General features: G+C 47.6%; 8 protein-coding genes and 1 pseudogene across 16 annotated transcripts in view; 6 read left to right on the forward strand and 3 right to left on the reverse strand.

The window, feature by feature from the left end:
- Positions 1-3,288: 3,288 nt before the first annotated feature.
- Positions 3,289-22,205, forward strand: FBXW9 (F-box and WD repeat domain containing 9). Of its 3 annotated transcripts, none has more exons than XM_069977990.1 (11): positions 3,289-3,377; positions 14,431-14,882; positions 16,334-16,470; positions 16,671-16,799; positions 16,974-17,086; positions 17,485-17,576; positions 18,584-18,732; positions 19,062-19,175; positions 20,862-20,951; positions 21,287-21,352; positions 22,024-22,205. In XM_069977990.1, the coding sequence occupies exons 2-11, from the start codon at positions 14,477-14,479 to the stop codon at positions 22,096-22,098; spliced, it is 1,371 nt and encodes a 456-aa protein (XP_069834091.1). In that variant the 5' UTR covers positions 3,289-3,377; positions 14,431-14,476; the 3' UTR covers positions 22,099-22,205. The 3 variants fall into 3 exon arrangements, 2 of the variants coding, with proteins under 2 accessions (XP_069834091.1, XP_069834007.1); XM_069977906.1 differs by having other exon boundaries at positions 3,290-3,397; XR_011363968.1 differs by lacking the exon at positions 22,024-22,205 and having other exon boundaries at positions 3,290-3,397; positions 19,062-19,201.
- Positions 22,206-30,341: 8,136 nt separating this feature from the next.
- DHPS (deoxyhypusine synthase) lies at positions 30,342-46,394 on the forward strand. Of its 4 annotated transcripts, none has more exons than XM_069947736.1 (10): positions 30,342-30,479; positions 35,598-35,807; positions 36,168-36,281; positions 37,022-37,143; positions 37,223-37,319; positions 37,406-37,492; positions 37,878-37,983; positions 38,129-38,232; positions 38,371-38,496; positions 45,554-46,394. In XM_069947736.1, exons 2-10 carry the CDS (start codon positions 35,613-35,615, stop codon positions 45,650-45,652), a joined length of 1,050 nt encoding a protein of 349 aa, XP_069803837.1. In that variant the 5' UTR covers positions 30,342-30,479; positions 35,598-35,612; the 3' UTR covers positions 45,653-46,394. The 4 variants fall into 4 exon arrangements, with proteins under 4 accessions (XP_069803837.1, XP_069803830.1, XP_069803824.1 ...); XM_069947729.1 differs by lacking the exon at positions 30,342-30,479 and adding an exon at positions 35,211-35,272; XM_069947723.1 differs by lacking the exon at positions 30,342-30,479 and adding an exon at positions 35,298-35,371.
- Positions 33,486-33,650, forward strand: LOC138781878 (U2 spliceosomal RNA; annotated as a pseudogene).
- WDR83 (WD repeat domain 83) lies at positions 46,367-51,384 on the reverse strand. The gene is made up of 10 exons (XM_069947759.1): positions 51,257-51,384; positions 50,963-51,083; positions 50,469-50,589; positions 49,723-49,828; positions 49,580-49,628; positions 49,269-49,395; positions 48,614-48,681; positions 48,266-48,374; positions 47,707-47,821; positions 46,367-46,574 (listed from the first exon to the last, which is right to left on the reverse strand). Exons 2-10 carry the CDS (start codon positions 51,063-51,065, stop codon positions 46,419-46,421), a joined length of 954 nt encoding a protein of 317 aa, XP_069803860.1. The 5' UTR covers positions 51,066-51,083; positions 51,257-51,384; the 3' UTR covers positions 46,367-46,418.
- Positions 51,383-56,941, forward strand: WDR83OS (WD repeat domain 83 opposite strand). Its single transcript, XM_069947770.1, has 4 exons — positions 51,383-51,512; positions 52,733-52,838; positions 56,412-56,509; positions 56,787-56,941. The coding sequence occupies exons 1-4, from the start codon at positions 51,463-51,465 to the stop codon at positions 56,851-56,853; spliced, it is 321 nt and encodes a 106-aa protein (XP_069803871.1). The 5' UTR covers positions 51,383-51,462; the 3' UTR covers positions 56,854-56,941.
- Positions 56,942-62,189: 5,248 nt separating this feature from the next.
- Positions 62,190-97,316, forward strand: MAN2B1 (mannosidase alpha class 2B member 1). Its single transcript, XM_069947782.1, has 24 exons — positions 62,190-62,348; positions 68,097-68,199; positions 75,565-75,738; positions 75,816-76,009; positions 82,688-82,820; positions 82,948-83,093; positions 84,720-84,836; positions 84,922-85,004; positions 85,182-85,302; positions 85,403-85,481; positions 87,696-87,805; positions 88,012-88,119; positions 88,894-89,010; positions 89,246-89,434; positions 89,521-89,618; positions 89,732-89,849; positions 89,935-90,053; positions 90,131-90,232; positions 90,780-90,867; positions 92,108-92,188; positions 92,588-92,824; positions 93,541-93,690; positions 94,031-94,133; positions 97,068-97,316. Exons 1-24 carry the CDS (start codon positions 62,262-62,264, stop codon positions 97,187-97,189), a joined length of 2,979 nt encoding a protein of 992 aa, XP_069803883.1. The 5' UTR covers positions 62,190-62,261; the 3' UTR covers positions 97,190-97,316.
- On the reverse strand, positions 96,593-110,899 carry TRMT1 (tRNA methyltransferase 1). 2 transcript variants are annotated; one of them, XM_069947800.1, is made up of 17 exons: positions 110,827-110,899; positions 108,066-108,223; positions 107,903-107,958; positions 106,264-106,403; positions 105,346-105,533; positions 103,316-103,431; positions 103,122-103,234; positions 102,697-102,845; positions 102,527-102,610; positions 101,967-102,036; positions 101,756-101,890; positions 101,579-101,661; positions 101,054-101,162; positions 99,798-99,874; positions 99,604-99,723; positions 98,454-98,565; positions 96,593-97,538 (listed from the first exon to the last, which is right to left on the reverse strand). In XM_069947800.1, the coding sequence occupies exons 2-17, from the start codon at positions 108,185-108,187 to the stop codon at positions 97,431-97,433; spliced, it is 1,782 nt and encodes a 593-aa protein (XP_069803901.1). In that variant the 5' UTR covers positions 108,188-108,223; positions 110,827-110,899; the 3' UTR covers positions 96,593-97,430. The 2 variants fall into 2 exon arrangements, with proteins under 2 accessions (XP_069803901.1, XP_069803893.1); XM_069947792.1 differs by having other exon boundaries at positions 108,066-108,283; positions 110,827-110,885.
- A 12,268-nt stretch (positions 110,900-123,167) lies between these two features.
- On the forward strand, positions 123,168-132,525 carry NACC1 (nucleus accumbens associated 1). 3 transcript variants are annotated; one of them, XM_069947828.1, is made up of 7 exons: positions 123,168-123,301; positions 123,638-123,823; positions 127,993-128,896; positions 129,686-129,859; positions 130,324-130,429; positions 130,769-130,866; positions 131,886-132,525. In XM_069947828.1, exons 3-7 carry the CDS (start codon positions 128,038-128,040, stop codon positions 132,137-132,139), a joined length of 1,491 nt encoding a protein of 496 aa, XP_069803929.1. In that variant the 5' UTR covers positions 123,168-123,301; positions 123,638-123,823; positions 127,993-128,037; the 3' UTR covers positions 132,140-132,525. The 3 variants fall into 3 exon arrangements, with proteins under 3 accessions (XP_069803929.1, XP_069803924.1, XP_069803913.1); XM_069947823.1 differs by having other exon boundaries at positions 123,169-123,301; positions 123,638-123,845; positions 129,665-129,859; XM_069947812.1 differs by having other exon boundaries at positions 123,170-123,301; positions 129,665-129,859.
- A 6,035-nt stretch (positions 132,526-138,560) lies between these two features.
- Positions 138,561-141,874, reverse strand: part of STX10 (syntaxin 10) — an 8,985-nt gene continuing 5,671 nt past the window's right edge. Inside the window, exons 4-8 of the mRNA XM_069947869.1 lie at positions 141,213-141,275; positions 141,033-141,140; positions 140,500-140,606; positions 140,310-140,404; positions 138,561-138,837 (exon numbers count right to left, since the gene is read on the reverse strand). Coding sequence (XP_069803970.1) covers positions 138,758-138,837; positions 140,310-140,404; positions 140,500-140,606; positions 141,033-141,140; positions 141,213-141,275 — 453 coding nt within the window. The 3' untranslated portion in view covers positions 138,561-138,757. The remainder of the gene's footprint in view (positions 138,838-140,309; positions 140,405-140,499; positions 140,607-141,032; positions 141,141-141,212; positions 141,276-141,874) is intronic.

The raw sequence follows: 141,874 nt of genomic DNA on the forward strand, positions 1-141,874 counted from the left end.
CCGGGAGACCTCCACACACGGACCGGGGACGTAGGCCGCAGCCCCCGTGCTGCGGACGTTCTCCTTGTGAGGTATGGGGTAAGGGAGCCCACACGCTGGCCCGACTTGCCACCGGGACCGGAGGTTCTGGGGTTCCTCCTGGACCTCCCCCCCATAGGCTGAGGGGATTTTTGCGGGGTAGAGCGGGTGTTAGGCCGGCTAATACAGCTGCGTGGTCGGGAGCTCCTGGTTTATGCGGCCGCTTCCATCGGCAGTTCGCCACGCCCCCCTACCACTTAATTTCTAATCAGCCAATCACATGGCGGCATTTAGGCATGTAAACATGGTCAAGACAATCTCCTGCAGTTCAAACCGAGCATCAGTATGGGGAAGAAAGGTGATTTGAGTGCCTTTGAACGTGGCATGGTTGTTGGTGCCAGAAGGGCTGGTCTGAGTATTTCAGAAACTGCTGATCTACTGGGATTTTCACGCACAACCATCTCTAGGGTTTACAGAGAATGGTCCTAAAAAGAAAAAACATCCAGTGAGCGGCAGTTCTGTGGGCGGAAATGCCTTGTTGATGCCAGAGGTCAGAGGAGAATGGGCAGACTGGTTCGAGCTGATAGAAAGGCAACAGAGACTCAAATAGCCAACCGTTACAACCAAGGTAGGCAGAAGAGCGTCTCTGAACGCACAGTACCTCCAACTTTGAGGCAGATGGGCTACAGCAGCAGAAGACCACACCGGGTGCCACTCCGCTCAGCTAAGAACAGGAAACTGAGGCTACAATTTGCACAAGCTCATCGAAATTGGAAAGTAGAAGATTGGAAAAACGTTGCCTGGTCTGATGAGTCTCGATTTCTGCTGCGACATTCGGATGGTAGGGTCAGAATTTGGTGTCAACAACATGAAAGCATGGATCCATCCTGCCTTGTATCAACGGTTCAGGCTGGTGGTGGTGGTGTCATGGTGTGGGGAATATTTTCTAGGCACTCTTTGGGCCCCTTGGTACCAATTGAGCATCGCTGCAACGCCACAGCCTGCCTGAGTATTGTTGCTGACCATGTCCATCCCTTTATGACCACAATGTACCCAACATCTGATGGCTACGTTCAGCAGGATAATGCGCCATGTCATAAAGCTAGAATCATCTCAGACTGGTTTCTTGAACATGACAATGAGTTCACTGTACTCAATTTGCCTCCACAGTCACCAGATCTCAATCCAATAGAGCATCTTTGGGATGTGGTGGAACGGGAGATTCGCATCATGGATGTGCAGCCGACAAATCTGCGGCAACTGTGTGATGCTATCATGTCAATATGGACCAAAATCTCTGAGGAATGCTTCCAGCACCTTGTTGTATCTATGCCACCAAGAATTGGGGCAGTTCTGAAGGCAAAAGGGGGTCCAACCTGTTACTAGCATGGTGTACCTAATAAAGTGGCCGGGGAGTGTATGTTAAGTTGTTATTTGGTCTAAATAGGATTTATACATGTTACCATTAGACATTACACTGAGGGAGCTGTCTGTGTCACTAGTGCTGCAGCCTCCCCTGATGTCTATATATTATGTTACTATTAGAATATACATTACACTGGGGGGAGCTGTATGTGTCACTAGTGCTGCAGCCTTCCCTGATGTCTATATAATACATGTTACCATTAGAATAGGCATTACACAGGGGGAGCTGTCTGTGTCACTAGTGCTGCAGCCTTCCCTGATGTCTATATATTATGTTACCATTAGAATAGACATTACACTGGGGGAGCTGTATGTGTCATTAGTGTTGCAGCCTCCCCTGATGTCTATATATTATGTTACTATTAGAATAGACATTATACTGGGGGAGCTGTCCGTGTCACTAGTGCTGCAGCCGCCCCTGATGTCTAAATATAATACATGTTACCATTAGAATAGACATTACTCTCCGCTGATGTCTATAATCTATGAAACTACAACCTCTGTTCATAGCAATACATTGGATTGTATGTAGAGATGGTGTAGAGAATTGTGTTAGCTCAGCAATCTGCTTTTGTTGTCATCACAGCTTCATCCTGGGTGGCTGGAAACTTCTCCCAGGATTGGGGTGGAGCGGCACTCTATTAAAGGTTGCCGGCTGATGGCCACATATCTCGCTTATCTCTAGTTGTATACATCATTGTAGTCTTATTTTTCCTTTTTGAGGCAATCATTGCTTTGTCATGTAAAATAAATATTGTTTCTGTCATTTGACTGATGACAATAAGGGGCAACATGGGTCCCTCTGCTGCCACCAACAGGTTATGTCAGGAGCTGCAGGGATCTAAGCTCTTCAGCTCTGATCAGGTACTGCAGCATAGATAGATAGATAAACACACACACACACATATATACATAGCAGGGTCCTTTCCCCTCTGTGGCCTGTAATCTTATATACAGTACCTGGGGGGCAGACTGTACATTGCTATAGCCCGGCAGCCTCTGGACAGGGAGTAGTAATTCTCCTCACCGCTCTGTGCTAGAACCACTAATCGAGCGAGTGCAGCACGGTGCGGTTATTGTATGATATGATATATGATATATCTGCATGCGGTGAGTGTGATATGGTACCCATCCTATCTTGGATGAGGGATGGGTGGATGGCAGAGGCGGAGTGCTGGGGAACAGAAGTGAGACCTTCTCTCCACCTTGGACGACTCCTTTAGGTTCCACAGAGCGAAATTGGTTCTAAGTGGAGGCAGACTACAAGGCGGTAATATTGGCCAAAAATATATATAACAGAAGGGGAAAACAACCCCATAGATGTGACCAGAGCCCTAGAAACATAGTTACAGTGTTTGGCCCAATGTGCACCTGGAGTGGTCATCTTCAGGGCATGCTGGGAGTTGTAGTTGTGCAACAGTTGGAAACCACAGGGTGTGAATCACTGGTGATTTGGAGACTGTAAGTCAGGGATGGGGAAGCTTCGGCCCTCCAGCTGTTGCTAAACTACATTTTCCATCATGCCTGGACAGCCAAAGCTTTACCTTTAGCTGTCCAGGCATAATGGGAATTGTAGTTTAGCAACAGCTGGAGGGCCGAAGCTTCCCCATCCCTGCTGTAGACAGTAGAGATACATTAAATAGGTTCTGTTCATGTCTCAGTATACAGGCGCATCCCAGACAAAGGGAAATGATATTATTCCAATAAATTCCAATAAAGCGCTGTTCACAACTTTCACCAGCAGGGTGCGCTCTCTCCTAACCGCAGTCACTAATGGTCAACTTCTCAGGCCACGCCCTTCGCTCACTTATTGGTTCCCTGACTGTTTCCATGGTTACGGCTAGTCGCTTCCGTATCATTGTCCCGGCTTTTACCTGTGTCGCTGTGACGTCATCGATAGGCGCCGGAAGCATGGGCGGTGTCCAAGGAGACAGGTGTGTAGCATTACTAGATGGTGAGTAATATCAGGAACTGTATAAATGACGACCGTTACCCGGCACTGTACCCGCTCCGTGCTGTGTAGGCGGGTCGCGGGCTGTAGTTGCTGGGCATAGCTGTCTTCACGTTACTGTCTGCGAGCCTGTCATGTGATGATACAGCATGCAGTTCTTATTGTCTATAAGTCTCATATAATAATAGTAATAGATAGGGGGCGCTAAATACAAGGGAAAAAAGCGTTGCCTATAGCAACCAATCACAGAACAGCTTTGAATGAAACCTGCACTGTGATTGGCTGCTGCAAGCAACAGGTTTTACTTCTGACCAATCACAGCGCAGGTTTCGTTTTTCAAAAGCAGATTATGACATTAAAGCTGCGCTGTGATTGGTCGCTATTGGCAACCCAGATTTTTTTTAAATTTAAGTGATTTCTTTACTATATTTGTGCCAAGGTTTATGTATGGTAACAACTGTATAGCTGTCACAACCTGTAGGGGTTATTTTAGGTTTTTGCTTTTTTAACTCAGCAACCGAAGCACGGTGTAGCAGAGTCAGCTGGGTAACTAGTGACAAAGGCCGCTACCCCAAGTGTAATGTCTATTCTATTGTAAACATGCATCATATATACTTCAAGGGGAGGCTCTGTATCCATAATGCTTAATGCAGCAGTCCTAGCCACATGTAACTGCTGGAATCGGGGCTTGAGTATCCCTGCAGTTCCTGACTTAGCCATTGGTGACAGCAGAGGGGCCATTATCCATAAGGGGAGGCTCCGTATCCATAATGCTTAATGCAGCAGTCCTAGCCACATGTAACTGCTGGAATCGGGGCTTGAGTATCCCTGCAGTTCCTGACTTAGTCATTGGTGACAGCAGAGGGGCCATTATCCATAAGGGGAGGCTCTGTATCCATAATGCTTAATGCAGCAGTCCTAGCCACATGTAACTGCTGGAATCGGGGCTTGAGTATCCCTGGAGTTCCTGACTTAGCCATTGGTGACAGCAGAGGGGCCATTATCCATAAGGGGAGGCTCTGTATCCATAATGCTTAATGCAGCAGTCCTAGCCACATGTAACTGCTGGAATCGGGGCTTGAGTATCCCTGCAGTTCCTGACTTAGCCATTGGTGGCAGCACAGGGGCCATTTCGCTGTTACTCAGTTGTTAAAAAAAAATAAACAAAAAAAGATTTAAAGTGTCACTGTCGTTCAATTTTAGTTTTTTGAAGAAATCAATAGTACAGGTGATTTTAAGAAATTTTGTATTTGGGTTTATTAGCCGAAAAATGCGTTTTTATCATGAAAAAGCAGTTTGAAGCTCTCCCCCCTGTCTTCATTGTTCTCTATGGAGAGGGGAGGGGTGGAGGGAGATGAGGCACCAAAACAGGACAACAAATAGTTAATTTACAGCTACATCACCGGGCTATCTCCTCTAAGGTCAGCACTGACCTCTGAATACCGGCTTTCACTCAGGTCCCGCTGTGTAATCCTTGGTTCTCTGCTGGCGACTAATCTCCCTCCTCTCCCCTCTTCATAGAACAGACAGGGCCCGACTAATGTAAAAGAGTTGAAATTTCCTGATAATGAGCAGTGAATGAGAGAGGGGAGGGACCTAGGGGAAATGCTTTTTGAATGAAGATAATGGCACCTGGACTATTGATTTCTGCAAAAAAACAAAAAAATGAAACAACAGTGACACTTTAAGCATAACTAACAGCAGTGAATTTCACTTTTTGTCTGGAAGTTCGGCTATCCATGGCTATGAGCCACTGCGTGACGGAAATGCGCACAAACTCCGGTCTCCAGTGTAGGTTGTGTGCGGTTCGGTCATGGCGTGGTTCATGGACATGGATACCCGAGTTTCAAGACAAAGAGAAGAATTCCCTGCCGATCCGGCAGCGGCCACACTGAGAGGTAAACCTTAAAGGAGTATTCCACTCAGAGTGAACTTTTAATATGTTGCAGCCTTCTCAGCCAGTCACTGATTGGCTGAGCGGGCCCTCGCTGCCAGATGAGTCGGTCTCAGAAGTGGAGGTGGGATCATTCAGCCTGGGACCGAAGATGATGTATGTCGACAGAGGAAGCTTGAAAAGGTCATGTTCTATTTTCTAAGTATAAAGTAAATGGGGTTGCATAGTGAGTATGGCCGCCTGATATTGGTCACGCCCACATGTGAAGGCTCATCATGACTTTGGCAGACTTTGGTCCTGTCTCCTGTGTCACTGCCACAATCCTCTGTGCTTGCACATGCAGCCAGTGTTTCCAAGACATTGCAGTTGAACTGAGCATGTGTGACCGCCATGGTGGATGTCCTTAGGCTGCTCTATTGCGTAGCCCACCAGTCCTGCTCTCTATTCACATTAGGGTACTATTACACGGAACGATAATCGGCCGAATTGGCCCGATTCGGCCGATTATCGCTCCATGTAATAAATACAACATGTAATAAATACAACAATCAGCCGATGACAATGATCATCGGCTGATCGTTGATATAGGTTTGGACCTATTTTCATCGGGCGCCGACCGCGCACCGTAACGTGTAATAGCGGTGCGCGGCCGGCGACTGACAATATACATTACCTATCCACGTTCCAGGGCTGCTGCGGTCTTCTTCTCCCCGGGTCCTGCGCACTGTAGCTTCAGAGTGGCCTGTCAGTTGACAGGCCGCCCGGCCAATCACAGGCCGCGGCGGTCCCGGCCTGTGATTTCAGAGTGGTCAGGATTGGTTGATAAATAAAGTAAGAGATCAACAAATAAAAAAGAAAGAAATATCAACAGTCTATAAATATCTTGGACTGGAGAAAAAGATAGAGTTTAGCTCCCAAAAGAAATGGGAAGAAGAGTTAGGAGGAAATCAAAAACTAGATTGGTTAGTGATATATAAAAATATAAGGAGAGTGTCAAAAGCAGGGAATCATAGGTTAATTCAATACAACATTGTGCATCGTCTGTACTACACCCCGTTGTTTCTTTGTAAAATTGGGAAATATACTCATGATAAATGTCCTAGATGTGGGGAGGAAAGAACGGATTTCATTCACTTACTATGGTCCTGCAATGAGCTTTTTTTTTTTTTTTAATTGTATTTTTATTAAAGTTTTGTTTTTCGTTTTTTTTTTCTTTTCTAGCATAAAAGCAGATAGAGAAAGATAAGAAACAGGAACATAATACCAAAAGTTAAGGCAGTCCAACGGAGAGCACGGATCGCAGCCGCGACTACTGACATATCACCACATAAAGCTTAATACAAGTAGATATAGGGAACTTCACTCATCCTAGCAGCAGTAATCATAGGCAACATCCCATGTTGCTGTATAAACAACAAAAAAAATGGGGTAGGGGGGGACAAACAAAGACTAGACAAGACAAACACGAGGAGGGGGGGGAGTACGACAGAGGGGAATCAGGAACGGAGGGGGGATAGTCTTCTGATTGTTAAGGCTGATGTCTCCGGGGCGGTGGTGGATGGGTAATATTTCTCTCTTCCCAGTATACCTCCCATAGGCGCCAGACCTTTTTAAAGTGGTCCATTTTGTTATCAAGCATAGCCGTCAGCTGTTCCATGTTTCTCACATCTAGAATGCGTGCGCAAAGGTCCTCCCTAGTCGGAGGGGCAGTGCGTTTCCAATATTTTGCAATTAAACATCTGGCAGCTGTGAGGACATGGAGCAGGAGTTTTAAGGTAGTACGACCAACTTTAAGCGTGGTTACATTAAACAGGTAAAAGACTGGATCTAACGGGATATCCAGTCCCGAGATCTCACTAAGTAATCCCTTGACCATCGTCCAGTAGGGGGTAATAGACGGACAGGCCCAGTAAATGTGTGGAAGAGAGCCCGGAGATCGTTGGCACCTCCAACATATGTTGGGAATTGTTGGGTTCATGGCATGCAAAATTTCTGGAGTATAATACCAGAAGTACATTATTTTATATTGGTTCTCTTTATATGTGACACATATAGACGTTTTAGCCGCCCTGTCCCAGATTATCCCCCACACATTCGAGGGTAGCTGTCGTCCAAAAAGATTTTCCCATTTATCCATATAGGGATACCTCACTTCGGTATCCGGTAAGGGTTGTTTAAGAATTCTATATATGTCAGAGATAAGGCCCTTGGTAGACACACCTGCCCTACAAAGTCTCTCAAAATCTGTTGGGAGTGATACCGTAGCAGAAGAGAATAATGACAACATGTAATGTTTTATCTGAAGGTATTGGTACTGGGCTGCAAGAGGGAGGTTAAAATCAGACGAAAGACTCACAAAGGATCGCAAGGTGCGGTCTGCCGGATTCACAATGTCTGCAAATCGGAATAGCTCGTTAGCGTACCAATGCTTTGTCAGTCCACTGGTGAGGCTGTCCGGGAATTTCGGATGGAATAGGAATGAGGTCATTGGGGAGTGTTGGGAGGTTAGGGGAAACTTGCGCATGCAGGTATTCCAGATCCGTTTAGTGTGGGCGATCGGGCCCAAGACAGGGCCTGAAAGGGTGGTGTCTGAGGTAGCCCACAGAAAGGAGTTGGGATGAGTGGGAGCTAGCCAAAGTTTCTCAATGATCATCCACTTTGAGTAAGCTCGCAGTGCGGACCAGGCTGGAATATGGCGCAAGTGTGCTGCCCAGTAATAGCAGAGTATATCCGGAAGGGCTAACCCCCCGAAAGATTTGGGCGCCAACAGTATAGTTTTGGCCACTCTGTGCCGTCTACGAGCCCAAACAAAGCGGAGTATGGCTGCTTGCAATGATTTAAGCGCAGTAAGAGGGACCTGGATTGGCAAAGTCTCAAAGTAGTAATTGAGTTTGGGTAGCAGTGTCATCTTAACTGCTGCTATTCTTCCTAGTAGCGAGAGAGGTAGCGTGTGCCATCTATCCAACAAGGTTCGTATGTCAGAGAAGAGTTTGGGAAAGTTGTGCGTGTATAGCGAGGAGTAGGAATTGGAGATCTGTATTCCTAGATATTTGAGGGAGTGTTCCTTCCAATTATATTTGTAATTGGATTTCAGGTTGGTCAACAAGGGTTCCGGCAAGTTAATGGGCAGGGCTTCTGTTTTAAGGGTGTTGACTTTGTACCCTGAGAGATGGCCAAAGCGGGTCAAAAGAGTATGTAGATTGGGCAGAGAGATGTGCGGTTGAGTGATCGACAGTAGGACATCATCCGCAAACAAGGAGAGCTTAAAGTCAACTCCCCTGATTTGAATACCATGGATATCCGGGTGGTGACGTATCGCTGCCGCCAGGGGTTCAATACATAGGACAAATATCAGGGGTGAGAGTGGGCAACCTTGTCTTGTGCCATTATGTATCGGGAAGGAGGCGGATAGTGCATGGGGGAGCTTAATTGCTGCAGATGGAGAAGTATACAGGCCCCTGATCGCTGTGAGGAAGGCCCCCCCTATACCAAACGTTTCCAACACTCTAAGCATGAAGGACCACCCCAGGCGATCAAAGGCCTTTTCTGCGTCAAGGCTCAATAACAGGGCCGATCCCTTCTCCTGGTTCACTGCATCTACTAGGTTGATCACCCGTCTAGTGTTGTCTCCCCCCTGCCGGCAGGTCACGAAGCCCACTTGATCCTTGTCAATGAGTTGGGGAAGCCACAGAGATAATCGCGTGGCAAGGATCTTAGTGTACAATTTCAAATCAGCGTTAAGGAGCGCAATAGGGCGGTAGCTACCGCAGCTTAGAGGGTCTTTCCCTGGCTTGGGGATCAGTGTGATAAAAGCATGGGACATAGATGTGGGGATAGGTTCTCCCTGGAGGAACTTATTAAACACTGTTAGGAGGTGGGGGATGAGGATGGGGGCAAAAGATTTGTAATAAAGGTAGGTCAGCCCGTCAGGTCCCGGGGATTTACCGTTGGGCAGGTTTTTCAAAATTTCTCCTAATTCCTCGGCTGTAATTTCTGAGTTTAATGTCTCATGGGCTTCTGTAGGCAGGGTGGGGAGCTTACAGTCTGATAGAAAAGCGTCAATTAGCTGTGTACGATCAGTCGGGGACTGCGGTAAGGCGTCCGGGAGAGTGTAGAGATGGGCAAAGTATTCCCTGAAGGCTTCTGTTATAGCAGAGGGGTCATGGAGAAGAGAACCATTTTGCCCTCTAATGATATGTGGCGTTCGCTGCTCAGCATCGTCCCTTAATTGTTTAGCTAAGAGAGTGTGGGCTTTATTGCCTCTTTCATAGTACCTCTGCTTCGTATACATGAGAAGTTTTTCAACTTTATGCAGGGCTAGGTTTTTTATCTTGGCTCTAACACTCATCACCTTCCGCAGCAGTGCCACCGAAGGGGAGGCAACCAATCTAGCTTCTAGAGATCGCAGCTGAGCAGTAAACTTATCCATCATATGGTTCCTATCTTTTTTTAATTTAGTACTCAGGGAAATACAGTGGCCTCTCATCACCGCCTTGTGGGCTTCCCAAAGCGTTACCGGGGACCCCACCGAGCCTGTATTAATGGTGAAATATTCCGTCAAGGAAGTAGTTAGGCTATCCTTCAGATGAGGAGTTTTTAGGAGTGTTTCATTAAGACGCCAATGACACGTCTTAGTGAACATGGCAGAGTCTTTGAGATCTAAAATCACCGGCGCGTGATCCGACCATGTGATGAGACCCATGTGGGCATCTTTCATAATCCGCACCGCTGGGACATTTCCAAAGAAATAATCTATGCGTGTGAATGTCCCATGTGGCGAGGAGTAGAAAGAATAAGACTTGTCCGAGGGATGGTTAATCCTCCACAAGTCGTATAGGGAGAATTTGCGAATCACCTTGCGAAACTCTCTGGCCAAGGTAATTACCGCGGGCGGGGTTTGCGTATTAGTCGGAGAGAAACGGTCAGTGCGTTCAGAGAAAATGGCATTAAAGTCGCCTCCAAGAACAAGGGTGGAGGGGGGTAGCCGGGAGAGTTTGAGTAGTAGTCTATTTAGGAATCGTATCTGGTGGGAGTTGGGGACATACATGTTACAGAGAGTTATAGGCAGGCCTCTATAGGTACCTTGAAGAATAATATATCTACCTCCAGCATCTAATGTCGAGGACTGAACCTGAATGGGGCATGTACGAGAGATGAGGATGGCCACTCCCGCTCGCTTGCGATCACAGGGGGCCGAATATGAGGTCGGATATCGGTGCTTAGCAAAATTAAAATTCCCGGAAGTATCAAAGTGGGTTTCTTGGAGAAACACTATCTCCGCCCCAGTTTTAGTGAATTCCGTCAGAGCGAGTTTGCGTTTGGCATTAGAATGGAGGCCATGGACATTTAAAGACATTAATCTCACCATCATTAAGTATCCCAATAGGTTAAGCACTAAAGAGGTAATGTGTAGATCTACTCACCAGCTCCACGGAATATGAACAGTCTAGTAGGTGAGATGGGTCACACAAGGGGAGAAGAAGCACAGAAGACAACACAGATAGACAAGACAACGAAAGAGGGAGGATAGGATAAAAACAATGTGATAAAACAATCCAAACAAGATATAAATAGTCAATACCAAGTGACACCCGGAATGTCGTACAAGACACCCCAGGAAACCTTGGGTTGGGGTAGTCGTGCAATAGTAGACAATTAGGTCCTCCTTTAAGGGGGGCCCTGTGTCTCCGTCCACCCAGCAGGCTGGGAGGGAGGAGAGTAGGGGAGCCCGATATCAACCCCAACTGGTGTGGAGGCGTACCAGCCCAATGGGGGTCAGGGTAATCAGTTACAACAGAAAACAATTATTAGAACAGTCAGAGAGCTCTGTATGCTCAACCGCCCTTAGGCTTATAACCTAGATCATGGCACAGAGAAGCTGCGCCAGGTACCAAACTTAAACCAGTCCCGCTTAAGTCCACGTAGCACGTTATGTGCGCCGCATTGTTAGAGGACCCCTCTTCTAATTATTCTTTAGCGGTGCGATCATCCGGTGAGGGGACAAGAGGGAGAATTAGTTAAAAGGGCAAAGGTGAAAGGGGGGTAGTAAGGAAGGAGGGAAAGAGGGGGGGGGGGGGGGGGGGGGGAGGGGGGGGGGGGGGGGGGGGGGGGGGAGAAAGGGGACCATAGGGAAGTGCTGTTCAACTCAGGGATTCCTAGCTCGTCCCATGGAGGGGGAGCGAAAGTTCCATCAAGGCCCATGCGTAATGGGTTGGGAGGTATTCAAGTCAGGTTGGGGAGGATCCAGCTGAACCTCTAGGAGGGGGATGTTTCCTCTTCTGGGAGTCCCCATGAAGCCGTTCTGTTGGGAGAATCCGCGGGGGTAGGGGGAGTTCCCAATCGGTGATATCTGGGTGTGGGATATCCAGGATAGCACAGAAATCATCCATATCAGCGTGTGTGGATAGCGTAGCTACTTGGCCGTTCTTTCGGGCGATCAGAGCAAAAGGAAATCCCCACCTGTAAGGGATGTTGTGATCTTTTAGTGTACTCAGCAGCGGTTTCAGGTGGCGTCTTTTTTGTAAGGTCAGCCAGGAGAGGTCCGCAAAGAGTTGAACTGGGGTGCCATTGTAGGCCACATTATCAGCTCGTCTGGCTGCAGACATAACGAGCTCTTTGGTAGTGAAGTCAGTCACGCAGCAAATGACATCTCGGGGTTGTGTACCAGGACCCCTTGGCCGCAAGGCGCGATGTGCTCTGTCCAATTGTAGTGGAGTGTCGGCTGGGCGCTCAAGTATAGAATTAAACAGTGACTGGAGGACCGCTTTAAGATCCTCTGAGGGGTCTTCTGGGAGACCCCGCACTCGAATGTTATGTCTCCGGCCCCTATTATCCAGGTCTTCCAGGTGCCTGGTAGTCTCTTGAAGGTGTTTGGTAGTCAAAACGGTATGTTTTTGGGAGACAGAGAAATGCTTTCTGAGATCAATATGGTCTTGTTCCAATGAGTCCACCCTATCAGTCACTTGTTTAAGGTCTTTACGGAGGTGAGCGATTTCCGCTCGGCATGTTTCTTTTACCTCTGATACTAGTGTCTGAAAGTCTGCTTTAGTAGGGAGGGCTTGAAGTAGTGTATGCCATTCTGGTGGGTTTTGGAGCGCAGCGGTTTGGTCAGCCGTGTCCTCCACTATTGATTCTGTAGAAGAGCGCCAGTTTTTCCGTTGGGCTAATAAAGTTGGGGTGGCCTCATAGTCCTCGTCCCGGGAAGAATGCCACTCCGCCAATCCCTGTGATGGTCTTACGGGGCCCTTTTTTGCGGAAGAAGTGGAACGAGTACTTTTAAAAGGCATAGTGGTTTCCTGAGTATTCAAGTCTGCTAAATGGGAAGCGCCTGCTGTAGTGTAAAGTAATGGGGTGGGATGGTTCCCTTGGCAGAGGGGGGGTGGGGTAGCAATCAGTCTCTGCGGGGATTGGGGTGTCTGTATAATAGGGAAAAATTGGCGCAGAGTCCTCTGTATGAGTTGAGGAGGAGTAATGCCAGTTACCTTGGTTCCAGCAGAGTCCTTGTCCCTAAGAGAGGGTTCAGAGTGGGGATCTGATGGCTCCAGCCCTCTGTATATTTTCCCTCTGGTGGATTGGGGCTGTGGCAGCACTCTTCAGTGCTATAGCGTTGTAGTCTCTGCAGTAGCTTATAGAGGCCCAGAGATAGTAGGAGCCGGGGCCCGTTGTTAGGTCCCAGGCGCCGGTCTTTATATGCTGCGTCTCCGCCGGGGACCGCAAGATGGCGGCGGTCACGTGGGACGGAGTGGGGGGGATCGTTGCTTTAGGCCCGCGTGGAGCGCCCGGAGTCTGCCAGGGAGAAGAACCCGCTCGGGTAGGAGCTGTAGGTACCGGAGGGGTCTCCCCACCACGTGGAGCTCGGGTAAGTGCGCTCCGAGGCGGCTTCTCAATGCCGTATACAGCACCTCACAGGCTCCCGCGCGGCTAAGATGGCGGGGGTCACGTGGAGTCCGCGGAGCGGGGACTCAGCCGCGTCCGGGTGGCAGGAGCCGCAATAGGTGGGTGCAAAGGTAGCACTGTACCCTCCGGTCTGTCGCTGGGGGTTGTGAGCGCAGCGGTGCTCAGATCTGGGAAAGTGCTCACCCGGTCTTCTCGCCCAAGATGGCGCTGAGGGCTCTGTGCGCGCGGGGCTGCCGGTCAGTGTCCTCTCCTCCGCTTCGTCCCGGGGTTCGGAAGCCTCAATACCGCTGCCCGGCGATCTCTGAGGCCTTGGGAAGAGGTCAGCAAGCAGGGGGACGGCTATAAGTGGGTTTTTGCTAATGTAGCAGGCGGCTAGTGAGCGGAGCTCCTTGTTCAAGCGGCCATCTTCCCCAGCGGCTAGCCACGCCTCGCAATGAGCTTTTTAATTTCTGGTCTCAAGTTTATGGTAAAATAGAGGAGAGGATTGGATTTTGTATCCCTAGAGTGAGTTATCTGGCAGTACTGGGTGATACATCAGCGATTAAAACTTCTAAAGAAAATATCAATATTATAATAAGATGGTTGTTCTATGCCAAGTTGGTGATGGTCCGAAGATGGATCTCTAGGGAGACCCCTAGTGTGATGGATTGGGAGAGATCTGTATTAATATATGAACGGTTTTGGCAGTAAATTTGAGTAAAGAGTGTTGACTGGAGGATGGTTAAGTTTTTTTTTTGTTTTTTTTTTAGTTTGTTTGAAGACCAGTGGATGGGGAGGACGGGGGGGGGGGGGGGGATAAAGGAGGTTGTAACTTTGTCTCATTTATTTTCTTTTCCTTTCGCTGCCTTCCCTTCTTTATAAAACAAATCTTCAAAGAAAAATGATAAAGCACTGAAGCTACAGTGCGCAGGACCCGGGGAGAAGAAGACCGCAGCAGCAGCAGCAGCAGCCCTGGAACGTGGATAGGTAATGTATGTAGTTAAGCAAGGGCTGCAAGGACATCGGTAATGATGTCCCTGCAGCCCTTGTTTAACGATTATCGGGCCGTGTAATAGGTCCAGTAAACGAGCGACGATCTAGCAGATCGCTGCTCGTTTACAGGTATTATCAGGCCCCCATCAGCCCGTGTAATACCAACCTTAGAATCTGGCATTAGGGTTGTTACAGATACTTCCTCTTCTTTTGCACCTTATGGGTGAATGGTGCCCTGACATCTTCCCCGTTTTTACCTTTTTTTTTGGTGTAGATGCAGAGATAGTCGCTGAAGGTTCTCGCCTTCTCTCATAGTCAACATGGCAAGTGCCCAGGAGGCGGAGTCTGAAAATGACTCTGATGGTGGAAACGCTGACGCCTTAGAAAGAGAAGCAGAGGATTATGTGTCAAGGGTCCTTAGCACTGTGTCCCTACAAGCCAGCCGACCACCGCACTCGCTGCCTATGGAGGCTCAGGGTGGGATCCAATATGGCGGCTTGGATTTGAAGAAATCTCCAGTATCCGGGGAGGATGGAGAAGTGTCTTCGCCGCTGTTACTTCTTCCTCTTGAGCTTATCTTGCACATACTGACATATCTGGATGCACGTTTCATCCTCACTGTGCTGCCATTGGTGTGCCGCACCTTCAGGGATATTGTGTCAGAGAAAGTGACCTGGAGGGTGAGGGTCCAGAAGAAGGTCAGGAACAACTTCCCAGTGGTGGAACGTGAGTTATACTAAAAACCCTGCTATACATTCACCTCTTCCCCTAATACACAGATATTAGGGCACGCAGACCCCTCCTCATCCTTATACACAGACATCAGGACACACAGACCTCTCCTCATCCTAATACACGGACCCCTCCTCATCCTAATACACGGACCCCTCCTCATCCTAATACACAGACCCCTCCTCATCCTAATACACAGACCCCTCCTCATCCTGATACACAGACCCCTCCTCATCCTAATACATGGACCCCTCCTCATCCTAATACACGGACCCCTCCTCATCCTAATACACGGACCCCTCCTCATCCTAATACACAGACCTCTTCTCATCCTAATACACATACCCCTCCTCATCCTAATACACAGACCTCTTCTCATCCTAATACACAGACCTCTCCTCATCCTAATACACGGACCCCTCCTCATCCTAATACACAGACCCCTCCTCATCCTAATACACGGACCCCTCCTCATCCTAATACACATACCCCTCCTCATCCTAATACACGGACCCCTCCTCATCCTAATACACGGACCCCTCCTCATCCTAATACACGGACCCCTCCTCATCCTAATACACAGACCTCTTCTCATCCTAATACACATACCCCTCCTCATCCTAATACACAGACCTCTTCTCATCCTAATACACAGACCTCTCCTCATCCTAATACACGGACCCCTCCTCATCCTAATACACAGACCCCTCCTCATCCTAATACACGGACCTCTCCTCATCCTAATACACGGACCCCTCCTCATCCTAATACACGGACCTCTCCTCATCCTAATACACGGACCCCTCCTCATCCTAATACACAGACCTCTCCTCATCCTAATACACAGACCCCTCCTCATCCTAATACACAGACCTCTCCTCATCCTAATACACAGACCCCTCCTCATCCTAATACACAGACCTCTCCTCATCCTAATACACAGACCTCTCCTCATCCTAATACACAGACCCCTCCTCATCCTAATTCACAGACCTCTTCTCATCCTAATACACAGACCTCTCCTCATCCTAATACACAGACCCCTCCTCATCCTAATACACAGACCCCTCCTCATCCTAATACACGGACCCCTCCTCATCCTAATACACGGACCCCTCCTCATCCTAATACACAGACCTCTTCTCATCCTAATACACATACCCCTCCTCATCCTAATTCACAGACCTCTTCTCATCCTAATACACAGACCTCTCCTCATCCTAATACACGGACCCCTCCTCATCCTAATACACGGACCCCTCCTCATCCTAATACACGGACCCCTCCTCATCCTAATACACAGACCTCTCCTCATCCTAATACACAGACCCCTCCTCATCCTAATACACAGACCTCTCCTCATCCTAATACACAGACCCCTCCTCATCCTAATTCACAGACCTCTCCCCAGGTTTGGTCTCACCCTCCTCGCCTTCTTTTCACAGAGCAGAACTTTGATTGGCCGTCTGCCTGTATAGAGTTGGAGGAGCAGCTCTCTCATTGGTCAGATAATGGGAGGACAGAACATTTCTCGCTGGCTGATGGTCATTACGCCTCCGTAGATGCGGTTCTCCTGTTACAGGTGTGTTATTTATACGTATATCTATATACAGTATGTGTTATATACGACTGTGTTCACATTTATCTGTAGCTGCTTTCTACTCCACAATTATTTTTATAAGCAAAAGGATGTACTATTAATCCAGTGCTGTACATGGACTCTTATCGATACCTACCCTTCCTATAAGTAACAATGACCAGATGTTGCATCTCTATACCCAGGGAGGATCTTTATGCGTGTCTGGGTCACGGGATAGGAACGTCTGCCTGTGGAATCTAAGAAATCTGGGAAAAGACAAAGAGAAAGTCTTAGTGAAGCCCTTGGGGACAGACAAGACTGGTACCCATAAGGTAAGGGTGCTACAGTACCCTCCTCTTACACCAGGGGGCACACCAGGATCATATACTATAGATGTTAGCTCATTCATTCTGGCATAGTAGATGGTGTGGGGCCGTCACTACTAATAGGTGAGTTAGTTATACATAGTTGTTATGCCACTATAATGTATATGATATTGCTCACAGGGCTGGGCCTGGTCATTGGCGTCCTGTGAGGATCGCGTGTGCTCCGGGTCCTGGGACAGCACTATGAAGATCTGGGATATTGGAGCTGAAGGTCAGCTGGTTCAGGATATCAGGTAAGATACATATTAGGCAGCCGTCTCTCCTGACCCCTCCATACACATGCATACTCACCTCAGCCACATGTGCATAAGGTCTACGATAAGGGAAAGGAAAGAAAGACTCTGTCAGACTCCACTCTGGTATGGTGAAGTCTAACTGCAGAGTTCCTCTTTCCCCAGACATCTGCCATGCGCTTTCCATGGTCAGCTGACCATATATATGGACGTAGATCTCTGGAGAGAGCAGAGTCATCATGGGGGCAGGGAAGTTATGGACCTCCCGTCCATTGTTCTCAGGAATAATACTCCAGTCAGAATCTCCCCAGCCTGACACTGCTGATAACAGGGAACAATATGCTGCATACACAGTAATATGTCAGAACCAGAGTGATTTCATCTTAATCTCCATGCAGGGGGAGAGCCGCTATCCTTTGCCTGGCCTATCTGCCTGACATCTTAGTAGCGGGATCCTACGACAAGCGAGTGAGTGTGTATGACCCAAGAGGTGAGACTGTGCCTGCGGGAAAGCTACAGTATTGGTTCAGGAATCGACCGTTGCTGTATTGCCTGTTGATGGGGCAGTATGTAATGTAATAAATGTGATATATCTGATAGAAGACATGCTGTTATCTGGTAGATGCTCCTTTCATATCTTGCTACAGTCTACAGTACACCAGCTTGTAGTCTGTTACTTGCAGTACCACATCTAGGAGAAAAGATTTTTTTTTTATTCCGGCTCGCGCTGCAGGGGGAGAGATGGGAACTAGTAATCTGGATGGTGTCAGGGCCATAACTAGTCATGGCTCTCTGCCTGTTAGTGTGCTCTGCGGGGATGACTGGCTCTCTGCCTGGAAAACTGGGATACAGCCATAGCCATAGGCTGTATCCCAGTTTTACAGGTTGTCCTCTGGCTGTATCCACCCTCTCCACGGAGGTGGAAGACAGCGGGAATCATTGCCGAGAGTTCAGGTTCGTACCATCCCTACTCCAGAGCAGGAGAGGTTTTCTATGGGGATTTGCTGCTGCTCTGGACAGTTCCTGACATGGACAGAGGTGGTAGTAGAGAGCACTGTGTCAGACTGGAGAGAATACACCAAATACAACCAAAACCAGGAGTGGATTGGAAACATAGAAGGCTAACAGAGGTACCCCAGCGAAAATCGTTTTCTTTCTAATCAACTGGTGTCAGAGGTTTTCTATGTGCATTTGCTGCTGCTCTGGACATTTCCTGACATGGACAGAGGTGGCAGCAGAGAGCACTGTGTCAGACTGGGAAGAATACACCACTTCCTGCAGGGCATACAGCAGCTGATAGAAGTAAAGTACAAATCTATATAGCTCCCACACCAGTTGATTTGAATTTTTTTTGCCAGAGTTTCCCTTCAAGTAGTAATACAGCAGAGCCCCCCCTTTTTAAGAGCATCTTATTGGAAGTACTAACACCATATAGTCGTTGCAAGTTTGTAGTACTATATACAGGTACAGTAACTATTTTACCAATTCCATTTTCAGCTTCGTCACCTTTGATTAAGTCTCGCAAGATACATTCCAGTCCAGTGTTGTCTCTTGTCGCCGATGACCGTCACATTGTATCTGGTAGCGAGGACAGAACCTTGGTTGTGTTTGATCGCAGGGTTAATGCAGTCTCACAGAGAATACAGGTAGGCTTACCATTCTATAAAGTACATGGTCTTTAGAACTCCCCTCCCCACAGGATAGAAGTGGCTGTTAGATGTGGGGTCCATCTCTGGGGCCTGTACCTATCTTCTGTGGAGGAAAGACAGTACTCCATTCATTCCTCCAGCACCAGATCTGTTAATGGTGCCAGATGATTATTTACTCCTATGATGATTGTCCTATCTAGGGACATGTGAAAGGTTTTTATCGGTCGGGGGACAAGTGTTCAGTAGAACAAACTGGGAGAGCAGCAACCAGGACCAGTGATGTACAGATGCTGGAAAGCTTTATTATATGTCTTTTCTCCCCCCAGCTGGATAACTACCTCTTCTGCATGTCCTATGAAGCTCCTCAGCTGTGGGCTGGAGACAACCAAGGCCTTATCCACGTGTACGGGAGCCACGAAGGAACATTCCAGCACCTGCGGGTACTGGAAATTACAGTGTGCTATCGGTACATTTTGGATGCAAATCATAGTGCCATCCGTGTACAGTGTGGTAGATGTGTCCCCTGTCAGGATATTACCAGGATTAGTAACATGCCAATAACACCTAAATATTACTGTCACCTGTGCCTGTACTGAGGGAGATCTGTTAACTGGGTCTGGGATTTGAGCAGTAATGGAAGTGAGTGATGTATCTATCATATTCCTGCATCATGGCCCATTCTGCATCTTACTGTTTATATATATATATATATATATATAATATATATATAAAATTATTATTATTATTTTTTTTCAGAAATCAATAGTACAGGCAACTTTAAGAAACTTTTTGTAATTAGGTTTATTAGCCGAAAAATGCATTTTTATTATGAAGCTTTCCCCCGTCTTCATAGTTGTCTATGGAGAGGGGAGGGGTGAAGGGAGATGAGACACAAAAACAGGACAACAAAGAGTTCATTTACAGCTACATCACCTGGCTATCTCCTCTGAAGTCAGCACTGACCTCTCTGACCTTTGAATACCGGGTTTCATACAGCTCCCACTGTGTAATCCTTTGTTCTCTGCTCTCTGCTGGTGACTAATCTCCCCTCTCTCCATAGATTACACAGGGCTCGACTTATGTAAAAGAGTCGAGATTTCCTGATAATGAGCAGTGAATGAGAGAGCGGAGGGGGGGGGGGGGGGGGCTGGGGAAAGTCTTTTTGAATGCAAATAATGGTATATTTGCCTAATAAACCCAATTACAAAGTTAAAATTGCCTGGACTATTGACAGTGACACTTTAAGGGTTTGTACAGGATTAGATAAAACATGGTTGTCGATTGTTCCAGAAACTGCATCACAGCTATTCACATGTTTGGTATGAATGCAGCCATGGTTTTCTCACCCTGAATGACCCCTTTTTTTTAGCATGTACAAGAATCCTAAATCTAACCAAAGGAAGAAAACATTGCACAACACCCGTAGGTGGGTGTATGTCATAATCCGATTAGACTAATATCTGTATACTAGAGTTGGGGTGTTATGTAGTGTAGCATTGATTTGTTGTATGTGTAGTAGGGTCATCCATAGCAGTGTTCAGTGGTCATGTTGGGAGGATTTCCTTGGTATAACTATATCCAGTCCATCAGGTATCGCCATGTGTGTCCTGTACGGGATATCCCCACGTCATCACCTGTTGGGGGGGGACTGGAGGGCCAGAGTTAGGTAAAAAACAATCTCTAGGGTTATATATTATATCCGGTGGACAGCATGCTCTGACGCTGTCTTCTTTGTCCTCACACCTTGTTCCCTATGTTATGTCCTCCTGTCCCCATGGGTATGCTCTTCACCTGACCATGTCCATGCATCCTCTCTATGTCATCTATTTCTTTCTTCTATGATCCTTTCCCTTATTTTTCTTCCCTTTCTTATTCATTTCCTTCCTGTTTACATATATCTCCTCATACCCTTCCTTTTACTTGATGACCCTCCTCCTCCTCTTCTTCATTACACTTCTCTCTCTTCTCATCCTACCCCTATCTTCTCTCCCATTGTCTTCCCCTCTTTCTCTTCTCCCTTCTCTTAACATCCACTTCATTCTTCATTTCTTCATTGTATCATTTTCTGTCCTTCATTGTGTTCCCCTGCATCCTCTTTGACCCCCCCCCCCCCCCCCTCCGTTCAGTGTTTCGATGTAGGACATGCATCCCAGGTCACTGGTATCTGGCATTCAGCTGGTGCGCTCTACACAACATCCACAGATAAAACTATGAAGGTAAGCATATACGTGTTTGGTGTGTTCTGTATCAGGTTGTGTTCACATCACATTTTGAGCCTTCGTTTGGTATATAGACCGGAGATATATGGCAATCCTATCCATTGGGCCGTTGTATGTCATTATACCATATTTTTGTAGATTCATCTAGTGTAATAGTCTTTGCTATTCCGTACAGTAAAACAGTTTATAGCACAAGGTTAATGTGGAGGCCTATAGGTGACGCCATTAGAGTCAGATAAGTCTTTTATCCTGCTTACATGTATATCTCTGACGTTGGTTCTGTATATAGAGTAGATCACAGATGATATCCTGACGCTGTTTTCTGTTTCCAGGTTCACATTCCTACTGATCCGCCCAGGACGCTCCGCACACACACACACAGCAGCGTAGTCAATGGGGTAAGGCCGTCACGTTGGAAGGATAAGGCTACGGTTCTATGTCAACATTTGGCAAATCACAGTAATATTCCAGCGTAACCATAACTGACACATGAGGGGGAAGCTACAAGACTTCTGGTATTTTTAATTATGTTCACCAGTGACTTTTTCCTTTGTAGAGAATCATTAAGGTCGTGTTTATGCTGCCATTTTACCTTAGGAAAGAGAGCTAAATGAGCCATAGTTGTTAAGGCATTACTAATATTGAAAACACTTTAGCATGTCATAGAGACACGTCAAACGGAGTCTGGGTGTTCAGACCAATCGCTAGAACAGCAGGGAGAAGCTCATGGCTAAGTTCTTCTCTCTTCTGTCTCTCTCCTCGGCGCAGAAAACTGACTTCATAGACTTTCTGTAAACTCCTGTCCTGCAGCAAGGAGAGCAACAGCGAGAGAAGAACTTAGCTGAGTGATTCTCTCTGCTCGTTGGTTCTGAACACCCAGATCACGACCAACATAAACTTTGGACATGTTATATAACATGTTTAATAACATTTTGTTTCATAAATTTTATTCTGTTGCTGATTTTTTTGGGGTTTCTTGGTTAGCCTGTGTGTATACACCTCCCTGTAATTGAGACGTCTCTGGCTGCTCTATGGGTCTCCCTTATATCCATCTTTCTGCTTCCCTCAGGTCAGCGTGGCTGGACGTACAGTGGCTGCAGCCTCTGGTGGACAGATGGTGGAGATATGGAGGTTTCCTGAGTAACACTTATCACCATCAGTCACTACTTGGCCTTGCAAGAAGAAGAAATATTGAATAATATGAGGTGACCAACGTCAAAACTATTAAACATATCCATGGTGCAAGGCTGACATCTCTGGTGCTCCTCCTTCCAGAGTCTTTTCTTATTTGAGTTTCCAAGATGTGATGGGGTGTCTGAGATGTCCACAAACAGCAACGTACATAGAGGAGAGGGGAAACCATGGTAGAAATGAAAATGGGGTCAGCTTGTGGTGCATGGTCACCCAAGAGGTCTGCTGCTTTCCTCTACACCCTATACTGACCCTAGCACTACTTCCCTACATCAGTGTTTGTGAACAGCATGGTGACACGGAGTAGAGAGTGCTGTTCTCACCACCCAAAAGAAGAGAGGATGGGAACAACAAGCAGGGCTGTGGAGTCGCACCGACTCCCAACTCCAATGGCCATTTAGACACTAGGAGAGTTATTTATCACACTGGTGTAAAGTAGAACTGGCTCCCCAGTCCCGGCATGATATTAATACATCATACCGTGTGGCGAAACAAGGATGGACCTTCCGTGCTAACAGTGCAAGATATTGTTATATAGAGGGGTCAGCCGTAGTGCTATAGAGGGGTCACACATAGTGATATAGAGGGGTCAGCCGTAGTGCTATAGAGGGGTCAGCCGTAGTGCTATAGAGGGGTCACACATAGTGATATAGAGGGGTCACACATAGTGATATAGAGGGGTCACACATAGTGATATAGAGGGGTCAGCCGTAGTGCTATAGAGTGGTCACACATAGTGATATAGGGGGATCACACATAGTGATATAGAGGGGTCACATATAGTGATATAGAGGGGTCACACATAGTGATATAGAGGGGTCACCCGTAGTGCTATAGAGGGGTCACACATGGTGATCTAGAGAGGGGTCACACAGTGATATAGAGGTCAGCCATAGTGATATAGGGGGGTCACACATAGTGATATAGAGGTCAGCCACAGTGATATAGGGGGTCAGCTTTCTGTCAGCGTCCGCGCTCCTGAATTATTGCAGCCCCACAGTAACTTCCCGCTCAGCCAGTCAGTGGCTGCAGCTTTGTCCCACATCACTCACTGATTGGCTGAGTGGGCATTTCTGAGTGGGGCCGTGACATCACAGGATTGGTAGCACGGTGGGGGACCATGAGCTGTGATGATGCACTGCGGGACACAGGAACAGGTAAGTAGGAGTTCTTTATTATGATCCCACTACCTGTTCCCCCTGGATTTTTTACTGTTGCCCAGAATACCCCTTTTCTGTCTGTCGCTAGCTCTCTCTCTCTGTCCCATGGAATCTTTTGAGGGCATTCCCAATTTTGGACAGCTCCAGATGCATATCTGCCCATAATTCTGGATGCATGGTATGGCAGCCTGAGCCTGTACTAGCATCCGGACAAGTGCTACTGGAGGCTGATGCTGCCCTGTAACAGTATGTGCTCCTAATCAAGAGCGCATAAAGTAAAATGCGGCACTGTGATTGACATGGCAAGGAGCCATTGGCTTTCGACCCTGTCAATCACTTCTGGTTGAAGGCAGCATTAGACCTCCGGCCACAAGAGGTCGCTACCTCCCACCAGTGATGTCACTCGAGCGCAAGCAGCAACAGAGGGAGAAGCTATAGAAGGAGGGCACAGATGTGGCCTGCATCAGGAAAAGCTTTCTAATCAGTGTTTCCTGACCATAAAAATGGCCGCCAACTTGCGAAGGGGCCTTAGACCGTGGAATGTTAAAACTGGCGGCCAATCTGAATAAGCAGAGCTTGATTGTATAGTGTGGGAGAGGCAGAGAACTACAACCTAAAACACACTGCCCCCGGCCTTCTGGGAGATCACGTAATTCAGGTTATGTAGGCATTTCACAAGAATAGAGCCTGTAATTGTACAACCCTGGGGTATAGCTGTAGGGGTAGTGAGGCACCTGCAGAAAAGGGTTAGAATACTAGTAATTGTGACCCAGACTCTGCGCCCCAGAGGGTAGTAGAATATCCAGTCTTTCCAGCCAGTCTATGTGACGCCAGGCTAGTATTCCGTACTGCGGGTGCCGCCTATGAAGGACTAAGCAGCGCTCAGTAATTCTTTTAGTTGTCGTACTAGAAGACTGTGATCGCTCTCCCTCCTCTGTACAGTCACCAGCAATATGTACCGTACATCTTTATTAATGTCAGATGATGCGTAGAGCGTACGGCCAATATCACACTATAGTACAAATGTGGCCGCCTGCAAAGCCTGCTGGGAATGTGTGGCTTGGGCAGACGCCAGGCCGCACTGGGTTTGGACGTTCATGGAAACCTAAATAAACATGTTTAGTGGTGGACGTCATGTATGCTGCCTCCCAGCCTGTGAGTGTGAGCGTAAGGGGTTCATCTGTTTCCACTCATTCAGTCATTTAATGATTCACACCCCAACAGAGTCCACCATTACTGAGTCCGAGAGGGACCCAACACTCACAGACAATGCTCTCCAGGGTAACAAACCCCAAGCTGTGCGCTCCTAGCACGTACAAGGACTCTCATTACTAAACCTAAAATAAGCGCCCTATTAGACTAAGCGATTTTTCGTTTCCACCAAAAAACAATGAACGATTACAGACAAACAACTGAAATCAGTCACCATAATACACGGAACAATAGTCATTAGTTAATTAAGAACACATGATGTGTACATAAACCGAAAGATTAGCAAACAATTAAAATGGTATTCCACAAACATAACTTTTGATATGTTGCTGCGCCTGGTGAGACTAACAATTCCTTCAATACTTGTTATTATTTATTCAGTCTCTTTTTCCCAGTTCTGAGCTGCTTCTTTCTGCTGAAGACACAAAAATCTGTGTGTGAGCCTTTCTCTCCCTCCACCCCCACCCCTTCTAGAACAGATGATGTAAACAAGTCCCTGGCAGCCTTTATCTGCAACATTATAGATTATTTGTAATGTTGGGAGGGTTTCTCAACGGAAAGCAGCAGATGAGAACTGGGGAAAGGAGACTGAATAGATAATAACAGTATGGAGTATGGAAGGAATTGTTAGTCTCACCATGAGCAGGTCACGACTCCAAGATATTTAAATGTGGACACCACTTGTAGCTGGGTACAGTCCTGCACGACTGGCTCCATAGTCCTTAAAAAAAACATTGTATAGGGTTCAGTGGATTGCACACCTATATACACTTATATCCTACTCTATATACCTATATACAGTAGGATGTCATCAGCATGTCATTTTTTTTTAAGAGTTCTCCTAGAAGGCCATGACCCTCCTGAAGCCTTCTCATTGGTAAAGGACTATATGGCTCCTCCACAGTTAGGGGCCTATCTAACTCATCAGGAAAGGGGGGGGGGGGGGAAATAGTACTTAAAAAGGTATCCGCATCCTCCATAGTAGCCGTGGATCTGAATTTGTTCTGGATTTTGTGAAGTTTATAGAATATGGCCGGCAGGGGATGGCTGCTCCGCTATGTGTGTAGGACCTTCTATTTGGTGGCCAAGAAACGTCCTGCCCTCTCCCCCTCTTGGAAGAACGTTTCGGCAGTTTGTAGCAGATGTTCCTAATATGGGGTCTGGGCATCTCTCCATCGCCTCTCAGTAGAATGTTGTATGTAGTGTAACATAATAGGTTCTCTGCATTCTTACTGTAAGACTTGATGTTGTATTTACCTTTTAATATGTCGCGTATATGGACAGATTTTTGAAGCCAAAGCCAGGAACAGACAATAAACAGAGAACAGATCATAAAGGAAAGACTTGGAGAGCTCTCCTCTTTTCAAATCAATTCCTGGCTTTGGCTTAAAAAATCTGTCAGATAAATCTCTCTGTGTAACCACACCATAAGGCTACATTTACATCTAAATTGTTGATGCACAATTACAGACAAATTTAGAACCCATTGATTTCAGTTGGGCTGTTCAAACTGTCGATATATTTACAGATCCGTAATCCGCTAAAATTACTTAGGCTAGGTTCACACTGCGTTTTCAGCATCCGTTTAACGCATCCGTTTTTTGCAAAAAACGCATGAAAAACGGATTGCAAAAAACGGATTCATTTGTGTGCATCCGTTTTTCCATTGAATTCCATAATAAAAAAAAACGGATCCGTTTTTTTTGGCGGACCAAAAAACGTTGCTGACCCTATTTTTCTGGACGTTAAAAAAACGGATCCGTTAAACGGATGCTGAAAACGCAGTGTGAACCTAGCCTTACAAGTTCAAGTGCTTTCCATTTTTACGGACCCGCAAAAAATATGGGCGATATGGATAATACTGTAGATCAGGGGTCCTCAACTGGCGGACCGCGGTCCGAACCCGGACCGCGGAGGCCAGCTGTCCGGACCCCTGGTCAGACCTCCTAACCGCCCCGGATCCGGTCCGTCCCGCTCCCCACCGCACTGCCTCCCGCCCCATAGGCGTACTGTCCTTAGATGTCAGTACGCTTGTGGGGCTGGGGGCAGTGTCGGTCCGGCCCCCGGCTAATGCGCGCTCTGTAGGGATGTCCCGGGGATTCCCCAGCAGAGCGCGCACCACAGACCTCAGTGTACGCTGCCGGCCTGTCCTTCCCGGAAGTGCAGGCCGGCGGCGTACGCTGACGTCACTGATGCGCGCTCTGCTGGGGAATCCCCGGGACATCCCTACAGAGCGCGTATCAGCCGGGGGCCGGACCGACGGGAAGAGAAGAAGACAGCCGCAGCGGGGAACGAGGTGCTAGGTGAGTTGTTTTTGTTATTTTTTTTTTCTGTCTGGGGGGCATCTACAAGGGGAGAGCGCACAGGTGGACTATATACTACAGGGGGGACCTCACAGGGGGCTATATACTACAGAGGGGGCTATATACTACTGGGGGGAGCGCACAGGGGGCTATATACTACAGGGGGGACCTCACAGGGGGTTATATACTACAGGGGGGACCTCACAGGGGGCTATATACTACTGAGGGGGCTATATACTACTGGGGGAGTGCACGGGGGGCTATATACTACAGAGGGGGCTATATACTACTGGGGGGAGCGCACAGGGGGCTATATACTACAGGGGGGACCTCACAGGGGGCTATATACTACTGAGGGGGCTATATACTACTGGGGGGAGCGCACAGGGGGCTATATACTACAGGGGGGACCTCACAGGGGGCTATATACTACTGAGGGGGCTATATACTACTGGGGGGAGCGCACAGGGGGTTATATACTACAGGGGGGACCTCACAGGGGCTATATACTACAGGGGGAAAGCACAAGGGGGGCTATATACTACTGGGGGGGACCTCACAGGGGGCTATATACTACTGGGGGGAGAGCACAGGGGCGCTATATACTACTGGGGGAGCTCACAGGGGGCTATATACTACAGGGGGACAGCGCACGGGGGGGCTATATACTACAGGGGGAGCTCACAGGGGGCTATATACTACAGGGGGGAGCTCACAGGGGGGCTATATACTACCTGGAGGGAGCTCACGGGGGCTATATACTACAGGGGGAGAGCACAGGGGGCTATATGCTACTGGGGGGAGCTCACAGGGGGCTATATACTACTGGGGGGAGCTCACAGGGGGCTATATTCTACAGGGGGAGAGCGCACGGGGAGGCTATATACTACTGGGGGGAGCTCACAGGGGGCTATATACTACAGGGGGAGAGCGCACAGGGGGGCTATATACTACTGGGGGAGCAACAGGGGGCTATATACTACTGAGGGAGAGCGCACAGGGGGGGCTATACACTACTAGGGGAGCAACAGGGGGGCTATATACTACCAGGGCAGTCACCCCCTTTGTACCTAATATCAAAGGCCTGGTGAGAGAGAAAAAAATGCCAGTTTTCCCGCTAATAAGCAGCAATTCTGTATATAAATAGTTGAATGTTTGTGACAAAGTAACGAAACACGTTTCCTACTGATGTTCAGCTCGGACCTTCACCTGACAATAGACCCCGGTAAGTGGACCTTCACTAAAAGTTGTTGAGTACCCCTGCTGTAGATGCACTATGGATGAATTTTTGCAGATTGCAGACAGAAAATTGTGGCCTAAGACTATGTTCACACACACTATTATTCCTCAGTATTTTTCAACCAAAACCAGTAGAGGATTAAAAAGACAGAAAGGCTCTGTTCACACACTGTTGAAATTGAGTGGATGTCCGTCATTTAATGGCAAATAACAGCCACCGTTTTAAAATCCACTCCTGGTTTTGGTTGTCTCCAGTGTTCCTGTACTTATCAGCTGCTGTTGTCACCCCATCAATGTAACAAAGAGTCTACCAATTGGTGAAACTAAATGAGCAAGAAGAGTATATTGAGAACTGAAGGATTGTGGGAAAAAAAACAATGGTGGTTACTTACCTTATATTATATCAGGACCCTATGCTAGTAGAAAGCAAGAAGGTGGTGTGAAAGGGGATAGTGAGGGGGGGGGGGAGGTTAGGAGAAGAAGACGGGAGGAGGATTATTGGATGAGGTGAAGGGTCATGGAGCAGAGAGCAGATCACTAGGTAAATGTCATGTCAGGTGATAGGACATTGTGGAGGAGAATGGCAGGTGCTACGGTGCTGGGTTTGGTTGCACATACTTGGATTCTTAGGGGCCTATTCCACGGAGCGATAATCGCTCGGAATAGAGAAAACGATCAGCCGATGATCGTGTCATCGGCTGATCGTTTATTTAGGCCCAAACCTAAAATCATCGGTCCCCCACCGCGCATCGCTTTGTGGAATAGCGGTGCGCGGCAGGCGACCCACGATTTGAGAAGCAGCATACATTACCTAGCAAGGCTTCTCCTCCGCTCCGTTTTCCTCCCCGGTGCCCGCGGCGCAGCATCAGCTTCGGTGCGGCCTGACTGAGCTGTTAGACTGCTTAGCCAATCACAGGCCGGGACCGCCGCGGCCAGTGATTGGCTGAGTGGTCTGACAGCTCAGTCAGGCCGCTCTGGAGTTGATGCTGCGCTGCGGGACCCGGGGAGGAAGATGGAGTGGAGAAGAAGCCCTGCTAGGTAATGTATAGTGCAAGGGCTGCAAGGTAACGATGTCCCTGCAGCCCTCGCTAACCACTGTCGGGCCTTGGAATAGGCCCAGTAAACGAGCGCCGATCTGGCCCTTCTCGGCCCGTGGAATAGGACCCTTAGGGTCCATTTACACAGGAAGATTATCTGACAGATTATCTGCCAAATATTTGAAGCCAAAGCCAGGAATGAATTTGAAAAGAGGAGAAATCTCAGTCTTTCCTTTATGAACTAATCTCTGTTTAGTCTGTTTCTGGCTTTGGCTTCAAATATTTGGCAGATAATCTTTCTGTGTAAATGGACCCTTAGTTGAGACCAATAGGGAGAGTGGCTGGAAAAGAAAGTTGGGAAGAAAAGTCCAATGGTGGCCATAAACCTTCAATAACTGATGGCCGAATATATTCTTTCCCGCCTACTATCAATCCTCCCCACACACAGGAACGTTCAGCACAGCCGTGAATTACTGTGTTCTCTAAGGAGTAAGCTGCAGCCACAGTGCTTAGGCTACGGCTTATCTCTGCCAGAACAAAGGGGTTGGGTGGTGATATATCACTCCTAACCACCGGAGATTTTTTCACGGATCACGGCGGTACATGGCGGACTTCATCCACACACCTTAAAAGTCACTGAATGTGTGAATGAGCCCTAAGCCCTAAGGGTTCACACACACAGTAAAATATTTTGGAAGCTTCCTTTAACCTGGCTCTGAATACAGGATGAGTGAACAACGTCTGGTGTAGTGATACCAATGACCTCAGTGGATAGCAGGTACACAGCTTAAAGGGGTTATCCAGGATTAGCAAAACTTTGCTTCTTTCTTCCAAAAAGAGCGCCACCCCTGTCTTCAGCTTGTGTATGGTATTACAACTTTCTCAATGGAACTGAGCTGCAATAATCCCGGAGAAGCCCTTTAAGACTATCATACACATGAGAGAGCAGAGATAGTGACAGAAGCATTGATGCGTATATGTATCATGTTTATGGCTGTGTGTCGCCTGGAGGAGGACTTGGTGGCTTAATTGAAGTGGGTGGAATTTGGCTTGGAGCTCCATGGGGCGAGGTTCCTGGGGACAATGTGGCTTCTTTCATATGTTCTATATGTGGTTATTATGTGAGGGGGCTGGTTACAGCATTTGGGAGGGGACATTGCATGTGCGCTCCCTATATTAAGGCAGTTTGTATTGAGGAGATCATTACTCTGTGGCTCTACTGGCAGCCTCAGGGGGAGCCGGGGAATCTAGGACAAGTCTCGAGGACGGACAGATCACAAGTGGGAGGAGGATCATTACAGAGCTCACTGACCCACTTCACTTGCCACACATCCAAACTTCCAGCTGGGAGAGGGACATTGGTCGGCTTCTACACTGGTGAAGGTCTGTACCTACATGTATGTAACATTAGATACACCGCAGATTGTATCACACAGAGTAAGCTTAGATACAGAGGCCTAGCATACAATATCTCAAGTGATAAGCTTGGATACAGCAACCCAACAGATAGTATAGTCAGACTGTATCACACTGGATAGGATTAGATACACTAGTGTCAGCCTTTAGGGCCCGTCTCCAGATAGTATTTGTAGTCTGTGAGTTGGGGGGCATCTTACCATGTTAGTCGGTGTAGATTGCCGCTAAGAAGTAGTTTGTAGCCTCCATCAATGAGGCCTTAAAGGGGTTATCCAGCGCTACAAAAACATGGCCACTTTTCCCCCTCTCTTGTCTCCAGTTCAGGTGTGGTTTGCAATTAAAGGGGTTATCCAGCGCTACAAAAACATGGCCACTTTCTTCCAGAGACAGCACTGCTCTTGTCTCCAGCTTGGGCTGGGTTTCGCTGCTCAGTTCCATTGAAGTGAATAAAGCTTAATTGCAAACTGCACCTGAACTGGAGACGAGAGTCGTGTTGTCTCTGAAAGAAAGTGGTAATGTTTTTGTAGCACTGGATAACCCCTTTAAGCTCCATTTACTTCAATGGAACTGAGTTCCAAACCCCACCCAATCTGGAGACAAGAGAGGGGGAAAAGTGGCCATGTTTTTGTAGCGCTGGATAACCCATTTAACCTCTATTATTCCCAGAGACCTGAGCAGAGATTATTGGGTACCATTTCGCTCAGAGAGTGAGGATAGTACTTGGTGATGCACTTGTATGCCAGTCTATGGCGGGATGGGGAACCTTGGCTCTCCAGCTGTTGCAAAACTACAGTTGCCATCATGCCTGGACAGCCAAAGCGAAGCTTTGGCTGTCCAGGCATGATGGGAATTGTTGTTTTACGACAGCTGGAGGCCCGAAGGTTCCCAGTGTCGGACTGGCCCACCAGAGGATCCTCTGGAAGGCCCCCAGCTTTACAACATGCACAAACACTGATTCACATGTATTTGTTCACTGTTTCTTCATTGGTGAGCCCCTAGGATCATTTCCTCTGGTAGGCCCCAGATACCCCAGTCCAACACTGACGATTCCCCATCCCTGGTCTATGGGAACTGAGCAGCAAGACCCCGCCCAAGCTGGAGACAAGAGTGGGGCTGTCTCTGGAGGAAAGTGGTCATGTTTTTGAAGCGCTGGATAACCCCTTTAACCCTTAGACGACCCAGGGCGTATAGTTACGCCATGGAAGTCTGTCCCCAGACGACCTAGGGCGTAACTGTACGCCCTGGGTGTTTCTCCCGCTATGAAGCGCGCTCCGGAGCGGAGCGCGCTTCATAGCAGGTGGGGGCCGGCTGCAATCAGCAGCCGGGACCTCACCGGTAATGACACGCTGCAGCGATCGCGCTGCCGCGTGTCATTAACTCCTTAAACGCCGCGATCGCGGCGCGACCGCGGCGTTTAAGTGTAAGTGACAGGGGGAGTCCCCTGTCACCTACCGATCGGGACCCCCGCAGTGTGACTGCGGGGGTCCCGATCGGTAAAACGGGCCGCCGGAGCTCTCTCACCTGCCTCCGTGCGGTCCGATCGGCGCTCTGGTCACTGAGCCTGCACAGGCAGGCTCAATGAGCAGAGCGCCGATAACACTGATCAATGCTATGCCTATGGCATAGCATTCATCAGTGTAAAAATCCAAGTAGTGAATGTAAAAGTCCCCCAAAGGGACTTCAAATGTGTAAAAAAAAAAAAGTTAAAAACACTAACACACTACCCCAAAACCCCTCCCCCAATAAAAGTTGAAATCACCCCCCTTTCCCATTATATAAATAAAACATATAAAAATAAATAAATAGATAAACATATAATATACCGTAGCGTGCGTAATTGTCTGATCTATTAAAATATAACAAGCGTCATTGCGAACGGTAAACGGCGTACACGAAAAGAGGGAAAAAAGTGCGCGGATTACCGATTTTATGTTACATTATATATATAAAAAAATTAATAAAAAGTGATCAATACGTCCGATCTTCACAAATATGGTATTAATAAAAACTAGAGATCATGGCGGAAAAAATGACACCCCATACAGCCCCGTAGGTGAAAAAATAAAACCGTTATAAGCGTCACAATAGTCCCATTTTATTTATAATTAATTGCCAAAAAAAAGGATTTCATTTAAAAAAAATATATAACATTAGAGAATCTGCGTAAACCTGCATATGGTTGTGTTCGTACTGACCTATAGAGTAATGGTATCATGTCGCTTTTACCATATAGTGCATTACGTAGACACAGGAACCCCCCAAACGTTACCATATTGCATTCTTTTTTGCGATTTCACCAATTTATATCTTCATAAATAATATATTTGGAATTCCATCATACATGTGATGGTAAAATGAATGACGCCATTACAAAGTACAACTGTTCCTGTAAAAAACAAGCACTTACATGGCTTGTAGATAGAAAACTGAGAGTGCTAGAGCTCTTAGAAGGGGAGGAGGGAAAAACGGAAACACTAAGATCAAAATTTGCGCGGTCCACTGGGTCATTTTGGGCCTGGTCCTCAAAGGGTTAAAGAGGTTGTTCACCAAAATAATTTTTATTTCAAGTCAACTGGGGTCAGTTAGTTATACAGATTTGTAATTTACTTCCAATACTTACCAGCTGCTGCATGTCATGCAGGAAGTGTTCTCTGCTGCCACCTCTGTCCATTTCAGGAACTGTCCAGAGCAGGAGAGGTTATCTATGGGGATTTGCTACTGCTCTGTACAGTTCCTGACATGCACAGAGGTGGGAGCAGAGAGCACGGTGTCCGACTGGAGACAATACACCAACACATGCATGACATACAGCAGCTGATAAGTACTGGAAGACTGGAGATTTTTTAATAAAAGTAAATTACAAATCTGGCGACGATAAAGAATTCCGGTGAACAACTCCTTTAAGGCTATTTTTACAGGTCTATTAATAGCAATGAGCATTGATGGAAACATCAAGTAAAAGTGTCAGCGATCATCGCTTTTCGGCCTTTTGGTTGAGATCAAGTGTAGTATCTGTTCTTATCAGTTTAATATCGGATACGTCCTCTATCTAGGGCCCATATATTAAATGGATTTTTAGAACAGGGAGATGAAAAAACAGCTTGCTCTGTCCTCTCCAGTAGAGATGAGCAAACCTCGAGCATGCTTGAGTCCATCCGAACCCGAACTATCGGTATTTGATTAGCGGGGGCTGCTGAACTTGGATAAAGCTGTAAGGTTGTCTGGAAAACATGGATACAGCCAATGACTATATCCATGATTTCCACATAGCCTTAGGGCTTTATCCAACTTCAGCAGCCACCGCTAATCAAAAGCCGAACCTTCGGGTTCGGATGGACTCGAGCATGCTCCAGGTTCGCTCATCTCTACTCTCCAGGCATTGACCTGGTGCAGTACACAAAAAAAAAAAAGTACACACATATAAGGCGGGCACCACATGCAATAGTACCGGAGTGCTAGTCCTATCCAGACCCAAAGACTACCATAGTATGCCAAAAAAAAGAATAGATCTGGAAAAACAAGGTCTGCACCTCCACAATATAGCAAATATTCTTTATTTAAATCCAATCCAAAAAAGACACAAGATTAAAAACCTTTAAAAACACACACAAAAAAAAAGTGTCAGCGATCAGCAGAGGAGCAGGAAAACACCAGCTCATTGGCTGTCATGAAAACCGTAAAATGTATTGCTATCAGCGGCACAGGTATCTGTATGTCCCAGTCCGGCCTATGGCTGTATCCATGTTTTTCAGGATCTCTAGGACTGTATCCATCTTCTTCAGCCACTGGTAATCAAATGCCGAACGCTGGGATCCGAGTATGCTCCAGTTGCGCTCATCTCTAGTCCTTTTGCATGTAGCAATCTTCGGCCATCTGAGGGCACAAACAAACACCGATCAATAGGATCAGCGCTCGCTTGCAGGGCCTTTACCTGACACCAATAATCGAGGGTCTGGGGGGCACAGGCCATTCAAATACATCGCTGTCGGCTGCACGTCCCGTTTACACAACCAGTGAGCAATGATTTATGGGCCCGCTGAAAAGACGGGATCAGCCAAGAAATCGTGAGTTTTCCCAGTAGCTGATGCATTTACACATAGCGTTTCTAGCAACACTTGTGGCCAATACTCGGGCTGAGTCCTGGGGGCTTTAGAGTAAATGCAGACATGATGGAATCGGACAGTAGTCATAGGCTGTATCCATGTACCCGCAGTCCACGGGGGCATCCGACTTCATTAGTCACCGGTAATCGAAGGCAGATGCTTGACCTCTAGTGATATCTATTGGAACCTCCCCATGTCTCTGCCCAGTAGTGGACAGGCACTGGTGGAGCAATAAGGGTCAGGGGGCAGGAAGTGACTACCAGCTGTGGTTGTGGCCACTTACTAACCCAAGGTGTGAGGCAGCATGTGACCCCTGCCCTGCTATTAATATATGGTAGTGTTGCCCCTAGAAACCACATGGGTACAGCATACAATGCCTGTGCTGTGGTATGTGCAGGCGCTATGCTAAACACCAACAAACTTCCCAGCGCGCCCGTAGCTGCCGCATCCCCATCTATAGCGGATACTGCAGGATGTTATGGCTCAGAGCAGCAGCCGTAAAGCGGACACAGTCAGCGGAACATTATGCTGTTACCAAGCAACAAGATGACGCTGGAGAGAAACAAGTCCAAGCCACGCCCACCGCATTACCCGGCTGGTAATGGGCGTGGTCAGGTGATTTCCTCAATGCGCGCCGCGAGAACTGCACTGCGATAGGTTTGTCCTAAGCGGCTTCCGTAGAGATCAGTGTGTGCGACATGTGAGCCGGCTGTGAGCGCTGTGTGTACGTGTGTACACTGTATAGCGGGGTGTAGTGTACGTATATAGCTGTATACTGCTCATGTGTTAGGTGTAGCTATGAATAGTGTATATGACATGTATGGTATTAGTCTGTCTGTGCCTTATATCTGTGTCTGATTGGAGTTGTAGTTCTGCAGCCTCACTCACACCTTGGGGGACACTGATCTGGGGGTCTCCAGGGGTCTTATCCACCATTGTATCATCAGATATAGTGTGTTCCTTTCCTCCCCCCATATTTCAGGGTTATAGCAGCACTATGGCAGGAGAGGTGCCCACTGATGCCAAGGGGGCGGTGTTAATGCCCAGCGACTCTCTCCCAGAGGGAACGCCCCAGATCCGCGGATACGACTTCAATCGCGGGGTGAACTATGAGGCTTTGCTGCAGAGCTACCTCACCACCGGCTTCCAGGCCACACACTATGGACAGGCCGTGCGGGAGGTCAATAACATGGTGAGTGACGGTCACTTATGATCAGTCCATTGTCCGTATATATCAATATCCACAGGCCCCATCTACTTCAATGGCCTGAATGTGAAGTCATCTGGTGATATTGAGAGATGTCCATATTGTGGTGGGAACCTAGACTTACCTTTATGGGCCTGGGACTCCTATGATGTCACATATGTGACATCATATCTATTATATTGTGCTCATTAATGTACATACTCATGGACTGGATGCAATGGTAGCAGATCTTCAGCTGTGAGTAGTATTGATACAGATTAGACAGTTGCAAAACTAACATAACAGCTTGGCTTGGAGTTCTAGAAGCGGACGCTGGAGGATTTACTTTACTTTATTTTCCCGCAGATTGACGCCAAGCTGTCATCCCCTGGTGGATGTCTCCTCTTACTGGGATATACGTCTAACTTGATCAGCTCTGGAGTGCGGGAGATGATCCGATACCTGGCACAGCACAAGATGGTGAGTGGGGGAGGAGAAGGTAATGGAGGATCTGCTACATCGGCGCCTGTTTACTGGACCTATTAGATGGCCCGATAATCGGGCAGCATGGACATTGTTAGCGATGTCCATGCAGCCCTTGCCCAAACACCTGATGCCTTACCTCTCCCTGCTCCCGGTCTTTTCTCCAGTGCTCCGCAGCTTCCCGGTCCTGGTGGCAGCGTCATCCGAGCGGGCACCGGGCCAATCACAGACCGGGACCACTGCAGCCTGTCAGCCGGGATCGGGAAGCTGCAGAGCACAGGAATGAAGACCGGGGAGAGGTAAGGTGTCAGGTGTTTGGGCCAGCCGTGCATCGCTTTTACACGTAGTTATGTGCCGTCGGCGCCCAACGATTAGGTCCAAACCTAAATCAATGTTTAGCAGATGATCATTGCCTCTATTACACGGAGTGATAATCGACCTGATTTGGCCAATTATTGCTCTATGTAATAGGGCCCTTAGACTTGTAGTCCTACAACTTGTAGGAGGATCAAGAATGAAAACCTTCTTTTCTATATGGCAGGACACCCACCCACTACGCTGTCATACGTAAGGTCGATGCTGGGCCGTGTTGGTTGTATTCTAAAGAGGAATATATATATCTTAGTGGGGGAGAGAAGAATAATTGGAGGAAATTCGGGGTTATGCAGAGAACAGAGGGAACAATGGACATTTCCAGAATCAATGTGATTTTATCTATGAATGTCTTATATGTCCAGGTGGATATTATTGTTACCACAGCTGGAGGTATAGAGGAGGACCTGATCAAGTGCCTTGCTCCTACTTACCTAGGAGACTTCAGCCTGAAGGGGTCGGAACTGAGGCCTAAAGGCATTAATAGGTGAGCAGACATTGGTGGGTTAGAGCCTAGAGATCCTCCTGTCACTGATCGTATGACTGACGCTTCACCTCTTGTACAGGATTGGGAATCTCCTGGTTCCCAATAACAACTACTGTATGTTTGAGGACTGGATAACGCCGATCCTGGATCAGATGGTGCTAGAACAAGATACTGAGGTGAGTGCATGATGGATAACGGTGAGGTGTATGATAATGGATTGTGAGCAATTTCAGTTAAACATAGTTCTTCTTGTTCTTTCCAGGGAACTAAATGGACACCATCTAAGATGATCGCCCGCCTAGGCAAAGAGATAAATCACCCTGATTCTGTGTATTATTGGGCACAGAAGGTAACAGCATGGAAGCACAGGGTGACACAGACAGGAGGGAGGAGCTATGTGACATGGAGTCTGCTCCTCCCACCACAGGGTGACACAGACAAGGAGGGAGGAGCTATGTGACATGGAGTCTGCTCCTCCCACCACAGGGTGACACAGACAGGGGGGAGGAGCTATGTGACATGGAGTTTGCCCCTCCCAACACAGGGGGACACAGACAGGAGGGAGGAGCTATGTGACATGGAGTCTGCTCCTCCCACCACAGGGTGACACAGACAGGAGGGAGGAGCTATGTGACATGGAGTCTGCAATCACCCCCACCACAGGGTGTTAGTCAGGAGGGAGAAGCTAGAGCTTTGTTCTCTTTATAATGCTGATTTTCTCTTCTCTCTGACAGAACAATATTCCTGTATACAGCCCGGCACTCACAGATGGATCACTGGGGGATATGCTGTATTTTCATTCCTACAAGAACCCTGGGTTGAAGCTGGACATTGTGGAAGGTAAAAGTCCTGATATTCTTTTTAGTAAACTCATTTATATGCCATGTGCCTATTGTACATTTTTTCACTAGTTCAGATCTGAAAGGGGGTGGAAGCATGACACATAGCCCCCCATAAATCATTGTTCCTATCATTTTTCCATTAGACATTCGGCGATTGAATTCTTCTGTAGTGTTTGCCAAGAAGACGGGAATGATTATCCTGGGAGGAGGACTGGTGAAGCATCACATCTGCAATGCCAACCTCATGGTGAGTGGAGACTGCCCACAGCATGTATACAGTAATGTCCCCATATACCAACAGCAAGCAGGGATCTTATATAGTAAGAATATCAGACTAAAATCTAGAGGACACTCCACATCCCTAATAAGTTTTCTCCTTCTTCAGAGGAACGGCGCAGATTATGCTGTGTATGTAAACACGGCTCAGGAATTTGATGGGTCGGACGCTGGAGCCAGACCAGATGAGGCCGTGTCCTGGGGAAAGATCCGCATGGAGGCCAATCCGGTTAAGGTACAGGCCTTTTTATTGTTTTATCACAGCTTTTAGCTTTGGCTGTCCAGGCATGATAGGAATTGTAGTTGCAACAGCTGGAGGGCTGAAGGTTCCCAAACCATTGTACGTCAGCCAAACACCTTCCTATGTTATAGCGAAAGCAAAAGGATGAAGGAATCATCCCTGCAGAATGGCTAAGGGCCCTATTACACAGGACTATTATCGCTCGTTTAATCGTTTGGAAAGAAGCGATAATTGTTCGGTTGAATAGCAGCTAACAATAAAACGACGAACAAGAAATCGCTTATCGCTTAATGAGACCTGGACCTATTTTTGTCGTTGCTCGTTCGCAAATCGTTCACATGGAATAAGACATCGCTCGGTTTGCAGTAGCAACGAACGCAAGAGCGATCATAAAACGACCGCAAGAACAATCATCATTCCGTGTAATTGAGTGAACGATTCCAGGTCGTTCGCAATAGCAATCGTTTGAGATCATTTATCGTTAACCATTATCCAGACGATAATCGTCCCGTGGAATTGGGCCCTAAGCCTAACAATAACCTCTTCGTACAAAAATGTGCAAAATGAATGTCTGTTCAAAGCAAGAACTGGGCCACGTGATAGGGTCTTTATCGTGAGTAGTGTGTCTGGTACCAGTGCATTTATGTGTATATACAGATGAGATCAGGCCATACGCTTCCTGTTGTATTTGCATCTATTTCAAAGATAGAAGGGTCTGAGAACTGCGATCTAAGGGAGTGTGGTGGCCTATAGATACCTATATAGGGCAGTTCTAGGTAGTTAAATCCTACACAAAGTCCTCAAAGCTTCTATCAGTATGGACCGAGTATACCTGACCATTGCATCGTGCCCTGGGGGGTTCCGGCAATCATGTCTTTAATTATGTACCTTTTATAGCTATGTGCCAAACCTGTTTAGCTAGTGTGTGTGTGTATATGGAAAAAATGTTATGAATGACTTGAGGGCCGCCCAGTGCACACCATAAATGTAGACAATGAGAAGTAAAATAGACGGTATTCAGAACTAGGAAAAGTAGATCCTGCTCCAGTGATGTTATATGATGGGGTAAGTAGAAGCAGCAATGGTGATTTCCTCATCTCAAACTATTGGACCAACAAGTCCAACATATACCTCAACATGTCATATAACCTGCTGCTTGCAAGTCGCCTCATTGTCTGCTGAGGCATGGCATCCCACTCTTCTTGAAGGGCAGTCCTCAGGTCATTGAGGTTCTAGGGTTCTACGAGCCTCTACATGGCTAATCAAATAGGTTTTTTATAATATTCAGGTGTGGAAAAAAAGTGCAGGCTTCTCAGTGTGAGGTCCTCCAGTCACCAGCAGCCATTTCCTAATGATGCGACCTCGATGAGCTGGAGCATTGTCCTCCATAAGGATGATGTTAGGCCTGTGTTGTTCATGCAGAGGCACAATGTCTGGATTAATGTTTTTTAAGTGGTATAGGCTTGTCACTGTACAATTAATGCTGAGAAGAAATGATGGACGCCATCAATGCTGGAAACATCAAGGAAAACGCTGTGCTAATACTGCTCCTATATACAAGAATATAACTACTATAATCAGCACAAGCCATTGGGAAAGTAAAAACCAGCGGCACTCACCGGGTTAATGCAGTGATGGTGATTTATTGATAAGATGTCATCATGCAGGCAACTTCAGGGCAGGGGGAGACAGGTCCAAAGGTGCTGTGCACCGTGGCAACAGCCGTTTCGCGGGCTAACTTTCCTGCTTCATCTAGCGGCTAGATGAAGCGGGAAAGTTAGCCCGCGAAACGGCTGTTGCCACGGTGCACAGCACCTTTGGACCTGTCTCCCCCTGCCCTGAAGTTTCCTGCATAATGACATCTTATCAATAAATCACCATCACTGCATTAACCCGGTGAGTGCCGCTGGTTTTTACTTTCTCAATGGCTTGTGCTGATTAAATGAACTGCTTTCTCATTTACGCTGAGCACCACTGTGATGCAGAAATGTCACTGAGATTACTCAGTTAACAAGGACTACAACGCTCCTTATCACGCAAGGTCACTCAACCTGAAAACATAAATAGCTCCATACAAACCACGGGTTATTGATAGTGCCAACACATCTACTTGCTTGTGCATATAACTACTATAATACTGCTCTTATACACAAGAATATAACTACTATAATACTGCCCCCTATATACAAGAATATAACTACTATAATGCGGTTCAGGGAAGAAAAAGCGCTGCACCTCACACCTATGGCTGATACTAGTGCCCCTAGGCTAAATAAAAAACACATCAGAATTTTGTGTATGAATTGATCAAGCCACACTGCCCCATGTACCTCGTGCCGGTATCTGATACACATGGGTCCCTACACTAAGTCCACACCGTGCCAGTCAGTGGCCACCAACCCCGCAGGCGCGCACAGTCAGGGAACGGGGGCCATGGGACGGCCCTGCGACCCCCATGCCACAGGACCAGACCCAAAAACACCACACCAGAACCCGGCCAGCACCGCCGGCGGAGAAGGTCACCATAGCTGCTGCAGACAGAATGGGAAAAGACAGGAGGGATAAAACCATGAGCACTCAGGTGTCTCCTGCTAATTGCAGTCATGTGGGTCTCACCAGGAGGAGTGCAAAACACGGAGAAAAGAGAGAAACAAAATGCGGTTCAGGGAAGAAAAAGAGTGCTGCACCTCACACCTATCGCTGATACTAGTGCCCCTAGGCTAAATAAAAAACACATCAGAATTTTGTGTATGAATTGATCAAGCCACACTGCCCCGTGTACCATCTTGCAGGTATCTGATACACATGGGTCCCTACACTAAGTCCACACCGTGCCAGTCAGTGGCCACCAACCCCGCAGGCGTGCCACAGGACCAGACCCAAAAACACCACACCAGAACCTGGCCAGCACCACAGGGGGAGAAGGTCGCCCCCAAACAGCACAAGTCTGCCTGTGTACATAAGGGGAGGATCTCCTAGTATTCTCCCATTCTACCTACAGAGGAATGGAGAGAGGTAAGAGCTTGTTCACACTTGTAATGCTTGGCGTCCCACTTTTTCCGCCGGTGGCGTCTGGGGGGGCCCTTTAGGGTCTGGTCCTGTGACAATGGGGTTGCAGGGCCATTCTGTGGCCCCCCTTCTCTGCTTGCGCACGCTTTGCGGGGATTGGGGTCGCTGACTGTCACAGTGATGTTTTTTGGTTTGGGACTCGTGTATCAGAAGACCTGCACGTGGTACATGAGGCAATATGGTTTGGCCAAATTATATACTAACTTCTGATGTTGGTTTTAAATGTAGCTGAATAAGCTTTCGTGTCAGCCATGGGTGCGATGTGCAGCCATTTCTGTCTTTTTGGCTTGTGCATAACTACTATAATACTGCTCCCTATCTACAAGAATATAACTACTATAATATAGGGATGCATGATGCACCGAAATATCGATACTACTATCGATATTTTGGGCAAAAAAAACGGTTCGATACCAGGATTTCCTGGTATCGAAACTTTAAGTTAAGCTGAGAACACGGTGGGCGGCTAGCTGAGCGCCGGCCGTGTTCTCTATGTGCCTCCCCCTGCCCCCTGCAGTCTCCTCTCCTCTCCTCTGCTCTCCCTCCCTCCGCTCCCATTGGCGCCAATTTCAAATAGCCGGCACTTAGCTATTGCTAGTGCCGGCTATTTAAGTATATAGATGCCGCTGTCACACTGACAGCGGCATCTGACCCCTCCTGAGCCCGCTCCATATACAGCGGGGGTCGGCTACTGTGTGTAACAGACCCCCGCTGCTGGTGTCTCTCTGATAACAGAGTCCGGCTCCGCCAGACTGTTATCAGAGAGATGATTTATGCAGAGGAGCCGGATCTGCACGGAGGAGAGCGGCTGGAGAGGGAGAGCGGTAGAGGAGGACGGAGGAGAAGGCTGGAGGGAGAGCGGGAGGTCCGGGAGAGGGAGAGCGGGATGTCTGGGAGAGGAGCCGGAGCTGCACAGAGGAGAGCGGCTGGAGAGGGAGAGCGGGAGGTCACGGAGAGAGGAGGACGGAGGTGGGGAGGATGAAGAGGGAGAGCGGGGGTCTGTGAGATCCGGGAGAGGAGGCCGGGGGAAGTGCAGCACATGTGAGGATCCAGCCGGCTGGCAGGTGGGGGAGGTGGCCGGGGCTGAGAGGAGCAGATAAGATCGGCTGTAGTGTGTGGGATCCTGTGTAACCTCCTCTTCTCTTCCTCCGCAATCTTGGTAACTGGTGCAGCAGAGCTATCTTAGTGATGGGTGGTGCAGCAGAGCTGTCTTAGTGATGGGTGGTGCAGCAGAGCTGTCTTGGTGATGGGTGGTGCAGCAGAGCTGTCTTAGTGATGGGTGGTGCAGCAGAGCTGTCTTAGTGATGGGTGGTGCAGCAGAGCTGTCTTAGTGATGGGTGGTGCAGCAGAGCTGTCTTAGTGATGGGTGGTGCAGCAGAGCTGTCTTAGTGATGGGTGGTGCAGCAGAGCTGTCTTAGTGATGGGTGGTGCAGCAGAGCTGTCTTAGTGATGGGTGGTGCAGCAGAGCTGTCTTAGTGATGGGTGGTGCAGCAGAGCTGTCTTAGTGATGGGTGGTGCAGCAGAGCTGTCTTAGTGATGGGTGGTGCAGCAGAGCTGTCTTAGTGATGGGTGGTGCAGCAGAGCTGTCTTAGTGATGGGTGGTGCAGCAGAGCTGTCTTAGTGATGGGTGGTGCAGCAGAGCTGTCTTAGTGATGGGTGGTGCAGCAGAGCTGTCTTAGTGATGGGTGGTGCAGCAGAGCTGTCTCAGTGATGGGTGGTGCAGCAGAGCTGTCTCAGTGATGGGTGGTGCAGCAGAGCTGTCTTATCGCTTGGTATAGCAGAGCTGTCTTAGTGATGGGTGGTGCAGCAGAGCTGTCTTATTGCTTGGTATAGCAGAGCTGTCTCAGTGATGGGTGGTGCAGCAGAGCTGTCTTATCGCTTGGTATAGCAGAGCTGTTTTAGTGATGGGTGGTGCAGCAGAGCTGTCTTATCGCTTGGTATAGCAGAGCTGTTTTAGTGATCAGGCTATTTGGAAGAGCAGAATTGTATTAATGATAATGACTAGTGACTATATTTCTACCCCTGTTTTTTTTTTGTTTTTTTTTATACTTTACTAAGTATCGAACCGGTATTGAGTATCGAAATAAAAAAGTTAGTATCGGTATCGAACTCAAAATTTTGGTATCGTGACATTACTACTATAATCCAGTCCAAAAAAGAAGAAAGAGCTAGCACTCACCGTTTGCTGAAGCACATTATCCAGTTTATTCGGGGTTCAATACAGCATGGATCACGGGGAGGGAGGTGGAAGCAGGTGCGTCAAGGCGACAGACTGTTTCACTTGCAAGTTTGCAAGTTTCGTCAGGCCCACGGACACTACTATACGGATTACTACTATAATACTGCCACCTATATACAGGATATAACTACTATAATTACTGAAAGGTGGCAAAGGAATAGCACCACTAAATATTCAGCAATCAGGTACCCATTGCTGAGTAGGATAATGGAGATACCACAATGCAGCTAGGTGGTGCTCAAGTGCAGTCCAGAAACAATGTTGCCATAATGAAGATAGAAACAAACGAGCACTCACCTGTGAAGATGCTGTGTCAGTTTGGCTTGTTTATTGCTTCAAGGCTTCATAGGTGCGTCCTACCTGACAGATGACTAGTTTCACGCTATGAGTGTTTGTTCCAGACCGGAAGAAACGCTTATGGCGTAAACTAGTCATCTGTCAGGTAGGACACGACCGCTCTGAATTGCCCCTCCCTGCACCTATGAAGCCTTGAAGCAATAAACAAGCCAAACTGACACAGCATCTTCCCAGGTGAGTGGTTATTGGTTTTTAACTTCATTATAACTACTATAATACTGCCTCCAATATAGTAGAATATAACTACTATAATACTGCTCCTATATACAAGAATATAACTACTATAATACTGCTCCTATATACAAGAATATAACTACTATAATACTGCTCCTATATACAAGAATATAACTACTATAATACTGCTCCCTACATACAAGAATATAACTACTATAATACTGCCCCCTACATACAAGAATATAACTACTATAATACTGCCCCCTACATACAAGAATATAACTACTATAATACTGCTCCTATATACAGGAATATAACTACTATAATACTGCTCCTATATACAAGAATATAACTACTATAATGCAACAAAAGAAAAATAGGGTCGGCACCAGGTTGCGCCAGTCAGTGGAGTACACCAGCAGGTGAGCAGTACGGGTGGGACCAAGTCAGCTATATGGATCCGACTGAAGCCACGGGGTGCATCTCAGAAAACAGGCAATGTTACAAAATACAACGGTAGAAAAAGTGAAATGCACTCACTGTCTTGGCTAAAAAAAACTTGATCCTTTATTTCATAAAAACATGGTGCTCATGGGGGAGGGAGGTGCAGATCGGCGTCCTTGCAGCGAATGTTTTCGCGTTACATGACGCTTCTTCTGGCTGTGGACGTCATAGTGGGGGAGGGAATGGCTTAAATAGCCTATTTAAGCCATTCCCTCCCCCACTATGACGTCCACAGCCGGAAGAAGCGTCATGTGATGCGGAAACGTTCGCTGCCAGGACACCGATCTGCACCTCCCTCCCCCATGAGCACCATGTTTTTCATGAAATAAAGGATCAAGTTTTTTTTAGCCGAGACGGTGAGTGCATTTCACTTTTTCTACCATTGCATAACTACTATAATACTGCCCCCTATATACAGGAATATACTACTATAATACTGCCTCCTATATACAAGAATATAACTACTATAATACTGTCCCCTGTATACAGGAATATAACTACTATAATACTGCTTCTATATACAAGAATATAACTACTATAATACTGCTCCTATATACAAGAATATAACTACTATAATACTGCTCCCTATATACAGGAATATAACTACTACAATCCTGTATATGATTTTGGGTATACAATAAAAGGATTTTCTGTATGAAGGATATTGCTCTTGATGTGTATATAACATGACTTGCTTTTCGCTCACAGGTATACGCAGACGCTAGCCTGATTTTCCCGTTGCTGGTTGCTCAGACCTTTGCCCAGAGACATGCAGATTTCACCAGTGAAGAGAAGGAGCAGGACTGATGACGGGAGGAGGACGTGTTTCCTTATGGTTTGCACTCTGCATGCGGCGCCCCTGGCTGTCATTCAGTTATATTGAGCTTCCATCCTTTGCTCCTCTACTGCCGCAGTGTAATAGAGATGACCCAGGCGGATGGCTAGAGCATGTTACTATGTGCAGATAGACAGCATTGTATTTATGTAACATAACGTGTATAGGAAGGTGTGTAGCAACCTGCGACTTCCCTCCGAGGGCGAGTGCCTGGAGTAGCCCTACATATACTACTGTTAGATGAACGGGTCTCCTCCATCATGCAGGTAGGTGGCCATACACATTAGACGCCTGTTGGATGACCACACTCTCCCTGACAGCAGATGTCAATGGACAGAGAATTCTGGTATGTTGGATTTCACCATACCCGATCTCACAGGAGACGTTACTTGGCCTGGCGTGCAAGTATTATTAGGTTTTTTTTTTTAATGGGTAAAGAAACTTATTCTGCTCTTCATATTAAAATCATGTGCACAATTAGCCAAGTAAGCCGGTATACGCATCAGGAGGAAGAGCTGTACACAGAAGTAGCGACAGCCATCTAAGTGTATGGCCACCCACCTCTCATTTCTAGCAGAACCTGTAAGTAATATAATATTTATTTAAGTTGTAATTCTCCGGGTGTAAATGGCGGGAGTGGAAGAAGGATGGGGGACAGGGCCGGACATAAGTGATTGTATACAACATGTAGCTAACTGTTTTAATAAATGAAGAACAATAATAGAAATATATACAGTGTCACTGTGATCCGCTGCCACCACCTTCCTCTGGAGCCTCTCCCCTCCAAAGCTGGACTTCTCCCTCACTGGCGGTCAGTAGGCACGGTTCAGTGGGATGATATGAGAGTGACTGTATGACTCCTTTACTGACCGGGAGCCTGAGAGTGAGGGAGCCCTGCGGGATGTCAGAAGAGGAGGAAGAAGGGTTAAGTGTAGGAGTAAGGGCAAATTCAGTATATGCTGAACTAGAATCTAACTACTATAATACTGCTCCTATAAACAAGAATGTAACTACTATAATACTGCTCCTATATACAGGGATATAACTACTATAATACTGCTCCTATATACAAGAATATAACTACTATAATACTGCTCCTATAAACAAGAATGTAACTACTATAATACTGCTCCTATATACAAGACTATAACTACTATAATACTGCTCCTATATACAAGAATATAACTACTATAATACTGCTCCTATATACAGGGATATAACTACTATAATACTGCTCCTATATACAAGACTATAACTACTATAATACTGCTCCTATATACAAGAATATAACTACTATAATACTGCTCCTATATACAGGAATATAACTACTATAATCCCACAATGTAATAAACAGATACAAGTACTCGCTGATCTTGCAGTTTGCTTTATTTCAGGCATGAGGGAGGGAGGACAGGTGGAGTTGCAGGTACGTACTCCCCCAGCTGGGATAGAATGCGCCAGCAACTTCAGCTCCACCTGTCCTCTATCCCAGTGCTTCTCACTTCCAGTCCTCAGGCCTCACCAACAGGTCATGTTTTGAGGATATCCCATACAGAGAACACCTGTGATAACACCTCATGCATGGAGTATAATTATGTCACCTGTGAAATATTAATCCTCAAAACACGACTTGTTGGTGAGGCCTGAGGACTGGAAGTGAGAAGCACTGGGATAGAAGACAGGTGGAGCTGAAGTTGGTGGCGCATTCTATCCCAGCTGGGGGAGTACGTACCTGCAACTCCACCTGTCCTCCCTCCCATGTATCGTGCCTGAAATAAAGCAAACTGCAAGATCTGTGAGTGTCCGTATCTATTCCTTACATTGTGGGATAGTCACACTGCTTTTCAGTTGCAGCACCTCCGTTTCGGCTTACCTGTCAGTTTCACTTCTATCAGTGACTGATCTACCATGCAGTGTTGCCGACCTGCATCTCTCTCTCTCTCTCTAATAGGTACTATAATGCTTTGGTGTAACATTCTCAAGGCATCATCGCTAGTCCAGCAGGTTGTGCTATGTGAGTCCTCACCTCCACCAGGTCCCAGAAGCAGACTGTGCCGTCCTCGGAGCAGCTCACCACATGTGTGTCCTTTTCGCTGAGGCAGCTGTCCAGCTTGTAGCTTGTATTCTGGTGCCCGGAGTACCTGGTAGAGAACAAAGGATGGCTGATTAACAGTTGTGTGGACAAACTGTAAAGTCTTGTGGTCCCTGCTCCAGACCACCAGGGGTCACATGCACAGGTTACAGCTCCAGACCACCAGGGGTCACACGCACAGGTTACAGCTCCAGACCACCAGGGGTCACACGCACAGGTTACAGCTCCAGACCACCAGGGGTCACACGCACAGGTTACAGCTCCAGACCACCAGGGGGTCACACGCACAGGTTACAGCTCCAGACCACCAGGGGTCACATGCACAGGTTACAGCTCCAGAAAACAGTGATGGTTCTGTAGATTTTTGGGTTGTTGATTCCACATCTAGTCAGCCAGGCTAAACTCAAGAGCTATGGTGAATCTACAGGGACAGGTATAGGTCCAGCCACCACAGCTGCTCTAATATGTGATGATCTAGATGCATTTTACTCACTCTCCGAGCAGTTCTCCTGTGTCCTTATCCAGGAGGCGAAGACAGGAATCCAGAGATGATGCCAGGAGACACTGGGAGTCTTGACTAAAACTGACACATGTAATGGGACCTATGGGAAGGTGAGAACATAGATTGGTCAGGTCACTATAGGTAAATGCATCACTAGCCCCCCCCCCCCCAAGTGCCCGCTGTAGGGAATGACCCTATCCCTGCCACGCTGTTCTGTCAGACATTACTGGGCTCAGTACAAGGACGGATTGTACATGGCTGCACAAACACACTGGTGCTGATGTAACCCCCTGTGACTGGTGCTGCATCACTGACGCTGGATAATGAAGGATGACTCACTGCCAACATAATCCGCACACAGCACTCCTGCTCGGAGGTCATAGCGACGCAGGTTCCCATCCACAGACCTGGAGCGGGCAAAGAGAAATCAGTATGAGCGATATGTGTGCCAACTAGTGACATAACCAAGACTGAGGACTGGAGGACACATCCACCACAGGGTGACACAGACAGGAGGGAGGAGCTATGTGACATGGAGTCTGCTCCTCCCACCACAGACAGGAGGGAGAAGCTATGTGACATGGGGTCTGCTCCTCCCACCACAGACAGGAGGGAGGAGCTATGTGACATGGAGTCTGCTCCTCCCACCACAGACAGGAGGGAGGAGCTATGTGACATGGAGTCTGCTCCTCCCACCACAGACAGGAGGGAGAAGCTATGTGACATGGAGTCTGCTCCTCCCACCACAGGGTGACCGACAAGGAGGAGGAGCCATGTGGGAAGATCAGACTCCATGTCACATAGTTCCTCATTCCTTTCGATCACCCTGTGGTGGGAGGGGCAGACCCCCAGGTCACATAGCTCCTGTCTGTGTCACCCTGTGGTGGGAGGAGCAATGTGACAGTCTGCTCCTCCCACCACAGGGTAACACATACAGGAAGGAGGAGCTATGTGACATGATAAATGATAAGATATAATGTATTAGTAAACAGACCCGGCCAGGATCTCGTGGTCAGACACTTTGATGCTGGATATTCCATCTTTGGCTTCGTCTAGTATCTGTATGGCCTCTGGTCTCCGGGAGCGACAATCCCAGCACCTGATGGAGGAATCTATAGAACCTGATAGAACAGACAATGGTGACAGTCCGTGCTTAGATACAGGTAAGGCTGCAGTATGTTCATTAGAGAAGCCATAGCATGTCCATCATAGTGACCCTCACTGTGTTATTCTGATGGAATCTGCCGCAAGGGGCTCTCACTGAAAGTGAAGAATAGAAAGGGATGTGACAGAGGTGTAAGCTACCTGATATAATGACTGTGGCCTCCTCATTGAACTGCACACAATTCACTTTCTGCAGGAGAGAGGATACAGGTCAGATGGTGAGAACATTATTACCGAGGAAGCAGTTTGCAGCAGTGCAGGAGATTTTCTCTACTACACCTCACCCCGGCATGTCCTCGAAACTTGCGGACCACCAGCCCCTGCGCCACGTCCCACAAGATGACCGTTTTGTCCGAGCTGCAGGAACACAGCTGACTGTTGTCAAAGGACCTGATAGACACAAAGTGAGGAGCCTTAGTTTTACATCAGGGGGCAGGGGCCCCACCGAGAGTCTTGGACACATTTCTGTGCGCTCTCCCATACCTGATAGCAGGGATGGGGAGCCTTCGGCCCCCCAGCTGTTGCAAAACTACAACTCCCATCATACCTGGACAGCCAAAGCTTTAGCTTTGGCTGTCCAGGTATGATGGGAGTTGTAGTTTTGCAACAGCTGGAGGGCCGAAGGTTCCCCATCCTTGCTCTAAAGAGAACCCTGAGCAGCCATTGAGTTCTAAGGACAGTGCGTTGATGTAGATGTGACATTGTCTCCCTCTAGTGGTAGCTAGGTGAATCTGCATCCCCTGTGCTCAGCTAAACATCAGGAGATCAAGAAAACAGGACGATACTAGATAATCAAGAGTGTTCCTCCTATTACCTGAAAGTAAGAAGAGATCCTGAGAACGGGGAGGAATGGCTACAAACACTATGTTATCTGTAGCTCACTAATGGGAAATCTCATTACAGTGATTACTATATGGAAGAGCGCCCCCTGGTGACAAGCTGCTGAACCAGGCAGTGTGATGGTAATGTGGGAGATCTCATAAAGCATATAATAAAGCTATCAGTGTATAAGGCCTGGGAGGATAGTTACCCTGCTGCATCCAGCACCTCGTATCCATGGCCGCTATACGTCTTCAGCATTGTGCCCTTGTGGGGATTCCAGAGCTTCAGAGACTTGTCACTGCCGCATGTTATACAGTAGTGGCCGTCCACTGACAGGGAAGAGAGGGAGAAAGATCAGATGGAGTCTGCCCCTCCCACCACAGGGTGATAGACAGGAGGGAGGAGCTATGTGACATGGAGTCTGCCCCTCCCACCACAGGGTGATAGACAGGAGGGAGGAGCTATGTGACATGGAGTCTGCCCCTCCCACCACAGGGTGATAGACAGGAGGGAGGAGCTATGTGACATGTAGTCTGCCCCTCCCACCACAGGGTGATAGACAGGAGGGAGGAGCTATTGACATGTAGTGGCCCCTCCCACCACAGGGTGATAGACAGGAGGGAGGAGCTATGTGACATGTACTCTGCCCCTCCTACCACAGTTGAGAGGGAGGGGCTAAGTGGGGGTATTGGTTGCACTCACCGTTGAAGCGGACAGCACGGACGGCCCCCTGGTTACACGGTAATTTGCGGTGCAGGTACCGAGGCAGCTCCGGGGGTTTGGGTTTCGGTGCTGGGAAGGACATGGTGCCGGTAGCTCAGCTCTGTAAGGACAGGATTACATAGAGACATCAGCCAGCTCCGCCCCCCTGCGGGCCACATTGCAGGGACTAGAAGTCACGTGACTGTTATAGATACCACAATCAGCCAATCATGTGGGTGAGCAGCTCCGCCCTCATCCTGGGATTTGTAGTCCTACTAAATACCTATAAGTTACCTCCATAAAGAGTCCCCGGGAGCCGCCGAGGATTATGGGTCATATAACCGGCACAGCATTACACGGATCTGCACACACCGGTGTAAACAATACCACGTGGTACACAACTACTTCCGCCTCACGTGGTCTCTCTACATCCGGTCCGACGCCGGAAGTTCCACGATCAGCCGGAGATTTGGCTTAGTACACGGAGAGCAGGAGGAGACATGACGGGGAACAGCGGGAGCGACCCCAGGAGGCCGGGCAAGGTGCAGAGGTGAGCGGAGGGGGCAGTGCTGGGGCAGCAGGAGGGCACAGGGTATCAGTGTGCTGATCCAGCAGGAGGCGCTGTGCTGGAATATAACACTGTGCCTGTAATCCTCCCATACTCCAGCAGGAGGCGCTGTGTACAGGGTGCAGGAGCCTCTGTGCTGGAATATAACACACTGCCTGTAATCCTCCCATACTCCAGCAGGAGGTGCTGTGTACAGGGTGCAGCCTCAGGTCAGAAGCCTTTATGCTGGGATATAACACCACGCCTGTAATCCTCCCATACTCCAGCAGGAGGCGCTGTGTACAGGGTGCAGGAGCCTCTGTGCTGGAATATAACACTGTGCCTGTAATCTTCCCATACTCCAGCAGGAGGTGCTGTGTACAGGGTGCAGCCTCAGGTCAGAAGCCTTTATGCTGGGATATAACACCACTCCTGTAATCCTTCCATAATCCAGCAGGAGGCGCTGTGTACAGTGTGCAGGAGGCGCTGTGCTGGAAGATTACACTGCCTGTAATCCTCCCATACTCCAGCAGGAGGCGCTGTGCTGGAATATAACACTGCCTGTAATCTTCCCATAATCCAGCAGGAGGCGCTGTGTACAGGGTGCAGGAGCCTCTGTGCTGGAATATTACACTGCCTGTAATCTTCCCATAATCCAGCAGGAGGCGCTGTGCTGGAATATAACACTGCCTGTAATCTTCCCATAATCCAGCAGTGAGGGGTGACCCGGCTGTTCCAGGAATAGTGCAGAACTCTATAGAGGGCCCAAGGCCGTCCTCCCACCTGCAGGCGTCATGTCTCCTGTGAGTCAGCCATCAGCCGGACCATCTGTTCTCCCATCTTCCTCTTTGCAGCAAGGATGTGTCCTTCCAAATGCTGTAATCTAGTATCCACCATCTCAGGTGGCCGGGCTCATCCAGTCCCCGGGATCCCTATTATATCACATATAATATGTGAGTGATATCATCCGCTCCTCATACATCACACACAATGCCCTGCATCGTTCTCCATACCATAACCTATAGATCTGATACTCTGTTCCCATGTAGAGTGCAGTGATTGCTGGTAATCTCATGGTTCTTGTAGTTCCTTCCTTTCTAAGTAGGGGGCAGTGTTGCTGAGGTCACATATGGGATGGCCCCAGTCTTACCATTGCCCGGCATTGTCTTATAACCTGAGTAAGAACATGGCCAGTAACCTCCATGTTTGTCTCCTTTATCCAGGTATAAACCTCCCACCTCAGAGAACTCGCCCACCCTGGATGACCCCACCCCAGATTACATGAACCTCCTGGGGATGATCTTCAGTATGTGCGGTCTGATGCTAAAGGTGAGTCTGGGGGTTTACAGAGAATGTCAGTGGTGAAACTCTCAACAAATCCTGACAGAAGGGCATGCTGGGAGTGTTTCACATCAGGTTAGGGAACCTTCACCTCACCAGCTGTTGCAGAACTACAACTCCCATCCAGTGGCGGTCTTTGGCACCAAGCAACCCAAGCGATCGCTTGGGGCCCGCAACATCCAGGGGGGCCCCCACGCCCCGCTCTTATGCTCAAGACCGCTGGACCCCCGCTCGCTGCTGCCATCTGAACTGTAACTATGAGCACTTGTAATGAGCGCTCATAGTTACATGCAGCAGCACTGACAGGGCGGGAGACATTGGCCCCTTCCTGTCAGTCACTCTTGTGGCCGCAGGAAGGGTTTTCCCTTCGGTCACAAGTGGCAGCTTTGTCCTTGTGGTGCCAGCGCTCCAGTGACATCACTGGAGCATCGGCGCCAGGACAAGGGGAGTGCCGCCTCTTGTGATCGCAGGGAAAACCCTTCCTGTGGCCACAAGAGTGAAGAGAAGAGGAGACGCCCGCACCCAGGTGAGTATGTGTTTGTTTTATTGTGTTATATACTATATGGGAGGGGGAGCACACAGGGGTCTGTTTAACTGGGGGAGCGCACGTCGGGGGTCTATATAAATGGGGGGAGCACACAGGGGGGCTATAGACTACTGGGGCTTCACAGAGGGGTCTATATACTACTGGGGGCAGCACACAGGGGGTCTATATACTACTTGGGGCAGCAGAATGGGGTCTATATACAACTTGGAGAGCACACAGGAGGTCTATATACTACTGGGGGAGCACACAGGGGTCTATATACTACTGGTGGAACATACAGGGGGTCTATATACTACTTATGAGGCACACAGGTGGTCTATATATGACTGGGGCAGCACACAAGGGGTCTATATAATACTGGTGGGGCACACAGGGGGTCTATATACTACTGGGGGAACCACACAGGGGGTTTATATACTACTGGAGGAGCCCACAGGGGTCTATATCCAAGTGGGGGAGCACACAGGAGGTCTATATCCAAGTGGGGGAGCACACAGGGAGGCTAAATACCCCTGAGGGAGTACACAGGGGGCCTATATACTAGTGGGGGAGCACACAGGGGGTATTTACAACTGGGGGCAGCACACAGGGGGTCTATATACAACTGGGGCAGCACACAGGAGGTCTATATACTTCGGGGGGCGCACAAGGGGGGCTATATATAACTGGGGAACACACAGGGGCCTATATACTACTGGGGGAAGCAAACAAGGGGTACATACTACTGGGGGCAGGACACAAGGGGTATATACTATTGGGGGCAGCACACAAGGAGTATATATTACTGGCGGTAGCGCACAAGGGGTATATACTACTGGGGGCAACACACAGCGGTCTATTGTTCTGGAACGCATGTTGAGGGGGGGGCCCAGACATAACTTTGCTTGGGGCCCCAGAAATGCCAAGACCGCCCCTGCTCCCATCATGCCTGGACAATCAAAGCTTTAATAACAGCTGCAGAGGCAAGGTTCCTTACCCCAGGGAGTGATACTGCTAATTAGATCCGCCCTTGCAGCCAACTGATCACATGACGTCCCTGTGTGTTGGCGCATGCTGGGAATTGTAGTTTCAGACCATTGATCGTCTTGTACATATACAGTCATGGCCAAAAGTTTTGAGAATGATACAAATAATAATTTTTACAAAGTCTTCTGCTTCAGTTTTAAAATGGCAATTTGCATATACTCCAGAATGTTATAAAGAGTGATCAGCTTAATAGCAATTACTTGCAAAGTCAATATCTGCCTAGAAAATGAACTTTATCCCCCAAAACACATTTCAACATCAGCCCCGCCTTAAAAGGACCAGCTAACATTGTTTCAGTGATTGCTCCATTAACACAGGGGTGGGTGTTGATGAGGACAGGGCTGGAGATCAATCTGTCATGATTAAGTAAGAATGACACCACTGGACACTTTAAAAGGAGGCTGGTGCTTGGCATCATTGTTTCTCTTCTGTTAACCATGGTTATCTCTAAAGAAACAAGTGCAGTCATCATTGCACTGCACAAAAATGGCCTAACAGGGAAGAGTATCGCAGCTAGAAAGATTGCACCTCAGTCAACAATCTATCGTATCATCAAGAACTTAAAGGAGAGAGGCTCCATTGTTGCCAAAAAGGCTCCCGGGCACCCAAGAAAGACCAGCAAGCATCAGGACGGTCTCTTAAAAGTGTTTCAGCTGCGGGATGGGGCTACCAGCAGTGCAGAGCTTGCTCAGGAATGGCAGCAGGCAGGTGTGAGGGCATCTGCACTGTGAGACTGCAGAGACTCTTGGAGCAAGGCCTGGTCTCAGAGAGGGCAGCAAAGAAGCCACTTCTCTCCAGAAAAAAACATCAGGGACAGACTGATATTCTGCAAAAGGTACAAGGAGTGGACTGCTGAGGACGGGGGTAAGGTACAGGGAGTGGACTGCTGAGGACTGGGGGAAAGGTCCAGGGAGTGGACTGCTGAGGACTGGGGGAAAGTTATTTTCTCTGAGTCCCCTTTCCGATTGTTTGGGACATCTGGAAAACAGCTTATTGGGAGAGGACGAGGTGAGCGCTACCACCAGTCTTGTCTCATGACAGGGAGAATTGCAGAGGTCCTGAAGAAGAAGGCGCAACACTGCAAATATTGACTTGCTGCAGTAACTCATTCTGTCAGTATAAGCTTTTGTTACTCATAATATGATTGCAATTATATTTCTGTATGTGATAAAAACATCTGACAAACACACATAAAAACCAGAGGGCAGCAGATCATGTGAGAATATAATATTTGTGCCATTCTCAAAACTTTTGGCCATGACTGTAGTATAATAGTATATAGGGATAGTATAATAATGACAGTATATAAGGATAGTATAATAATGACAGTATATAGGGATAGTATAATAATGACAGTGTATAGTATATAGGGATAGTATAATAATGACAGTATATAGTATATAGGGATAGTATAATGACAGTATATAGGGATAGTATAATAATGACAGTATATAGTGTATAGGGATAGTATAATAATGACAGTGTATAGTATATAGGGATAGTATATAGTGTATAGGGATAGTATAATAATGACAGTATATAGGGATAGTATAATAATGACAGTATATAGGGATAGTATAATAATGACAGTATATAGGGATAGTATAATAATGACAGTATATAGTGTATAGGGATAGTATAATAATGACAGTATATAGGGATAGTATAATAATGACCGTATATAGGGATAGTATAATAATGACCGTATATAGGGATAGTATAATAATGACAGTATATAGGGATAGTATAATAATGACAGTATATAGGGATAGTATAATAATGACAGTATATAGTGTATAGGGATAGTATAATAATGACCGTATATAGGGATAGTATAATAATGACAGTATATAGGGATAGTATAATGACAGTATATAGTATATAGGGATAGTATAATAATGACAGTGTATAGTATATAGGGATAGTATAATAATGACCGTATATAGTATAGTATATCATATTGTATAGTAATGTCCTGTGTTTTCCAGCTGAAGTGGTGCGCCTGGATCGCCGTCTACTGCTCATTCATCAGCTTCGCTAATTCCCGCAGCTCGGAGGACACCAAACAGATGATGAGCAGCTTCATGTAAGTGTTAGGAGAGCGGCCCTGGGCTCTGGCATCATTCACATTGGGACTCACTGCACACCTCCAGGGCTGAGATGTGAGGGGGAAGGGTGTTCATCCAGCTCTCCCCTGTGCCTGAATGGAAAGCTGAGTGAATGTTGAGTGAGAAGCAGTATGAATGCTGTTACGCTTCCCTTCCTGCATAACACCCAGCTTTCCCAGGCTCCTGATTGACAGGTCTTGTGTTCCATCCCCTGCTGACATTCTGATATCTCTAATCTTCTCTGTCTTCTTGTAGGTTATCTATATCCGCTGTCGTCATGTCCTATCTCCAGAACCCACAGCCCATGTCTCCTCCGTGGTGACCCCGGTGACTGTCGCTCTGGATGGGGAGGGGGGTTTCAGCATCTCACTACTGTCTGTCACTAGAAGAAATAAAAGCTGAGGATTTTACTCTGTGTCCGGGTGTTTCTTTCTGTTATAGATACACCGCTAAACATACAGAAATAAGGGTAAGGGTATGTTCACACTACGGAGTCATCGAGGAATGCAAACTCTGCTTGAAATTCCTCACCTATTCAGTAGTGTGGGCATACCCTAAGAGATCCATGATCCTGTCTGTAGACCTGGCGGCTGTAGTTCTGCCCCCCAATGGCCAGGATCTGGAAGTGCAAGAGGTTAAGTATAATTCCTCCTCAAAATCCATGTGGAAATCTGTGGCGGTTTACGTGTGGCTTTCCCCATAGTCGTCTGTGATTCCATATGGAAAGTGATGTTACTTTTACATGCTGAACAGCGCTGTGTGGGTGTTCTCACTGAAATCAGTGGAGATGGATTTTTAAGTGTAAGGGAGGGTTCACACTACGGAATCCCCACAGATAAGTTCCGGCAGATTCCGTGGCACACACGCGGAGATTGGTTGCCCTTTCATTCCTCACAGACTCTTTGGAAAATGAAAGGTAAAATCTGATTGGTTGCTAGGGGCTACTGGGCCAGTCTCACTTTACACCATGTTTGATAAATCTCCCACATTGAGTCTATATCAGGGCCGGACTGGGACTTGAAATCAGCCCTGGCACTCAGACCCCAGCAGCCCACATCACATATCCTCCCCGATATACTGTATCAGGGATTGTAGTGTACTACACGCTATTGCAAATTCTGACTTAATTGGCCAAGTTCCTCTCTTACGCCCTTAAATATGTGACCCACATCATCAACACATAAAAATAAAGATACAACATAATCTGCTGCGGATTTTATGTTTTAATGGTACAAACACACACAGCGTATACGCAGCAGATACGCAGCAGATTTGATGCTGTGTTCAGTTATTTAGATCTAATCTGCTGCGTATCTGCTGCGTATTTGCTGCGTATCGCAGCAGTAAATACGCAGCGTATATGCCGTGTGTGTTTGTACCCTGATTATGTATTTTAGCACCATCAAATCTGCAATTTATTTGGTATGAATGTGTCCTAAAGGAAATCTGTGAGGTCCATACCAGGTACAGAGCTGTGGATCCCAGCAGACAAGTGTGGGTGGGTGACTGGCCCTTTTGTCCAGTGAGAACTTTTAGGGTGCGTTCACACCTGCAGATTTGATGCTGTGTTCAGTTATTTTAATGAAATCTGCTGCAGAAAATCAGCTGCAGATCCTGTAGGTGTGAACGCACCATTAAAATCCTTTTTATTAGCAGCTGAAGTGTCACAGAGGCGGAGTCGAGCCACAGTAGCACCTCCTGGTCTGACTGATTGACATACAGCACAGCACTGCAGCTGTCATCATGATACTTCAGCTGGTAGATAAAAGGATAAAATTAAAGTTTACACTGCACTAAAGATCCTGTCACCTATAACTCCCCACCTATCACATATCTTACACCTGTTTGCCAGGACCTATAACTCCATACCTGGTACAGACCTCATAGATTCCCTTTAAATGGAGAAAAACATGGCTGCTTTCTTCCAGAAACAGCGCCACTCTCCTTAATTTGTGTGTGGTATTGCGGCTCAATTCAGTTGAAGTAAATGGAGCCAAGTTGTTACACCACACACAACCTTAGGGCAGGTGCTGTTTTTGGAAGAGTTGTGTTGTCATGTTGGGATTGTACATGTATGAGCAATCCAAGATATCACAGAGCTGCTGGATATCTGTTTCATACTGGATCTATCTACCTACGTACCTGATCTATCTATCCACCTGTCACATAACATATCTATCTCCAATCTCTCATATCTATCTATCCATGCGGCAACAGCAGTGATCAGAGGCATAAATAGGGCCCCAGTGCAAATTTTAGGATACACAAAAAACAAACATATATAATGCTAACATAGGTAAAACAATTTTCTCTGCATGATAACACTGTATAATTCAAACTAACAGTCAAAGCTATAAAATACTAACAGTATACAGCAAGCAAACATCAAAATACATGTAACCGCCAAAACATTACCGACCAAACCCAGTATACAGAGACTAATACTACCAATAATACCAGTATACAAGGAGGAAGTATATTACCATACATGTTACTTCCACACTGTTACTAAGCATAACCAGTAAACAAAGACCAATAATACCAGTATAAAAGTAACAAATACCATTACATAGTTACTGATGCTACCATACTGACACTGAATAAAATCCACTAAATAAAGACAGATTACAAATAATACCAGTATACCGTCATAGCATGATCACTATCACCACCAGACAGTGACTGCACAACACCACTGTACTACTACTGGATAAAATCTATATACAGACCAATATTCTTCCTAACATAATATTGGCCTCTATATACTGCAGTTCCTACATAATATTGCCCCCCTGTGGCACAAACAAAATAGGCCTCCGTTTGTACCATCTACATATAACATAGGCAGCCCCCATCAGGAAAAAAAAAGTATACTTCCCTCTTCCTCTAGTCTCTAGCTGCGTCTTCTTTCTTCTGCCTGTGGTACCCAGTTATGGCTTCATCCCCCCGGCTCCGGTCCCTGGCTGCGTCCTCTTACTTCCGGCTCCGGTCTCTTACTTCCGTCTCCGGTCCCCAGCTGCGTCCTCTTACTACCCTCTCCGGTCCCCAGCTGCGTCCTCTTACTCACGTCTCCGGTCCCCAGCAGCTAGACTCTATGATCCTCTGCGGCACGTCCGGCAGGTGACGTCAGCCGTCGGGGGTCATGGTTTAGCAGACGTGCCTGCGCGGAGCACGCCTGCTGTGTAAAGGAATATTTTAAAGGGGCAGAGCAGTCTTTAAACAGCAGATCAGCCCTAAAGCGGCAGAGGGGCGGCCGCAGCCCATAGGTGTTCTTGGGTAGGAGGAATTGAGGGGTGAGGAGAACCGGATAATATGCCGGCCCAACCCGACTCTGGCAGAGGCTGAATGAATAGCGCGAGCTGTGCCACGCTGTTCTTTCAACCACTGCAGAGGGCTGCTGCAAATGTACGAAGGGACAGGCGGCCCACTGATCGGCAATCTGGACCGCCCAGCGGGCATTTGTCCGACCGGCCAGATTACCAATCCGGGCCTGGTCTATATATAATATAAATAGAGATATATATCTCAAAAAACAAGATTGAGTGAGCGGAAACATACTCTCCGATGCACAGTCCCCAGAATAATACAAGATAGCAGGTGGAGGACAGCATCATCTTCAGACAAGTGTTAGAAGTTTACTGTGGCAGTCAGCATAGTACAGTGCAACGTTTCAGCTCCTAGTCCCGAGCCCTTTTTCAATCATAAAAATAGGTTGTACATAGCGCCATTTTATCTAACAATACACCAATCACCAAACAGATACAATTAAAAACATCCAATCATAAACAAGGAGTGGGTGGGACACATCATTCAAGTAAATATCATATGTATCCTTACTGTATATCATAATAAATTCCTACAATTTCGGGAGTCCATCCAGACCCCTCGCTACACTCCATAGTGTCCCTCCCTCCCTCCCTCCGGCTATAAGATCCTATACCTTTACCATTATCGTGTCCACCCCGGCATTCAGCCTGTAAACAATCCAACAGCGGCTGCGCACCAGACACCTTCCAATTGGGTCCAGTCACTATTGCACGTTCCAATCGAAGCATAGCACACCCGTGATTGGCACTGTTCTGTCTGTTTGGTGATTGGTGTATTGTTAGATAAAATGGCGCTACTGTATGTACAACCTATTTTTATGCTTGAAAAAGGCTCAGGACTACAAGCTGAAACGTCGCACTGACTATGCAAACTGCTATATATATATATATATATATATATATATATATATATACCTCTATCTCTATCTAGAGAGAGAGTGAGTGCACTGTGCTCCCTCCCTCTCTCTATATATTTACCAATGTGTAACAGTGTATACCATCTATATATATATATAGAGAGAGAGAGAGAGAGAGAGATATACTGTGGCAGTCACCTCCATGTACACTGTGCCTGTGCTGTTGCTATGTATGCAAATATTGAGATGTTATTTTTTTGCCTCATCGCCTGGCCCTTACTGTTGCACCACTGTTGCAGTCACGGTGTACCCCTAGCCTTTAAAGGAGAAATGTGGCAAAAATTTTTATTAAAGTAGTGTATTGTCCCCCAAAAGTTATACAAATCACCAATATACACTTATAACGGGAAATGCTTATAAAGTGCTTTTTTCCCTGCATTTACTACTGCATCAAGGCTTCACTTCCTGGATAACATGGTGATGTCACTTCCTGGATAACGTGATGTCACTTCCTGGATAACATGGTGATGTCACTTCCTGGATAAAAATGGTGATGTCACTTCCTGGATAACATGGTGATGTCACTTCCTGGATACAATGGTGACGTCACCACCCGACTCCCAGAGCTGTGCGGGCTGTGGCTGCTGGAGAGGATGATGGCAGAGGGACACTGAGGGACACAGGGCATTGGAGGGACACTGAGCATCCCCCTGCCATCATCCTCTCCAGCAGCCACAGCCCACACAGCTCTGGGAGTCGGGTCGTGACATCACCATGTTATTCAGGAAGTGACATCACCATTTTTATCCAGGAAGTGACATCACCATGTTATCCAGGAAGTGACATCACCATGTTATCCAGGAAGTGAAGCCTTGATGCAGTAGCAAGTGCAGGGAAAAAAACACTTTATAAGCATTTCCCATAATAAGTGTATATTGATGATTAGTATAACTTTTTTTTTTTGGGGGGGGGGGGATACAATACTTTAATAAAAATTTTCAGCAGCTCCGTTCTATAGAATTGAATGACGCTGAATTGTGATACCGCATGCTGCAGTTGTATGCGCTTTACCTGTACAATTTACTAACTAACCCTGAGGGCTGCAGAGCTCACACTGATACAGAAGCCCTGATGTCTGTCTGCTCATCCTGATCTGCCTGCTTCATTACTGTAATGCCAGAACTAAAGTGAATACAATTAAAGCAGTGGACAGAGAGAACATAATGGAAGATGTGACAGGATACAGGGGGTTGTGCAGCCTCTCTCGGTAGTGCCGGTGCCCGTACGTGGTGGTCAGAGCCCGGACAGGGGCAGGCGGGGGGAGTATTCTGACATAACACTATACAGTCCGGCACTGGTCCGCCCCATAGTGGTAGATAGTGAGTACTGCACTGAGTGGTATTTTTGCTCGCACTCAAAGTCATGTGACATCGCACTGTCGTTCCATTGGTGGAGGGGCTGTGTTGAGGCGTAGCCAGAGTGACAGATCACATGACAGTGTAAATTCCCGCAGCGGTAACAGTGGAGGCAGCGAGTGACCGGAGGGGATGGAGAGCTGCCGGTACCGGGGGCTGCTGCTGCTGCTGGTGCTGCTAACGGGAGGAGTCCACCGGGGCACCGGGTGCGGACCGGAGGTCAGTGCGGACATCCCTCAGGGCTTTACGTGCTTATTTACCGGCATATAACTATAACAGGAAGCAGTGTAATCTGATGTCTGTATATAGGGGGAAGCGGTATACAGGAGAGGGGGGGGGGGTAGCAGTATATAGGAGAGGGAAATAGTATACAGGAGAGGGGGGGGGGTAGCAGTATATAGGAGAGGGAAATAGTATACAGGAGAGGAGAGGGGGGAGCAGTATACAGGAGAGGGGAGCAGTATACAGGAGAGGAGGAAGGAGCAGTATACAGGAGAGGAGCAGTATACAGGAGAGGAGGAAGGAGCAGTATACAGGAGAGGAGAGGGGAAGCAGTATACAGGAGAGGAGCAGTATACAGGAGAAGAGCAGTATACAGGAGAGGAGAGGGGGGAGCAGTATACAGGAGAGGAGCAGTATACAGGAGAAGAGCAGTATACAGGAGAGGAGAGGGGGGAGCAGTATACAGGAGAAGAGCAGTATACAGGAGAGGAGAAGGGGGAGCAGTATATAGGAGAGGGGAAGCAGTATACAGGAGAGGAGAGGGGGAGCAGTATACAGGAGAGGAGAGGGGAAGTAGTATACAGGAGAGGAGAGGGGGGAGCAGTATACAGGAGAGGAGAGGGGGGAGCAGTATACAGGAGAGGAGAGGGGGGAGCAGTATACAGGAGAGGAGAGAGAGGGGAGCAGTATACAGGAGAGGAGGAAGGAGCAGTATACAGGAGAGGAGCAGTATACAGGAGAGGAGCAGTATACAGGAGAGGAGAGGGGGGAGCAGTATACAGGAGAAGAGCAGTATACAGGAGAGGAGAGGGGGGAGCAGTATACAGGAGAAGAGCAGTATACAGGAGAGGAGAGGGGGGAGCAGTATATAGGAGAGGGGAAGCAGTATACAGGAGAGGAGAGGGGGAGCAGTATACAGGAGAGGAGAGGGGGAGCAGTATACAGGAGAGGAGAGGGGGGAGCAGTATACAGGAGAGGAGAGGGGGGAGCAGTATACAGGAGAAGAGCACTATACAGGAGAGGAGAGGGGGGAGCAGTATACAGGAGAAGAGCAGTATACAGGAGAGGAGAGGGGGGAGCAGTATATAGGAGAGGGGAAGCAGTATACAGGAGAGGAGAGGGGAAGCAGTATACAGGAGAGGAGAGGGGGGAGCAGTATACAGGAGAGGAGAGGGGGGAGCAGTATACAGGAGAGGAGAGGGGGGAGCAGTATACAGGAGAAGAGCAGTATACAGGAGAGGAGAGGGGGGAGCAGTATACAGGAGAAGAGCAGTATACAGGAGAAGAGCAGTATACAGGAGAAGAGCAGTATACAGGAGAGGAGCAGTATACAGGAGAGGAGCAGTATACAGGAGAGGAGAGGGGGAGCAGTATACAGGAGAGGGGGAGCAGTATACAGGAGAGGAGAGGGGGCAGTATACAGGAGAGGAGAGGGGGGGAGAAGTATACAGGAGAGGAGAGGGGGGGAGCAGTATACAGGAGAGGAGAGAGAGGGGAGCAGTATACAGGAGAGGAGCAGTATACAGGAGAGGAGGAAGGAGCAGTATACAGGAGAAGAGCAGTATACAGGAGAGGAGAGGGGGAGCAGTATACAGGAGAGGAGAGGGGGGAGCAGTATACAGGAGAAGAGCAGTATACAGGAGAGGGAGGAGCAGTATACAGGAGAGGAGCAGTATACAGGAGAGGAGAGGGGGAGCAGTATACAGGAGAGGAGAGGGGGGCGCAGTATACAGGAGAGGAGAGGGGGAGCAGTATACAGGAGAGGAGAGGGGGCAGTATACATGAGAGGAAAGGGGGGGGCAGTATACAGGAGAGGAGAGAAGTATACAGGAGAGGAGCAGTATACAGGAGAGGAGAGGGGGGAGCAGTATACAGGAGAAGAGCAGTATACAGGAGAGGAGAGAGGGGAGCAGTATACAGGAGAGGAGCAGTATACAGGAGAGGAGGGAGGAGCAGTATACAGGAGAGGAGAGGGGGAGCAGTATACAGGAGAGGAGCAGTATACAGGAGAGGGGGGGAGCGGTATACAGGAGAGGAGAGAGGGGGGAGCAGTATACAGGAGAGGAGGGGCGGAACAGTATACAGGAGAGGAGAGAGGGGGGCAGTATACAGGAGAGGAGAGGGGGAGCAGTATACAGGAGAGGAGAGGGGGGAGCAGTATACAGGAGAGGAGAGGGGGGAGCAGTATACAGGAGAGGGAGAGGTGGGAGCAGTATACAGGAGAAGAGCAGTATACAGGAGAGGAGAGGGGGGAGCAGTATACAGGAGAAGAGCAGTATACAGGAGAAGAGCAGTATACAGGAGAAGAGCAGTATACAGGAGAGGAGCAGTATACAGGAGAGGAGCAGTATACAGGAGAGGAGCAGTATACAGGAGAGGAGAGGGGGAGCAGTATACAGGAGGAGAGAGGGGAGCAGTATACAGGAGAGGAGAGGGGGCAGTATACAGGAGAGGAGAGGGGGGGAGAAGTATACAGGAGAGGAGAGGGGGGGGAGCAGTATACAGGAGAGGAGAGAGAGGGGAGCAGTATACAGGAGAGGAGCAGTATACAGGAGAGGAGGAAGGAGCAGTATACAGGAGAAGAGCAGTATACAGGAGAGGAGAGGGGGAGCAGTATACAGGAGAGGAGAGGGGGGAGCAGTATACAGGAGAAGAGCAGTATACAGGAGAGGGAGGAGCAGTATACAGGAGAGGAGCAGTATACAGGAGAGGAGAGGGGGAGCAGTATACAGGAGAGGAGAGGGGGCGCAGTATACAGGAGAGGGGGAGCAGTATACAGGAGAGGAGAGGGGGCAGTATACATGAGAGGAAAGGGGGGGGCAGTATACAGGAGAGGAGAGAAGTATACAGGAGAGGAGCAGTATACAGGAGAGGAGGAAGGAGCAGTATACAGGAGAAGAGCAGTATACAGGAGAGGAGAGAGGGGAGCAGTATACAGGAGAGGAGCAGTATACAGGAGAGGAGGGAGGAGCAGTATACAGGAGAGGAGAGGGGGAGCAGTATACAGGAGAGGAGCAGTATACAGGAGAGGGGGGGAGCGGTATACAGGAGAGGAGAGAGGGGGGAGCAGTATACAGGAGAGGAGAGGGGGAGCAGTATACAGGAGAGGAGAGAGGGGGGCAGTATACAGGAGAGGAGAGGGGGAGCAGTATACAGGAGAGGATGGGGGGAGCAGTATACAGGAGAGAGGGGGGAGCAGTATACAGGAGAGAGGGGGGAGCAGTATACAGGAGAGGGGGGAGCAGTATACAGGAGAGGGGGGAGCAGTATACAGGAGAGGGGGGAGCAGTATACAGGAGAGGGGGGAGCAGTATACAGGAGAGGGGGGAGCAGTATACAGGAGAGGAGGGGGGAGCAGTATACAGGAGAGGATGGTGGAAGCAGTATATAGGAGAGGAGAGGGGGAGCAGTATACAGGAGAGGAGAGAGGGGGTAGCAGTATACAGGAGAGGAGAGGGGGGAGCAGTATACAGGAGAGGAGAGGGGGGAGCAGTATACAGGAGAGGAGAGGGGGGAGCAGTATATAGGAGAGGAGAGGGGGGAGCAGTATACAGGAGAGGAGAGAGGGGGAACAGTATACAGGAGAGGGAGGAGCAGTATACAGGAGAGGAGCAGTATACAGGAAAGGATGGGGGGGAGCAGTATACAGGAGTGGAGAGGGGGAGCAGTATACAGGAGAGGATGGGGGGAGCAGTATACAGGAGAGGAGAGAGGGAGAAGCAGTATACAGGAGAGGATGGAGGAGCAGTATACAGGAGAGGATGGAGGAGCAGTATACAGGAGAGGATGGAGGAGCAGTATACAGGAGAGGATGGAGGAGCAGTATACAGGAGAGGGGGGAGCAGTATACAGGAGAGGAGGGGGGGAGCAGTATACAGGAGAGGAGAGGGGGGCAGTATACAGGAGAGGATGGTGGGAGCAGTATATAGGAGAGGAGAGGGGGGAGCAGTATACAGGAGAGGAGAGGGGGAGCAGTATATAGGAGAGGAGAGGGGGGAGCAGTATACAGGAGAGGAGAGAGGGGGAACAGTATACAGGAGAGGGAGGAGCAGTATACAGGAGAGGAGCAGTATACAGGAAAGGATGGGGGGAGCAGTATACAGGAGAGGAGAGGTGAAGCAGTATACAGGAGAGGATGGGGGGAGCAGTATATAGGAGAGGAGAGAGGGAGGAGCAGTATACAGGAGAGGATGGGGGAGCAGTATACAGGAGAGGATGGGGGAGCAGTATACAGGAGAGGATGGAGGAGCAGTATACAGGAGAGGATGGAGGAGCAGTATACAGGAGAGGATGGAGGAGCAGTATACAGGAGAGGATGGAGGAGCAGTATACAGGAGAGGATGGGGGGAACAGTATACAGGAGAGGAGAGGGGGGAGCAGTATACAGGAGAGGAGGGGGGAGCAGTATACAGGAGAAAGTGGGAGCAGTATACAGGAGAGGAGGGGGGAGCAGTATACAGGAGAGGGTGGGGAGCAGTATACATAAGGGAGGAGTAGTATACAGGAGAGGAGAGGGGGAGCAGTATACAGAAAGGAGGAGAAGTATACAGAAGAGAAGGGAGCAGTATACAGGAGAGGAGCAGTATACAGGAGAGGAGAGAGGGGGGGAGCAGTATACAGGAGAGGAGAGGGGGAGCAGTATACAGGAGAGGAGGGGGTAGCAGTATGTAGGAGAGGAGTGGGTGGGAGCAGTATATAGGAGAGAGGGGGGAGTAGTATACAGGAGAGGAGAGGGGGGGGCAGTATATAGGAGAGGAGGGGAGAACAATATATAGGAGAGGAGGGGGGAACAATATATAGGAGAGGATGGGAGGAGCAGTATACAGGAGTGGAGAGAGGGGGAGCAGTATACAGGAGAGTGGGGGAGCAGTATATAGGAGAGGAGAGGGGGAGCAGTATATAGGAGAGGAGAGGGGGAGCAGTATACAGGAGAGAGGGGGAGCAGTATACAGGAGAGAGGGGGAGCAGTATACAGGAGAGAGGGGGGAGCAGTATACGGGAGAGGAGAAGGGGGCGGTATACAGGAGAGGGAAGTAGTATACAGGAGAGGAGGGGGAGCAGTATACAGGAGAGGAGCAGTATACAGGAGAGGAGAGGGGGAGCAGTATACAGGAGAGGGATTAGTTTACAGGAGAGAGGGGGGAGCAGTATATAGGAGAGGAGAGGGGGAGCAGTATACAGGAGAGGGGGGAGCAGTATACAGGAGAGGGGGAGCAGTATACAGGAGAGGGGGGAGCAGTATATAGGAGAGGAGAGGGGGAGCAGTATATAGGAGAGGAGAGGGGGAGCAGTATATAGGAGAGGAGAGGGGGAGCAGTATATAGGAGAGGAGAGGGGGAGCAGTATATAGGAGGAGAGGAGCAGTATACAGTAGGGTGGTGGGGGATGCCGGGTATGTAAGATGTTGGGGTGCAGTACAGTTGTGGAGGGGGTGCTGGTTACATGTAGCGGAGGACAGTAAAGTACATGGAGTAAGAGAAGACGTTGGAGATTTCTAGGATGTTGGGATATGAGGCACGGTGATCGGAGTGAAGTCACCCTGCAGTGTATGTAGGGATCTAGTAGATCTAGTCTTATAGCCCCAGGACCGGGTTCTAGAGTACCATCTGGCCTCATCCAGCCTCAGTAGTTGCTTTAGATCTGGTGCCTGGACCAGATGGCTGAGAGACGTGTAACCCTGGGGGTCCGGCAGGGCACACCTGTGATATACTGGGGTTCCTACCATCTTATTGACTCTTCCTACAGACGTGTCCTGTGGCCCCTGAGGGCTTCCTGAATGTGCACCTCATCCCTCACACACATAATGATGTCGGCTGGCTGAAGACGGTGGATCAGTATTACTATGGAGGTGAGATAGCCCTGTGCCCACCCCCGACCATTGACGTCAATGGCAGCTCCTGCCCTAAGATATATCATAAGATAAATGATTACGTGACCCAGGAAATGTGCTAAACTGTTAGAGGGAAGTGTCGCCTCTTATCATCACTTCCCCTAACACTATATAGAACATTAAAGGGTGTTTCCAGCTTTAAAAAAAAAAAAATCTTCCTCATTCACTGGGCTAGCCCTCCTGTGTGGCTCTTTTTATAGAGAATATTCTCCCATATTTCTTCCAGCCTCCAGGTTTTTGCCCATGTGACAAATGTGTAGCATGTTGTAATATGTGTGGATGCACATCAGGAAAAGAGGGATATGTGATAGCCAGGGATATGGAATGACTGATCAAAAAACTGAACAAAATGGACACACACAAATGCATGTTTTTTTTTTTGTTTTTTTTCTTCTTCCATAAAACGGATGAAAAAAAAAAAAAAACGCAGTGTGAACCCATCCTAACCCACCCAAGACCTAATAGAGAAGTTGGAGAAAATTGGACTTAATCCCTGGATAGTTCAGTGGATTTGTGGTTGGCTGAAGGATAGATATCAGAGGGTTGTTGTTAATGGTGTGTATTTTGAGCAGAGACTGGTTACAAGTGGTGTGCCACAAGGGTCTGATCTGGGTCCTATTCTTTTTATTTTTTTTTAAATTCTCAATTTTATTAAATTTTCCAAACATTTAACATAAAAACAGCAGTGTAAACCACACCCCTTAGGGTGGCACAGTACTTTAGATAAAAGGAACCCGATTAAACCACGACAACAAAAGCATCTGATATTTATGGTAATAAAGAGGCAATTTACACCTCACAGCACCCTATAGGGGAGATCTTGCATGGGTGAGAGAGAGCCTGGAGCACTAGAGGGGACCGCTAGAGTAGAAGGTGAAGTTAAGGGAGAGAAAGAATAAGAGGAAGAGGGTGGGGGACAGATAGGGCCGCTCCTCACTGAGCCAGAAGGGTCCTGTACTCATCCGTCTCGGTGAATTGGTCCCAGTAGAACCACGTCCGAAAAAACTTTGCGTTATGTCCGTGCAGCTGGGCCGTAAGGTCTTCCATATGTTTGATGTCCTCAACTTTTCGAATCCACATTGCTATACTGGGAGGATCAGGCCGGCGCCAAAGGGCCGGCATACAGGCTCGTGCAGCATTGATCAGGTGTTGGAGGACAGAGCGTCGGTAGGACTTGAGAGGGATGTCCGCAATATGCAAGAGAAAAAGCGCTGGGGAAAAGGGGAGCTGGCGATCTGTGAAAGTAGAGGAGATACGCCACACCTCCTTCCAGAAAGGTACCAGTACGGGGGAACTCCAGAAGGTGTGTAAGAGAGTGCATTCCTCGCCGCAGTTTGTCCAGCACAGTGGCGGAACGCCAGGAAGCCAGTGGAAAGGTGCTTATGGCACATCTTCAGTGTGGGAACAATAGTGGGATGAGAGCCGGCAAAATGCGCGGAGACTGGGATCCACGCGGCTGCCAACAGTGGGATTGGGGAAATCATCATTTCCGAGCCGACCCACAATTTAGTGGGGGCGTGGCGGTGCCAATAGAGTACCCGAGTAAGGTGCGCAGCTACATAGTATTGGTAAAGATTGGGAAGAGCCAGACCTCCTTTTGCTTTCGGACGGTATAAGATTGATTTGGCGAGACAAGGTTGCTTGTGTGCCCAAATAAATTTAGTGAGGAATGTAGACAGTTGCCGGAAGTAGGATAGGGTTATTTTAGAGTTAGAGAGACGTTGGTAACGAGAGAGTTCGGAAAGAAGGTTGGGCAGGGAGACAAGAGGTTGAGAGAGGAAAAACAATAAATCATCTGCATAGGCCGCAACTTTGTGGTCCACCGACCCCACTCGAACCCCGGCAATGTTAACATTGTTCCTGACATGTCTGAGGAAAGGTTCAAGGGTCAAAATAAAAATGAGGGGGGATAGGGGGCAACCTTGCCGTGTCCCGTTGGCAATGGGGAACGCAGAATAGAGAAGGCAGTTGACCGAGACCTGAGCCGTAGGGCAAGAATAGAGAGAGCCAATCCACTCCAACATATTTGGATCAAGGCCCAAATGTCTAAGTGTGGCAAAAAGGAAAGGCCAACTGACTCGATCAAAGGCCTTCTCGGCATCCGTGGACAGGAGCATGGAGGGAAGGCCCGAGGAATGAACATGATGGATAATGTTAATTGCCCTAGTGGTGTTATCCCGAGCCTCTCGGGTAGGCATAAAGCCTACCTGATCCAGATGTATAATAGGCTGGAGCAAGGGAGTGAGACGGGCGGCAAGAATGTTAGAGAAGAATTTAAGGTCTAAATTCAGGAGGGAAATAGGACGGTAATTCTGGCATTGCGAAGGATCCTTGCCATCCGGGATGACAGAGATATGGGCACGGAGAGAGTCTTGGGGAAGAGTGGAGCCGGTGGAGACAGTTATAGGCAGACAAGAAGTGGTCTTTAAGGAGGGGGCCGAACGACTTGTAGTACGGTAAAGTGAGACCGTCTCGACCCGGAGCCCTACCCGAGTGGGAGGATTTGATCGCCCACTCCCATTCCGAGGCAGTGATGGGAGATTCAAGCGAGGAAATGCTCTCCTCCAGCAAGGAGGGAAGACCTGAGTCGCGGAGATAGAAGAAAGAGGGGGGTCGGGGCTATTAGGGCTAGATGTGGAAGAGAGCCCATAAAGTTCTACTTAATATGAACGGAATGCGTCCGCTATTTGAGAGGTGAGCAACAAACGGGTGCCGCTGGCTGAGCAAATATGGGGGATGAAAGAACGAGATCTCTTAGTTTGCCCCGCAGAACCGCCAGCTCCCGTAGACGCAACCAGAGACCTTTTGTGCTGTCTATAAAGAACTGCAATTTGCGAGACCAGGGATAAGATCTTAGCAGAACGCTCCTTTTTAAGCCATGCGGCCAGTTTGATGAAAGTACCCCTTATGTAGCATTTATGAGCCTCCCAGACCACTGTGGGCGAGGAGTCAGGGGTAACATTTAGTAGCGAAGTAACTGGTCAGGTCCAAGCGAATCTCAGCTATAACCGTCGGATCCCTCAACAAAGAGTCATTGAGACGCCAACGCCACGACCGGGTTTGGGGAGAAGTAAAGGTGAGAGAGAGGGAGATGAGAGCGTGATCCGAAAAAGAAATGGGGTCAATGGAAGTAGTGGTCACTTTGTCCAGATGCGTAAGAGAAACAAATAGGTAATCAATCCGGGAGTATCGATTATGGGGGTTGGAAAAGAAGGTGTAGTCCTTGTCTAGGGGGTGCTGGAGTCTCCAGGCGTCGATAAGCTGAAATGAGTGCAGAGTGCGTTTAACTCGACGCAGGGCAGAAAAGGAGAGTGACGAGTGGCCCGTTGAGGAGTCGAGAAGAGGGTCCAGGGCCATGTTGAGATTGCCACCTAAAACCACCACCCCTTCCAGAAAGGCCTCCACTTCGGCCAAACAGTGTTCCAGAAAGGCCAGTTGACCGGTGTTGGGAAGGTAAACTGTGCCAAGGGTACAGAGTGTGCCAGCCATCTTGCCTTTTACCAAGAGGAACCGGCCCTCTGGGTCAGACAACTGATCCAGAAACTCCCAAGGAGCCGAACGGGCAATCAGGATAGATACCCCCTTAGTTTTAAAGTCTGAAGAGCAGCTGTGGAAGACATCAGGGAAGTTACGATCGGACAAGCGCTGTACGTGGTCTTTTTGGAAATGGGTCTCCTGGATAAAAGCCACTGAAGCGCGTTTGGCACAGAGGAGGCGCAGCAGGGAGGACCGCTTCTCTGGTATGTTCAGGCCCTGCGCGTTCAGCGAGACGCAAAGAATAGAATAATAGGAATAGAATAGAATAATAAGGAGGGGAGGGTGAGTGAGGGGAAGAGAGACAGGGGGGGGGAGACAAGAGGAAACAAGGAAGGGGGGGGAGACAGGGGAAAAACAAGGGGGGGGGGGAGACGGGGGAACAAGGAGGGGGCATCGGGAGAGGAGGAAAACAAATATATATGGAGCAAAAGTACTTATGCCTCATGGGGTAAACGGGCCTCCATTGGACACAGGGCAACCCAGCTTAAATCCGAGGGAAAGTGGGGATTGCATTGGGACATGCTGATGCCATCATGTCCAGCTGGAAGGGGGAGGAGACTGATCTATCAAGCAAACAGGGTACTGGGGGGGTAGAGGAGAAGAAACTGGGGGGCCAGAGGGGAAAACCGGGAGCACAAAGAGCCCATATGCCTGAGAGTAGTGTTAGGGGTAGGCGAACGCCCAAGAGGGCCACAGGCCAGCTATTGAGGTTAACCAAGGCACTGGGGCACATAAACACTGTACAATCTAATCTGGCCCCCACAGGAGGCGGCTCACGTGTCCCGGAATCTAGCAGCAAGAATGGGGAGTAAGTAGCGGGTACCACAGCAACGGACCCGCGATGCAGGATATGCGGGAGAGGAGTTCACTACAATGTCCCGATCAGTCCTCTGCCGGTCTTCCCCGAACCATCGGGGAACGCTGGTGGAGGGGAGTCGGACGGGGGTCCTCTCGACTGGGAGGGCGGGATCGACGCTGTTCGCTAGGGGGCGTTCGGCGCCCGGGAGCCAGTCTAGCCGCAGGACGGGAGCGGTCCAGTCCAGGATCGGTAGTTCGGGGATGTCCAGGAGCTTGAGACTTCTGGCAGGTCTCCCGGAGTGGGGACAATGCAGGAGGTCCCTCCTTGTCGCACGATAAGGTGGAAGGGGTATCCCCAACCATATGAGGCCCCCTCATCTCGGATCACTTCCAGGAGAGGACGCAGGAGGCGCCGCATCGCTAAGGTATGGCGCGACAGGTCGGGCAGCAGAGTGACTTCAGCGCCATGGTAGTCTAAGGGACCCAGCTCCCAGGCGCGCTGCAGCAGTGTCTCCTTTTGCTGATAATAGTGGACGCGGCACAGGACGTCCCACGGGCGGTTGCGGTCCTGGGAACGGGGTCCGGCCACGCGGTGTGTTCTGTCCATTTCCACATGTGTGCCCTCCGGATCCCCCAGGTACTGGTTAAAGATGCTGCGTACTGTGTCCACCAGGCGATCGGGCCCTATGTCTTCGGGGAGGCCGTGTACCTTAACATTGTTGCAGCGGCCCCTATTTTCCAGGTCGTCCACGTGGGATATGAGCTCTCGCAGGACCGCCTCTAGCATCCACCCGGGGAGCAACAGTAGTGATGGCTTTATCCAGCTCGGATTGCCGGGATTCTAGGGAACAGATCGAGGTGGTAATGGCGGCTACCGCGGTTTTCAGTTCCGCCATGTCCTTCCCATGGCGCTCCTCCATGTGGGACAGCTGTGCTGTAAGCTCAGTGCGTGTGGGGAGGGTCTGCAACAAGTTCTTTACCTCCGAGAGTAGAGCAGCCGGGGCAGCGGCCAATAGCGGGTCTCCCTCCGAGGTAAGTGTCTCCCTCCGAGAAGGTGAATCGGGGGTCCCTCCATCCCTGAGGATCGCTGGATGCGGCTGGCTGAGCTCTGGGAAGGGCAGGACTTCTGGGTCGCTTTCCTGGCGGCGGCTGCGGCTGCGGCCATTTTAGAGCTGCCCGAATCTGTCGTCGGAGAAGGGGATAAAGAGTGGACAAAACGGGTAATAGATGCCCGGTGGGTCACCAGTGGAGTTGCAGGGGTCTTTTTAGCCCTAGTGGGCATCCCTGTGCCAAGCAGTGATCGGCCTTCGTCCCAGTAATGATGAGCAGTGCCCGGAGCTGAGAGAAGGCACGTCTTCACTCGGCCATGCTCAAACCATGCCCCCCCCCCCCTATTCTTTTTAATATGTTTGTAAGTGACATAGGAGAAGGTTTGGTAGGTAAAGTTTGTCTGTTTGCTGACGACACAAAAGTGTGCAATAGGGTTGATATTCCTGGAGGTGTCAGTAATATGGAAAATGATTTAGCTTTGCTAGATAAGTGGTCCAAACAGTGGGAATTGAAGTTCAACGTTTCCAAATGTAAAATAATGCACCGAGTATCACATCGGCAGTACTGTGTTGGAAAAGACTTCAGAAGAGAAGGATTTAGGGGTAGTGATTTCTGACAGTCTTAAAATGAGTCACCAGTGCAACCAGGCGGTGGGGAAAGCAAATCGTATGCTGGAGTGTATAGCTAGAAGTATAACCAGTAGGAAGAGGGAGATTGTAATCCCGCTGTATAGAGCTCTGGTGAGGCCACATCTGGAATACTGTGTCCAGTTCTGGAGACCTCACCTAAAAAAAAAAAGACATTGATAAAATAGAATGGGTCCAAAGACGGGTCACAATGGTGGAGGGTGTGAGGCATAAACCATATCAGGAAAGACTTAAGGATTTGAATCTGTATAGTCTGGAGGAAGAAGGGAAAGGGGGGACATGATCGAAACCTTAAAGTATGTTAAGGGACTAAATAAGGTTCAAGAGGGGAGTGTTTTTAGTAAAAAACTAAGTTCAAGAACAAGCGGACACAGTGAGAGGTTAGTTGGGGGGAAAGATCAGAAGCAATGTGAGAAAATATTATTTTACTGAAAGAGTAGTAGATACCTGGAACAAACTTCCAGCAGAGGTGGTTGGTAAATCCACAATAACAGAATTTAAACATGCCTGGGATAAACATATATATATCCGAAGATAATAAGAAAGAAAATACTAAAAGGGCAGACTAGATGGACCCAGTGGTCTTTTTCTGCCGACAATCTTCTATGTTTCTACGTAAAGAAATATATATATGCAATAGACATGGAGCTATTTCCATTTTATATAATGTACAGATACTAATACGCAAAAGATCCGATGGAATATGGGGGCCTATATATAATGAATCACCCCGTAGGACCAGCCCACTCTCTGACAGAAGTCTCCGCATCTCCTAGGAGCACTTTTGGCCCACTCGTGTATCTGTAGTGATGCCACTCTATACAAAGCGTTTGGAGAAGGGATTTTCAAATCTCCTGGACTTTACCAGCTGCAAGAGTGGTGAGACAAGCAGTATCTCAGTGATTGTCTGTGACTGACCCGGTGTACATATTGGAGTAACACTTAGTAATGTTACCTGTAGTATATTGTAGTGTGCAAAAGATACATGGGAACCATTCCTAATAACTGTGGTGTACTGTGGGTAACGCTAAGTAGCTAAGTGGATATCGAATAGATAGAAGCCTGACTACAGGATAGAACATTACATACAGCTTTATAATTATCCATACACACTTCAATTCCTGCCTTATAAGCTTCTCATCGCGTTCCTTTTATCCACCATCTTTTAACATTTCACATCATGCCTGGACAGCCAAAGCATGATGGGAGTTGTAGTTTAGTAACAGCTGAGGACACAGGTTTCCCATCCTTGACTTATGAGGGCGCTTCTGTCACATTTTCTATCTTCTAGAACGTAACAACATTCAGCATGCTGGCGTGCAGTATATTCTGGACTCAGTGGTCCCTCAGCTGCTTGCAGACCCCAGGAGACGGTTCATCTACGTAGAGAGCGCCTTTTTCTGGCGCTGGTGGATGGAGCAGAAGACGACTGTGCAGAGAGATGTGGTTCAGCTCATACAGGAAGGTGAGTGGTAGAGAGCACTATAAATATCTCTTCACCCTGCCCATACATCGTATTGGCCATCTCCCTCTATGTCTTAGGTCGCCTGGAGTTTATTAATGGAGGTTGGACTATGAACGATGAGGCGGCCGCACATTACAGCCCAATTATTGACCAGATGACCCTCGGCTTACAGTTCTTACAGTCTACATTTGGTGAATGCGGCAGACCCCGGGTGGCTTGGCACATTGATCCCTTTGGGCATTCCAGAGAGCAAGCCCTGCTCTTTGCTCAGGTACAAGATTATATAATACTACTCCCTATGTACAAGAATATAACTACTATAATACTGCTCTCATACACAAGAATATAACTACTATAATACTGCCCCCTATATACAAGAATATAACTACTATAATACTGCTCCTATACACAAGAATATAACTACTATAATACTGCCCCCTATATACAAGAATATATCTACAATCAATGGCGTAGCTACCATGAAGGCAGGGAAGGCAGTTGCTATGGGGCCCCGCACTACAGGGGGCCCGTCTGGCCCGTCTCCCCTGTCTTCAAGGTAGCTACGCTACTGATAGCAAAGCACCCTGCCAGAGACGCAGAAGGGAGCGTCTGCAATCCCCTCTGTAACACCTCCGCACCTCCCCCTGACACAGGCTCAGAACGTCCTGCACCAGTGTCCCCCTCTCCACAAGTGGAACAGTCCCGGGACGTTCCGCTAAGCCCCGCCCCCATCGCGGCAAGCCCCGCCCCCAGCGCCCACCGCGGGTGGGATATTCGCTCATGGCAGAGTGCGCGCAGGGCCTGAGGAGGAGACACAGCAGGAGGATGGTAACTATCACTGCCAGCTGGAAGACACTCGGCTTCCCTGGCATCCTGTATAATGGGGGTCACTCAGGCTCAGCTTCCCTGGCATCCTGTATAATGGGGTCACCAGCTTCCCTGTTATCCTGTATAATGGGGTCACTCAGCTTCCCTGTTATCCTGTATAATGGGGTCACTCTGCTTCCCTGGTATCCTGTATAATGGGGTCACTCAGCTTCCCTGGCATCCTGTATATTGGGGGTCACCAGCTTCCCTGGCATCCTGTATATTGGGGTCACCAGCTTCCCTGGCATCCTGTATAATGGGGGTCACCAGCTTCCCTGGCATCCTGTATATTGGGGTCACCAGCTTCCCTGGCATCCTGTATAATGGGGTCACTCAGCTTCCCTGGCATCCTGTATAATGGGTGTCACCAGCTTCCCTGGCATCCTGTATAATGGGGGTCACCAGCTTCCCTGGCATCCTGTATAATGGGGGTCACCAGCTTCCCTGGCATCCTGTATAATGGGGGTCACCAGCTTCCCTGGCATCCTGTATAATGGGGTCACTCAGGCTCAGCTTCCCTGGCATCCTGTATAATGGGGGTCACCAGCTTCCCTGGCATCCTGTATAATGGGGGTCACCAGCTTCCCTGGCATCCTGTATAATGGGGGTCACTCAGGCTCAGCTTCCCTGGCATCCTGTATAATGGGGGTCACCAGCTTCCTGGCATCCTGTATAATGGGGGTCACTCAGGCTCAGCTTCCCTGGCATCCTGTATAATGGGGGTCACTCAGGCTCAGCTTCCCTGGCATCCTGTATAATGGGGGTCACTCAGGCTCAGCTTCCCTGGCATCCTGTATAATGGGGGTCACACAGGCTCAGCTTCCCTGGCATCCTGTATAATGGGGGTCACTCAGGCTCAGCTTCCCTGGCATCCTGTATAATGGGGGTCACACAGGCTCAGCTTCCCTGGCATCCTGTATAATGGGGGTCACTCAGGCTCAGCTTCCCTGGCATCCCGTATAATGGGGTCACCCAGCTTCCCTGGCATCCTGTATAATGGGGGTCACTCAGGCTCAGCTTCCCTGGTATCCTGTATAATGGGGTCAGTCAGCTTTCCTGGTATCCTGTATAATGGGGTCACCCAGCTTCCCTGGTATCCTGTATAATGAGGTCACTCAGCTTCCCTGGCATCCTATATAATGGGGTCACCAGCTTCCCTGGCATCCTGTATAATGGGGTCACTCAGCCTCCCTGGCATCCTGTATAATGGTGGTCACTCAGCCTCCCTGGCATCCTGTATAATGGGGTCACTCAGCCTCCCTAGCATCCTGTATAATGAGGTCACTCAGCCTCCCTGGCATCCTGTATAATGGTGGTCACTCAGCTTCCCTGCATCCTGTATAATGGGGTCACTCAGCCTCCCTAGCATCCTGTATAATGGGGTCATCCCGCTTCCCTAGCATCCTGTATAGTAGTCAGTATAATGGAGGTCACCCCCCTGGACTGCCGCAACCAGCAGGGACTCCGAGCGGCCTGCTACCCCCCCCCCCCCCCCCCCCCCCCCCCCCCCCCCCCCCCCCCCCCCCCCCCCCCCCCCAGCGTCTCAGAGCTGCCAAAGGCAGGGGGACAGCTCCATATCGCCAGTACAGGTAATATGTTGGGGGGCCCCATACACTTTTTTGCTATGGGGCCCCATGAATCCTAGTTACGCCCCTGTCTACAATAATACTGCCCCCTATATACAGGAATACTGCTCCTATATACAAGAATCTCACTACTATAATACTGCCCCCTATATACAAGAATATAACTACTATAATAATGCTCCTATATACAAGAATATAACTACTATAATACTGCTCCCTATATACAAGAGTATAACTACTATAATACTGCTCCTATATACAAGAATATAACTACTATAATACTGCTCCTATATACAAGAATATAACTACTATAATACTGCTCCCTATATACAAGAGTATAACTACTATAATACTGCTCCTATACACAAGAATATAACTACTATAATAATGCTCACTATATACAAGAGTATAACTACTATAATACTGCCCCTATATACAGGAATGTAACTACTATAATACTGCTCCTATATACAAGAGTATAACTGCTATAATACTGCTCCTATATACAGGAATATAACTACTATAATACTGCCCCCTATATGCAAGAATATAACTACTATAATACTGCTACTATATACAAGAATATAACTACTATAATACTGCTCCTGTATACAAGAATATAACTACTATAATGTGTACGTGGGGAGCAAGAGACCTCAGCACAACCGATGGGCAGCAGGCGAAGCCGTAAATCTAATGGAGCACAGGTGTAGGCAGAGAGAGTAAGTCTCCAATAAAGGTAGCCTGTAGCAGCGGTGCACGGACAGGAGGAACAGTCATGTACAGTGTGAACAAGGAGGTAATGAATCCAGCACTCACCGGTATCTTGAACAAAGGCTTGCTTCTTTATTTCATGTCAAATGAATAGCAGGGAGGGAGAGGGAGCGCGGCGTGTCTCTAATGGCCACGGCCGTTTCTGGCCACACGGGCCTGTCATCTAGCCGAGAACCTCGGCTAGACGACAGGCCCGTGTGGCCAGAAACAGCCGTCGACATTAGAGACACGCCGCGCTCCCTCTCCCTCCCTGCTATTCATTTGACATGAAATAAAGAAGCAAGCCTTTGTTCAAGATACCGGTGAGTGCTGGATTCATTACCTCCTTGTTCACACAATAACTACTATAATACTGCTCCTATACACAAGAATATAACTACTATAATACTGCTCCTATATACAAGAATATAACTACTATAATACTGCCTCCTATATACAAGAATATAACTACTATAATACTGCTCCTATATACAAGAATATAACTACTATAATTAATGGTCAATAGAAGGTAGTGCCCGCACTAGGGGTGGACTAGGCTCACGTGTAGATACTTAGGCGATGCATCGACATATACGAACCAACTGAGATAATAGTCGGGGTGCAACGGGGAAAAGGAGGACGATACTGGCATAAGCAAGGAGAAACAAAAATCCAGTGCACTCACCGATCTGCTGGAATCTTCAGTGGTTTATTGGTAGCAAATCATACCGAGGAGGGGGAAAGGTGGAATAGGTGCGGGACCATCTCTGCAGTCACAACAGTTTCACGCCGCAGCGCTTTGTCAAGTTCAGTTTGACAATACCTTTAGCTTGGCCTCCTGGGCACCTTAGAACAAATCTAATTAACACACTGACACTTTATACCCGGGCAGCGCCGGGTACATTTTCTAGTAGCTACTATAATACTGCCCCCTATATACAGGAATAAAACTGCTATAATGGTTCAGGGAAGAAAAAGAGTGCTGCACCTCACACCTATGGCTGATACTAGTACCTCTCGGCTGCATAAAAAACATCAGAATTCTGTATGTGAATTGATCAAGCCACACTGCCCCATGTACCTCGTGCAGGTATCTGATACACATGGGTCCCTACACTAAGTCCACACTGTGCCAGTCAGCGACCACCACCCCCGCAGGTGTGCACAGTCAGGGAAGGGAGGCCATGGAACGGCCCTGCAACCCCCATGCCACAGGACCAGACCCAAAAAACGAGGTACATGGGGCAGTATGGCTTGATCAATTCATACACAAAATTCTGATGTGTTTTTTATTTAGCCAAGCGGCACTAGTATCAGCCATAGGTGTGAGGTGCAGCACTCTGTTTCTTCCCTGAACCGCATTTTGTTTCTCTCTTTTCTCCGTGTATTGCACTCCTCCTGGTGAGACCCACATGACCGCAATTAGCAGGAGACACCTGAGTGCACATGGTTTTAATCCCTCCTGTTTTTTCCCATTCTGTTTGCTGCAGCTATGGTGAGCGCAATACCTTATCCAGACTTGTGCTGCTTGGGGGCGACCTTCTCCGCCGGCGGTGCTGGCCGGGTTCTGGTGTGGTGTTTTTGGGTCTGGTCCTGTGGCATGGGGGTCGCAGGGCCGTCCCATGGCCCCCGTTCCCTAGCTGTGCACGCCTGCGGGGTTGGTGGCCACTGACTGGCACGGTGTGGACTTAGTGTAGGGACCCATGTGTATCAGATACCGGCACGAGGTACATGGGGCAGTATGGCTTGATCAATTCATACACAAAATTCTGATGTGTTTTTTTATTTAGCCTAGGGGCACTAGTATCAGCCATAGGTGTGAGGTGCAGCACTCTGTTTCTTCCCTGAACCCCAAAACTGCTATAATATTGCCCCTATATGCATGACTATAACTACTATAATACTGCTCCCTATATACAAGAATATAACTACTATAATACTGCTCCTATATACAAGAATATAACATGGAGAGAGAGGAGCGGCTGCACATCACACCCATGGCTAATACAAATGCTGCTAGGCTAATTTTTAAAAACCAACGCCAGGATGTTGGCATATAATTTGATCAAACCATACTGCCCTGTGTTCCACGTGCAGGTCTCCTGGTTCACACTGGTCCCTACGCTAACTCCACACAGTGTTGGTCGGCGGCTGCCAACCCCGCAAAGCGTGCACAGCCTTCTCTGCTGGTGGTGCTGGCTGGGTATTGGTGGGGCATTTTGGGTTTGGTCCTGTGACATTGGGGTTGCAGGGACATTCCATGGCCTCCCATCCCTTCATGTGCATGCTTTGCGGGGTTGGCAGCCGCCAACCGACACAGTGTGTAGTTAGTGTAGGGACCCGTGTGAACCAGGAGACCTGCACGTGGTACACGGGGCGGTATGGTTTGATCAAATTATATGCCAACATCCTGACATTGGTTTTTAAAAATTAGCCTAGCAGTATTAGTATCAGCCATGGGTGTGATGTGCAGCCGCTCCTCTCTCTCCATGTCGGATAACTACTATAATACTGCTCCTATGTACAAGAATATATCTACTATAATACTAGCCCTATATACAAGAATATAACTACTATAATACTCCTCCTATATACAAGAATATAACTACTATAATACTGCTCCTATATACAAGATTATAACTACTATAATACTGCTCCTATGTACAAGAATATAACTACTATAATACTAGCCCTATATACAAGAATATAACTACTATAATACTGCTCCTATATACAAGAATATAACTACTATAATACTGCTCCTATATACAAGAATATAACTACTATAATACTGCCCCTATATACAAGAATATAACTACTATAATACTGCCCCTATATACAAGAATATAACTACTATAATACTGCTCCTATATACAATAATATAACTACTATAATACTGCCCCTATATACAAGAATATAACTACTATAATATTGCTCCTATATACAAGAATATAACTACTATAATACTGCTCCTATATACAAGAATATAACTACTATAATACTGCCCCTATATACAAGAATATAACTACTATAATACTGCCCCTATATACAAGAATATAACTACTATAATACTGCTCCTATATACAATAATATAACTACTATAATACTGCCCCTATATACAAGAATATAACTACTATAATATTGCTCCTATATACAAGAATATAACTACTATAATACTGCCCCCCCCACATACAAGAAAATAACTTTTATAATACTGCTCCTATATACAGGAATATAACTACTATAATACTGCCCCCTATATACAAGAATATAACTACTATAATACTGCCCCCATATACAAGAATATAACTACTATAATACTGCTCCTATATACAAGAATATAACTACTATAATACTGCTCCTATATACAGGAATATAACTACTATAATACAGCTCCTATATACAAGAATATAACTACTATAATACTGCTCCTATATACAGGAATATACCTACTATAATACTGCTCCTATATACAAGAATATAACTACTATAATACTGCTCCTATATACAGGAATATAACTACTATAATACTGCTCCTATATACAGGAATATAACTACTATAATACTGCTCCTATATACAGGAATATAACTACTATAATACTACTCCTATATACAAGAATATAACTACTATAATACTGCCTCCTATATACAGGAATATAACTACTATAATATTGCCACCAGATAAGCTGTGAGGATGTATTTTTCAGCATTGTTACCTGATAATCCCCCCTGTTGTCTGGCAGATGGGATATGATGGGTTGTTCTTCGGCCGATTGGATTATCAGGACAAACAGAATCGTGAAAGCAAAAAACAGATGGAGATGATCTGGAGAGGCAGTGATGATCTGGTAGCGCCCTCTGCTGACCTCTTTACCGGTGGGTGACATGATGGATTATAGTCATTGTAAGGTATTAGTTCCACTTCTCCCAACTTTCCCTTATATGTGTTGAGTAATGCTGACATCATCCACCAGTCACCTGATAATAATAGTGTTATTGATAGGTGTCCTGCCGAATGGCTACAACCCTCCGGACGGCTTCTGCTGGGATCAGTTGTGTGCGGATCCCCCCATTATGGATAATCCACAGATGGAAGACAATAATGTGGACACTGTTTTACAGTTGTTCATGAAAGCTGTGAACACACAGGTATAAGATCATCCGCCATACCCTCTGCTGTGTATACCTGTCATGGTGTAGTAGTGTGAGGAGGAGATGTGTATACTGTACCTGTGCTGTGTATACCTGTCATGGTGAAGTAGTAGTGTGAGGAGGAGATGTGTATACTGTACCTGTGCTGTGTATACCTGTCATGGTGAAGTAGTAGTGTGAGAAGGAGATGTGTATACTGTACCTGTGCTGTGTATACCTGTCATGGTGAAGTAGTAGTGTGAGAAGGAGATGTGTATACTGTACCTGTGCTGTGTATACCTGTCATGGTGTAGTAGTAGTAGTAGTGTGAGGAGATGTGTATACTGTACCTGTGCTGTGTATACCTGTCATGGTGTAGTAGTAGTGTGAGAAGGAGATGTGTATACTGTACCTGTGCTGTGTATACCTGTCATGGTGTAGTAGTAGTAGTGTGAGGAGGAGATGTGTATACTGTACATGTGCTGTGTATACCTGTCATGGTGAAGTAGTAGCGTGAGGAGGAGATGTGTATACTGTACCTGTGCTGTGTATACCTTTCATGGTGTAGTAGTAGTAGTATGAGGAGATATGTATACTGTACCTGTGCTGTGTATACCTGTAATGGTGTAGTAGTGTGAGGAGGAGATGTGTATACTGTACCTGTGCTGTGTATACCTGTCATGGTGTAGTAGTGTGAGGAGATGTGTATACTGTACCTGTGCTGTGTATACCTGTCATGGTGTAGTAGTAGTAGTAGTAGTGTGAGGAGAAGATGTGTATACTGTACCTGTGCTGTGTATACCTGTCATGGTGTAGTAGTAGTAGTGTGAGGAGATGTGTATACTGTACCTGTGCTGTGTATACCTGTTATGGTGTAGTAGTAGTGTGAGGAGATGTGTATACTGTATTGGTGGTGGTGGTGGTGGTGGTGGCGGTGGCGGCGGCCAGTAGTAGTGTGAGGAGGAGATGTGTATACTGTACCTGTGCTATGTATACCTGTCATGGTGTAGTAGTAGTAGTGTGAGGAGGAGATGTGTATACTGTACCTGTGCTGTGTATACCTGTCATGGTGTAGTAGTAGTGTGAGGAGATGTGTATACTGTACCTGTGCTGTGTATACCTGTCATGGTGTAGTAGTAGTGTGAGGAGATGTGTATACTGTACCTGTGCTGTGTATACGTGTCATGGTGTAGTAGTAGTGTGAGGAGATGTGTATACTGTACCTGTGCTGTGTATACCTGTCATGGTGTAGTAGTAGTGTGAGGAGGAGATGTGTATACTGTACCTGTGCTGTGTATACCTGTCATGGTGTAGTAGTGTGAGGAGGAGATGTGTATACTGTACCTGTGCTGTGTATACCTGTCATGGTGTAGTAGTAGTGTGAGGAGATGTGTATACTGTATTGGTGGTGGTGGTGGTGGCGGTGGCGGCGGCCAGTAGTAGTGTGAGGAGGAGATGTGTATACTGTACCTGTGCTGTGTATACCTGTTATGGTGTAGTAGTAGTAGTGTGAGGAGATGTGTATACTGTATTGGTGGTGGCGGTGGCGGCGGCCAGTAGTAGTGTGAGGAGGAGATGTGTATACTGTACCTGTGCTGTGTATACCTGTCATGGTGTAGTAATGATTGTTGTTCCCTCCATTAGGCAGACAAGTATCGCTCCCAGCACCTTGTTATGACCATGGGCTCTGACTTCCAGTATGAGAACGCCATCCCTTGGTATAAGAACATGGATAAGCTTATTGATCTGGTGAATGCTCAGGTATGGTGCCGGTTACCTCCATACAGTATGTATCCTGTACTGTGTAGATACTTGATGGCTGAATTGTCTTTGCTTTCTTTTTCAGCAAAAGAACGGGAGCAAAGTGAATGTAATTTACTCCACACCGAGCTGCTACCTGACGGCGTTAAACAGAGCGAACCTGAGCTGGTGAGTACAGGGCGGCCATGGATGGGTCGCACATAATACAAGGGTTACCCCCTTCTAGGTAAGTGTATGTAGTGCGTATAAGAGGCCTACGTCACACATATACACATAAACAGATAGAAAGACAACCTTATCTATAACCTTAGGGGAATAACGCAATGTAACTTCACTATGTCTTAGGCCAGTGAAGATGGATGATTTCTTCCCATACGCAGACGGTCCTCACATGTTCTGGACGGGATACTTCACCAGCCGGGCCGGCTTCAAGCGCTACGAGAGACTCAGCAACAACTTCCTACAGGTGAAATATAACTTACATATGATGTAGCAGAGAGGAGATTGTCACCGCATCGGAGACTGAGCAATAGTAATAATGTCATATATATGTATATAATAACTAGGTCTGTAACCAGCTAGAGGCCTTAACCGGAGTAGCAGCAACACATGGACCGTACGGGACCAGCAGCAGCTTAAGACTCCGTGAGTAACCGGTTACCTCACCGGATCCTGATCCTCTTATTACCCCTGTAACATCTTATTACAGTAACCCGGCTCCTGATCCTCTTATTACCCTGTAACATCTTATTACAGTAACCCGGCTCCTGATCCTCTTATTACCCTGTAACATCTTATTACAGTAACCCGGCTCCTGATCCTCTTATTACCCCTGTAACATCTTATTACAGTAACCCGGCTCCTGATCCTCTTATTACCCTGTAACATCTTATTACAGTAACCCGGCTCCTGATCCTCTTATTACCCCTGTAACATCTTATTACAGTAACCCGGCTCCTGATCCTCTTATTACCCTGTAACATCTTATTACAGTAACCCGGCTCCTGATCCTCTTATTACCCTGTAACATCTTATTACAGTAACCTGGCTCCTGATCCTCTTATTACCCTGTAACATCTTATTACAGTAACCCGGCTCCTGATCCTCTTATTACCCTGTAACATCCTATTACAGTAACCCGGCTCCTGATCCTCTTATTACCCTGTAACATCTTATTACAGTAACCTGGCTCCTGATCCTCTTATTACCCCTGTAACATCTTATTACAGTAACCTGGCTCCTGATCCTCTTATTACCCCTGTAACATCTTATTACAGTAACCGGCTCCTGATCCTCTTATTAGCTCTGTAACATCTTATTACAGTAACCCGGCTCCTGATCCTCTTATTACCCTATAACATCTTATTACAGTAACCCGGCTCCTGATCCTCTTATAACCCCTGTAACATCTTATTACAGTAACCCGGCTCCTGATCCTCTTATTACAGTAACCCGGCTCCTGATCCTCTTATTACCCTGTAATATCTTATTACAGTAACCCGGCTCCTGATCCTCTTATTACCCTGTAACATCTTATTACAGTAACCCGGCTCCTAAACTTCTTATTACCCCTGTAACATATTATTACAGTAACCCGGCTCCTGATCCTCTTATTACCCCTGTAACATCTTATTACAGTAACCCGGCTCCTGATCCTCTTATTACCCTGTAACATCTTATTACAGTAACCCGGCTCCTGATCCTCTTATTACCCCTGTAACATCTTATTACAGTAACCCGGCTCCTGATCCTCTTATTACCCTGTAACATCTTATTACAGTAACCCGGCTCCTGATCCTCTTATTACCCATGTAACATCTTATTACAGTAACCCGGCTCCTAAACTTCTTATTACCCTGTAACATCTTATTACAGTAACCCGGCTCCTGATCCTCTTATTACCCTGTAACATCTTATTACAGTAACCCGGCTCCTAATCCTCTTATTACCCCTGTAACATCTTATTACAGTAACCCGGCTCCTGATCCTCTTATTACCCTGTAACATCTTATTACAGTAACCCGGCTCCTGATCCTCTTATTACCCTGTAACATCTTATTACAGTAACCCGGCTCCTGATCCTCTTATTACCCCTGTAACATCTTATTACAGTAACCCGGCTCCTGATCCTCTTATTACCCCTGTAACATCTTATTACAGTAACCTGACTCCTGATCCTCTTATTACCCTGTAACATCTTATTACAGTAACCCGGCTCCTGATCCTCTTATTACCCTGTAACATCTTATTACAGTAACCCGGCTCCTGATCCTCTTATTACCCCTGTAACATCTTATTACAGTAACCCGGCTCCTGATCCTCTTATTACCCCTGTAACATCTTATTACAGTAACCCGACTCCTGTCCTCTTATTACCCTGTAACATCTTATTACAGTAACCCGACTCCTGTCCTCTTATTACCCTGTAACATCTTATTACAGTAACCCGGCTCCTGATCCTCTTATTACCCCTGTAACATCTTATTACAGTAACCCGACTCCTGTCCTCTTATTACCCTGTAACATCTTATTACAGTAACCCGGCTCCTGATCCTCTTATTACCCCTGTAACATCTTATTACAGTAACCCGACTCCTGTCCTCTTATTACCCTGTAACATCTTATTACAGTAACCCGGCTCCTGATCCTCTTATTACCCCTGTAACATCTTATTACAGTAACCCGGCTCCTGATTCTCTTATTACCCCTGTAACATCTTATTACAGTAACCCGGCTCCTGATCCTCTTATTACCCCTGTAACATCTTATTACAGTAACCCGACTCCTGATCCTCTTATTACCCTGTAACATCTTATTACAGTAACCCGGCTCCTGACTATATTATTACCTGTATTTCAGGACGTGCTATGGGAGTAGCTCAGCACCATGATGCTGTAACTGGAACAGCAAAACAGCATGTGAATGATGACTACACCTTGCGGCTGTATAGAGGTTGGGAGAGCTGCCAGGTAACCTCCCCCATGGATTATCCCATATGGAATATCCTGTCAATGTCACTGTAGAGTTGTGCTGAAATTTTCATTGATTTCCAAACAGGGGATGAGAATATTATTGTATGAATGATCTTTAGTGATAATGATGTCTATAATGCATTTTATATTGGTGTCCTGTCCTGTGTCCTCTCTATATCTATTGTCCCTTTGGTATCTTGCAGGTTGTGATCAGTAACGCTCTCGCAAGTCTGACTGGGACCAAGGAAAGTTTTACATACTGCCATCTGCTGAACATCAGTGTGTGCCCAACCACCGAGGCAGCTAAAAGTGTGAGTCCCTCATCCCCTTAACTGCTGCAATACAGGTTATATAGGTGATATTCCCGTCAGCAGAATAGTGATTGCAGCTCTGGAGTATACTTAGCAGCACTAGTATCAGCCATAGGTGTGATGTGCAGCCACTCCTCTCTCTCCATGTCGTGTTTTACATTTCTCCCTTTTCTGGGCAGCTGGCACTCCCCTTAATAAGACCTACGTAACCCAGATCAGCAGAATATACCTGTGCTCACATGTCAGTATCTCCATGTTTTTTCCATTCTGTTTGCAGCAGTGGTGGTGAGTGCAATACCATATTCATATTTGTGTTGTTTGGGGGCAGCCTTCCCCACCGGTGGTGCTGGCCGGGTTTTGGTGGGGCATTTTGGGTTTGGTCCGACCAACACAGTGTGGAGTTAGCGTAGGGACTCGTGTGAACCAGGAGACCTGCACGTGGTACACGAGGCGGTATGGTTTGATCAAATTATATGCCAACATCCTGACGTTGGATTTTAAAATAAGCTTAGCAGCACTAGTATCAGCCATAGGTGTGATGTGCAGCTGCTCCTCTCTTTCTCCATGTCGTATAATACAGGGTGTAACTCAGGATCAGTGCAGGATATGTAATGTATGTGCACAGTGACCTCACCAGCAGAATAGTGAGTGCAGCTCTGGAGTATAATACAGGATGTAACTCAGGATTATTACAGGATAAGTATTGCTATGGATAAGTTGACCCATTTTTACTATACTTATATTGTTTCTTGTTACCTTATCATTTGCTTACAGTTTAATGTCCTCCTGTATAACCCTCTGGGACATACGGTCACATGGAACATCCGGCTTCCAGTCAATGGTGTCGCCTACATTGTAAAAGGCCCCTCTGGGGAAGCTGTGACCAGTGAGGTGAGATCTGAGACTTCTTGTGGGGTCAGAGTGTGTGTGTGTGTGTGTGTGTGTGTCGGAAACAGAACTTTGTGCATTGCGAAGCTTAAAGCACAATCATTGAAAGTGAATTGTAGGATTTTAGGCAGTGTTTGGTTTTTAAAACCATTGTTTGTTCTTTGAATACCTCACCCCATTATTTCAGCCAGGACAGGACACTTCTTTCACCCATGTAATCTCTTCCATACATTTTAAGGTGACACCGGTGTCAAATTTCACAGAATATGTCCGTAAAGATCAGGGAACGGCTGAGCGTGAGCTGATTTTTCAGGCTCCGATTCCTCCATTGGGATTTAGCAAGTTCACCGTTCAGAAAGTGTCCGCCCAGGAGAGATTCTTCACAAGGGTAAAGAAGACGACGAGCCCAACGAAGATCGAGAATAAGGTGCGTTATAGCAATATAATAGTCTAGCCCCTCCCCCAGCTGCTCATGTCAATGATCCGCTGATCTTTCCCCCTCTCTGCCTCCAGTATTACAGAGTAGAATTTCACCCAGAAACCGGATTGATCTCAGGCATTCACAATCTGGAGAAGGGGATCTCCTTACCTCTTACACACAGCTTTTACTGGTGAGAATCCTTCCTGTGCTTTCAGTGACTGGAATCCCTTCCAGGCGTGTACTGTATTCATCTTCCTCATCATTTATCCTTTTATAACCTCTGTTGCTCTTCTCTTCCTGTAGGTATAATGCCAGTATTGGTAATGCTGACAGCACGCAGCCCTCTGGAGCGTACATCTTCAGACCCAACCAGTCTACACCTGTACCTATGACGCAGAACGTCCGCAGCTACCTGGTGCAGGTTGGAAATCCATTTACTTCTGTTTTATGTTGATTTATGTAAAACTAGTGTGACTGGTGGCAGTAAGCTGTGGTCCTCTGTGCAGAACTCTCTGGTGCAGGAGGTGTATCAGAACTTCTCCTCATGGTGCTCACAAGTGGTGCGGCTCTACTCTGACCAGCGCTACGTGGAGCTGGAGTGGACTGTGGGGCCTATTCCTATTGGGTGAGTGCTCAGTAATGGAGGATGGGGGCTTCCAGGGTCAACCATAATATCTGTTCATGATGACTTTCTCTTTTCAGGGATCGCATTGGAAAGGAAGTGATCAGCCGCTTTGACTCTAAGCTGCAGACAGATGGCGTATTTTATACAGATGCTAATGGAAGACAAGTCCTGCAGCGGAGGTGACTACTGCCGACGTGTTTATGTGGTCATATACTGAGGTGGGAGGAGCAGACTCCATGTCACATAGCTTCTCCCTCCTGTCTGTTATCCTATGGTGGGAGGGGCAAACTCTGCCATGTAGCTCCTCCCTCCTCTCTGTGTCACCCTGTGGTGAGAGGAGCCGACTCCACGTCACATAGCTCCTCCCTCCTGTCTGTTATCCTATGGTGGGAGGGGCAAACTCTGCCATTTAGCTCCTCCCTCCTCTGTGTCACCCTGTGGTGGGAGGAACAGACTCCACGTTACATAGCTTGTCCCTCCTGTCTGTGTCACCCTGTGGTGGGAGGAGCAGACTCCATGTTACATAGCTCCTGTCTGTTATCCTGTGGTGGGAGGGGCAGACTCTATGCCATGTGGCCTGTGTCATCCCGTAGTGGGAGTAGACAATGTCACATAGCTCCTCCCTCTTGTGTGTCTCCCTGTAGTGGGAGGAGCAGAGTCCAGGCCACATAGCTGCAGACTCTTGGTCACATAGCTCCTCCTCATCACATTCATCTCTTTACATAGGAGAGACTTTCGGGAAACCTGGCCGCTCAAGCAGACTGAACCAGTAGCTGGAAACTATTACCCAGTGATCAGCCGGATTTATATCAAGGTACGTGATACTGAAGGATAACACCCATCATTCTATTGAGGATGGTGCCAACTCATAGTGGGTTAGAACCAAACCAGGAGCTGAAATATCTAAACCCGGGGCGTCAAACTCAAATACAGTGGGCCAAAATTAAAAAATTGGACGAAGTCGCGGGCCGTCCTAATTATTGAAGAGGGCATGCAGCGTTCCTTTCACTTTCAGAGCAGTGTGCGGCGCTCCTTTCACTTTCAGAGCAGTGTGCGGCGCTCCTTTCACTTTCAGAGCAGTGTGCGGCGCTCCTTTCACTTTCAGAGCAGTGTGCGGCGCTCCTTTCACTTTCAGAGCAGTGTGCGGCGCTCCTTTCACTTTCAGAGCAGTGTGCGGCGCTCCTTTCACTTTCAGAGCAGTGTGCGGCGCTCCTTTCACTTTCAGAGCAGTGTGCGGCGCTCCTTTCACTTTCAGAGCAGTGTGCGGCGCTCCTTTCACTTTCAGAGCAGTGTGCGGCGCTTCTGGCACTGTCAGTGGTGTGCGTCTCTCAGCTGATAAATGACATGATACATTGCTATGACATGATTAAACCCCAACCCAACCAAAGTTGCCCCACATATTAGCCAGCATTTCCAATAGTGGCCAAATAGTAGCCAGCCCTCCCCAATAGTCTCATATAGTAGCCAGCCCTCCCCAATAGTCTCATATAGTAGCCAGCCCTCCCCAATAGTCTCATATAGTAGCCAGCCCTCCCCAATAGTCTCATATAGTAGCCAGCCCCCCCCCCCCCCCCCCCCCCCCCAATAGTCTCATATAGTAGCCAGCCCTCCCCCATAGCCTCTTTATATAGTAGTTAGCCCTCCCCCATAATCTCTTATATAGTAGGCAGCCCGTAGAACAGTTGTTAAAGGGAACCTTTTACCCCTGGAAGGTACCCTAAACCCACCATACCCCTGGATACAGCCCCCCCATCCTGTTGGTCCCACTTTTGATGCTGGTCCTGCCGCGGAGATACGGCTGCTCACTCATCTTTTCATGTAAGTATGGGGGGTCGTATCTAATGCAATGTCGGTGGGACAGATGCAATTCAAACTGTGAATTGCCTGCCGGGCCAAAAATAATGGCACTGCGGGCCAGAGTTTGACATTACTGATCTAAACTTTCTGGAGGTTCAGTGTAAAAGAGAGGACTCCACCATGGTCACCTTGCCCACAGATCCCCCCCCACCCTGGTCTAATAACTATACTATGTCTGGGCTCTCTCTGTCTTGCAGGACAAGAATATTCAGTTCACTGTATTAACAGACCGATCACAGGGAGGATCTAGCATTACTGACGGGTCACTGGAGCTTATGGTGAGTGTCTGGGGGAGGAGGATGCCTGGGCTAACAGTGTAGGTAATGGTGGTCCAGGCTGGGGTGCACCTATTCTTACAGGCAGTGCTGTTTAATGTGTGGCTCCCCAGCTCATGCTGTCTGGCATGCTGGAAGTTGTAGTTTTGCTACAGCTTGAGAACCACAAGATGGAGATCACTGTAAGAAAAAAGGTATGTGCATATACAATAAAGCAGGGATGGGGAACCTTGGCTCTCCAGCTGTTGCGAAACTACAATTCCCATCATGCTTTGCTTTGGCTGTCCAGGTATGATGGGAACTGTAGTTTTGAAACAGCTGGGGAGTCAAGGTTCCCCATCCCTGCCCTAAAGCAAAGTGTCTGCCAAGTTCCTTATATCCTGTGTTATCCCTTCCTGCCAGGTCAACAGACGTCTCCTGTATGACGATTTCCGAGGGGTTGGAGAGCCATTGCTGGAGCCTGGGCCGTATTTAGAAGGGATCATACTTAGGGGGAAACACTTGCTTCTTTTGGACACCCCAGAAGATTCTGCAGATCTGCACAGGAGTCTGGGCCTACAGGAATATATGTCCCCTCAAATCATCCTTTCCTCTGGAGATGGGGTTCCCTATAGATCTCAGCAGGACTCAACCAACCAGGTACATATAAGGGCTATGTTGCTTTGGATACAGCTATTATAGGAACAGTCTGGTCCTGACTACTTGTATTAGGTTGGCACAGTCTTTACAAAACACCATACTCAATGCAATCACTGGCAAAGTAGCAGTCAGTAATAGAGGACCTTTTGGATCCACCCATTAAGTTGACACTTAGGCTCAAGTGAGTCTTCATCCTGAATGAAGTTCATATGTCCCACTACCATATACATTGGCTTATTTCAGTCAATTTATTGTGACCACAGGGTTAAAGGGGTATTCCAGTCCTTAACACATATCCATAGGAAGCGTCTGATCAGAGGGGTTCCAAACTCTCTGGTGCTCCCATAGACAATGCATGGAGCATGTGCTGACCCACCACTCTGTACAGCAGGGTCCTATTCTGGAGTTTGTGGAAAGTCCCAAAAGTTGGACCCCCACCACCACCACCACAGACACTGTTGGCATGCCTACCCCTAAACTGATGCTATAGCTTTCGGCACATAGTACAGTCACTCATAGACCCTAGAGAGGAGTAATGATATGACATGTAGTGATCACAGGGATCCTGGTGAATTTTAACCCCACCTCTGGAATTAAGGGTGCTTTATAAATAAATAATTATAAAAATACCAGTTACTGGAGGACACCAACCTTCCCCTAACCTAGTCTTATCACCTGACCCCTGCCACACATCACGTATCTCTCCTTTGCTATAGTTCTCAGCACTACGGACCCCGCTCCCTAACAACGTCCACCTCCTCACCCTCGCACTGCACGAGCCAAACAAGCTTCTTCTCAGGTTGGAGCACCCCTTCCAGGGACACGAGAGCAGCAACTATTCCCAACCTGTCACAGTCAATCTCCAGGTGAGACCCTGATACACTGTGTATCCATACATGATATAACCAGAGATGATCAAACATCAGGAAATGTTAGGTTCGATCGAACTCGAACCTTCAGCATTTGATTTCCGATGCCTTCCCGTTCCGTGGGGAAGGTGGAGACTGCCCGAGTACCGCCTGGAAAACAGGGATACAGTCTATTACCTATGCTGTATCCCTGTTATCCAGGCGGTACTCTGGCTGTCTCCACCTTCCCCACAGAACGGGAAGGCAGCAGGAGTCATACGCAGAAGATTCGAGTTCGATCATCTCTAGATATAACATGGCGACAGCACCATCCTCATCTGCTCTTATCCTTATACAGGAGCTGTTCTCCACACTCTCCTTGTCTGAGGTGGAAGAAATGACCCTGTCAGCAAATCTGCCAAAGAGTAAGATGAATCGTATGCAGTGGAAAGCGGAGGGAGGTGAGTGCCTATGCTGCTGTATAATATACAAGGGAGGATAATCCCCACACTGCGCTTAGAAGAGGATAGGCCTGGCTCCAGTGTCCTGCTGATTTATAGGGGGTTATTCACAATTTTTTTTTTTCTTTCAAATCAAGGTGCCAGAGATTTGAACTTTACTTCTATTAAAAAATCTTCCAGTACCTATCAGCTGCTGTATACCCTGCAGGAAGTGGTATTTTTCCAGTTTGGAGAACAGGAGAGGGTTTTTTTTAAAGGGATTTGCTGCTGCTATGGTTAGTTCCTGACATGGACAGAGGTGGTAGCAGAGAGCTCTGTGTCAGACTGGAAAGAATACACCACTTCCTGCAAGATATACAGCAGCTGATAAGTACTGGAAGGCTGGAGATTTTTTAATAGAAGTAAAATACAAATCTCGGGCACCAGCTGATCTGAAAGGAAAATTACCCCTTTAATGTCTACAATGGACATAATAATAATCAGATATATAAATATATATATATATCCCTACTAGAGACTTGCACTGAGCAAAATGTTGAGTGCATCAAAGAGGCAGGTCTAAAAGTCACTGACCTATCAGCAAAATGGACAATACCAAAAAGTAGCCTCTGAGTAGCGGTACCACATCCAGTGGCAGTGTATGGGGTCAGTCTGACTGAGCTGCGATCCATGATTTCTCCTACCCCCTGGGAAGGCAACAACTATTGTAAGTCTTATAAAGTTTCTGCTTATTTCTCCCTTTTATTTTATGAGTGTTATTGCATGTATGTGTGTCACCTTATTTTACCTTTATTTTTGTAAGCACTGTACTTTTTTGTCTATTAAAGCAGTTTTGGTCCTTGTATGCTCTAAGAAGCCTTTGGATGTAGTGTTTTAACCCTGTGAGTGCCAGTGAGTGGTGTTGTGGGGTGACAGTGTCCTTTCACACTTAATTTGAAAGGTGGTGGCAGCGTGTGTGTTGAGGTGCTGGCCCTGTGTTGGGGTGTGATTTATGCTCAATTTGCCACGTGAGTGGAAGGTGATTGCAAGATTGAGTGAGTGGAAATAGATTAACCCCTTGCAGTGGCATCCACGTCACGTGTTAGTAAGTGTGTACGTGACAATTTGACAATCACCCCCGCTCTTCTACAGAACACACCAGTAACTGTCTGTCTGCCGTCTCTAACGCTATGTCCTCCCTATTCCTAAAACTAAACCTTGCTAAGACTGAGCTTCTTGTCCTCCCTCCCTCTGCTAACCGCCCCCCACCTGACATCTCCATCTCTGTCTGTGGTGCGACCATAGCCCCTACACAGCAAGCCCACTGCCTTGGGGTGATGTTTGACTCAGATCTGTCCTTCACTCCTCATTTTCAATCTCTTTCACCTTCCTGTAATCTGCATCTAAAATCCGTCCCTTCCTTACTGTTGAATCTGCTAAAACTCTCATAGTCGCTTTGATTCATTCCCGTCTTGACTACTGCAATTCCTTACTAATCGGCCTTCCTTCCTCTAAACTCTCCTCTCTCCAGTCCATTCTCAATACAGCGGCCAGGCTCATCTCCATGTCCAGCCGCTATACAGATGCCTCCCCCCTGTGCCAGTCACTATACAGATGCCTCCCCCCTGTGCCAGCCGCTATACTTATGCCTCCCCCCTGTGCCAGTCACTACATTGGCTCCCTATTAAACACAGGATACAATACAAACTCCTCCTGCTCACCCACAAGGCTCTCCACAGTGCTGCACCTCCCTATATCTCCTCCCTCATCTCTGTCTACCGCCCTACCCGTGCCTTACGCTCTGCACACGACTAACATTCACCTTGATCCGCACCTCTCACTCCCGTCTCCAGGACTTCACCCGAGCTGCACCAGTCCTATGGAATGCATTACCCAAGACTTTCAGACTTACCTCCAATACCCAAAGCTTCAAACGTGCCCTCAAAACTCATCTATTCAAGCAGGCTTACCAGGTTCCCTAAATTGCCCCCCCCCCTCCCCCCAATACATGCGCCAGGCATTTAAGCACTTAGACCTGTAGCAGGCAGGCATTGGTTGGTGACTGGTTACCCACCTTTAACTGCACTGCCTTATTTATAAAGATGGCCGGACCATGCTAAAGAAAGGAAGGATTTTGCCCCTTTGCCATTTTGTCTCGCCCCCTCTCCAGTCTGTAAGATCATGCATGCGAGCAGGGCCCTCACTCCTCATGTATGGATAATTATACGTATATCTCTGTAATGTCTATTTTTGTCTATGTATGTACCCCCAGAATTGTAAAGTGCTTAGGAATCTGTTGGCGCTATATAAAAAAAAAATCATTATTAGTCCTGCAGCAATCTGAGATATCTGGATACATTACTTTCTTTTGGAAATGAGTATAAAAGTTAATTTCCCATGATGCAATAGATATCAGCTAAGCTTGGTTGTGACCTGTGTATGAAGCATGCAGCCCACAATAAGGAAAGAGGCACCTGATGTTCAGGATCATTTTATACAGTTTTAATGATCAAAAAAGAAAAGCTTTGCTTCCAGATCAGCTCGGCCGGTTCTCATGGATTGTACTTGCCCCCTTGTTCAGCAACTTTACTGCATTTAGCTTACAGCTGTGCATCCTGTGAGTTGTAGTTTCACAGCAGCTGGTCAGTTACATTGTAGACCACAGCTATGCTACTACTATCCTATAAAGCAGGGGTAGGGAAAACAATAACTCCCATCATGCCTGGACAGCCAGAGCTTTAGCTGACCAGGCATGATGGTAGTTGTTGTTTTGCAACAGCTGGAGAGCCAAGGTTCCCTACCCTGGCTATACAGTCACATGTCCTTCCATTATGGATAATGTAACTGCTATACAGTCAGGTGTTAGTTCTTCTATCTGTAGGCCAGTTTAGCTGTAGTGGAGCAATAAGGACATGGTTGCAGTATACATACCCTGTATATGCTTCTTTATTGCAGCTTCTGATGTGCCCAGAGGAGACAAGTCCTCCTTCCTGGATCCCACGGCCATCATACTGAACCCCATGGAGATCCGAACCTTTCTTGCCACCATTCAGTACAGAAAACATGGGGATAGATGATGACACCATGAGGGAGTACACTACCCAAAACAGCAGGGGTCCTCCGTGCCTGGCAGCCCTAGGCCTTACTGACCGTGTATTATACTCTGTAACAGGGCTCAAATAAACTCTATTTTCCAAAGAAAAAAAAAAATATCACTGTAGTTTCGTTTGCTCTCCAGGGAAAATGTACATGTTAAAAGGCAGAAATGTCTGTCCACCATGTTAGCAGTTATGGGCAGCAAAAGAAAGCAGAGCACCCTCAGGAGGCAGGGGTGTTATCGTCTGACGGAGGGGTGTCCTGGCACTCCATTTCAGAGTCGGTAAGTGAATGGGAGTATCGGCAGCTGTCGCCCAGGTCACAGGAACCCTGAAGAAGAAGGAAACTAGATTGAGGACGATCACAACATAATTTTGGGCAGGAAAAAACTCCGGTAAGAATTGCTAGAAAATTAAGAGCATCCTAATGTATATAGTCACTGATATAATACTACCATAAATAACAAAGGCCTCCAGCCAAAACTACATTTTACATCATGCCTAGAGAGACAACACTTGTAGCTGTCCAGGCATGATGGGAATTGTAGTTTTGCAACAGCTGAAGATTCCCCATCCCTCAGGCTAAGGGTCCTTTTACACACACACAGATTGGCTGACAGATCACTGAAGCCAAAGCCAGGAACAGATTTAAAAAGAGAAGAATCATCAGTCTTTCCTTTAGGACCTGTTCTATGTTTGTAGTCTGTTCCTGGCTTTGGCTTCAATAATCTGTCAGAAATCTGTGTAGGTGTGTAAAAGGACCCTGATGGTGCGTTTACACAGAGATTTATCTGACAGATCTTTGAAGCCAAAGCCAGGAACAGACTATAAACAGGGACCAGGTCATAAACAAAAGACTGAGATTTCCCCTCTTTTCAAAACCATTCCTGGCTTTGGCTTAAACAATCTGTCAAATAAATCTGTGTAAACGCACCATTAGGGTACAGCCTGCAGATGCCAATAAACCACACAATGAGCCAATACTACATGTCGCAGACAAAATAATACGACTGTTGGCGACCATGTGTGACTGTGGTTTCATCAGACTGTATACACTGACTATCAGTCATCCATAGACCAGCGCCATCCTTTAGCCATCCTCATCCTGGACTGGGGGTTACAATGCCTCCAGCTGTAATTAGTAGGATACTTGCTGGTTTCCCCTACAGCACCACCACTGGGGGGAGGTAACCATTACCCCCCCCCCCCCCACCCCCACCTAGTCTTAACAGCTCCGCTCACTTACCTGCTTGTACTTCTTACATGTGAACTGTTTAAAAGTTGAATCTTCCAGGACGGCTTTTCTCTTGTTTTGAAAATGTTTCCTTTTCTCCTCCAAAGAGGTTGATATTCCTCCCCTAAAGGAGACAACACGTCATCAGTGGCTGTGGTATACCATGACTCTGCTGTAACTACAACTCTTATTAGAAGTAGCTGACTGATAAGCAGCAGGCTGCAAACACTACAGCTTCTGTCCTTGGACCAGTGGCATCAAACCTGCTGCCCTCCATGATGCTAAAGCTTTGGCTCCCCAGGGATGATGGGAACTGTACTTTTGCAATAGTTGGAAGGTTTTCCATGCCTGACTTAGGGTCCTATTACAAATGATCATCAACCATACTTGGCGGATTACTGGCTGATAATCGTTTTGTGTGATAGATCACGTTAAAAGGCAAAGATCAGTCGACATGCACAATGTCGGCTGATCTTTGTCTCTCAGAATGTTCTAAAATCGACGATAGGGATGGTCTGCTGCCTGTCTCCCCGTGTAATAGGAGCGGTGGCATCAGATTCTCTTCTACAGGACGCCTGGACTATTTAAAGATAGTCCAGACAGCCCTCCTGCTTGATGTCTGTGCGTGTAAGAGTATAGACAGTGAGCTGACAGGTCGGCGCTCACTTCCCCCTCAATATCAGGCCGTTTAATAGAGCCCTTAGACCATTGTTCATCAACCTGTAGCTTTCAAGCTGCTGTAAAACTACAACTTCCGGCAAAGCTGTCAGGACATGCAGAGCTGTAGTTTTTCTACAGCTGGAAAGCCACAGGTTGATGAACAATGATTTACACCAGGGATGTCAAACTCAGGCCCTCCAGCTGTTGCAAAACTACAATTCCCATCATGCATGGACAGCCAAAGCTTTAGCTGTTGTAACAGCTGGAGGGCCTGAGTTTGACACCTGTGGTTTAGACTATCCGCCACTCCGGTATCAGACTATGGGGGAGATTTATCATACTGGTTTAGAGTAGAACTGGCTCAGTTGCCCCTAGCAACCAGTCAGATTCCACTTTTCATTCCTCACAAATTCTTTGAAAAGTGGAATCTGATTGGTTGGTAGGGGAAACTAAGACAATTCTACTTTACACCAGTTTGATAAAATTCCCTGTATATACTTACCTGGCTTTGGCTCGGGCTTTAGGTCCCCAGTTGGCCTCTGGATTCTCCTGAAACCTCTTTAGGCCCATCTTCCTGGACTTTGGATTTGCATCTTCTCGAATTTCAAAATTAGCCTGAATCCTGCAGAGAGAGGAAAGTTATCCCAGAGCGTCTATCTGAGCTTATAATAGAGAGGCGTTCCATTATACACCCACCTGGGCTCTGTGCTGAGGATGTGGTAGGCCGGGCTGGTCTCTGACAGTTTCTCTCTTTTCACCGGATTCAGTTTCTCCTGTTGGGGATGGAATCTGTTCAGATCTCTGATAATACTGAGGCCCAATGAGTCAGAACAGAACCAAGGTTACTACATCAGAAAGATTCTATCCCCATTGGGATGTGTAAGTCCCGCAGAACTAGGCGTATCTCTATAGGACTCCTCTGTTCTCCTCTGTTACTTACCTGATACTTCTCTTTCCTCCTTTAATACAGATTGTACAGAGAGGTTAATTGTGTCTCCCACACATTAATATAAAGTTGTCCTTCTCTTTCAGAAGAGGTTCTGCAGCAGCTACAAATCATATTAAAAACTGCCCCAGAACATTCATGAAAGTCTTGGTACATCAGCTTCTATCATGGTGGCCATCAGTTTAACACCAAGGTGGTGCTGGATCTGTTTTTTTTTTTTTTTTATATATATAATGGAGGTCAATGGAAAAACGGATCAAAACAGATGCACACAATTGCATCAGATTTTTTTGCAAAAACGTAATGTGAACCCAGTCTTACAGAAGACAATCCTTAAAACAACCAATAAGGCCAAATTACAGCTGAAACAGTGGTTGTCATCATCTCTCAGACTCCATACAATGTCACTGTCACTTAAAGGGGGTTATGTAGGATTAGAAAAAACACAGCTACTTTTTTTTGCAAAAACAGCACCACCCCTGTCCTCAGGTTGTGTGTGGTATTACAATTCACTTCAACAAAACTGAGATGCAAAAGCCCCTCACCCAGACTGAGGACAGGAGAGGTGCTGTTTCTGGATGGAAGCAACATGTCGAAAGCTTTGATCACATTAGTTCGGGGGGTTCAGATCTCCATCGATTGCTGGAAGTAGTACTCGGCTAAGTGCTTTCCCCTGTCTCACTGCTAGACATGGACCCCATAGAAAGTCTATAGCACCCATATTATACAGCGAGTGAAGCACACAGCCAAGACCTTATCCCAAGCTTTACCAGTGATTGGTGAACACCTAGAGCCCAACAGATCAAACCTTTTGATATGGCCAAAGATTTTTTAATTGACAATTTAAAAGTTATTGCACCTAGAAGGTATCTTAGGAACTCTAAAAAAAAAAAAAAAAAACTTTAGGAGCTACAATTGCAGTCATAGTGGTTATTACTGGTATTTACTTATGGTAGAAACTTTATTTTTGAGATGTGTGCGTGTGAAAACAATAGAAGTCACTCACCCAGCATCTCATTATATCCCAGATGACGGAGGGAGGAGCGTCGGTTTTTATGGCGTTCTGACAGGCGTGTGACAGCGAGACCTTATACCCAGCATGCAGCAGGGCAGACCTGGAAGACAGAGGGTTAAGACCCTGCTGTAAACTTAAAAGTGTCACTGTCATTTGGACAAACTTTTTACTAGAGACCTGTCAAATGTTTTGATCGGTCTGGGTAGAAGTCTTTACACCCGTACCGATCATGAGAATAAGTTGGGAGAAGACAGTGCTAAGCCCGATCCTCTCCCGGCTCTGTGTCACGTGATCTATTGGGCTCCTAATGTAAGTCTATGGAGCCAGACGGATCATGTGACAGAGCGAGGAGCAGACGTGCTGCAGCGCGGTCTTCTCCCGGCTTGTTCTAAAGATCAGTACCAATTAAAACTTTTGACAGGTCTCTGTGACAAAAGTCAAGTTTTTTTTTTTTCAAACGACAGGTACACTTTAAAAGGACGGGAATGGTAAAATGGAAGAAAATCGTCAGCTCACCGGAACTGTAGCAGCGATGGCGTGTTACACCGGACAGTGCTGCTCAGGTTGTCCATTGTATAATACAATGGGATGTTCAGCTCCTGCAGAAAAAAATTAATAAAAAATCCATTGATATTTTGTATGTTGAATCATTTTAAATTATTATCTTAAGAGGCCACAAGGGGGCGCTCTCACCTCAGTCACCATGCTGAGCATTCCCTCTATTCTGTCTGACATTTTGAAGCGCTTTGGATTTCTCTCTGAAGCGGTCAGGACTTTCTGTACAAAGGCTACATCATGGAGGGGCTCTGCCCAGATGGGTCCTCCGACCTGGAGCACAGGCAACAGCGTTACAAGGGGCAGACAGGGGAATGACGGCCATATTGTGACGGATGCTCCTCTCTACCTGATGCTTCTGCTGACAGAACTCACAGCTCGTTCCTATGGGAGGTCCGGTCCCTGCTGAGTATTTCATACTGTTCAGAGAGAGATGACAGGAACAGTTACCCTGTAATCTATTGCTCCCAGTTATCAGCCACTACAAGCCAGTTGTAATGTTCTTCAATGGGATATTTTCTTTCAAATTAACTGGTGTCATAACATTATACAGATTTGTAATTCACTTGTATTAAAAAAAATCTTAAGCCTTCCAATACTTATCAGCTGCAGGAAGTGGTGTATTCTCTCCAGTCTGACACAGAGCTCTCTGCTGCCACCTCTGTCCATGTCAGGAACTGTCCACAGCAGGAGAGGTTTTCTATGGGGATTTGCTACTGCTCTGGACAGTTCCTGACATGGACAGAGAAGACAGCAGAGAGCACCGTCTCAGGCTGAAAAGAATACACCACTTCCTGCAGGACATACAGCAGCTGATAAGTACTGTAAGACTGGAGATTTTTTTTTTGTTAGAAGTAAAATACAAATCTCTGACACCAGTTGATTTGATTTGACTCTCAATTAACTTACTTGTTTCCATGAGCGACAGCTCTCCCCATACGCTGCAGATGGAACGTTCCACAGCCCACACAGTTGTACACTATTACTTGTTTACTATGGAGATAAATGGGGGGGGGGGGGGGATCTGATTATCTTTTCTGTTCCGCATACATTTCTACAGACTCTAGAGCGGCACTCACCTGGCAGACATCTTCACCTTGGCCTGTCCGGTAAATACTCTGACAAAGACTCGGATGTAGAAGTCAGCGGAGACGCTGAGCAGAGGCACGATGTAACGCTGGTAACAATTGGCACGTAGATCTAGGCTGTGTAAGAGGATACGTAGAGCCTGCGGAGGGCAGAATTACAGATTGCTCTAAGACAAGGGGGTCAAACTTTTGGCCCTCCAGCTGTTGCAAAACTACAATTCCCATCATGCCTGGACAGCCAAGGCTGTCCAGGCATGATGAGAATTGTAGTTTTGCAACAGCTGGAGGGCTAAAAGTTTGACCCCCTTGCTCTAAGAAATGTAGAATCATTGATAACCCAAACATATGGCGCCACCTACTGGACAAGGATGCAATGGTTACCCCCCACACCACCACCACCAAACCTCAGCTCTCACCATTTCATGGCAGAACCTGGACTTTAGTGACATGGAGCCATATTTGCCATAACAAGTCTCCCCGCTGTTACCCGCCAGCACGGCCATGTCCGTGCAGGTCACACAAAGCAGCCCTGTAGAGGAGACGCAGAACCATCGATCATCGCATGTACAAGGCTACAACTCATCTCTACAGCGCAAACAGCGCCCCCTACCTCCTTCACCGACACTCTGCACCGCTGCGTCCAGGAACATGGATGGACTCCCATAGGGATCCAGATCTATGACATCAAAGCGATCGTGTTTTCCCATCCGGTTATACATCAGCATCCTATAATGGAAGAGGAAGGGGGATTACATCTGTCATTCATATAGCCCCCTATAGTAGATCCGGAGACCTGAAAATGGATCCAGCATGCTGGATCCACTCCTTTCACTTTTCAACTGTGGCAAAGAGCTGTACTTGACTACAGTTAGAAATCCAATCCAATTTGTAATTGACTTCTATTAAAAAAAATCTCCAGTCTTCCAGTACTTATCAGCTGCTGTATGTCCTGCAGGAAGTGGTATATTCTTTCCAGTCTGACTCAGTGCTCTCTGCTGCCACCTCTGTCCATGTCAGGAACTATCCAGAGCAGGAGAGATTTTCTGCTGCTCTGGACAGTTCTTCACACGGACAGAGGTGGCAGCAGAGAGCACTGAGTCAGACTGGAAAGAATACAGCACTTCCTGCAAGATATACAGCAGCTGATAAGTACTGGAAGACTGACGATTTATTTCAAATCAATTGGTATCAGAAAGTTTTATAGATTTGTAATCTACTTCTATTAAAAAAATCTCCAGTCTTCCAGTACTAATCAGCTGCTGTATGTACTGCAGGAAGTGGTGTATTCTTGCCAGTCTGACACAGTGCTCTCTGCTGCCCCCTCTGTCCATGTCACGAACTGTCCAGAGCAGCAGCAAATCCCCATAGAAAATCTCTCCAGCCTCCCGACTGGAGAAAATACACCACTTCCTGCAGGACATACAGCAGCTGATAAGTACGGGAAGACTGGAGATCTTTTAATAGAAACAAATTACAAATCTCTGATACTTTCTGACACCAGTTGATTTGAAAAAAAAAAAAATAATTTCCCGGAGTTGCCCTTTAAAGCTGTTTACAATGCCAACCCTAGAACGTCTCCAGGCACCCAAGGTGTAAATAGCCATTATAACAGATGCCAGCTGTGGTGAGTCAGCGATGTCACCTGTTACTGATAGGCCACATTGCTAGAAATATTACTCATGTAATTGTTATGTATGCGGCACGGAATGGAATGCTCCAGAGTATCCAGCTCCACCCGCAAGAGGATGTGAACGTCTACACACCTGCAGATGCCAGGTACACGTATAGCATGGACTATTATAGCAAGTAGGTTATACTATTGTATGACTGACGCTCCAATAAGGGGGCCTATACTATCAAAGATGCATCCATCCAGAATCTGCCTATTGGTGCCAGTCAGGGGTCATGCAGCAGGGCAAAGGTGTCAACGCAGAAGAGGTCCTCCTGGGCATCTGGACCCATGAACACAACTGCCTATGTTATAGAAAAGGGTCTTGCATCTACACCATTGGTCCACTGAGGGGAGCTAGAGCTGGGACTGGGAGGGCACATATAAGAACGTTATCCCCTTTCCCAACAGAATAAAACAATTAAAGCTGGAACTGAGATGTAATACCAAATGAAACCCATGGACAGGTGTGGTGCTGTTTTTAAACAAAAGCAACTATGTTTTCTCTATACCTGGACAACCCCTTTAAAGGGCTAGTTCAGCACAAAAAAAATTCTTTCAAATCAACTGTTATCAGAAAGTGCCAGAGATGTGTAATTTACTTTGATTAAAAAATCTCCAGTCTTCCAATAGTCATCAGCTGATGCATGTCCTGCAGGAGGTGGTGTATTCTTTCCAGTCTGACACAGTGCTCTCTGCTGCCACCTCTGTCCATGTCAGGAACTGTCCAGAGCAGGAGAGGTTTTCTATGGGGATTTGCTGCTGCTCTGGACAGTTCCTGACATGGACAGAGGTGGCAGCAGAGAACACTGTGTCAGCCTGGGAAGAATACACCACTTCCTGCAGGACATACAGTGGCTGACAAGTACTGGAAGACTGGAGACTTTTTAATAGATGTCAGTTACAAAGAAAATAATTTAGCTAAACTACCCCTTTAAGTTCCCGGGGTGGGTCACCCTATTGTAAATTACCTGGCATCACTGTAGCTGGCAGTCACCAGGTGCTCCACCCCATTGAACTGAATGTTTCTTTTGATCAGCTCCACCGCACTGGCAGAGAAGTCATTGGCCACGATGCTCTGCAACCCTGGAACTTCACTGGCAAAACGGATGGAACGCAGGCCAGACGCTGCCAGACCCTCCAGAACACGCAGCCCCTCCTGACAGAGAGAGATGGTGAGAGGAATTGTGCTCCCATTAGAGAGAATAAGGGACCTACAGCAGGGGTAGGGAACCATGGCTCTCCAGCTGTTGCAAAACTACAACTCTCATCATGCCTGGACAGCCAAAGCTAAAGCTGGAGAGCCAAGGTTCCCTACCTCTGACCTAGAGTAAGGATGAAAAGCAATGGCACCCAATGCATTACTGCAATAACCCAGGGGTGATTTTCCATTCAATAATCTAGGAAAGCTAGGAAAGGACAACACCCTGTAGGAGTAGTAGGAGCTGCTATCTTATCTAGTTGTTCTAATGCTATTTAAAGGGGGTTACCCAAAGATAACAACTGAGATCATAAATGTCTGATCAAATGGGGACCAAACAAAATCCCTCATCTTGAGAGTGGGGCTAGGGTCTTGCTATGGGGCTAGGTAAGCACTGTACTCGGCTATTTTCCACAGTTTCTTAGCAAGTGAATGGGACAGCGGCTGAACATGGACACTACTTTTCCATTCACTCTGGAGACAAGGGACCTCCATTCTCATGAGATATCCCCTCTATCTAATACCCGAGTGTTACAAAGTGCATCGGCTCCGGAACATGGGCGCCTTAAGTAAGAAAGGGTTAACACAAAAGGTGCTAAATACACCCTCCTTTCCATGCTGACGGTACCAGCCCCTGAGCCATCTGACCATTAGGTGGCAATGAATTGCCACTTGAGTGAGCACTCACCGGACAGGCCTCTCCTACAGTCACTGTGCGTCTCTCTGCAGCAGCAGGGTTATCCTGAGGGGCAGGGGCTTCGCTGTCCTCTCCATTGTCTGACAGATCTACCACCACCTTCTGCTGCTCCCTCTCTCCAGGTACCACAACTGTGGAGGACAAGAAGATTCAGACACCTCAGCAGGAGGACACAAGGACAGCGTGATTCCAGTGTGATGTGAAACTCCCTCCTGTATAAACAGCATTTTCTTCTGGTTCAGGATCACTCACTCCCAACACTTCTGGATCAGGATCCCCCACTCCCAACACTTCTGGATCAGGATCCCCCACTCCCAACACTTCTGGATCAGGATCCCCCACTCCCAACACTTCTGGATCAGGATCCCCCACTCCCAACACTTCTGGATCAGGATCCCCCACTCCCAACACTTCTGGATCAGGATCCCCCACTCCCAACACTTCTGGATCAGGATCCCCCACTCCCAACACTTCTGGATCAGGATCCCCCACTCCCAACACTTCTGGATCAGGATCCCCCACTCCCAACACTTCTGGATCAGGATCCCCCACTCCCAACATATCTGGATCAAAATCACCCACTCCCAACACTTCTGGATCAGGATCCCCCACTCCCAACACTTCTGGATCAGGATCCCCCACTCCCAACGTATCTGGATCAAAATCACCCACTCCCAACACTTCTGGATCAGGATCCCCCACTCCCAACGTATCTGGATCAAAATCACCCACTCCCAACACTTCTCGATCAGGATCACCCACTCCCAACACTTCTCGATCAGGATCACCCACTCCCAACACTTCTCGATCATACTTAAAGCAAATGTTGCAGGGAAGCTGATGCCGCGGTCTATTTTTTAAACCGCAGTCCAGTACCTGTGTACGACGCCGTCCACGGGTACCGAGCCGGGGCTGAAGCACTGGGCCGCCCCCAGAGGGAGGAATCCACCGCCCCTCTATGACGCAGCTATGTTAGAATCAATGGAGCCGTGTCATAGAGGGGCGGGGGATGCCTCCCACTGGCGGCGGCCCGGCCCACCTCCAGTGCTTCAGCCCTGACCTAACACCCGTGGATAGAACAGCGCCGTACACAGGAACCAGGCTTCCCTCCGCCGGCGCCGCTCTATCTGTGGGTCATGTTAAAGCGAATGTACCTGATGGTACATTCACTTTAAAAGGATTCTCCTCTTTGGACAATCTCAACTGGTTTGGGATCTGCTGTTGTCACATGTCCTCCTGCCAGGACAACCAGCAATCAGCTATAATCTATGAAACCTGGAAGTGCTCAATCTCGCTGCAGCGCCACCACAGGGGAAATAAAGCATTACATAATTCCTATTAAATTAAATAGGATGTCCGTGTAACGCAGGACTGGCGCCTCAGAGAAGGAGAAGCTCTTTGTAACCACTCATCAGTCTGCAGACTATGAAGGTGAGTTTTGTAAAATAGACAACCCCTCTAAATTATCTATTATTCCACAGGGACACAGGAAAGCATATTGATCACTATGGTTGGAGAGGGGTTGGGATACCCTATATGCTCTAGCTGGTTTAACACTACAATTCCCAGTAGTGTTGCCACAGTCATAGACATGATGTACATTGGACCATTACAGTACCCACATACTCACGGTCAATGCCTTTCTCTGCCAGCTGCATACGGGCAAACTCTGTGATGACGGCACAGCTGAGGATACAAGATAAGAATATCATTTAGACGGCGGCCATCACATATCACCATCTCCCTGCCTCCATCATGGGACCAGCACCCCTCCTCTCAACGTCTACACTTACGTCAGGTCTCTGTTAAACTCCTGCACCGGGTTATAAAACACTTGGTTGGCGCTAGGATAGATGACCCTAGCTTTCCCCTCTGTGATGACGGTCTCTTCTTGGGTGGGTCCCAGCCCCTCCATCTTGAATGCACAAAAACTCCTTGATAGATTTTTAACCTTAAAGAACGAAGACGAAAGATAATGCAGCCTAGGAATGACAGCAAGCATCGGGTGTACCTGAAAGAGGAAAACGGTAGCAGTAGCATGGGTTATATTACTGAATGTTCTGGTGGTCAGCAGCGTCTAGTGCTGCAGAGAGATCCAGGAGAATGAGTGGTCGCTTATAGAGCTACGTAAAGTGCTGCGGAATCTGTGTGCACTATACAAATAAAAGCACTATTATTATAGAGCTGGCAGAGAGGAGGTTATTACCGACTTTAGATTAGGGCGCTTTCTGTAGAATGAAGAGGATGGAATCCAAACTGTAGAGCAAGGATGGGGAACCTTTGGCCCTCCAGCTGTTGCAAAACTACAGTTCCTATCATGCCTGGACAGCCACAGCTAAAGCTTTGGCTGTCCAGGCATGATGGGAATTGTAGTTTTACAACAGTTGGAGGGCTGAAGGTTCCCCATCCTTGCTGTGGAGGGTGAAGAAGAGTTATCAGAGATATAACAGGTTAAACGGGAGTAGAGAAGACGTCCAAGAGTTTATAGATGAAGTCAGATTGGAGACAGGTCGATAGCTGGCTGTCCAGGAGGGGTGCAGATACCTTTACAGCAATGGAGTGATGACAGAGTGTTTAGAAGTTGAGGGGAAGATGCCAGAGGAAAGAGAGAGGTTGTAGATTATAAGTAAGGTAAGTAGTGACAGCAGGAGAGAGACTGGAGGAGGTGTGAGGGAATAGGGTCACTAGGGCAGATGGTGGGGCGAGAGGAGGCTGGAGACTTCCTCCTCTGTCACTGGATAGAAGGCTGAGAGGGATGAGGAGGAAATGTGAGAGGGAAGAGGATGAACACTACCTGGGGACTGGGAGATGATCCCCTGGCAGATGAGATCTACTTTGCCCCTGAAGTAGGAGGCTAGGCCTTCAGCACAGAGGTCACTAATGGGGGTCTGCACTTGGAATTTGAGGAGAGAATGGAGTGTCATAGAGGTTTTTCGGTTATGGGACAGAGAAGAGAGAGGTGAAGTAGGATTGCTTAGCAGCTTGCAGGGTGAAGAGCAGAGTAGCAGCTTCTTAGCACAAACGTATAGGTAGTGACTAAATCCCATACCGTAAAGGGACCTCTCCAGGCAAGCCCCGCCCCGGCCGGATTTCATTGTCTGCTCCATTCCAGGCTTCCTAGCAGCCAAAATTAGACCCTGCCGGACCCCCGACCCTAATACAAGCGTTTAGTTTTAGGGTTAGGGGTCGATTAGGGTTACTACCAAACTACTTAACTATCCCCTGCCCACACGACAACCCTAACCCTCGGGATTAGTGCTAATCAGGAGGGTTAGGGTTAAAGTGACTGTACCACCAGGCCCAGGCAGAAGCACTGGAGGCGGGCCGACCCACCCTTAGTGGGAGGAAACCCCAGCCCCTCCATGATGTGACTCCATTAGAATCAATGGAACCCTAACATAGAGGGGCGGGGGATTCCTCCCACTAAGGGTGGGTCAGCCCGCCTCCAGTGCTTCTGCCTGGGCCTGGTGGTACAGTCACTTTAAGGTTGGGGCTGTGGGGAGAGTTAGAACATGAGAAATCAGTGGGGCGTAACCCTAATCCGACCCGCAACCCTAACCCTAAAACTAAACATTTGTATTGTGGTCGGGGGTTTGGCTGTTAGGAAGCCTGGAGTGGAGCAGCCAATGAAATCCGGCCAGGGCGGGGGTTGCCTGGAGAGGTCCCTATACGGTATGGGATTTAGTCACTACCTAAACGTATAGGCCCAGATTTATCAAAGGGTGTAACCTGCCCATAGCAGCCAATCACAGCTCCTCTATCATGTTACCAGAGCTAAGAGCTGAGCTGTGATTGGCTGCTGTGGGCAAGTCACACCAGTGTCTATACTTTGATAAATCTCCCCCATGATGTATAAAGTCTGGGTTTACCTGGATTACCTCCCCAGATGTTCAGCACCTACTGCAAGTCCTTGCTGTGTGCCGGGGCGGCTGCCCTCTGTGTCACACTGATCGGGGTGAGGGATTTCAAGGGTGTCCAACACATACACCAAATGCTCACAACTAAGGATCCATGTACACAGATTATCTGCCAAAGATTTGAAGCCAGGACTGGATTTAAAAAGAGGAGAACTCTCAGGCTTTCCTTTATGACCTGATGTCTGTTTATAGTCCATTCCTGGCTTTGGCTTCAAATCTTTGGCAGATAATCTGTCAGATAATCTCTCTTTGTAAATGGAACCTTAAACAGTGTGAACAGAGTTGAATCCTGATGATCATCCATATAAGTTAATGATGAACACTGCTGCCTCATATCAGATCACAGGCAATGGTCTCTGCTTCACCTCTATAAAGACACTTACAACATACAGATATACAGCAACCTATGGCTTTACAGCTGCTGCCAAACGAAAACTCCCAACATGCTCTCACAGCCACCTGTCAGTGCATGCTGGGACTTGTAGTCTTCCAGCAACTGGAGAGTCACGAGGTGAAGCCTACTGCAACAAATTATACTAACAACTCCAATCCCACCCCCTCTCTTTATCACACAGCACTCAACGAAAACCTAAAATATTACACCCCCTCGACAACCCGCTCTCCCACCTAATATTACCTCCCACTCACTACAGCATGTTCACAAGGGCGCCGCCATCTTGCTACGCGGCTGCGTGCGCATCACGTGACGCCTTCTAACCAACCAGCGCTTGGCCCGACGGAGCTTCAAGAAGGTCAAATTTTGTTGCAGCGCGTTTTATTGTACACTGATAGCTGTTGAGTTTGTGTTTGTGGAACTACTAGTAACGAGTTTCAAGAGTCTGAAAACATGCTTCCTTATCATTTATATTCAGAGACTGATAAGCAAACAGTTTTCTATACTGAATCCCATTGTTAACACTTATATGTACTAGTAAAGAATGATCAACCATCATATCAGTGTCCAATATGTGACTGGAGTCTTAAGAATGGGGTTTATAATGTATAGATAGCATAAATGTCTGATAATCTGGCATGATCAGCCCCAGAGGTGTCAGATTATCAGGTCTTCTATACTATACATGACATCAGGCCACTATGGAGGGATGGGGAAGCTGCAGCCCCTCCAACTGGTGCAAAACTACAATTCCCATCATGCCTGGAGAGCAGCAGCTTTGCCATTCCTGATCTAGGAGGTCAGGTGCCGGAGAGTATTGTCCATTTGTGATAGGTTTATATGTGACAGATACTTGTCGCTGGATGCATTATATATAGATATACATATAGCCCTGTGTAGGGCTACTTGACAACCTTGGCTGCACCATAGATTAAACAAAGGTGTCAGGGTTGCTGCTGTGTCTCCTCCTTATAGCAGTGTGGCTATAGGGGGCGCTAGAGATAAATCACACCTGAGCCTTGGGCCTCTCTCCAGTACTATAAGGAGATGGGGGCCCTGTCATAGATTTTACATTAAAGACCTTGAACTTGTTTCCAGGCTACAGGTCCCAGCAGTGGGAAAGCGTTATTACTGGGGTACCGTCCAGAGATGAACAACCATACAGTAGGTTTAGGTTTGTGAAACCTAGAACGCTTAGCATTTCATACAGGCATAGACATAGTCTGTATCCATGTTTTCCAGGCAGTCATCAGCTGCATCCATCTCCTCCAGGCAGTGGGATTCAAATGCTGAGCTATCAGGATTGCGTGAACCCCAATTTACTGTAAATTCGCTCATCTCTAATCCAGTCTATCAATATAGGAGCAAAGGAAATGGAGCATCACTGCGCAAAAATGGTATGCTGGCATATACTGTTGCGTACCCGTAACTGGTCCATTGATTTTAAAAGACTGAAAATAGTTTTATAGTCCAGCAAAAATATCAGTGACTACACATACACTGTAATCAGTCCACTGGAAATCAATGGAAATAGCATGGGTACCATGCAGTATACATTGGCCTACCAGTGTGCCAACTAATACCCTGAACATGGGCTACCTGACAGCCTTACCAGCGTGCATATGCCATAAACCATACAAAGGCCACATGACATGTTATACCAGACATCACTAGGTTATGGATAGTTTGGCATAGAATTATAAAGAGCTGAAGTCAGTGCATAGCTGATTGTAAAAAACTTAGCGTCCAGTTATACATATAATACCCAGATGCCTGATTGATATATAATACAGTGCCCATGTATAATAAACCTGTGTCCAAGTAACATCGCTCCAATAACATCCGTACAGCACCTATATATAACCAATACAGTGTCCAATCAAAAGTATACATATCACACATAATATAAAATACAAGGCACATATAATAAACCATACTGTATTAATGTAATGTAATAATCTGTAAGATATCCATACACTAACCATATAAAAGGAAGTCATATAGTGTACAATGTCCACATAATATAGTATCTGCAAAAAAAATATTCCTCAGTAACCATTTAAAGGGGTTGTTCCTTGTCCCTAAACTGTGTGAAGTGGCCTTCAGGCATGAGCACTGCTGCACTATTCCCTCATTATAGGACTGCTGAGTGCTGTGCTATAGTCTCATAGTGAGTGAAATGAGATACTGATTTAAAGGAAATTTATCATCAGAAAATTATATATTGTTTGAAGTGAACCTGTCCATAAAACTTTCAAAATCTAAATCAACACTAGATGTGATTTAAAGCAAGTTTGCCCTTTTTCTGTATTTACAGTTGTGGCTCTCTGTAGTGGACCACATGCTGGGACTCTCCTTTTTCTCTCCTTAGACTATGGCCTAGTCTGTGCTAATGGGTCATATATTATACAGTAGCTTGGGTCTCAGTGCTGTACTTTGTACTCCACAGATGGTGAATGCTTTTTGTGAAACAATCCTTTACTCAAGTATAGCAGTCATTGTGTACTTCTGATTGTATTCTTGTCTTTGTATAACTCTATATACATATCTATATATCCCTATCTTGTTTGATTGTACTTCTTTTTCCTTTGTAAAAATTCAATTAAAACTGATTACACATAAAGCAATTTTGCAGTTTACATTCATAATTTTTTATTTATCATGCTGTAAAATAAAGATATACTTACCAGAAATCCAAGTCCAGTCTCCTAAAGGCAGCTATATAACAGCTATGTTTACTGTATCCAGGTCCAGTTTCCTAAAGGCAGCTATATAACAGCTATACTTACTGTATCCAGGTCCAGTTTCCTAAAGGCAGCTATATAACAGCCATACTTACTGTATCCAGGTCCAGTCTCCTGAAGGCAGCTATATAACAGCTATACTTACTGTATCCAAGTCCAGTCTCCTGAAGGCTGCTATATAACAGCTATACATACTGTATCCAGGTCCAGTCTCCTGAAGGCAGCTATATAACAGCTATACTTACTGTATCCAGGTCTAGTTTCCTAAAGGCAGCTATACTTACTGTATCCAGGTCCAGTCTCCTGAAGGCTGCTATATAACAGCTATGTTTACTGTATCCAGGTCCAGTCTCCTGAAGGCTGCTATATAACAGCTATGTTTACTGTATCCAGGTCCAGTCTCCAGAAGGCAGCTGTATAACAGCTATACTTTCTGTATCCAGGTCGTCTCCTGAAGACAGCTATATAATAGCTATACTTACTTGTATCCAGGCCCAGTCTCCTGAAGGGCAGGTATATAACAGATATACTTACTGTATCCAGGTCCAGTCTCCTGAAGACAGCTATATAATAGCTATACTTACTTGTATCCAGGCCCAGTCTCCTGAAGGGCAGGTATATAACAGCTATACTTACTGTATCCAGGTCCAGTCTCCTGAAGGCAGCTATATAACAGCTATACTTACTGTATCCAGGTCCAGTCTCCTGAAGGCTGCTATATAACAGCTATACATACTGTATCCAGGTCCAGTCTCCTGAAGGCAGCTATATAACAGCTATACTTACTGTATCCAGGTCCAGTCTCCTGAAAACAGCTATATAATAGCTATACTTACTTGTATCCAGGCCCAGTCTCCTGAAGGGCAGGTATATAACAGCTATACTTACTGTATCCAGGTCCAGTCTCCTGAAGGCAGCTATATAACAGCTATACTTACTTGTATCCCAGTCCAGTCTCCTGAAGCTTTTTAGTCTTGTGCTGGTTGAAAAAAAAAGAGACTAAATACTTTAAAGGGGTTGTCCAGTGTGGGGGCACTTTTTTGGGGGGACTGGGGAGGAGGTGGCTGAAATAAAAGACGTCCACTCACCTCCCCGGTTTCACCGGCGGCTCACTCATCGCGTCGCTCCGGTCCCCGGCCGCTTCCGGGTGTCTGACGCCGCCCGAGACGCTAAGTCTCAGAGCCGCTCAGTGAAGGAGGCGGGATCCGTGTGAAGTCCGCTCGGATCCCGCCTCCTTCACTGAGTGGCTGAGCGGCCCTGAGACGTAGCGTCTCGGGCGGCATCAGACACCCGGAAGCGTCCGGGAACCGGAGCACCGCGATGAGTGAGCCGCCGCTGGAACCGGGAAGGTGAGTGGATGTCTTTTATTTCAGCCACCTCCTCCCCGGTCCCCCCAAAAAAGTGCCCCCACACTGGACAACCCCATTAAGTCCTAGCTGGTACAGAGAGTCACGTCTCAATGTGTCCATCAATAACATGACTGCCTTCTCTGTGAGTGCAAGTGACCAGGAAGAACTGAACTTCCTGTGTTTAGGCTCCTTGGGAAAAAAAAGACTAAACACAGGAAGTGCCATGGTTTCCATGAAAAAAAAATAATGAATGTAAATTGCAAACTTGCTTTATATCACATCTACTGTAGATTTAGGTTTTGAAAGTTATAACAACACTGACACTTTAAATCAGGTTTTTATATTAAACATTTTTTAAAACATATTTTTTCTCATTTTCTTTGTTACTAATATAATCCTGAAATGTTGCCTCCATTTTGGCCAAACTGGCTATAACTAAGCTGACACTCCCTGTTCTGTCTGCTATAAGGAGGCGGCTGGAAAGTGATCTGTACAGAGAAAGATGGCAGCAGTGGATACAGAGACAGTAGGTGATGTTCACAGCTCAGCCTCCCCCTCCCTGTAAATGTCACAGAGTATGCCCAGGTTTTTATTCATGGGACAGATTCTGTTAAATTGTTGCTTATGTCCATGGGTCTTGCTGTAAAGCAGGGGTGGGGAACCTCCGGCCCGCGGGCCGCATCCGGCCCCTGACACCTCCGGATGCGGCCCGCGGCACCCCTGTGACATGCGCTGCTCTGGAGGAGAAGGAGCCGGCATTCACAGCTTCCTCCTGTGTCTGTGACAGTTACCAGACACAGGAGGACGCTGTGTATGCCGGCTCCTTCTCCTCCAGAGCGGCACACGTCTTCTGCGGTTTGCGGCTCTCCTGTCATGTGCGCCGCGGTGGTGAGGCAGGAGCCGGCATACACAGCATCTTCCTGTGTCTGTGCCGGCTCCTTCCCCAACAGAGCGGCGCACGTCTTGTGACTCCTGCGGGCCGCACGCTATGATGTCATTTCACCGCGCGCCGCCTGCAGGAGAAGACCGGCACAGAAGAGAGGAGGGAGAAGAGGACCTGGATAGCGTGGGAGCGGAGGAAAGGTGAGTGGGATGTTTATTTTTTTTTTTATTTGGGGCAGGCACTGGGGATTAACTAGGCCACCAGGGACATGACTGGGGGGGATGGGGGGTTAAGAAGGCCACCAGGGACCTGACTGGGAGGTTAAGAAGGCCACCGGGGACCTGACTGGGGGGTTAAGAAGGCCACCGGGGACCTGACTGGGGGGTTAAGAAGGCCACCAGGGACCTGACTGGGGGGTTAAGAAGGCCACCAGGGACCTGACTGGGGGGTTAAGAAGGCCACCGGAGACCTGACTGGGGGGTTAAGAAGGCCACCAGGGACCTAACTGGGAGGTTAAGAAGGCCACCAGGGACCTGACTGGGGGGTTAACTAGGCCACCAGGGACATGACTGAGGGGGTTAAGAAGGCCACCAGGGACATGACTGAGGGGGTTAAGAAGGCCACCAGGGACATGACTGGGGGGTTAACTAGGCCACCAGGGACATGACTGGGGGGTTAACTAGACCACCAGGGACATGACTGGGGGGTTAACTAGGCCACCAGGGACATGACTGGGGGGTTAATTAGGCCACCAGGGACATGACTGAGGGGTTAACTAGGCCACCAGGGACATGACTGAGGGGGTTAAGAAGGCCACCAGGGACATGACTGAGGGGGTTAAGAAGGCCACCAGGGACATGACTGGGGGGTTAACTAGGCTACCAGGGACATGACTGGGGGGTTAACTAGGCTACCAGGGACATGACTGGGGGGTTAACTATGCTACCAGGGACATCACTGGGGGGTTAACTATGCTACCAGGGACATGACTGGGGGGTTAACTAGGCTACCAGGGACATGACGGGGGGCTGACTAGGCTACCAGGGACATGACGGGGGGTTATCTAGGCTACCAGGGACATGACTGAGGGGCTAAACTAGGCTACCACGGACATCACGGAGGGGCTTAGCTAGGCTACCAGGGACATGACTGGGGGTATTAACTAGGCTAGCAGGGACATAACTGGGGGGATTAACTAGGCTAGCAGGGACATAACTGGGGGGATTAACTAGGCTAGCAGGGACATGACTGGGGGGATTAACTAGGTCTACCAGAGGCATCATTGGGTGTGTGTGTGTGTGTGTGTGTGTGGGGGGGGGGGTAATTAGGCTACCAGGGACATGACTGGGGTCACTAAGGATCACTAAGGATTCACATCAGGTACACGGGGCATCTCAGAGGGTTAACTACAATAGCAGGGGCATTAGGGGAACAATAACTTTGCCTTGCCCCGGGTGCTGCAAACCCACGCTACCCTGCTGCGCACGGTATGCGGCCCTCGAATGATTTTATAAATGCCCGACCGGCCCTCGACATGGAAAAGGTTCCCCACCCCTGCTGTAAAGCATATAACCAAATGCTGCTAATAACTCAGGCAACATGGCCTCATTGTAATGCAAACAAAAAATAAAAGAAAAACCTGTTTCAGTATAATAAATAAAATAAATGTAGGATATACTTTCCCTTTAATATCTCAAACAGTTATTAGGTTGCCACTTTTTAACCCTAATGATTCTGGTTCCTGTAGTCCTCTGGTTCCATGTATTACTCTGGTCGGCCATCTTTGATCCCGCTCTGGGTCCTGCAGTCCTCCGGTTCCATGTATTACTCTGGTCGGCCATCTTTGATCCCGCTCTGGGTCCTGCAGTCCTCCGGTTCCATGTATTACTCTGGTCGGCCATCTTTGATCCCGCTCTGGGTCCTGCAGTCCTCCGGTTCCATGTATTACTCTGGTCGGCCATCTTTCATCCCGCTCTGGGTCCTGCAGTCCTACGGTTCCATGTATTACTCTGGTCGGCCATCTTTCATCCCGCTCTGGGTCCTGCAGTCCTCCGGTTCCATGTATTACTCTAGTCAGCCGTCTTTGATAACACCCTGGTTCCATACACATTATTCTATTCATGAACTTTACAATGGCAGAAGGACTTTACAATGGCAGAAGATAGTTTTACTGTCAAATAAAATCCCAAAGTCCTTCCTTTTCTGTTCAGGATCTTAGATTAGATGTATCCAGCCTTAACCCTGTATTAGCAAAGTCCATGATGCTTTATTTACAGGGAACATATAATGATTGTCATGCTGCCTGAACCTCAGGTTATTGAGGTAATCCCCACTGTACTACCTCTTCCACCAATTCTTTGGGCCATGGCATCTAGGGAGTTATCTGAGAGGTGCTGATAGTCAGGATTTGGATTGTGTGGATTGGTTGACATGGCAGCCAAGGGCTTTCTAAAGGCCTTTAAGGTCACATTATTTTTTTATCCCTCCCCCCAGCTGCTGGCTGGCACATATACTTACCAATGATGATGAGTGTCTAGCAGCCCGGCTTCGGTTCAGTCCTACGGCGTCGTTCATATCCCACGGGCGCCATGTGACCTCTTCACCCACTGGCCTGCAGCTAGGGAGGCCGGAAGTCAGAGTCTTCAATGCATTTCTATGAGGGTGCTCTTATAGAGATATATTGAAGACTCTGACTTCTGGTCTCCCTAGCTGCAGCGGACAAAGAAGTCACGTAGGCGCCCATGGGATAGAGGGTCAGAAGAGCCATGATGTCACTGCCCGCAGGATTTGAACGGCACCAAAAGACCAGAATGAAGCCGCACCGCGGGACACCAATCATCATTGTATGTGCCAGCCACGTTGCTTTCCTAGTAATGTAAATTTGCTCATCTCTACATTGTGAGAACACAAAACATGTGGCCTAAGATGTCAGGATTTTCTTTTATTTTCTTAAAGGGAACCTGTCATGACTTTCATGCTGCCGGAACAACTCATTGTGCTGTGCCCCCTTGGCAGCTTCTCCCTGCCCTGCCAGCCATGACTGATTTCTCCTATACCCAGTTCATTAGTAGAGATGACTGCAACTGGAACATGCTGGATTCCGATTGTTCAGCATTTGATTACCGGTGGCTAAAGAAGTCCGTCAGGATTCGTAGTGTGCACATACCCTAACAGGACTATTGTCGCTTCCAACTTTATGGAAACAGATTGGGTTTGGGCATTTTCTGTCTCAGCAGGACTGCGCTACAGTGCACACAGCGAAGCCTGTAAGGCCATGGAGGGGAAGTCTGGTGTGAAGGAACCTGACTGGCAGCACAGAGCTCGGAGCTCAACCAAACCAAACTGAAATGACGACTATGACATATTAATGCCTAGAGATTAGAGATGAATGCAACTGGAGCATGCTCAAGCCTATTCGTTCGGTATTTGATTACCGGTAGCTGCAGAAGTTGGATGAAGCCCTAGGGCCTAGTCCCGGGAAATATGGATACAGGGACATATTTTCCTGGGCTGCATCCAACTTTTTCAGCCACCAGTAATGATCTCATCTCTAATGCCTATACATTTATAGTGTGGTTACAGTCCATGCAGATATCGGCCTCAGATTAGCACCTAGGACCCCGATGCTATTACATTATCCTGAGTAATTACAAATCTTTGGAATTCTCAATATGTTCTGTGCAGTTCCAGAAGATCCATGAGGGTCAGTGCACTCGCTCCGGATCATCTCTACCACAGGACTTATCAGCTATAAAGGAGTCCCTCCCAGAGACGTCTACATTACAGATAAGCTTTAGATGCTAACAAAACACAGCAATCACTGAGCTCAGGGAGATCAATGAAAAAAAGTGCTCACTCAAGAGTCTCCATTGATACATTGCCCCCTATAAATTTAAATATGAAAGAAAGAGGTCCTTGGAGCCTCAGTTGTGAGTCCCATAACACGGGAATAGCCAGATATCCCTCCAGGGAAGGAGAACCTGCTGCCAAGGGGGGTCTCCCAGTGGAGGGATATCTGGCGATTCCTGTGTTATGAGACTTACAACTCAGGCTCCACGGACCTCTTTTTTTTGCATAATGAGCTTTATATGCTGTTTGGGATAATAATAATAATAATAATAATAATAATAATAATATGTATTTACTACATTATTAATAAGTTAATAAAAAAGTGAAGACAAATTAAAAAATAAAAATATAGATGTATCTGCCCCTATATAAAACCATGGCTTCTGTCACAATATACAAATATAGCGTCTGCCCCTATATACAACAGCGTTTGTCTCTATATAAAACCATGGCTTCTGTCACTATATACAATTGAAAGGTGGGGGGGAAGGCCCGCAGAACCCTAAACTGGGTGCTTTCTATAACAGATCAATATCAATAACCAAATGTAGTTCAACAGAAAAGAACAGAGGTATGTTATAAAAAGAAGCACTGCAACAAAAAATGCAAATCTATGAAAATATATTTTTTTACAAATTCCAGAAAGTAAAAAATCAATACAATGGCATAGGAACAAAACAGAATCCCTATCCCGCTGTTGAACTTTTGTCACTATATACAACCATAGCGTCTGCCCCTATATGCAACCCCAGCGTCTGCCCCTATATACAACCACGGCGTATGTCCCTATATACAGCCACGGCGTCTGCCCCTATATACAGCCACGGCGTCTGCCCCTATATACAACCATGGCGTCTGTCCCTATATACAACCCCGACGTCTCTCCCTATATACAACCCCGGCGTCTGCCCCTATATACAACCACGGCGTCTGCCCCTATATACAACCACGGCGTCTGTCCCTATATACAACCACAGCGTCTGTCCCTATATACAACCACAGCGTCTGCCCCTATATACAGCCACAGCGTCCTCTCCTATATACAACCACAGCGTCCTCTCCTATATACAACCACGACATCTTCCCCTATATACAACCACGGCGTCTGTCCCTATATACAACCCCGGCGTCTGCCCCTATATACAGCCACAGCGTCCTCTCCTATATACAACCACAGCGTCTGCCCCTATATACAGCCATAGCATCTGCCCCTATATACAGCCATAGCATCTGCCCCTATATACAGCCATAGCATCTGCCCCTATATACAGCCATAGCATCTGCCCCTATATACAACCACAGCATCCTCTCCTATATACAGCCCCAGCGTCCTCTCCTATATACAGCCCCAGCGTCCTCTCCTATATACAGCCCCAGCGTCCTCTCCTATATACAGCCCCAGCGTCCTCTCTATATACAACCCCAGCGTCCTCTCCTATATACAACCACAGCGTCTCTCCCTATATACAGCCACAGCGTCCTCTCCTATATACAGCCACAGCGTCCTCTCCTATATACAGCCACAGCGTCCTCTCCTATATACAACCCCAGCGTCCTCTCCTATATACAACCACAGCGTCCTCTCCTATATACAACCCCAGCGTCTGTCCCTATATACAGCCCCAGCGTCCTCTCCTATATACAGCCCCAGCGTCCTCTCCTATATACAGCCCCAGCGTCTGTCCCTATATACAACCACAGCGTCCTCTCCTATATACAACCCCAGCGTCCTCTCCTATATACAACCCCAGCGTCTGTCCCTATATACAGCCACAGCGTCCTCTCCTATATACAGCCACAGCGTCCTCTCCTATATACAGCCGCAGCGTCCTCTCCTATATACAGCCGCAGCGTCCTCTCCTATATACAGCCGCAGCGTCCTCTCCTATATACAACCGCAGCGTCCTCTCCTATATACAGCCCCAGCGTCCTCTCCTATATACAACCCCAGCGTCCTCTCCTATATACAGCCCCAGCGTCCTCTCCTATATACAGCCCCAGCGTCCTCTCCTATATACAGCCCCAGCGTCCTCTCCTATATACAGCCCCAGCGTCCTCTCCTATATACAACCCCAGCGTCCTCTCCTATATACAGCCCCAGCGTCCTCTCCTATATACAGCCCCAGCGTCCTCTCCTATATACAGCCCCAGCGTCCTCTCCTATATACAGCCCCAGCGTCCTCTCCTATATACAGCCACAGCGTCTCTCCCTATATACAGCCGCAGCGTCCTCTCCTATATACAGCCGCAGCGTCCTCTCCTATATACAACCACAGCGTCCTCTCCTATATACAGCCCCAGCGTCCTCTCCTATATACAGCCCCAGCGTCCTCTCCTATATACAACCCCAGCGTCCTCTCCTATATACAGCCGCAGCGTCCTCTCCTATATACAGCCCCAGCGTCCTCTCCTATATACAGCCCCAGCGTCCTCTCCTATATACAGCCCCAGCGTCCTCTCCTATATACAACCCCAGCGTCCTCTCCTATATACAGCCCCAGCGTCCTCTCCTATATACAACCCCAGCGTCCTCTCCTATATACAGCCCCAGCGTCCTCTCCTATATACAGCCCCAGCGTCCTCTCCTATATACAGCCCCAGCGTCCTCTCCTATATACAGCCGCAGCGTCTGTCCCTATATACAGCCCCAGCGTCCTCTCCTATATACAGCCCCAGCGTCCTCTCCTATATACAGCCGCAGCGTCTGTCCCTATATACAGCCCCAGCGTCCTCTCCTATATACAGCCCCAGCGTCCTCTCCTATATACAGCCCCAGCGTCCTCTCCTATATACAGCCGCAGCGTCTGTCCCTATATACAACCCCAGCGTCCTCTCCTATATACAACCACAGCGTCCTCTCCTATATACAACCCCAGCGTCCTCTCCTATATACAGCCCCAGCGTCCTCTCCTATATACAACCACAGCGTCCTCTCCTATATACAGCCGCAGCGTCCTCTCCTATATACAGCCGCAGCGTCCTCTCCTATATACAACCGCAGCGTCCTCTCCTATATACAGCCCCAGCGTCCTCTCCTATATACAGCCACAGCGTCCTCTCCTATATACAGCCACAGCGTCCTCTCCTATATACAGCCCCAGCGTCTGTCCCTATATAAAGGGGACACAATATAATAATGGTGCATCTCGTTAGTAATTATTAAAGTAAAACAAATTTATTTCCTTATTTACCTTTTCACATTTTATAAAATAAAATACAAAAAAAAAATATTTTTAAATAAAAAACCCGAAAGGAGAACTTTATTGCATTATTATTGCCTATTCCAGGGCTCCTGGCCGGCGTAGAGGGGGTTAATCCTCCCGTGGATTCTCCCCGTATATCTGTATTACGGTCACAATGGCTGCTCCTCCCATCATCCTCGGGAACAGAACCCCCCACACACCGCGATCACCACGGACAATAATACGGCTTCGGTTCCGCTCCGCCGCCTCCCGTGTATCCGCACTGCCGTCTCCTAATCCATCGCTCGGCGATCGACTCTTCACTCCTTTGTTTGCATTTTCTTTTCTGTCTATTCTTGGATGCTCGATGCTCCATTCGCTTCCCCTGGGTGTCTGCTCTATTAGTCGGCACTCGCTTAGCTGTCCTGGCTATCTCGCTCGTTGTCTGCTCCATCGCTCGGCGTTCCCTTCCCTCCTCCCTCTGGGAAGTCTGCTCGATTAGCTCGGTCCTCATTTTCTCTCCCCTCCAGTGCGGGTCCTGAGCTGGCCCCGATCGGTACTCCATTATGCTCCCTCGGCAGTCTGTCTGGTCGATTGCATCTGCGATTGTTCTCTCTCCCCTGCCTATGTAATCCATAGTCTGGGCTTCCGAGCTGCCGTCTGACGAGCTTCGGTCCGTCCGCTTCTCGAGCTAGCGTGATCGCCATCGTGGTAGGTGTCGCCGCCCGCTCCCCTCTCTCCGTTACCGAGCAGCCGTGCTTCCCGATCGCGCCTGTCCTGTCCGTAGCCCGCTTGCTTATTCACCCATCGTGTATTTCGCGCCGCACCCCCCTCCATCTCCCCTCATCATTCATCTCCGCTATTCATTCATCTTTATTTCCCCCTCCGCGCCGCCTTTTTATTCATCGTTTGTGTCTCCCGTCTGCCTCATTCATATCGGCACTCGATTCATCTCCCCTGCTCGCCGTCGCTCTCTCTCCCCCTCCTGCTGTCTGGCTCGCTTCTATCGGCGCTCCGCTATTGACGCCTGTCTATCTCTTCCCATAGTCTGGCTCGCTGTGATCGGCGCTCGTCGTCTCTCCCTTGTGGCTGTGGTGTTATCGGCGCTCGCTAGCTCTCCCCTTGCTGGCGATGAATGGCCGCTGTTGCTCCCGGAGCCGCTGAGACCCGAGCACCGGAAGCGGGAACCGGGGGGAGCGGACCGCGGTGAGAGCAGGAGGACCGACCAGCCGGGTATGTGACTCCTCCGTTACCGGTATGTTGTATGTTCTGTGATCCAGCGCCGCCATCTTTATTTATCCTATTCTCAGAGGGGTCCTGGGCTGTAACAGTAGAGAACTCCACAGGAGGGGGGTGGGCTATGGGGCTCCTACCGCTAATCCTATATATACACGACCCCTCCCCCAACTAATCTCTATATAAAGTGGGGGATTCCCTCTACCACGTGATGTCTGTGCCCTGCAGAGTTATCATAGGATCCCTGATTACATGGATAGTGGAGCACAGTGCCCTCCAGCTCTCACACAACTACAACTCCCATCATCCCCTGGCTGCCTACAACACACATGCATGATGGGAGTTGTAGATTTATCATATATGTGATGCACAACCTATAAATTTGCTGCTGCTCAGTACACCGTGGAGCCCTCTATACCAGTCAGTATATATATATATATAGCAGATCAATACAATAGAAGAGCCCTGTATACCAGTCAGCGTCATGTATGTATGTATGTATGTGTGTGTGTATGTATATATATATATATATATATATATATATATATGTGTGTGTATATAGTAGATGAATACAATAGAAGAGCCCTGTATACTAGTCAGCGTGTGTGTGTGTGTGTGTGTGTGTATATATATATATATATATATATATATATATATATATATATATATATATATATATATATATATATATATAAAAAATCTCAGATCAATTCAATAGAGGAGCGCAGCTATAGGTATACTAAAGAAGTGGGGGACACTGGGGTAACCTATAGCGCACCCCTTGTGGGGGACACTCCTTTTAGAGGGGCAGATTTATAGTTCTTAAAGGGGTTATGCAGGATTAGAAAAAAAAAGTACAGCTACTTTATTGCAGAAACAGTGCCACCCCTGTTCTTTAGGATGTGAGTGGTATTACAGGCATGCTCTTCACTACAATGGGGCTAAGTTGCGGTACAGCACACAACCTGAGGACATGAGAGGCGCTGTTTATGGAAGAAGGCGGACATTTTTTCTTTAATACCTTAATGGTTCACACCTACAGGATCTGCAGCTGATTTTCTGCAGCAGATTTCACTGAACTGAACTGAACACAGCATCAAATCTGCTGCAGATCTGCTGCAGATCCTGTAGGTGTGAACGCACCCTAAAGAAGGAATCTCAAAGTAAAATTTTAAAAAATCTGCCAATCACAGGATGGGGGATTACTAGCTGATATTGATGGGGGCCCCTGGAATCACCATAATGGGATTATAGGCCCTCTGAATGAGTCACTGTGTAGAGCTCCCATAGAGAATGAGTGAAGCGGGGACTGATCCGTTCACTGCAGGACAACAGCCTCCATTCCTGGGATCGTTGAGGTATCAAGGGTTGGACCCCCACTGACCTGTCCTGTGGAATTCTCTGGGTGCAGTCTCTGGATCAGCATTTAGGGGGCACAGGTGTGTCTGTACTGTACTGCGCTGCTGCTGTTCTCTGTATGTTCTTGTAGGAATGCAGCAAACATAGGGATTATCCAGGATTAGAAAAACAGCGCCACCCCTGTTCTCAGGTTGTGTGCGTTATTACAATTCAACTCCATTCACTTCAATGGAACTGCGGTGCAAAACCACACAAGGACAGGGGCGGTGCTGTTTCTGTTAGAAAGCGGCCATGTTTTCTAATCCCGGAGAATCTCTTTAAAGGGGTTATCCAACGCTACAAAAACATGGCCACTTTCCCCCTACTGTTGTCTCCAGTTTGGGTGGGGTTTTGAAACTGAACTGGAGACAACAGTAGGGGGAAAGTGGCAATGTTTTTGTAGAGCTGGATAACCACTTTAAAGGGGTTACCCAGCACTACAAAAAAACGCCACTTTCTTTCAGAGACAGCCCCACTCTTGTCTCAAGATTGGGGGGGGGGTTGCTGCTCAGTTCAATTGAAGTGAATGGAGCTTAATTGCAAACTGCATCTGAACTGGAGACGACCGAGAGGGGTTAAAGGGGTTATCCAGCGCTACAAAAACATGGCCACTTTCCCCCTACTGTTGTCTCCAGTTCAGAGTGGTTTGCAATTAAGCTCCATTTACTTCAATGGAACTGAGTTTCAAAACCCCAACCAAACTGGAGACAACAGTAGGGGGAAAGTGGCCATGTTTTTGTAGCGCTGGATAACCCCCTTTAATTGCAAACCGCACCTGAACTGGAGACCAGAGTGGGGCTGTCTCTGAAAGAACTTGGCCATGTTTTTGTAGCGCTGGATAACCCCTTTAAAGGGAAATCACCACTAAGGACCTTAGAACGCAGGCCAATTACCAGCTGACTAGGCCCAGCACTCAGCCAATCAACAAGAAGGATTGCATCTTCATGGAGGGCTTCTTCATGATTAGGAAAACGTGGCTGCTCTCTTTAATAAACAGCTCCACTCCTGTCCTCAGGTTGTGTGTGGTATTACAGTACTATGTGACTATGTTACTAAAGGGACCGAAAACAATTAAAAACAATTAGTATCTCAGTCACTTGGAGCCCCTGCTCAGGTTACAGGTGACACCTCAGTCTTTCTCCTGGAGCAGATGCTTTGTGACTGCAGAAAACAATAGGCAGCATGAGAGGGGATGGGAGCCATGGTGCAAGGAGCACAACCCATGACCTCTGACCCTACTGATTGGCTGCAGTGGTCATATAATGTTGTTTCCGGAAAGAGGAGTGGGAGCTGAGTAAGTGCTATCATCTCCTTAGTACTCACTAAGCACAGCGCCATATACTTTGTAGTGGCCATGCTTGGTACTACAACTCCCATTCAACCACTATAAAATTTACAGCGCCAGAGCAATGGTGGCAGGAATCTAATATTGGCAGCCTATGCTCTGGTTAGGGCTTCAATATTATAGTCCTGGAAACCCCCTTTAAATGGGTTGTCCAGCAAAAATATTTTTCTTTCAAATCAACTGGTTGCAGACAGTTGCTCTACACAGTTCCTGACATGGACAGAGGTGGCAGCAGAGAGCACTGTGTCAGACTGGAAAGAATCCACTACATCCTGCAGGACCTACAGCAGCTGATAAGTATAGGAAGACTATATTTTTCCAGAGATCCCCTTTGGTGTATGCACGGTTGGCTGCATAGTGGATATATGTAGAGAGTGATGATGGTGAACTCCATTGCTAGATACACTGACCTCATCCTTCTATGGCAGAGTAAGGGACACTTCTCCAGTCAGTTTAGGCAGCGACATGATCCCAGCTAGAGCCCCTGACATAGAATTGGGGTAGGAGGTAGGGTCTGAAAGGGAATGTAATTTTTTTTTTTTTACTTAATATTTGTAGTCTATTATTATGGGGGCGGCCATCTTGCCTGAGCTGTAATGATAAGGAAAGAACTGGAAAATGGAAATGATCTGTAGTTTTTAGATTTGATTATTTTATAATATAGACAGTAAAATTAGGGAAAAAATCTGGAAAAATTGTATAAAAAAATATGTTAAAATAAAAATGTGAGCTGTGGCCATTTTCTGACGACACATTCCCTTTAATAGAGTGACTCTTCTATGCACAGAGGTGGAGGATCAGGGAGTAGATGCCTGGGCTAGGCATGATGGGAATTGTAGTTTTGCAACAGCTGGAGGGCCAAAGGTTCCTCATCCTTGTAGTAGATGGAACCACTCAAACATAATAGATGGGAAGGTAGTGCCCCCTCCTGGTGAGGTTGAGGTAACGCACACATTGGGGGAGATTTATCAAACATGGTGTAAAGTGAAACTGGCTCAGTTGCCCCTAGCAACCAATCAGATTCCATCTTTCATTCCTCACAGACTCTTTGGAAAATGAAAGGTGGAATCTGATTGGTTGCTAGGGGCAATGGAGCCAGTTTCACTTTACACCAGTTTGATAAATCTCCCCCATTGTTTCCATCTGGCTTCCCTTAAAGGAGTACTCTCATCCTGAGGACTAAGGTATTCAACTCTCTTTAGTGACTCCATAGTGAGTAAATGGGCCTGCTCTGTAGGGGATTTAAGGGGTCTCCATTCTTGAGCTTACAGAGGGCCCCATCTACCCTCCATGTTCTAGTGATGAGTCTGAAGACCTAGACATGGTGTGATCTTTTTTTGTTAAAGTGACAGTGACCCTTTAAGTTGAGCTACCTGTTTCTGTGGTGATATTCATGGCTTTCTGTCTTCTTTCTCCCCCGCAGCCTCTACATCCCCCATCTCTCACTTTTCCCCCCTGATTTGTCATCATGTCTCAGACTCTACAAATGGAGATCCCCAACTTTGGGAACAGTATCCTGGAGTGTCTGAATGAGCAGCGCCTTCAGGGCCTGTACTGTGACGTCTCTGTGGTGGTCCGCGGACACCAGTTCAAAGCCCACCGGGCCGTCCTGGCTGCGAGCAGCTCTTACTTCAGAGACCTGTTCCACAACAGTAAGAACCAGGTGGTGGAGCTGCCGGGATCGGTGCAGCCGCAGTCCTTCCAGCAGATCCTCAGCTTCTGTTACACCGGGCGGCTCAGCATGAACGTGGGCGATCAGTTCCTGCTCATGTACACGGCCGGCTTCCTGCAGATCCAGGAGATCATGGAGAAGGGGACGGAGTTCTTCCTGAAGGTGAGCTCTCCCAGCTGTGACTCCCAGGGTCTACACCCCGAAGAAACTCCAAGCTCTGAACCACCCAGTCCAGCGGCGGCGGCAGCAGTGGCAGCGGCAGGCACAGCAGGGGCTCCGCTGTCATCAACATCATCTTACTCTACATCCCGGGCCCCCAGGGTGAAAACCGAGAGCCAGGAGTCTGACTCTGTGCAGTGCACTCCAGTGGCCAAGAGACTCTGGGACGGGGGGCAGAAAGAGGCCGGAGGGGCTAATAGAAAGGTGCCGCGTTTTTCTCAAGGGGCGTCCGGAGGTCCATCGGGGGGTGTGGCCCCACAAGGGTCAGAGAGGACGAGCCCAGGAACATCCAGCGCCTACACAAGTGACAGCCCAGGGTCCTATCACAATGAGGAGGATGAGGAAGAGGAGGTGGCAGAGGACGGCACAGAGGAGCAGTACAGGCAGATCTGCAATATGTATACAATGTACAGCATGATGAACGTCAACCAACCCGGTGAGATCACTAGGTGTTACGATCAGAATTATTATATAGTGAGTGCAGCTCTGGAGTATAATGCAGGATGTATCTCGGGATCAGTAATGTAATGTATGTACACAGTAACCCCACCAGCAGAATAGTGAGTGCAGCTCTGGAGTATAATACAGGATGTAACTCTGGATCAGTACAGGATCAGTAATGTAATGTATGTACACAGTGACCCTACCAGCAGAATAGTGAGTGCAGCTCTGGAATATAATACAGGATGTAACTCAGGATCAGTAATGTAATGTATGTACAGTGACCCCACCAGCAGAATATTGAGAGCAGCTCTGGGGAATAATACAGGATGTAACTCAGGATCAGTAATGTAATGTATGTACACAGTGACCCCACCAGCAGAATAGTGAGTGCAGCTCTGGAATATAATACAGGATCAGTACAGGATCAGTAATGTAATGTATGTACACAGTGACCCCACCAGCAGAATATTGAGAGCAGCTGTGGAGTATAATACAGGGTGTAACTTAGGATCAGTACAGGATAAGTAATGTATGTGTGTATACAATGACCCCACCAGCAGAATAGTGAGTGCAGCTGTGGAGTATAATACAGGATGTAACTGTGGATCAGTAATGTGTGTACCTAGTGACATCAGGTGGTCTTGTTATACATGGCACTGGTGGAGACCATGTCTGTCCTGTCTTCAGTCTGTGTGGCGGTGTATGTATTACAGTCCCCTCAGCTGTGTGATATAACGTGTGCCTGTCCTCTTGTCATTAGAATATTCTTTGACTTCTTCAGCTGAGAAGGTGGAGGCTCTGCCGGACCCCGTCTTTTCAGACTCCAGGAATCGCGTCCGTGTCAAGCAGGACCTGGCCACCCTCCCAGCGGAGCTCATCAGCCAGATTGGCAACCGCTGTCACCCCAAACTGTATGAAGAGGGAGACCCAGCCGAGAAGATAGAACTGGTGACAGGTAAGTCCCCCTAGATTGTGCTCTATTCCTCTGCACTGCTGTGGAGATTCTCACATCTTACACTAACGACAACATCCATTTTGGGTTTGTTTGATCTGTTCCTTTCCAAAATACACAAGCTTTGTCTGTCTGACCTGGAGCAGGTCCAGCCCCTTGGCACGCTGCCATATTGGCCTGGTCTCCTCCAGTCTGTGCCTGAGCGGACTCTGATCCTGTTACTTGTACTGTGATCTGTTAATAACTCCGGTCATGGCTGTCTGGGTCTAGATTCCAGTGCTTGTATGTGAGGTGTAAGAACAATGACCTTAAGTAAGGGTTAACGCCACCTTTTCCGCACTTATGGTGTTGCCTTCACTCTCCCATGTGGCCTGCTGGCACCTCTACCAGAAGTCAGTGCAGCGTTATCCCATCACAGGGCATCAGTCATGGCTGCCGGTCACTGATCACTCCTCCTTCCCTTTCAGGAACCAATGTGTTTATCACCCGCGCTCAGCTGATGAACTGTCACATCAGTGCCGGCACCCGCCACAAGGTCCTGCTGCGCAGGTTGCTGGCGTCTTTCTTTGACAGGTAAGTGGAAGGGGTAAGGATTTTTTCCTGAATGGCAGAGTTATCCCCTATCTGCTGGGACCCCCTGAGTCTCCCGCCAGAGGTTGTGGGGTCCCAGCATTTAGTCCCCCACAACCAAATAGTTACCACAGCTACTTCCTTGCAAAAACATTGCCACCCCTGTCCTCAGGTTGTGTGTGGTATTACAGCTTAGCTACTTTCACTTCACTGGAACTGAGCTGCAATACTGCAACCAGACTGAGGACAGGAGAGATGGTGTTTTCTGTAAGAAGCCTAGACAAGACAACCCCTTTAAGGGACCTGGCATAATAAGTGATGTGACTTCTCTCCTTATCTCAGGAACACCCTGGCCAATAGCTGTGGCACCGGGATTCGCTCATCCACCAATGACCCCAGCAGGAAGCCTCTGGACAGCCGGGTGCTGCACGCTGTGAAATGTAAGACTGCTCTTGTGTGTTACATTTGTAGCTAGAGACAGGAAGTGACGCCCAGTCACCCCCATAACGTTCTGTAATCTGTTCACCTTCTATGTTTATCATGTGCATATTGGGGGAGATATATCAAACATGGTGTAAAGTGAAACTGGCTCAGTGGCCCCCGGCAACCAATCAGATTCCACCTTTCATTTTCCAAAGAGTCTGTAAGGAATGAAAGGTGGAATCTGATTGGTTCCTAGGGGCAACTGGGCCAGTTTCACTTTACACCATGTTTGATAAATCTCCTCCGTTGACTTTATTTTCTTGAATAAATACAAAATAAATAAATACAAAAGAGTAATCCAGTAATCCAGGGAGGTAGGGACATCCACATGACAACCCACCATCAATGCTTAATTCTCCCACTCAGTTTACTCTAAAAGTCTTAAAGGGATTGTCCGAGGAGCAGATGATGGCTGAAGCCGCCTGCTTCCTGGTGCTTACTTCCTAAGATTCCATGTCCTGAGATATGGAGGGGTGGGGCTAAGCTGCAATTAGACCCCCCCCTAATTGTCTATAAATAAGCTATAATGTTAGACTAGCCCCTTTAATATTCTTACACTTTCACCTTTAAAGGGGGAGTCCAGCATTGGGCATTTTTTCCAAAAACTGGGGAGGAGGTGGCTGAACATAGAAAACATGCACTTACTTACTCCCCCGGCTCCAGCACTACAGTCTGTTGTTCCCCCCTCTGGTTCCTCCCCGGCAGCTTTCTGGTCTGAATGGGCTCCTGCCTCGGCTGCTGACTGGGTGAGTGGGCCTGACACATCACGACCTGGGTCCCTGCTGAGAACAGGAAGCGGCCAGTGGGACCGGGAACCAGAGTGGGGGACAGCGGAGCCGCTGGAGTCGGGGAGATAAGTGCATGTTATGTTCAGCCACCTCTCCCCGGCTCTCTTGAAAAAAAAAATTCCCAATGCCGGACTTCACCTTTAAGCCTGTACACCACCTCTTACCATGACTTTTTTTCCCCCTCACAGTCTACTGTCAGAATTTCGCCCCGAACTTCAAGGAGAGTGAGATGAACGCCATTGCAGCAGACATGTGTACAAACGCCCGGCGCGTGGTGCGCAAGAGCTGGATCCCGAAACTGAAGCTCCTGATGGCCGAAGGAGATGCCTACACGTCCTTCATCAATGACACCGGAAAAATGGAGCCTGATCTGATGGGCGGAGGCACCCCCGGAGATCATAGCAGTGGCTTCGATGGCGAGCCAGGAGAGGGAATGCCCTGATCGGTCTTGCACGACTCCTAACCCCCCCTTCCAAAAAAAAAGAAAAAAGTAAATACCCCTCCCCCCTGTCCTCTGTGTGTAGGGAGGACGGGAGGGAGGCCGGACATTATGGCACTCAGGAGATGGGCTATCATCTGTATGCCGTAGTAGGTGGTGCTACGTATGACTGGACGCTGCTGCACGACCTAGAGACTGTTGCGGAGGGATTGGGTATCACTATACACTGCTGCATGAGATACTTCTTTATACAGCACCACCTCTCCATTATCAGTATGCAGTTATACTACGCCGTGTCATTATATAGCGCCTCCATTATCAGTGTATAGAGATACTCCCCATTGTCGCCATCCAACCGGAACAGACGTTCCGCTTGCTAGAAGGGGGGGGGGGGGGGGGGGGGAGTAGACTTGTAAATACTCTGCATTATTTTATAGTGCAGCCGGGGGGGTAGATGCTCCATTAATCCCACTGGCCCTCTGATAACCTAGCCGCTGCCGCGTCCTGGGAGAAAGAGAGACTTTTTTTTTTTAGTAACTTTGCTACGTTTTAGAAGACTCCCCCTCCCCTTCCTCCCCCCCTGCGCGTGCACTCGCATCAGCTGCTGGAAAGGAGAGCGCAATAAGTTATAATCCTCTAGACCACAGCCACTACAACTCCCAGCATGATGAGAGTTGGCAGAGGCCGGCAGATTGGAGGTCGACGCATTAGGTGATCGTGTCTGTAGGGACCAATCAGATTCTTTTCGTAGAAAAAAAAAAAATCTGATTGGCGGCCGTGGACAACTTTATTTGCACAGCTACTAATTGCACATTTTTTTTTTAAATTTCTAATGTTCCCCCCTTTCTGTTTTGTCGTGTGTTGGGGTTTCACCATTTTTTTTTTATTTCTATAACTTTTGCATGGTATGGAGTGTGGCTGGTTGGTGGACTGGGTGGTAGGAATCATGGAGGTTGTATAGGAATAACAATCATGCTCCCCCTGTAGTGGCTTATTTAGAGGGAGACTAGGGGCATTGTTACATGGACAATAAGCATTGATTTCTGCCCCAGTTCACCATATGGCTGCCCTCTGTGGTAAAGGACAAGCACACTGTAATGCTATCCTGATGGAGTCAGATGATCGCCCCCCCGGTGGTAGTTTCTCACATTACCTGAGGCTTTTCTTTGTCTTATTTTAGCATTAAACGGCTCCTTAAAGTAACGGTAGCACAAGACGGATTTCAAAGCAATTCCACTGTATTGGACGACTCACACTAATAATGTTATGTATGTAGGCGGGTGCGTCGGCTCCTGCGTTTTGACTGTTTTTAGTATTCCACTATGTCGGCGGCGGTCTGATCGGAAAGACGAATAATGTCCGGTCGGGTCACTGGGAGAGATCCAGTGAGATAGGCAGCCAGTGGAATAGAGACATAGAGTAAGGCGCTTCCATTCATGCCAGGCTGGTTCGCTGTGCCCCTATCTATCACCTGCTCTTCCATATCTCCTGGAACAGTGTTCCTCAACCTGTTGTGAGACTACAACTTTAATCATGATGGGAGTTGTAGTTCTGACACAGATTGGGGAACATCTGCCTAGAATAACCTGTGATCCCCGGCGGGGGGCATTGCGTACCCCTGATAATGTTGCAGTGATGATATATACTTTATATTTGCAAAGCACAGAGTTAACATGGTGATTTTTACCTGTATCGCTATCTATGAGGAGGGGGGGAGGGCAAGAGGTTATCGTTCAGTCCCTTGCTTGGTGATGTCAGGAATAATAAGGTCTGACGTGTAATTTAAGGTTGTGGGGATTATTGTCCCTTAATATTATAGATATGGCATACAAACTGCAATATGTTGCAGTACGAGACACGGCCTGTAGACAAGTGAGGCACTGTTTTGTGGGGAAAAAGACTACTGATCCCCCTTAAAGGGTGTGGAGCATGACACCCCAAAACCAAAAAAAAGCTTTAGTGTCATGTCCCACCCTTGTACTAGGTATAACATGTTCAGGTCTGGACTATTCCTTTTATCACTGTATCTTTTACTGCTATATTAACCAAAAGAAACATTATAACAAAGTGGCTAGACCATTGTTTCTCATACTGTGGCTGACTGGTTATCGCAGAACCACAACCCCCAGCATGCCCTCAGTACTGTGATCACAGCAGAACCCCCTCTTCTAGGTTATAGAGGTAGGTCGTTCAGTGTGAGCTGCCAGTGATGCTCTCCTATGTCTGTAACATGGCAGACAGTAATGGAGGCCACTGTGATAGCAGCCTCCTGAAAGAAGACTGCAGAACGAATGGTGGAGCAAAAGGTACAACATAGATATTGTACAGGGTCCCTTAGGTTTTAAGGCTTGCTGGGAGTTGTAGTTTGGCAACAGCTGTGTCTGTAGAGAGGACTAACTAAGTCCTGTGATGACAGCAGCATGTACATACTCCAATCAGACCCTCTCTGTCCAGGCATGATGGGAATTGTAGTTTTGCACCAGCTGAAGGGCCACAGATTTGACACCACTGATCTAATGTGTGAATACACAGAAATGGCCCTATAACCCAACCAATACTTCCTGCCGCCATCTCACAAATAGGAGTCCTATGGAAGAGCCATGGTGTCAGTGCACAGCGCCCCCCGCTGGGCGTGCGATTATGTGTTTATTTTGTAAATATATGTATAGCTTATCCCGTAGGAGGACGATAAAGCCTGTAGTTTCTAGGTTCTGCCCAGAGGATGATGCTGGGATAGAGGGGGAACTATATGGTACCAGTGACAAGCTCATCATAAGGATAACACTGTAGTTCTGCATTAAGGCTAATACACTGATCCTAGCGACTATGCTGGTTGCTATGTAAACCAGCCTATTTATACTCTTGGCAACGACAAACCTCTTCCCTCTCCTTTGCCATGATTTCGCCATCTCCCCATTCATCTATACAGTCCACAGCATTATGTATAACCCATACATTGTGTGTTGATACTGACAATTACTGTCTGTATGGGGGGCGGATTTTAGCAATCCTCAATATGCCGTGACGGATGACTTAAGTACAAGGGCTGCCGATGCGTCTGAGCTATATCTTGCTTACGCATGCATGATATCAGTGTACATATATACCTGTATATATATATAGTCACCCCTCTCTTCCCACGTAGTAGGACTCTGCCGGGCTGTAATGGGATGTAAATATTTGAATTAATATTTTTGCAGGCAATAGCTGGGGGGTGGGAATGGAGAGACTGAAAGAAGCAGCCCTCGAAAAAATTCGTTGTGTGTATATACAGAGGTGCATGAGATGGCACAATGTATATACCCCCTTTTTATTTTCTTTTTAGGCAGACTTAGTTGTTTTTCTTTCATATTTGTAGGATAATAAATCAGAGATCACCTTTTCACCATAGTCATTTTAAAAGGGAGAGTTCACATATTTTAAAGTCATATTTTATAGGCCTATCCCCAGTATGAAAGCATCTAGTAAGCGTAGTACCTGACTTTGGACACTAGATGGTGCTATTTAGTTTGTGCATAAACCTATGGGCTGTCAATTGGTGCTACAAACATTCAAAATTACTGCTGTGGTGAAAATACAACTCCCAGCATGCCGGGCATTCTGGGAGTTGTAGTTCTTGCCAGGCTGGAGATCACTACTTTGTAGTGTAGTAACCATAGCCTAACCTATAAAATATAGTTTTGATGAAGGATAAAAGTGATTCCTCCCTTGTTAGCGGGCAATATTATGGTATTTTCACAGACAGACTGATAAACTTTAGAATGATACACTAGCAGAGAAGGAGGGCTGCACACTTTCCACTGTTTTTATTTCCCTGCCCCCTTGGGCTGGTGACTTTTTTTTAATAATTTTATTTTTTAACTGTAGAAAATTAAAATTGAAAAAAAAAAAAAAAAAAAACTAAAAAAAAAAATGAAATAAAATCCAAATTTCCTTCCGCCATAACCAAACCTCTCACTAATTGCACACTCTTGGTAGTGACTCGCAGATGCTTTGACAGTCCCTTCCCCCGCCTATCGGGTAGGGGGAATTTTTCTTCGCAGTTTTTTTTCCAGATCGCTCACTTTACATGTTCCCCTTCCCTTCTGCTCTCTTTAAGTGCCAAGATATCGCTGTGTGTTCCCTTAACTGTGAGACAGGAGCATTGCACATTATGGAAAAAAATCTGAAGACATATTAATAAACGTTTTTAACAAAAAAAAAAGGGAAAATGTATTTTTGCCGGTCTTTTATTATCTTGTTGAGTAGTAAAAGGGGGGTTATTCAGGATTAAAAAAAAAAACAGTTGCTTTTTTCCCCAGAAACAGCGCCACTGTTGTCCTTTGGTTGTGTGTGGTATTGCAGCTCATTGGAGTTGTAATACCACACCCAACCTGAGGACAGGGGTGGTGCTGTTTTCAGAAGGAAGCAGTTTTTTGGATTATCCCTTTAAGATTCTGAGATTGAATTTCTGTACCCCACTGCATCTCCATTGGCGTAGATGGTTGGCAGCAACAGTGACGATCCTGCTCCTCTATCTCAAAGTAGAGTAAGAGAAGAGTAAAGGCAGGCAGGTCAGGTCTGATTAGACACTGGGGGCCACATGTATCATCCTGCGAACGGATGATTTTCGGCGGAAAGTGCCGATTTGCGTATTTTTTTATATGCAAATGGCCGATTTGCGAATAAAATATTCGCAAATCGGCACTTTCCGCCGAGTACGCCAGGGGGGCGGAAAGGGGGCATGTAGTGAGCGGAACGGAGGGCTCGGACTCAGAGTCCGCGCGATTTACCATCCGTTCCGCCGAAATATACGCCGAAAACCTACTCCAGTCCTCAGCTGGTGTAGGTTTTCGGCGGTGCGCACCGGATTTATGTAGAGGCAGTCCGCCTCTACATAAATCTCCGGAGCTGCGGGGGCATTTTTAAGTCCGGTGAAAAAAACGCCGGACTTAATAAATTCCCCCCTGGGTCTTGCCACAAGAGGTGTAAATGTGGCGAGACACAGATGCTACCTAGGCTGTTCTGACCAAGCTGTAGGAGGTGTTGGGAGCAGCGGTTACATGATATGAGCTGGATGCAGCCCTAGTTCCCTCATCTCTGTAAGGGTGTGTGCACACTACGGAATGGCGGTGAAAAACCCGTCGGACATTCCGCAGCTCGCACCCGCTCGCTGACTGTGGCGGGTGCATATGTCTCCGCCTGTGTCATAGACACCATCCTATGCACGGGCAGATTCCGCCCGTGCATAGGATGGAGTCTATGACACAGGCGGAGACGCGCACCTGCCACAGTCTGCGAGCTGCGGAATGTGTGATGGGTTTTCCGGCAGCATTCTGTACTGTGCACACACCTGCTGGGGTGATGTAGGGAGGAGGACACATTGCCCCCTGTGGGGTGATGATGTTGGGAGGACACACTGCCTCCTGCTAGTCTGGTGATGCGGGGAGGACACACTGCCCCCTGATGGTGTGGTGATGCGGGGAGGACACACTGCCCCCTGATGGTGTGGTGATGCGGGGAGGACACACTGCCCCCTGATGGTGTGGTGATGCGGGGAGGACACACTGCCCCCTGATGGTGTGGTGATGCGGGGAGGACACACTGCCCCCTGATGGTGTGGTGATGCGGGGAGGACACACTGGCCCCTGATGGTGTGGTGATGCGGGGAGGACACACTGCCCCCTGATGGTGTGGTGATGCGGGGAGGACACACTGCCCCCTGATGGTGTGGTGATGCGGGGAGGACACACTGCCCCCTGATGGTGTGGTGATGCGGGGAGGACACACTGCCCCCTGATGGTGTGGTGATGTGGGGAGGACACACTGCCCCCTGGTGGTGTGGTGATGTAAGAGCCATCACATAGGACAGTGGTCACCCCTAATAGTGACAGAAGGACACTAACAGCTCAGTGATATGTACAGACATCTGTCTCCTCTCATGGTTCCACCTAGAGTATAATGCTACACACACACACACACGTCTACAAGAATGTCTCCTCCACACTGTAACACTTCCTTGTCTGCCCAGTCACCAGCTTTCTCACTGATCCAGCATTCACGGTGAGCGGCGTCACAGCCTACAATCGTACGGACCTACAGGCTGAGCTGTAACATCTGGTGAATGTGCTGTAGAAGCCATACAGGCCCTTTATCCCCCATGTACCACCGTATCTCATCTTGTATCTAAGCTAGAGGCAACCAACCAGGTCTTAGAGCCTCCTTCCTATTGTATGGTTTCCCCACTAACCTTCCCCTTTCGCTGTATTATTGTAATCACATACATAGGGGAGAATCTGCTGCACTCTGTATATGTATACATGCTCCTGGCAGTTATCGGGACAAAGCTGCCTATACCTAGGTGACAACCAATATGGTTTTTAACTTTTTAATGGACGACTCAGGGACTTAACTAAAGATTAAAAAAAAATATATATCACAAAAATCAATTTAAAAAAGTGATATTTTGCACAGTATAAATCACAGGTAAGTGGCAATGGTTCGGTATCATACAGAGAGGCACACATCTGTCTTCATCTTCCAGGGAGGAAAACACATTTTGCTCCTCCCCGTCTGTAACTTGTAGTCTCCATGTATACAGCACCGGGTTACACTGATCACCCTTGTCCTGGGGTCCTTACATCATGGCAATGTGAGCAGCAGTATCAGAACAATAAAGAGAATAACCACCAGGGCGGCGATAGCACACCACTGCCGGCGATCTGTGAAAGAGACAGACCTGTCATTACTCATCCCACACACTATCTATAGCTAAAGGTAAAAGCTAACAGGGCCAATGACCCTTGGGGACCCCACTGAACAGACTGCACTCTTGAATCTGTGAATAGGTCATAGATCAGTGTCAGGTACTGTCATTACCAGTCCTATAAAAACGATTGACTATAGGTGAATAACTTATAGAGAAAACAAAGACTAATGGAAGTTAACACAATGAAATCAAAGTGGGAAAAGGACAAAAACAAAGACCAGTCGTCAAAGAACTTCAGCAAATTGTTTGTCAGAAGGTTATATAGGATTTGTAATTTACTTCCGTTTAAAAAAAATCTCCAGTCTTGCAGTACTTATCAGCTGCTGTATGTCTTGCAGGAAGTGGTGTATTCTTTCCAGTCTGACACAGTGCTCTCTGCTGCCACTTCTGTCCATGTCAGAAACAGTCCATGAACAGCAGCAAATCCCTATAGAAAACCTCTCCTGCTCTGGACAGTTCCTGACATGGACAGAGGTGGCAGCAGAGAGCACTGTGTCAGACTGGAGAGAATACACCACTTCCTGCAGGACATACAGCAGCTGATAAGTACTGGAAAACTTTAAATAGAAGTGAATTACAAATCTATGTAACTTTCTGACACCAGTAAAAGGAGAAGTCTGATGAAAATTTGTATTAAAGTAGTGTATTGCCCCCTAAAAGTTATACAAATCCCCAATATACACTTATTATGGGAAATGCTTATAAGTTGTTTTTTTTCCCTGCACTTAGTACTGCATCAAGGCTTTACTTCCTGTATAACATTGTGATGTCACTTCCTGGATGACATGGTGATGTCACTTCCTGGATAACATGGTGATGTCACTTCCTGGATAACATGGTGATGTCACGCCCCGACTCCCAGAGCTGTGTGGGCTGTGGCTGCTGGAGAGGATGATGGCAAAGGGATGCTCAGTGTCCCTTCAGTGCCCCGTGTCCCTCAGTGTCCCCCTGCCATCATCCTCTCCAGCAGCCACAGCCAGCACAGCTCTGGGAGTTGGGTCGTGACATCACCATGTTACCCAGGAAGTGACATCACCATGTTTATCCAGGAAGTGACATCACCATGTTTATCCAGGAAGAGACATCACCATGTTATCCAGGAAGTGACATCACCATGTTATCCAGGAAGTGACATCACCATGTTATCCAGGAAGTGACATCACCATGTTATCCAGGAAGTGAAGCCTTGAAGCAGTAGTAAGTGCAGGGAAAAAAACACTATAAGCATTTCCTGTAATAAGTGTATACTGGGGGTTTGTATAACATTTGGGGGGCAATACACTACTTTAAATTTTTGCCGGACTTCTCCTTTAATTTATAGCAGTTTTCCTAGCTGCTGGCCTTAGTTTGAGCATTCCTTTAATGTTGGGTTATATTATGCCTATGATCCTATTGGGTTACATCATGAAAGGCCTAAGTTCTTACCACTGGTCATGTGTGACACTTTGGCCATTCTCTTGAGGACTGTGTCCATGCGGCTTTGAGTGTTGTCCATCTCATAGGAAAACTCATCCAGCATCCTGAGTAAGGCAGGTGACAAATGTTATAGAAAAGTACAATAGTATATATGTGTGTATATACAAAGCAATACAAGGTCTGTACGCTAGTCACTCACACAGCCTGCTCGTCCAGTTCATCTCCAATCTTCCCTGACATGTTCTTCAGGACCCGGATACTGCCCGTTACTAACTCCAGCTCTGCGTCTTGTTCATTCATGATCAGCTGAAGAGGTAATATACAGGTAATGCTCTGTGTAGCCTGTAGGAGGCGCTCTGTGTGCCTTGAAGCAGTGGTGTCAAACCTACGGCCCTCCAGCTGCTGCACAACTATGATTCCCATGTCTGGACAGCAAAACCTCTGTCTTCGGTTGTCCAGGCATGATGGGAATTGTAGTTTTGCTGCAGCTGGAGGACTGAAGGTTTGACAAATTTGCCTTAGAGTGTAGCTAAACTGTTAGACAACTTCTGACACGAGAAGTTGTTATCAGTGCAGGTCTGGTTGCTAAACAAAGGTACAGACACATAACAGTCTAGGTAAAGATGCATAGAGACTGTTACGGTGTCGCGTTCTTCACATCACATAAATCCCCTCCACTCCCTGTTTTTCAGGCACTGTCCCTGACCCCATACATAAAAAAGGAGGCTAGACCTGTTGCTGGGCTTGTTGCTCCTCGATGTAGCGAGAGTTCCCCGAGAATATCTCATCATCCAATCGAGAGAAGCGATCAGAGCTCAGAGGGTGAGAGACGCCCAATGCCTAAGGGGGAAGAGACCAGAGATGAGAGTGCAGACCACTATGGAAGGTGACGTCATCGGGGAATCCACTTACCTCTCGGCTCTTTCGTTCTGTGAAGGCCTGAGCTCTGGGGCTGGAGATGTGGTCTCTCATTTCCTGAAATTACATACAAGTCACCACAGGGGACACAAGAGACCGACACTAGGGCGGCCATGACATCCCTTACTAACAAAGCCAACAACATGGCCACCACTGCTATTAGAGTTCTCATAACACTCGCTACTCACAGATTTGAGACAGTGGAGTGATAACTCCTGTGTCATGTTGGAAATGGTAAGATGAAATTATTTAAAGGGGTTATCCAGCACTACAAAAACATGGCCACTTTCCCTCTACTGTTGTCTCCAGTTTGGGTGGTTTTGAAACTCAGTTCCATTGAAGTAAATGGAGTTTAATTGCAAACCACACCTGAACTGGAGACAACAGTAGGGGAAAAAGTGGCCATGTTTTTGTAGCGCTGGATAACGCCTTTAACCTCTTAAGGACATATGACGTACCCGTACGTCATATGTCCTCATTAGCACTTCAAAGCGGGGCCGCGCGGCGACCCCACTTTGAAGCGCCGCGGTTCCGGGTGCCGCGTGTAGCCCAGGACCGCCGCTATTAGCGGGCACGGTCTGATCGCCGTGCCCGCTAATTAGCTAATAGGAGGCAGCTGTCAAAGTTGACAGCTGCCTCCGATTACCGGAGGCAAC

This window comes from Dendropsophus ebraccatus, chromosome 1 (genome assembly GCF_027789765.1).
Source record: "Dendropsophus ebraccatus isolate aDenEbr1 chromosome 1, aDenEbr1.pat, whole genome shotgun sequence".
NCBI lineage: Eukaryota > Metazoa > Chordata > Amphibia > Anura > Hylidae > Dendropsophus > Dendropsophus ebraccatus.

Excerpts from the sequence above, each read along its gene's own strand:
- WDR83 (XM_069947759.1), bottom strand. The coding sequence starts at position 51,065 with ATGTCCTTCCCAGCACCGAAACCCAAACCCCCGGAGCTGCCTCGGTAC. Across the intron at positions 49,829-50,468 it reads GAGGTGCTGGATGCAGCAGG|GTCCTTTGACAACAGTCAGC; the intron begins GTAACTATCCTC and ends TGTGTCTATCAG. Across the intron at positions 48,682-49,268 it reads GACCACGAGATCCTGGCCGG|GTCTGTGGATGGGAACCTGC; the intron begins GTCTGTTTACTA and ends TGCCCGCTCCAG.
- DHPS (XM_069947736.1), top strand. The coding sequence starts at position 35,613 with ATGGCAGGAGAGGTGCCCACTGATGCCAAGGGGGCGGTGTTAATGCCC. Across the intron at positions 35,808-36,167 it reads TGCGGGAGGTCAATAACATG|ATTGACGCCAAGCTGTCATC; the intron begins GTGAGTGACGGT and ends ATTTTCCCGCAG. Across the intron at positions 37,984-38,128 it reads GAAGCTGGACATTGTGGAAG|ACATTCGGCGATTGAATTCT; the intron begins GTAAAAGTCCTG and ends TTTTTCCATTAG.
- MAN2B1 (XM_069947782.1), top strand. The coding sequence starts at position 62,262 with ATGGAGAGCTGCCGGTACCGGGGGCTGCTGCTGCTGCTGGTGCTGCTA. Across the intron at positions 88,120-88,893 it reads CCACCGAGGCAGCTAAAAGT|TTTAATGTCCTCCTGTATAA; the intron begins GTGAGTCCCTCA and ends ATTTGCTTACAG. Across the intron at positions 89,435-89,520 it reads CAACGAAGATCGAGAATAAG|TATTACAGAGTAGAATTTCA; the intron begins GTGCGTTATAGC and ends CTCTGCCTCCAG.
- NACC1 (XM_069947823.1), top strand. The coding sequence starts at position 128,038 with ATGTCTCAGACTCTACAAATGGAGATCCCCAACTTTGGGAACAGTATC. Across the intron at positions 130,430-130,768 it reads CTGGCGTCTTTCTTTGACAG|GAACACCCTGGCCAATAGCT; the intron begins GTAAGTGGAAGG and ends TCCTTATCTCAG. Across the intron at positions 130,867-131,885 it reads GGTGCTGCACGCTGTGAAAT|TCTACTGTCAGAATTTCGCC; the intron begins GTAAGACTGCTC and ends TCCCCCTCACAG.
- FBXW9 (XM_069977990.1), top strand. The coding sequence starts at position 14,477 with ATGGCAAGTGCCCAGGAGGCGGAGTCTGAAAATGACTCTGATGGTGGA. Across the intron at positions 16,471-16,670 it reads ATGCGGTTCTCCTGTTACAG|GGAGGATCTTTATGCGTGTC; the intron begins GTGTGTTATTTA and ends CTCTATACCCAG. Across the intron at positions 18,733-19,061 it reads CAGTCTCACAGAGAATACAG|CTGGATAACTACCTCTTCTG; the intron begins GTAGGCTTACCA and ends TTCTCCCCCCAG.
- TRMT1 (XM_069947792.1), bottom strand. The coding sequence starts at position 108,274 with ATGCTTGCTGTCATTCCTAGGCTGCATTATCTTTCGTCTTCGTTCTTT. Across the intron at positions 107,959-108,065 it reads GAGTTTAACAGAGACCTGAC|CTGTGCCGTCATCACAGAGT; the intron begins GTAAGTGTAGAC and ends TTGTATCCTCAG. Across the intron at positions 97,539-98,453 it reads CATGTAAGAAGTACAAGCAG|GGTTCCTGTGACCTGGGCGA; the intron begins GTAAGTGAGCGG and ends CTTCTTCTTCAG.
- WDR83OS (XM_069947770.1), top strand. The coding sequence starts at position 51,463 with ATGACGGGGAACAGCGGGAGCGACCCCAGGAGGCCGGGCAAGGTGCAG. Across the intron at positions 51,513-52,732 it reads AGGCCGGGCAAGGTGCAGAG|GTATAAACCTCCCACCTCAG; the intron begins GTGAGCGGAGGG and ends TCCTTTATCCAG. Across the intron at positions 56,510-56,786 it reads CAGATGATGAGCAGCTTCAT|GTTATCTATATCCGCTGTCG; the intron begins GTAAGTGTTAGG and ends GTCTTCTTGTAG.